Below are 144,179 nucleotides of genomic sequence, written 5' to 3'. Positions count from 1 at the left end.
GTGCTGGGAGGAGTGTCTGGCAATATTTTCCCAAGGTACTTCGTTTTGATGTTTGGGTTTTTTTTCCTCAAGGAGCTATTTAATATGTGAATGTCCTTTCTTGTTTTTTGTCTGTATTACTAACCAAAAAGATGCTCTCAGCCAATCTAAACACTCACAGAAAGATTTTTGTTGCTGTTGGTGCTAAGAGGAGAGATGGTGCTTACCTGTATGATTCAAGAATGGAGAGGAGTTGATCTGATCTCAGGCATTAACTAAGACACTGACAACCACTGAAACACAGGCCTCTATAACACATCTCTGTAAGAAATAAAAGACATGACATAATAGAAATGGCTTTTCAGCATTGGTGGTGGACTTCCTTCATCAACGCTGTTCTCCATGCTTCCTTTGCATTTCTGATCAAGCTGTCAGAAACCAGCAGGCTTCTTTTATATTTTCCCTTGAGAATAAGATTCCTGTTCTCCTATGTACTCTTCACTTGCAAAATAAATTCCATGACTGAAAGTAGGAGATGATTAACCTACTGATGAAAGAAGGGCTTAAAAGCATAAATAGCAGCTTTTGTTGTGTCACTCTGACCAACATACTAGAAGCTTCTGGCAATATACATTTCACTAACATACCATAGCACCTGGTATATTCCATTATATTTAAAAGAGCCATCATTTTCTACAGTGAAGCAGGCAGCTGAAGATTTCTTTCAGAAAGGAAGTTTGAGGCATTTTTCAATGCCTTTGCCATCTGCTCCAGAGTCCCATTGCGAGGTTTATGCTAAATAGGCCCAGTAAAAACCCTCAGAAAAAGAACCCATGATCAAGCTCAGTGTTTATACAGAAGATAATGGCAACACTGTATCAGTGGTCCAAGAAACTATGCATGAAGTTAAAATAAGGAATTCCTTAATTTTGGTCTGTTGCTGATCTGTTTTCCTTCTTTGCTAGGACTGAGCTAACAGAAGCTCATGAATGTTTGGAGTATTGCTCTTAATTTCTCCCCAGCTTTCTCTTTTTAGCCTAAGTTCTGCTGGTATTTGGGTCCTCTGTCATGAGATATGTCACATGCCTGGAAACAAATTGCTACATGAGACCACTGGACTAGCACTTTCTAGCAGGGCCCATGTGAGCATAGCTCCTGGAAGGTTTTACATGGCTGCAAGGCAGAGTGTGTTGCAGTCCTTTGTTACCCTGGGTAGCCAGGCTGCCCTATTGATGGTCTACTGCATTTGGCAGCATCCGCAGAACAGGAAAGAGGATGTGACCCTGCAAGTGCCAGCGTGACTGGGCAAGGCAGCAAATACCTCTATCCATCTGCAGCTTTCAAGAAATTACCTGGTATTCATGTGAGGTACACAGAACATTGTAAATCAAAAAAGGCAAGGTCCTGGAAATGGAAACAACATGTCTGATGGGTCCAGCTTCAGAAGTACAGAATACGGAACAGGAAATACAGGAAATGGAGAAAGAGGAGCATGCATGGTGTTGGAGTCATGGTTTAGAGCAAGGCAGGAAAGTGTGGGTAAGAGTATGGGGTGTGACACCAAAGCTCTGGTTTGGGAAGATGCAGCTGTGAGGTTCAGGCTATTGTTTGGAAAAAAGAAAAAAGAATTGTGCTGAAGAAGGGAAACTGCCATTGAAGCCATAAGAGAGAAACAGGAGTGTGTGTAGGCCAGATAGTTTCTCCTTTCTGAGGCCCTTGATCCCTACTATGCATGATAATAAAGCCTCACTCACACCCCCTGTCTGAAAGGCAACAAAGACCAAAAGATAAAAACTATCTATTAGCTAAGTGGGACCACACATCCAGTGTTGTAACACCTTTGTGTTGTATCTAAACTGATAAAAAAGTCTTGCTTATTAAAGTTATCCACATAAAAAGCCTACATGACTGTCGCGACAGAGGGAAGACACAGTCACTCAATATGAGTGATCAGCAGACTTCATTTATTGTGCCTTACAGTCACCTTTTATGCCTTGTTATAATTAGCTCATACATATTACAAAAGTTAAGCTCATTATTGGTTAGTTGCCTAAATATCAAGCCCGCCCCTAGTTTCTCTTCTGTAGTTATCCGTTCCCACCTGCAACATTCTTTTCCCACCGCAGTCTTCCTGTTACTGTGTAACAAGAACAGCCAAGGATAGTGTGTTTTTGCTTTACTTCAGATCAGCTGAGAGGGATGTGCATTTTTGTCCAGCCAGCTGGACTATGTCTATGTGACCTTTCTCAGCTAGCCAGTTATCCACACATGACTGCAAGGGTATAAAATCTTGACTCAGTACTTCATAGAGCTCCCTCTCAGCCAGCCTGAGATTCCCTGTCATTGTCACACTGCACTTTCCCTCTGAGCGGGTTGTATGTCTATTTACTTTCTTTCACTTGTAGGTTACTATAATGTTCTAATCAACCCTGTAGACTATTTTTTAACTTTTCTGTGTGTTGCTTATTATACTGCTATCAAGTGTGAACAATATATGATCACTGCCTCCATTATATTAATAGGGATAGTGGTTTGCTTGTAAGGCATTGATTTATGGTGTTTATTAAAGCAGTCATATTAATCACACTGTGAGTCCTGGTGTGTGTTTGCATTACCTGGACCCATAACCAGTAAAGTGGATTCCCTGCTCTGAGTAGCAGGCAGGAAGTCTGTCAGGTCGCAATAGCAGCACATATAGCTAAGGCTGATAGATAAGTGTTTGATTTTTTTTTTTTTTTTCACAAATATCTGTGCAAGTTAAATGTCTTAGCAGCAAGGCTTGCTTGTCAGCAGGACTGTAGCCCTTGGAAGGATTTTGCTGCCATGAGGTTTTGTCTACCTTTCTCCCATTGTGGTAGCCAGTGACCCAAATCAGGAGGAGAGCACTCCAGCATGAAGCCCTGTAAAATCACTGCTATTTTATGAAAAGTAGTCTATGAAATGCAAAAATAGAACAGTGACAGTACACATAGAAAGTGAATCCCTGTCCTTTAATCTGTCTGGATATAACTTCATGCTGAAACTATATGTTCAGCAGAAAAAGCAATTTGTAAAGCAGAAGCACATGTGATGAAAGCAAATTATTTGCATAGCTTTCATCTCTCTGCAACATCAGACCTTTCTTGCACTTATATCACCTTACTCTTCTGAATTACTTTCTGTCCAGCAGGGTTTTTCCAGGGCAGATCTGCCATGATAACATTTTGTATTGATGTGTACAAAGAATTTAGGTGATAATATCTGTGGAAGGCAAAGCACACACAGTGCTGGGTTTTTTCCATTTGCCTTTTTAGCTTGTTTTTAGTTTTTAGCAATGAATAAAATGCTGAGGGGAAGTATGAAACTGGTAGGTCTTTAAGGGAGAAATCCCTAACCCGCTGAACATTGTAGTCCTTGCATCTATCTAGTAAACAATAAACTACAACATGAGTGATAGCTTGTGGTTGCAATTATATGTAGAAGAAAACCTTTTTATTTTTGTAATAAAATTGTAGAATATTATGCAGAAACACCCAGGTAAAATACAGGAGGCTGTAATTCCATAAATAATTTTTTTTAAGCTGTCAGGCCAAAACACCTAGCCAAGAGACCAGCAAATGTATGCCTGAGCCAAGTGGTCACTCTGAAGGTGGAAAAGTTAAAACTGGGCCAGAATGCCAAGTTAAATGGTGATAAGGCACAGCTGTAGTCACTGTTGTCATGGTTTCTGCTCGATTCTCAGGGCAAGCACTCACAAGGCTTTCACACTTCCAGGCATGCTGTCAGAATGGTCAGGGAACTGCTACAACTCTTGGGACACTGCCAGTCAGAAGCTTCTGCCCCCTTGGTTTCTGCACTGTGTCTCCCATCTTGTGAATGACACACTCCCACAAGGCCTGCTGCTGGTGTTGATATCATTAAGACAGAATAACCTGCATCCTTGGAAGTGCCATGTGATGGTTGACAATGTGGTTTGCCTTCTGTCATTGTTCTGTGTGGATTTTCTGTGCTTTACAAAGTAGAGCTAAATGGTTCCTACAGCAGTTTGCAGTAATCCATGCCAGTGTACAACAGTCTCTAAAGGAAGGACAGGATTAAAAAACAAGAGCTGACCACAGCCAGTTTTCCAGGATAAAAAGACAGAGCCCAGGGTTTAATTACTAATATAAGACTTAACCCCTGCCTTGTGACCTGCGTGAGTGGGAACAGAGCCCAGTGAGGGTTCCCTGTACTAGCAGAGATCCACACAGGGACATCCACCCAGCCAAGCACTTTTAACAGGCTGGAGAAGCTCATTACAAAAGCTGGCTTGTGTGCCAGTGTTTCCAGCATGGCACATGGGATGCTAGACATCCAGCCTGGTTTGTAGGCAGTCTGCTCAGGTGTCTCTGCACTGCCCTTCCCACGGTTCAGGGAGACAGGAGCAGGTTGTGGCTCCTCTGTGGAGCTCTCTGCTCCCTGACACATGCACAAACCTCTTTGCTGGGCTGAGTTATACGTTTGTCTACTTGTACTTTTGGCTTTCTGGCCTTCCAGAGAAAAGGCTGGAAGGTCTGATGCGTTGCAAAGTTACTTAGTCCCTTTGAGTTTTTAAGAGAAGACTATTCCTACCTGTTGGTTTTTTTCCTGGAGTCAACAGTCTCTGGCAATATTAAAAAAGTGAATACACTTCTCTTCCCACATCTTACCAAGGTCTGACTTCAAAATACAACCTTGCTACAGGCAGATGCCTTCCAGAATGCAAGCTGCAAGCAAACACAAGTTACAGCAGTGGGAATCAGACCAATTTTTAGAGCCAGGGTTCCTAAACTTTGATTCATGTGGGACTGCTTCCTGAATAATATGCAGAGTGGACACCACATAACAGAATTAATTTGTAGCACAGCTCCTTTTATTTGGTGGTATACTTCAATGAAAATATTCATTAGCAAGCCACATGTAAATACTTCTTCTTTGGATGCAAGTGAAAGGCTGAGAAGTTTATGAGGAGAATTCAGGTGGGTAGGCAGAGAGAGTTTACCCAGTCCAGTCCCTAATGTCTAGAAACAGATGGGAGGAAACTGCAGGGTGTCTTGCATGTCTATTTCTAAAGCATGACAGGAAACAGGAGATCCTTTTCTCTTACAGTATTAGCATGTAAGGTTGAGTAGATTCACAGCTAGGGAACTTTTTTTTTTTTTTTAATTAAATCACAAATTGCTCACCTATTATTTTCCAGGGTTTTTTGGGGTTTTTTTTTGTTGTTGTTTTGGGTTTTTTTGGTTTTTTGGTCAATATAAGCCACTAGCATCCAAAGGAACCAACATAAACGTCACCAGCATCTTGGGTGACAAAACAGATAGTCCATTATAAAATGAGATCCAGGAATTAAATGTTTCTCTACATTTTTATTACCACAAATACTTTTCCCAATATGGTGGTTACAATGCTCACCATCTCCTCTTCTAAAGACAAGGAAAATAAGTAAAAGAATACATTACTTTGTATCATCTGATAACTCTGCAGGCTGCAGACAATGGCTGAGGAAGCAGGACATGGGACAGTGATGAATACCACAAGAATTCTTGGAAGAGAAGGATGGCAATGTCAGAAGTGCCGGTCATGTCCTGTGCAGTCACATGCCACATTTGTCAGCACATATTGCTGGACTACTGGTGTCTGCACAGCTGCTGACATACTTCTCTTCTTGATTTGCACAGAGAACAAAATCAGCTCTTGAAATTCTGTGAGAATAAGAAAAATGTCTCTGTCTGCATGAATTGTCTATCTTAACCTGATCCCTTTGATTATGGAACAGGATATTATTTCCAGGAGGAAGAAAATAAAATATCTTGCCAATTTTAAAACTGAGTATCTGTGGTAATAATGGAATACAAACAGCTCCAAGTGATCCCCAATGTGCTATTACATCTTTTAAAAACAACTATGTAGGAAATTCATCATCATTTTAATTGAGGGAGACTAATTTTCCTGACAGCATCTGCACTATACATACTTACAGATCAAAAAATACCCATGTTCTAGTGTTGGAAGATTCTACCAGCTTCAGTTTTCATGTCATTATATTGCCTCAAAAAAAAAAAAAAAACTTCTCAAATATTTCACTTTTTGCTATCAAACTGTGCTGAAAAATCTCAGTGAACAATATTTGAACCTGTGTAAAATGTCACTAGTAATAGGTTTTTAAAAAAAAAAAACTGTAACTTGTGCTTCCCTGTAGAGGTTTATGTGCCACTAATCTCAAAAAATAGAAATAAGTAAGTATGCCTACATACCAGCTTAGGTACAGTACTATTCTGTTTCTAATGTGACAATTAGAATGTCAGAATTAAAGCATTTACTTAATTTGATAGTATTGGCTACCAATGTAAAGTGCACAACATAGAAAACAGAAGCATCGTTTGGCTGTGTAACTCATTCTTACTGAAATATCCTTCTAACAAGAAGATTGATAAATAACTCAGAAGATAATATCAATTGTTTAAATGTAAATTAACTCAGTCTCAGTCTCTTCTAGTTTTAGAAGCAAGTATGACACAATTAATTGAATATTCACGCTTCAAAGCAAGGACTTATGAAGAGAGTTGAAGAAATGCATGTCAATGAACACTAATGGAATTCAAAGCATTTTCTCTGGTAGAAACTGATAATCCTACCATCTTTAATGGCAGGGTTGTATACAGAGATAGAAATGTGCAGCTGGTATCTTATAACAACAACCAAACTGGAAAATGGGGTATCAGACAACCTCCATCTGCAGGAAAGGGGTCTTTTCTTCAAAGTACAAAACTACCCAGTATCTTTCTAGTAACCATGCTTTCGAAGGGAAGCCTTTAAGGCTGGTGGTTGCATAGACTCTTTGGACTCCAAAAGAGAATGTGTGGAGGGTTGATACTCAACTTTATTGTCTTCCCTCTAACAAACAGTGACCATAAGACAGGTAGAGACCAAAGGACTAAAGGGCTTATTCTCTCCATTCATCACACTGGTGAAAAGCAGCAAGAAATGCTTACTGGGATCAGGCAGAAGGAGGCAGGGTAAGTAGAAAATACATTGTTGCCTAAACTCTGGAATTAACTACATGTTAAACAAGCATGTGCACAAAGTTTAGGTCAAGCCGACCCACCCTCTCAAGTTGCCAAATAACCAAACCTCTCAAGCCATCAGACCTGATGAATGAAAGGACTTCTAACCAAGGGAGCCAACCTTGGGAAACAAAGAAGAGGTAACAAGAACACTGTTCTTTAAATTATGCAGAAAGAAGCCTCTGAGTGAGAAAGTTCTGGGTACAAGAGGAAACAAGCTAATTCTGTGGGTATTGCAAACCACAGAAAATTAGTTGAAAGTAGGACAAAGGTAATTGTGGTAATGGGAGATCACAGCCTCTAACTCAAATAGCAAACACACACACCGGGAAAAAAAAAATCAAGAGGGCAAACCCCCACTTTGGGATCATGCGTAGTTGGTTAGAAACTTCAGTAGTGCTATCTGAGGATGTGTGCTATTTGTGTTAGAAGCAAGACACTTGTAACCAATCCTGTGTGTGAACGAAAATTAATATGTAATGTACTATGAATATGCAAGTCCCTTGCTGTATATAATGCGTACCCTGGAGTAACTTGGTGTGCATGTTAGGAGGAAAGATCCCCTGTGTACCCAGCACTGCAATAAACCAGTGTCAGCTTTCTAAACTGTCATTTGGTTTGAAGAGTTTTCCTAGTTACAATTTTCCATAACAGTAGGTCTAGATAGAAATAACTTTTGCTTGGTTTAAGGAGTACATTAAAACATGGGATGAGAAGTATTGCAGGCCAACTATTTTTTTACACCCTTCTCACTTTTTAATGCATGGAGGTCAGACCACCATTTTTATAAAAGCAAATGCTCCATCTCCAGTGAGCTCTGATTCAGGCAAAATCTCAGAATCTTACTACTAAAAGGATTTTCTGAATTCAAACAGTATAAAATAAATCTGTACTTATACAAGAGTTTTCTAGTTTTACATTAGGCTTATTAATTAAATACTCTATTTACCAAATGTGGGAATTATAGGGCAATAATCCACCACTTAGTAGAGATCAACCTGCCTTTGTCCTTATGTTTCCTTTCTATTCATTTGCTCTGATTTCCACTCAGGAAAAAGTGTTAAAACTTTCTTATTTCAGGTACCCATTTTCTTCAAATTCAGTTTTTACATAATTAAATACATAGACATACAGTATTTGAAAGCCTAGTTACTTGTAAATAACACTCAACATCTGTAGGAAGATCCCAGATAAGCACATAATAACCTATAATTACTGTCTAGATTATTGATCTACTAAATAGTCATTCTATGCTGACAGTAGGCAGACTATTGTATCAATTTACTTTAAATATGTAAGAATATGACTGAAATCATACTTGAATCCTGTTTCATTGTGAACTGTTTCTGTCATGTTTTCCAACCCGTGTATTAGATTTTGGAAATAAATATTCAGCATGAAATTATAGCGTGAAAGACCCACACAAAAGTTGCCACTTCATCATAGTCCAACCACTTCTTTCTAACCTTTCCATCAATGGTACTGTGTGAAATATTTTGGACTGACATTTTTTTTTTTTGTATTTCTTGTACTATGAGAACAGTGGGACACCATTAACATGTACACTTTCATAATCCTACACAGCAAACCAGGGAATAAAATAACAGCTCTGAATCTCCAAGATAAATCCTCACTAGAGAATCTCAGAGACTTGTCCTAGACAGTTCATCGATGTACTTTGCTATTCAGCAATCCTTTTTCTGCCTGTTAAGTCTACAGTGGAATCCATAGTTTCCTTGCACTGCAGAGATCATTTGCTAAGAAAGCTAACACTTTCTGGGACCTGCTCAGATAGTCAACCTTAAACCAACTGTCAAGTTTGGACTTGTGAATGAAGATTTTCTCTCTTCTCATTGGTAGGACATTCGAGGAAGGAGAGTGTAGAGGAATTATAGAGGAATGAAGGCAGGTTAATTAACATTGATAATATACAGCTGAGGGCTGGCTTCAGGGGTGGTGGGCTGCCTGATGTGGATAATGTGCAGCTGTGGCTGGTTCCTGCTAAATAGTTAAATAGCTCTAAGGACCATATGAAGAGGAGCTTTAGATGAAGGGATACCTAGAAGAAGCAGAGGGAGGGCAGAGAAAGAGTGCGCACACATGTGCGCCCTGGGTGTAGGTGAGGCAAGAAACAGGGTAGACTGGCCTGAAGAGGATGAAGAAACAGCACAGACAGTAGATGAACTTTTGAAACCTGGTTGGGGATTGGTGGCTGTGCTGGGACAAGGTGTGGGAAGTACTTATTGAAGTTAACCTGGTATGGGATGGTAAAAGCCTTGTTGCAGCTGGCTAGTTTTGATAGCACTGTGATAGGAAAGCATTAGTTACACTGATGTTCTCTGCTTCTTGGGCACTTTTGGAGTAACAAATGCCTCCTACCATGCAACTGATTGGATGTGCAAGGAAGCAGGCTTGCTGTTTGAGACATTGACTCCCATCCCTTTGCTCCAGGGTGGCTCAAGAGTGTCTGTTTGCAAGAAGCACAAAGGCCAGACTATTCACAGGAGGCCTCGCTGACCTAGCAGTGCAGCTCTGTTGGTCAAGGTTAACTGTAGATGATCAAATGTATAATAATTTCAAAGAAAAAGTCTTGTTCCACTTTCATTTGTGCCCTGAGCCACCAAACTAGAATTCAGAGTTCTTTCAGAAATAAGGAATGTTTTTTCATAAAAAATATGCCTTAATGTCAGAAGAAAACATTAATTGAGCAGTTAATTTCTGCCTGCCCATATAAAACACCTGCACATGGTGCTATGCCTTATGTTCTTTCAGACTTGTACAAGCACAGTGGGGTTTTTTTCTTAGCAAAGGAAGCACAAATTCAATACTAGGTTTTAAGCTGTGAGCTTTAAGCTGTGACAACTTTTGAAACATACTGTAAATTCCAACAACAAAAAAGATGATGCTCCTTCCTCCTGCAAACCTGAGTTCAAATCTTTCCCTAGGCTACAAGCAAACATGAGCACAGGGCTCTGATCCTGTTTTTCTTCTTCTGCATAAATCACAGAGCTGTTGCAAACCAGTATGACTTGCAACTTCTTTTAAAGGGACCAAATGCCAGAAAAGAAGAGCAGTTTGTAAAGGGCAGGATGCAGCTGTAGTGAAATGCCCTGAGAAAGGGAAAGTAAATGAACAAGAAGGGTGGAGGTATAGAGGGAGGGCTGTAGAAAGTAATTGCTTGTTCTGTGCCTTCCACAGCAAATATTTAGTCCTTTTCCCCAGTGAGTAATCAATTTCACATAGGTTGTATGTTTAAATCCTTCAGATAACATTCAAACCTGAACAATCTGTGCTGGCAGTAAATACTGCTTTGTATTACAGAAATTATCATTTCCTTTCAAATTCCACCTGGTAGCATTTAACTACTGCAGATGTGAAGTTATGTGACTTTCTGCATCTGAACACTAAAACAAACTTGTTAGTAATCTGCCTGAGAGCATCAGTGTTTTGCCTTGGTGTCCTGGGCAAACTATAAGATTAGGACTTACGTCTGGCCATCCAGAAGGTATGCATCAAACTGATTGTGCGCTTCTTCATAAATGACTGTAGCATTTAAGAAAGATAAGGGAAAAAAGCTGCTAGGTTCCGCATTCTACAATTTATTTGACTCTTGTTTTCATGTTCTGGAAAGATCTAAACTTTGAGAATACACATGTAACCACTAGGCCCAATACTCAAACCTTTTCAGGGTCCCATCTTCCAGCTGATTTCTCTTATGCACCTGAAATATGTTGGAATGGGAATCTGGAACGCACAGGAGCAGAATACTTCTGATGAGGAATAACTGGTATTTAGTAAGGAGTAAATAGTATTTGATGGGATGTTTAGAGGGAAGAAATAATGCCACAATGAGCACTTTTTAGCTATCTGCCCACGACCAAAACCTTCTTAGAATCTTATGCTCATCAGTGAAGAACAGTCTGAGTTCATGTGAATGGCTCTTCTTATTTCTTACCCACCAAGGTGGATTAAAGAAATGTTTCACTCTTGTGTAACATGTTTCCTCATAAGTGATCACTGGTGTTGCCACAGGGATGGTATACGATGGTGAATGAGAGTAAAAGAGATCTTAAGGTTCAGAAAGTAAAATCTCGTAGTAACACACCATGAACAAGTTTGAAAATCATGCTGTGCCTTCCTTTCCCCATAGCCACCACTTGTCTCTCTTTTCTATAAAAATGCAAAGCAACTGCAGCATTGCATCTTGTGTCAATAGCTATACAGTAAAGAGAGAATATGCTAAATATTTTCTTTAAAGGCTTTTATTCTGAACCAAGTCAATGAATCTGATGGTGTAACACTAGGATTGACTCAGAAGCAACAGATGGGAACAGGATGACCCAGTTTCTGGGTATTTCTTCTATTCATTCAGTATCTTCGTATTGCACAATCTCATCAAGACACATCTGGGTTATAGTTTCTTAGAAGTCAAACCAACTACTTGTGCTGCTTTTGGCTGGGGTAGTTACTTTTCTTCACAGTAGCTAGTATAAGGCTATGTTTTGGTTTTGTGCTAGGAATGGTGTTGTAATTCGGAGATGGTTTTTGTTATCGCTGAGCAGTGCTTACAGAGCCAGGGCCTTTTCTGCTCCTCACCCCTCCCCACCAGTGGGCAGGCCGGGAGGTGGGGGGGGGGGGGGGGCGCATGGCACAAGCAGCTGGGAGGGGACACAGCTGAGACAGCTGGGCCCAACTGACCAAAGGGATATTCCATACTATATGATGTCATGCTCAGCCTATAAAGCTGGGGGAAGAATAAGGAAGGATGGGGGGACATTCAGAATGGTGGCATTTGTCTTTCCAAGTAAATGTTACACATGACAGAGCCCAGCTTTCCTTGGTATGGCTGAGCACCTCCCTGCCCACGGGAAGTGGTGAATGAATTCCTTGTTTTGCTTTGCTTGCACATGTGGCTTTTGCTTTACCTATTAAACTGTCTTTATCTCAGTCCATGAGTTTTCTCACTTTTGCTCTTCCGATTCTCTCCACCATCCGACCACTGGGCAGTGAGGGACCAGCTGCATGGGGCTTAGTTGTCAGCTAGGATTAAACCATGACACTACTGCTCATGATAGTCCTGTGGGCAGGTTGGGAGTCAAGTGCTCCAAACCAGCACCAACAAACCTTTATTAGTCTGGAGGCCAATGCCATGCACACTTCCATTAGGGATGGCTCCTTCCCCTGCTGTTAGGTCTTCAGACTGTATTGCCACCTTGCTGAATTTAACCTGGAAAAATGTATTAATAACTCAGATGTAGAACAAAGTAGCATCTAGCAATATTCAGAGATATGCAGGAGTTTGAACAAATCTCTAAATGAAGTTGATAGATCCCACTGTCACTACAGGTTGGACAACCAGTTGTGTTCTGGTTCCCTGTCTTATTTTCCATTGCACATATTTAAATAAGTCTTACACTTCCCTGTAGCACAGGTGTAGGCGCTCCTCGATCACTGATAATTTCCCCAGCAGGAAGCAAAATCTTTGTGGCACACAGAGTTCTCTGTGTTTACACAGTCACACAATTACTGTGATGACAACATTTCTTTCAATGGATTCTTTCTTTAATGGATTCACCTTCTTTAGCAGGGTGGTGTTATGCTGTGTATTAGCAGCTCTTCTGCCAGCCTAGGACACAGGAATTCTTAAGCTTGTATAATGGGAAGCTAATAAATGGCCCACAGTTTCTTAGGGCTTCAGCTTCATTTTCACCTCCTCAAAAGCTAATACGTTTGTCTCAAAGCATCTCCATGGAGGACTGTTTCATTGCCCTTCCTTACTCCTCTGCTTCTTGTATCACAGTTTTCTTCTCAAGCTCTTTTAAGCACAGGAGGGTACAGTGCCATCCCCCTGCGATTCTGTGAAGTTCAGATCTATCACAAGACAACAGACCGTGGGAAGTTTGCTGTAAATAGAAAGGCAGAGTTCACTGCTAGTGAATAACTCTGCAGTTGTAGAGTATTTGTCCCAAAACAACAACTAAGATTAGCTTTCACAGCAGGAGAGAACAGGGTGACTCACCACTGAAAGGCAAAGGTACTAATGAAAGGCTGCTTTAGCAGTGCTTAAATGCAGCTTCCTCAGCAAGCAATGTTCTGTCCTGCTGGGAGAGAAGAAGTATAAAGAATAACATAACCTACCTTGTCTGGAAGTGAACTGCATCTCCCAGTCTGAACTGTACAGAAAGTAGAAGAAAATAGGATGTAAGAAGTGTAGTCTAGCTGAAGGGAGAGGGAAACAGGAGCTGTGTGTTAGACTAAAGGATCTAAGCTGTATAACTGAGCCACCAGCGGTGATGGTGCCCCCTGATTTCTAAGTACCCTGAATCAAATGATGAAAAGACTTTACTTATCAAGCCTAACTACAAGTAGAACTGCTCTGTTCCAACAGTCCTGTGAACAGGTGTCAGGGGTCTGTTACCAGCAACAAACCTTATCCTACAGGCTAAAAGGCTGTCATGGACTTCCAGGTCTGGAAACTACAGTCTCATCCTGGAAAAGAAAGACCTTTCCAGCTCTGTCCTTTGCACTTCCTCACCCTACCTAACAAATGGAAGTAGATACCTGTTTTGGTGAAGCAAGGCTTGTCAGCTCTTTTCATAGGTGTTGAAACAAGATTAATTATTTCTGTTACTGCAGCCATTAGCTACACTCTTCACTATCAATCACTTACAACAAACAAGAAGGGCAAATGTCTGAATGAGAAAGAACTGCAGATGGACATTATTGTGCTCTTCCTCACAGAAGGTCCACTAGGGCCTTTCAAGACCTATGCAGGAAGCTGTGCTGACAAGCATGATGTCTAAAAGAGCACAGAGCTGAACCCCAGCAACCATGGGTACTAATTCTGTTATCATGTTCTTTTATCCAGGATTTGTATGGGAAGGTGTTCTCTCTTTCATGGTCTGCAAACTGGGACCATGTTGTGGAAAAACCAAAAGTAATCTCTTATGTCAAGAACTTTGTGTTAGCCATTGATCTTTTTTCTTCTTATGCTGGGGCACCAATTTTGTTCTTACATGGATGGTCATATGAAAACATGAGGCTCCGTGTTCTGATGAATCCGCGAATGCTGGACTGAGATTGCTCTTTGTGTCCTTTAGAACAACACCTGAGGCAAGATATTCCTCCAAAACTTTATTGCCATCAGAACATATATAACCACTATGGAAATCTGCCTCATTTGATGGATTTGATTTTGTTACCAACTTCCTAGATACCATCTACTTTGTTCCTGAGGCAACATTTTCCCATGGTCCCAGCTTGTGGAACATCACCATTATAAGCACCTGTGTGTTTGATTTCCATTTATCTGTTGGTGGCATTGCTCCTGTGTTTCCCTTTAGATTCATAATGAGCCAGCTGCTACAGTGTGTCCTCAAGTTGTAGTCAAGGACACCAGCTTCACATGAGGCAAATAGGTTTTCAAGGGCTGTAAACAGATTATACCTTCAGAGTGACTGATAAATGTCAGGGGGAAAAAAGACCAGGTATCTGGTACTGCCAGGCACTCCAAGGTCAGTCTAATGAGCCCTGTTAAGAGAGGAAATCAGAGATCAGAAATTCATCATTGTCCTCTGGAAATAACGACTGGAACAGCAGAATTAAAATAGGAAAGGGCACAACATGTTTTGTATTATGAGTTTCACAGAAAATCTGGACAGTCACCCTCAGTGTTCTTTATAATTTCAAGGATCACTGAAAAAAAGTATGAGGATCACAGGCCAAGGCTCCCAGTTCCTTGATCCCAGATCTGATAGACTGAGGGCAGTTTGTAGCTGATGGTCCATGGCCGGAGGAAGGAAGCACAGGGCTGTACTGGGCTGCAGCTCTGCCCCTGGTCTGTCGGGCCAGGCAGCTCACTGAGCCTCAGCTGCATGGACAGAGCCCAGGTGTCAGGAAGTGGCCAAGGCAGGAAGAGCCTCTAGCAAACAAAAATAAAGGGGTATGAAAAATCGAGCAAGATGAAGAGATATGAGGGAGACCAGCCAAATGGGATGAAAGGGAGATAAGAACAAATATACTATAGAAATAAAAGAACAAAGTTTAAGATAAAGGAGATGTATAGAGCATTAGGCCCCTCTACATCATGCACATGTAATTCCAGAATGAAGAAATCCCAGTGGAGTCAGGAAGGGCACATGTTCCTGCCAGGAATACTTCTGCCACCTCTACCACTTCCTCAGGATGCCCCTACCTTGTTGAGAAACAAGAAAGGTAGTTCAGGCTGTAAGGAATGGCATCTTACTGGCCACAGCTATTTACAATATTTAATAAATATGACTGATATAGCAGATATAACAGACAACCCCATATAAATAAAATTGCATGAGCAAAATGTTTCTTTTACCAGTTTCACATTGGGATGAGGGGGAAAGAACTGCTAAAAAACCAGAGCGAACCGCTAAAAAAAAAGTGACCACATCAGAGTGCTCAGCAGTGAAGTATTTAGTATTTTCCTAGAAGCAAAACACTTGGTTCAGGCACAATCACTGTGTTACATCTTTGGCCTCTTTGTTAACACCACAAATGAAAGTGTGAAGTGTGGAGGTGGCTTGCAGCCGTATAATGCCAAGACTACTGTTTATCTTCCCAGAGGCCAACTGGTCTGAAATCCTGGAACTGAGGTTAATGCATGCATACATGGAGCCACCACCTATCTCTACAAGAATGCATAGGGGAATCTTTCTTGTAAGCACTGACATTTTTGGGTTCTGTAGTTGTAATATGAAATATCTTTTATTCACCTAGAATTTTATTTTATGTCTGATCTTCATCTTTACAGTTCATTTCTGAACTCCTGTTCAGATTTAGCCCTACTGTCTGCAATATCAAATTTACGTTATTGTCAAAAGGCTGCATTTTGAATCAAGATTGCAGATGTTCAGGTTCTAAGCAACCACAAAATAATCTTCATCCAGAGGGGTATGCGCAAGTATCTCTGAGGCTTTTTGATATCTACAGCACTTTTTGCCTGGTAAGGTTATGAGCTTTTAAGTTAACGCTGGCTTTGTCTTTGCAGTATCTATGTTGCCATATATCAGAATCAGTAACTTAAGTTTAAAAATGCTCCACTGGCTCATGAAATTTTATAATATATTTAATGTAATACTCCAGATAGTCATTCAGCCCCTCTGTTTTATTTTACAAAAGTCAGTATGTTTTTATTGCCCTACACAGAACTTCAAGAGTTTGATGGATATTCTTGCTTTTCAGGCCATTACCATCTAACTGTAGTGGCTTTAAGAACTGGTGGGGTTTTGGGTTTTTTTTTTCATTTTGAACAAATGCATGAATACCAATGACAGCAGAGAAAATGAAATAAGTAGAAATTTATGGCTAGCCAGTCTTGTTCTGCTTGGTCATAGTGATGATTCACTCTCCCTTTCCTTGTTCTCCACTCCATGCAGTATTTGACACTGTGGTAGATGATCTTTTCATAGGGAAACTGCTAATGAAAGCATTTTCTCTTGCACGGAAGTTTCAGGGCCAAATGGAAACAATAGCTTGACCAGAAGTAAGAAACCCAAGGACTTGCATGCAGTTATTCTTCTACATGGCATTTTCTTTTTCTGTTCCTACACAGGAGCAAATTCCAGCACCGCCTTCTTTGTGTTTACCTGCCAAAGCAGAGGGTAAAAAAGCCTCACTACATCAATCTCAGCCCTTTGCTTGCTTGGTGGGCCTGGTCTGGAGCCAAGTCTCTGTTCCCTAATCCTATTGCAAATGGTAGGGAGAGAGGAAGTGGAGCCTGATGAGAAGTGTGTAGACCTGAGGTTCCCTTCTCCAACCTGGTAAGTCAGCAGTGAGCATAAGCAAAGCAAATTGCTCACTGTCGGGCACTGAAGGGATTTACTTTCTCCTGAGTCACCTCCTGCTCAGCAGTGTGTGCAGCATGACCTGGTGAGCACAAAGAGGAAGGCCAGCCACACATTACTCTGTGCCAGCACAGTAACTCCTTGAATTCTTTCTTTTTCTTAGAAAAGCACATTTGGGAAGGATTGTTTTAAGAGATATTTCCTTATTTTCTGTGCTATTGCAAAACTAAGCCTTTTCATTATTAAAACTGTGTTAGGTGTCAGAAAACTCAGTGGGTGCTAATGCCATGCACAGGCTGTACAGGCACCTAGCACCAAGCAGTTCCCACTGTGGAGAACTCAGTACAGGAGATGATACTTCCCCCCAACTCATGCTGGAGCTGATGGGACCACTTCTGCATTCCTTCTCTCTGCTGCCGTAAAGAGTAGAAGGGCAGGCCCCAGGCTAGCAGTGTTTTTTAAATAAACAAGTCACAGAGAAACAAAGATGGTGATTCGTGGAGGTTGCTATGATACCTAAATCACATAGACTTAGTGCCATTCATGGGAGTGCAGTCCCTCAATGTACAGGAGGATTTCCTTCTGCAGCCTACAGGCAGACAAAATTCAGCACTTATACTGCAGCATGTATTAAACCGCACCAATCTAATGTTCATTTGCTGACCCCTAAACAGTACTCAACACTGCAGCACTGTAGCTATGCCATGTAATGTGGATTACATTGCTTATTTGGAGCTACAAAAGAGGATCCCATTTCTCTTCCCCTTTCTACCAGGGTAAAGCTGCAACAAATCCACACACACACACACACACACACACCAGCACCCCACCCATTACAGTGGTGGTGCTGGGTAAGTGCACCACCACAATGAAATTCAGGTTTTGGATTGCCTTGTGTTCCCAGAGGAAAGGCAGCTATGTGAGGCAGAGTAAACGATAACCTTTAGTAGTCCAAGAAATGGGTGCTGCTTCCTAACCGTTAGGGTCTGCTTCCAGTCGCAATAGCCCCAAAAACAGCATTTATGGGAAATTCCTATGAAGTTTAATAGTGAATTACAAGCTTTCTATAGAATACTTAAAACAAACCTTTTTTTGCAGCAAGGATGTAATTCTCCATTCAAACCTATCACCTGCTAAATTTCTGTGGAATTTTACTGATTTCTTTCATATTCAATGCAATAAAGCTTTTCCATAGAAGAAACCTGCACCTTTACTGCAGCCTACACAGATTCAAGGCAGAGTAAATCTGTATTAACAGGAGGTAAAATTACTACTTTCCTGTTATATACAAGGTGGGAAGTCTCTGCTGCATAAATTCCAAGCGTTTGATACGCAACAAAAAATCACTTCATGCTAAACACAGCTTGTTTCAAAAAAATATCATTATAAGTTAGGCTTAACTAACAGCAAACTAAAAGTACTCCACAGTATTCACAGAGGTCTCTCCAATAACTACCAGTGTTAGAAGAATACAGAGGGTGGGTTTATGCCTGCCATAAAATTAATGCTTAGGGTAGAGTAATAGCACAGTTGAATTTAGCTTCTGGTGATTAGTAGTCAAAAAAAAAAAAAAAAACCCTACAAAAACCCTCTGAAAAAACAGCATGATGTTACTGTCCAAACACACAGAAAAGCCGTGTTCATTTTAAGCTCCATTAGCAACACAAAGGGATAGAAGAATCTGACACACACACACACTCTGCCAGTGGCAGCAGTGCCAAGGTTCCAGCTCACTTCAGAGAGACCAGAGGGCCTGGAAGCAGGAAAACTGGTAGTGTTGCTGTAAGAACAAGAGCACATAAATATTAGAAGTAGATGCCAGGCTGAAAAGGCACATGAGATTGCCCCTGTGCTATACGCAGCAAGAGCACTGAGACCAATTTTCTCTTCTTTGGTGTCATGAAAATACAGTTCAGTCACTTCTGATGCAGATACAAGTACTGCAGTTTTCTGTGAGCAGTAATTATGTGGTGGAAGCTCTGTCATCTGGACAGAGTCCTTTGATTGCAAATTCAAAATTTATAGGCAAGAGACTTGAAGAGAGAAAATAAAATTGGTCTCAGAAAATTTCTTAGCACCATTGCTCCTTATAGATGGTTCCGCCAGCCAAAGACTGCCCCATTTCAATATGCCCTTAGAAGGCTTCCCTCTTTCCCCTACCTTCTCATCTCAAGACACTCAACACATGCTAAGGTTTGTTTGCAGTCTTGTTTGACAGCAAAGATGAGGAAGTGGGTGCTGCAGAGCTGTCTGAGTAAGGTCAATGCAAACCACAGATTTCCATACGCAACAGAGGTCCCCAACCAGCTTCCCAAAATGGTCAAAAGGTGAGCAATGTCTGGCAAGCTAATTTCCTACACATGTATGCTGAATATAGTGAAAGTATGGGACATCAGTATTTCAGCATCTAACACCTTGGCACATGCTTCTAAACTAACTGTTAAACAGAACGTCAGCCTTGTCTTGTCCTATCTGCAAGTTGGAGAGAAAAGCCCTCAGAATCCCAACTCAAAATGAGTCTCTGGTCCTCTTTTCTTTCTCCTCAGTTTCTTGTTTTAATTTTGAGTTTGGTTTTCTTGTGTTTTGTGCAAACTAGTCATACAGAGAGAATTTTGTTTTTGATTCAGTGCCTCTTGCTGAAGGCATGCTGCCTTTCTTCACTAAACTTGTAATGTGACTATTGATGTTCCTAGAGGTTTTTGTGCATGTCGCTTAGGGTATCTCAGAGGAGCAGAGATCTCTGTGGCAAGTTCTATTTCAGCAACAAGGTGTGAAAAAGATATAATTTTAATATCATATGGAAAGCCTGCAGGTATTGTAAAATACATAATCAATATAATGAAAAATAAAGTAATTATGCCTGGTGTGTAGCTAAAATAGTGTAAACATGAGTGTAATTGAAATGAACATCGTGTTTGAGCAGAAAACAGCAAATGTGATTACCATAGTGCAAGCATTAGGAAAACAGTGTGGGATGAAGCCTAGAAGAATGAAATGAAGATGTCTCAAGGGGAAACAGAGGAGCAGATCTTGGGTGCAGGCTGATCCTTCACTTATATAGCCAGTAATTCATAATTCTCATTTAAATCCTAAAGAGGGAAAGAAACTCAGGGCTGGTCACTATTCCCTGTACCTGCAGCTTGTCTGCAGCAGACTCAAACTGGTGATCCCAGGGGTTTGACAGGCAATGCTGGCACAGAGGCATGCAGTATTCATCTGGCTCCTGGATTTCTCTTTCGGTCTTCTGACAAAAGGCCTTACTTCTTTCTGTAGAGGGGTGATTAGCACTGCTCCTTCATTTAAAGTTACTGCAGAGCTTAAACCTTTCTCATGCAGAAAATGTGGAAGATTGCCTCCCCAAGCATCTATTCACCAGCCCAAGCTATTGCCACTCCTGAAGTGAAACACTGCTGGCAAAGTGTCTTGTAATGGCCGTCAAAACCTGCTCCAGTGGCTTTGATTAAAAGTAATTGTTTTCATTAATTCTTTATCTATATGGAATAGAAAATGGTGCAGGCCAAATCCTGACCTCAGTTACATCTCGCTAAATCTGGAGGAACAGTTTAACAGCTGTAAATGGAATGTAAAATGTAAGTGGTCCATAGACTGAGCATAAAGAACACTGCAAGGATTTTTGGTGTGTCTTTGCACCAGGTCAATAAAGCTAACACAGCAATACTTTATTTCATTTAGGCAAAATGTCTGTGGGCCACAAACACTTATTTTTCATGCTTAAAAATATTTCAGTAATAATACAAATGAATAAAATATAAACAAAGATGGGGAAAGGTTTGTAAAAAATCTTATTTCTGCTTTTGTAATACTTTTCTATTGAACCCTATTAAAAAAATAAATAAATCTGTTCTTTGTTGCCATAGCAATAGATTCCCAGGGTGAAATTATATCATACTGCCTTTCTTCTAGGTTTCTGCAATGTGCAATCACCACCCACTCTCCTTCATTACCGTCAATAATCAGCAAACCCTCCCCACCCCCAGCCTCTATTCATCTGCATGTTTTGGGGTGGAGGACATGATAGTTATTGTTTTGACAGGTGTAGAGAAGCCAAGTCAATTACCATCGTGCTGAGGGAGCACAGGGCGTGCTGTCTGAAATGCCTCCAGTCCAGTCCAGTTCAGTCTCCTCTGAGGCACCTGTAAGCGCCCATCCATCCACAGCCCCCTACTTCTTTGCACACATGCTAATTGCCGGTGTCAGCTCTACAACACTGCACTGTGATATGCGGGGAGGGGTGGGAGCAAGCACCTACACTAGGCTGGCATTGCCAAAGCAATGTCATGTTTGAAGTAGAACCCTGTTTTCCTGAGGTAACATGCTATTGCATTAACTCAGTGTGCCACCTCACCCTTGCACCACAACTTCAAAATGAACACCTCCGTAGCAGATCAACAGGCAGAGCAGAGTCTTGCAGAGCACACACCAGAGTCTGAGGATTAGAACACAACACAATGTAATTTAACACATTTGTCCCAGGGGAAAAGAAAAAAAAACCAACCAAACAAAAAAACCCAACACCAAACAAAAAAACCTGGCCTCCATGTCATTATTCTGAAACAATGTACAGTTACCACTCTTTTGCTGAGTATCTAGCTCTGCATTTGGCTGTATGGGTATTTCTCCAAGGCTGGGTTCAAGCATGCTTTTTTAACATTAAATCCCCCAAATCAAAGCAAGTGGTTAAATTAAGTAGTTAATTCATGTTAAACACTGACCTTGCTTAAGTTATCCTGGTCCCATTACTTTACAGGACTGAGCCAATTTATTTTGTTGATTTACAGCAGCTGAAGAACTAGCCCTGGATAACTTTCTGACATTTAATATTACTGAACATTTTTCACTTTGTGCTTTTCTAACAAAAATAAAAGTTTCTACTTGGCTAAATAGAATGTAATGTAAAAAGAAAGAAAGAAAGAAACAAACAAAACCACAAAACCCAACCCAAACCAACAAACAAAAAAAACCCCACAACCAAAAAAACCCCACCAACAGTGCTTTGTGCAGTATTATACATTAGGTCTTTGCAATAACATGATAGCTGCACATCAAAAAATAACTGCATGACAGAACTCCTTCTCCTTGCCTGTCAGTTAAATTAGCTGCTAAATATGGTTTCAGGTACAAGACTCATCATTGTTAATGCACGCCTTTGTTAATTCAGGAACAAGACATTCTGAATGCTAACTTCCCATTTAGTAATTCTTTATGGATACAGTAGTATCTATTTAAGCACTATGCATGTAAATAATGTATCATTTTTCTAAGGTGAGTATGAATGAATCATGATGTTACTTTTATGCTGAGAATAATAAAGTAACATTCTGTATTTAAGTGGTGGACAAACCCATGCTACTCCCCACATCTTGAAGTCAAGAGAAGCCTCTGGGTTTGAAAAGCAGTCCCTTTATTTAAGCACGAGTAAGAATTTCACCCTTTGTTCTGCAGGGTGATGCATGCTTGGAGGCTCACCCAGCAGAGTGACTACAAACTCTCCAGCCTGTACCTATATGAACAGTGGCATACTTCACCAGATTCAGAGTTCACAATGCTGTGTCTAGCATCTAGACCTCCAGATCTCTTTTGCCGAATCTCAGCTACAGATTCCTGCAAGAATTTTCCATCCTTATGGGCAACTGTGACAATCACTAATAAAATAAAAAAAAAAATTTCTTTTGTCAATGACAACAGTAACACCATTCATCACACCAGTTCTATTTATAGCTGATGGGCCTCTAGGGTATTTGGAGAAGGAAGGTCCTTGACTCAGGATGTAAAATCTTACTGGGACAGTTGAGTATGTAGGTATATGGCAGCTACTCTTCCTTTGAAAATTGCACAGAAAGAAAATAATTGCCAAAAAGCAGAACAAACCATCCGTCCATCCTAGTAGCTCAACTCATTAAGAGACATGTTCAGCTTTATCTGTGACACAATAATAATTAAAGGTTTACAATACTATGTGAATTAAAGTCATGCTGGGAGGGATTAATTCAGCTGGGGAAAATAGATTCTACCTCCCTTTTAAGACACTGTGCATCATATGACATGGGAGGTGCTCACTGCTGGCCATCCCCATTGTAGCTGCATCCTGCATTGCTTTGGAACATATTTTTTTGGCTGAGAGCCCTTTTTCCACCATGGTTATTCCCAATTCACTCCCAGCAAAAAGGAGCTACCAGAGAAACTGTCATGACTCCCTGATCCTTGGCAGGTTATCACAGCCACCTGTACCAAGGTGGAACATACTTAGGTTGCATTACCTTGATGTAACAATGCAGCTAGGGGAAATGAAGGGGATAGGGAGGGTCAGGGGACCAAAATTCAGCAGGCTATGGCTGAGCATCACAACCGTTACTCTTTACACTAAATAAAGTTAGAGATCGGCTTCAGAAACTGGCATTTCATCAGGACAGATTTTTTCTATATACCACAGAGAACTTCAACTGACCGGATTACAGCACTCAAACAATACACAGTATCTCTTTAGTCAGCCAGCCAAGATTAAGTGTCACTTACACAGCAGAAGCCTCTTGTACTTTCTTCTATACTCTTTTGCTTGGTGAATTCACCAGTCTGCAAAAGCTTAGCTATGCTTCTACCTGGCTTTCTGCATGGCATGTATGCAAAAGCACTCTGCAGGAGCAGAGTGTCATGCATAGTACAGTACCTGGGCAAAGAAATCACACACAAAGGAAACAGAGCGCAAACTTCAAATTTCTTTCTTCAGAAATTACAGCACAAATGTTTCATTGCTTACTGTATGGGGAGGCAAGATAGGCAGATGGAATGTATGGACATGAAGCACGCCAAATGTAATTACTTTGTCTCCCAAACATCTAGGTGACAACTCCATGGAGACATACTCAAGGATGTTGTAGATTCATACTCAAGGATGTTTTGCTTTTGGAAAAGCCCAAATACACTGAGCAAATGCTGCAAAACAGTCAAACAGACAATTTTTTTATATGCTAATGATTTAACACATAGGCATTTCACCAACAGCTGGAGAGTGCTAATCTCTTAAGGCTCCCCTTGTAGCTAGTCAGGATGCCAAGCAGCTGATAAGTTCATCCCATCCCATGATTTTCAAACTGCTGCCCTTGGTTGCCCAGTATTTTGAGGAACCTGTATCATGTACTACTAATCCAGCAAAAGAAATCCCCCACACTTTTACCTTCAAATATCACCTGCTGTACGCATTCTGGTTTAGCACTAGTCAAGTCTTGAGTTATGACCTCTTCTCCTACAAAAATTGTGATAGGCACATGCAAGCACTGGTGTGAAGAGTTTTGGATCAGCACAGCATACAGATTTTGAGATCCCCTTGGCAAGTTTTTTTTTTTCAGAACAGAGGACACAATAGCACTAGCTGTAGTAACGAGCTACTTAATATGGACTCCACAACATTATATCTGTCATGCCAGACCTACTGAGACAGGAAAAATCTGGGGCAGCAGTTAGAAGCATTAATGACTTTATGTCTGGATTTTCACAGTACATCCTCAAAGGAAACACCACCATGTAGGTGTCTTCACTCACAGGAGCTGAGGGATGCAGTCTTAAGGAATAGATGGAACAAGGAGTTAAGCATTAGGATAATATCTTTCTCCAGTCGTCATCACTCGCTTCAAGTGCAATATTGTGTAAGTCAGACTGATCCTCTAGACATTCTGCCTGTACAGTTTAGTCACATTGAGCTAAAAAGAGAAAAAGAAAAATCACTTTCAGCAATTAAATACACATCCGTAGTTTTGGGATTAAACTCCGTATTGCCCCTGCACTTCCAATGCCTTATCTGTAAAATGATTCCATTAAATACTATTCAGCATTAATTTCTAAGGATAAGGCTATGACAGCTGTATTACCATACTATGCCAAAGGAATTTGAACCCACAAGTGGCTTTGCCAGGCAGCAAGCCAAGGCCAAGTGTCAGCAAGCATGTTTCCCTTCTAATAGCTGACATCGGCAGGAAACTGGTGTGAGAGGTTTGGCTGACTACAGCACCAAAATACACCGCCACAGGCACTATTCCATCGACCTCCTCTGCCCTCCACGTGGCTTTGTCTAAAGGTGGTTCTCATCCCTGGCAAGTGCAGTGAGTGCCTGTTCAGCAGCTGCAAGCATAATCACTTAGCAACCCTTGCTGCTACAGGGGTGTAGCAAAGGATAATTAAAGCAACCGATGTTTGCAAAGTGTTTGGGGACTGTTCAGTGGAAGTCATTATATAAATTTAATTACCCTTATTAACTTTTTTCTTTTATATATATAGTTCGATTTTTTTGTTTGTCTTGTGACTTGGATTGTAGAACCTCCCTTAGAAAAAGAAAAAAGAAGAAATAGAGAGAAAGACAGGACAGCAAGCGCTACCTCATCCTGTCATCTACTACCTTTGGAAGCCTACTGATCTGAGTAAATATGTTTTCATTGTATCATATATGACTGATAGGTGTGCTGAACTTTTACATTTCAAAGCTGAGTGGCAGGAATTCTAGTACATATTGCGCAAGAAACTGATGCAAAGCCCATAATTTTATGATAGTAAATGTTATAAATGATTATTATTATTAAACATGCATACCACAATACGGAGATGTCAGTCAAGTTCAAGGTTTATAGCACAATATACTGTACAAATAAGGCCTTCAATTTCCCTGTAAAATTCCTGAAGTCGTTTGAGAATTACCAAGGATTTCCAGCAAGTGTTTTCTTGATTTATTCTTTCAAATGTATGTTAGGAGTACTCTTTGGTCTGACTGCAGAAAATTTGCCAAACATGCTGTTACATGTATGGTAGGTTTTGTTTTTGTAGAAAAGCAAACTCTTTGAGCTCAGAATTAAAAAGCCAAACACTCCAAGGAATTTCTCATGCCACTTTAGAATACATATTTTATCTCAAGGAATATGTAATCCTATATGCAACATAAAGATACGTTATACTATTAAAAGTAATATTTTAACTAAATTTTAACAAATTACACATTTAACTTACTGAAATACACAATAACAAAATCTTTGTCAAAATGTTTTGACTTGGAGTAAATCTCTCCAGAAAGAAATAGTACTGCCAAAAATGTAATCATTTGCCGTTTGTTTTCTATTAAATAAATACACAATAACACAGAGACCAAATCTACACGGCAGAATAGTTATAGGAAATCTAAGTCAAAGAGGTGCAATTGCTATTTAGTTCTGATTGTGGTTAGTGGTTATTCTTAGGTCATTTGCCCTAAGAATCTTGATCTTAACTCAGATTCAGGGAAAAACCAGTCCACTGTAGATGTGAGTGTTCCTTTTCCCATGGACAGCTTGAATTTTTCAGTGCCAAAGAGCTGCCCTATGAGGGCATCATTGTAGAAGGGACGGCGTACAGCTTTGTAACCCAAACTCAGGAATGCGTTGCCCATGATCTGGGTTTGGGCTTCGATTCAGAGAGATGCTGAAACATGCACTTTTAAGCCCTGAAGTAGTTCAGATAATCTGCTACTCACTGGTCCAAGCCAGGAATTCAGTTAATTGCCTTACCAAACAGAGGCTTCACTGGGGGATGTACGTGATACGGGCTCCTCAGGAATAAACACATGAATTAGCAGGTCTTAGATTAGCTGTAACTACCTTGAGAGATGAAACACTTTTTTTAATGAGGAACTGACATAAATACCTAGAGAATATAAGAGGAACTAATCTTTCTGTGGCGCTTTCAGATAAGTGATGCTGATAATTTTCTATAAACCTGACTTCTATGTGTCTTCCAAAACACAACAATAAAATGTATTTTAGCAATTTTTAACAAAATAGTGTTTTGTTTATTGACTGAAATGCTAAGGAATGATTTTCCAGCCTGCAAAATTTACTCAGCACCACTTAGTTGAGTCTAGTTATAGTGCTAAAAGTATTGCCTTATGAAGCTACAGATTCTGCTGCCTTTGTCAGCAGCTTCAGGCCTCTGTGAAAGCAATCGATGGACTCAGTCTAAATGTCTGAGGGATGTGAGCCCTAATCACAAAAGTCACTGGCACATCTTCATCTCCTTTTGTAGGAAAAATGCTTTGGGTTTACAAAACCTGAGTGGCTCTGTGACATTAATGATCACCCTCCCATTCTGGTGTCATCCCTGGCATCTCTGATGAATATGGAAGAGTGCCTTTCAGGGGCAGCAACCAGATTGCCTTGTGAGAAATTAAAATAGGTTTGAAAAATCTATGAATCACCACAGAGAACATGACACACAACCCAGGAAATTTATTTTATAGTTATGTCATAAATAAATGCTGATCTCATAAAAAGAAAACTATACACAAAAGAAATAATAGCCAGTCTAAATAGTTTATGTTCTTTGCCATAATTAGTATCTTACATTATTAGGAGAGACATCTTACTTGAATGACAGAAACAAATCCAACAGTGATCTTGAAAAGATTTATCCTGAAACAATACACTTAATATGCCTCCTTGTCTTTATCTTCATGTCGAAATGGCTGTGTAGATTCAGTAGCAAAGTGGCTAACAAGTGCTATAAATCACTTGACTTGCAGAAATAATGCAGCTTTCATTTCACTTAACACTGCTTGTGGATACAGATGCTTTCTGCAAATTTTAATTATTTGTAATATTTATTGAGAAACAGAACACTTGTTTTTCTACATAGTAAAATATACATGAACCACACGATGTAGTAAGCTGGCAGGCACAAATCAGTCCTTTGAAAACACATTTGTTGTTACTAATCTTGCTACTGATCCTCTTTCACACTGAAATAATCTTACCGACATTATCACTCCTGATTTACAACAGTATAAGTAAAAGTTAATCTTACCTTATTATTTCTGCTATATTGCAATAAACAAAAAAATACACCTTGGCTTGAAATCATGGAACCATGAAATCATTGAGATTTTGCTACTGAGTTTATTAGGGTTGGATTTCATCCAATGCGCTATTAAACCTGTAAGTGTAAACCACAATCACAATTGCTGAATTACATTTGACAGCAGTTTAAAATTATTTTTCCCATTTACTACATGTGTAATCCAATATCATTGTCATGGAAGTTGATGAGCATTTTGAAAGTATAGAAATGGGGCTGGGTTTTCACTTAGATTAAACGTTCCTAGACTGCAAGATGAGCACCCCCAGGAACAGACAAGCCCTTTCAAAGTGGACTACATCAAACACAGCCGGTTCGGTATTTCTCTGAAGAGACAGGAATGGCGCTTCAGCTGGCAAACATCCTTTGTACCTGTGTATACCAGGGCACAGAGGTGCCTCAGTGGCTGTCTTCCCTCAAGTGGAGCGTGACTCCTCCTCGTGCACACAGCGTGGGGACATGTGCTGTTACTGCTGTCACAACAGTATTCAAATACAACTCTCAGGTTCATTGAGGGGCCTAAACAACAAAATCCAGGCATCCCAGACCTAGACAGAGAGGCGACAGAACAAATTTCCCCCTTCAGGTGTGGGCATTAAATGAAAGGGAGAAGAAACATTTTAAGTAATTAATTTTTCTGTTGATCCTATGCATCTTGGTAATTACCTCAGTTATGGCATATTGATTCCAACGTGTATCTGCTCCTACTTGAATCAATAGTGAAATTTCAATTCTTCAGTTAAAGTGGGACTGGGTCATAGAGGAGGAACTGAGTTGCATGTTTGAGAAGTGCTTGCAGTGCAGAATACATACAAGCTACAACAAATATTACTGTATGAGCTCAGGGCCATCATAAAAAATCCCAAAACAAGTGAAAAACATCTGGAAACCAAGCAAGGCTAGAGTGCTTCAGATTTCAAGGGCTGGCTCCAGTGATTGTCCTCATTTCCAGCAAAGGAAGAATCTCTAAAACCAAAATGAACTTTTGAACCTGTATCCAGTGTTTGTTAGAAACCTTGAGCACTGTTGAAGTTCTGACAACCTGAAGCATGCAAGTCGTGACTTTGAAAACCTGTTGGAGATAAATATGTAGAAAACAGGCTGAAGTCAAGGCAGAGCATCATACTTCTTCCTGCATGTCTGGCTATAAATCAAACAGCGAAGGGTGCATAGTTCTGAATGTAACTCAGTCTGAGGAGACACCACTGTGCTGCCCTCTTTGAAGATGGCTTTATGTAACTTGCCATCCAGCGATCCATTCAAGTGCCCTCCCTTCATTTTACAGATGACATCAGTGTAGGCACAAAAATTTTTGACGCTTGCCCAAGGTCACACTGTGACTCACTCAGAAAATTTCAGGGCTTCTGTACTTGTTGCCTTGTACCTGGAGGAGGCCAGGCTCTCTCAAGTGCTAAATCAAGTAAGTGTAAAATCATATGGCCGCGCTGAACTTTTTTTCACCTTTGATGAGTAATTCTCTTTCTGAGAGACCTCGAGAGTTCAGCTGGAAGTTAAAAGCTGTTCAGTTACCCGACATCATGTACTGGCGCAAGGCTGAAGGAAAATAGAGCAATGAGGAAAAATCTTGCATGCAAAAATGCAAGCACTGGTCAAAATTCTGACTTGGCGTGGTGGGACCAATGCACTACAGGAGCCATTGCGCACTGAGGAAGCTGAACCTGAGCAGCACCAGCACGCGCGAACGCAGGGAGCGTTGGCGAACACAAAATACAAGGTGCAACACTCTGCAGAGACCGTTCCACGATTTTGTATTTTAAAAACGCCCATTGTTCGAGCCTGGTGATCAAACGGCACCTGCAGACGGCACCGAAACGCCCACTGTGCGAAGCGCCCGGGAGCCACGGCAGCGCCACGGCCCCCGCCCTGCGGCGGGATCGGTGTGTGCGGGCCGGGACCCCCGGTGCGCCCCGGGCGGGCTGCGGCCGCCCACCTGCCCTCGCCGCCGGCGTGCCCCGGGCAGCTCCCGCCACAGCGGGCGCGGGGTGTGTGCCGGGGCCGGTGCCGGGGCCGGGGCCGGTGCCGGGCGGTGGCGGACCATGGCGGTCCCGCGGGACGGTGACCCCCCCGGCCCCGCCCTGTCCCGCGGGGACCGCTTTCCTGACAGCGCAGGGCGCGGCGGCGGGCGGGAGGAGGCCGGGGCCCACCGCCTCCCGGCTGCCCCCAGCCCCACCGCACGCTGCCCGCGGCGGAGGCGCGGCCGCCGAGCGGGGCGGGGGCGGGGGCGCGGGCGCGGGCGGCGGCGGCGCACACAATGGCCGCGCCGGGAGGCGCTGGCAGGCCCGCGCCGGGCGGGGGGGGCGGCAGGGCCACGCCGCCGCGGGCTCCCCCCGCCGGGCCGCACCTGGCCGCGGCGCACGGCGGCGGGGCAGGGGCGGGCAGGCCGCGGCGAGGGGCGGGGGGCGGCTTCTCATTGGCCGGGCGGTGTCGCCCCGCGCGGCGGCGTCGCGCCGTGCCTGCGCGCCGGCCGGGAGCGGCCGCGGGGCTGTCGCCGCCTCACAGGTCGCGGAGCGGCCGGGGCGCCGCGGCAGGAGCAGCGGCGGCGACGGGTGAGGGGCGAGCGGGCGGCGCGGAGGCCGGCACCCGGCACCGGCAGCCCCTGCCCGGCGGCGGGGAGGGGAACCCCCGCCTCGCCCTCCCGCCCTCGGCCGGGGTCAGGTGCGGGGATGCCCGGGGGTTCCCGCCGCAGGCCCGGCGGCACGTCCCGGTTGACTGGGCAACGGAGCCGCGGAGGAATGCGGCGGGCGGCCGGCTGGGCGCCGGCGGCCGGCTGGGCGGCGGTGCGGCTTCCGCGGAAGGGGCGGGGGCGCGGGGCGCCGCTTTCTTCTCCCGCCGCCCGGGCAGGGGCAGGGAGGCGCCCCCGGCCCGCGGGTGCCGCTTCCCTCGGGGTGGGCAGGGGCGGGGGCGGCCCCGGCGGCGGGCGGAGCTGCCCGGCGTGGGCAGGGGCGTTCACGGCCGCGCTCCTCCGCAGGTCGCGCAGTCGAGCGCGGGGCGGCCCCGGCGGCTCCGGGGCGCTGGTGATGAGGGCGCCGAGCAGGGGCTGAAGCCGGCGGCGACCATGACGGTGTTCAGGCAGGAGAACCTGGAGGAGCACTACGAGACGGCCGAGGACCTGGGCAGGTGGGTGCGGGCCGGCGGGGGGGCGCTGCCGCTGAGCGCGGCGGGGCAAGGGATAGGGGCGGGCGCGGCTTCTGCCCCTCGAAATGCCCCGCGTTGCCTTTCCGCCCGCTCTGGGGCGCCCGAAGCCGGGAGAGGGAGTTGGATCTTAGGAACGGTGCGTTTGGCTGTTTCATACGGATCTGAGGGGGCTGTGGAGCCGGGCAGCTCCCAGCCCTCGGCTTGGCGCCCGCCCGGGTGTGGTGCGGGCCGGGCTGCCGGCGCCGGGGCAGCTGCGGCAGCGTGGGGCGCGGGGCCGGCAGCGCGGCGGCGGACGTGGTGGGCTGCAGCACGGGAGTTTGCATTGTGTTGGCAGTGAAGGGCTCGCTGTGTATTGTGTGTTCGGTTTTACTTCAACAACACGATTTAAGAAGCGAGAGAAACTCTCGTGTTTCGTCAGTCGTGCAGCGGTGAAGTTCGCTGCCTGGGCATCGCCGTTGGAGCTGGAAGTCATATCCGGGGACGCGAGCGGAGCGCTGCAGGTGAAGCGCTGCCTGCTTGAACCTTGATTCTTGAATGCTGTGCAGTGATCTCCTCCGACCTCAAGCCTTGTCATGCCTTGTTTTTTCAGCGCTTTCCGTTTTCCAAAGCTTCTTTTACGTGCAAGGCCTTTTCATCACCTGTCCCCTTTCTTTTAAGGGGGAATCCAATTGCCTTTTAGCATAGCAGTATGGCAGAATCCATTTCTAGTGTTCATCTTGCCAATTTCAAAGCTTGGGATCAGTGTTTAATTGTCACAGGGCAGCGCGTGTAGGGTAGATGATCCCATGTCTGTCTACTTGTGTGTACCTTTCCAGTGAAGGGTCCAGTAATAGCAAATGCAGTGAACAGGTCATTGGCATAGGAAGAACTTAGAAAAACAACACAGCTTCTTAAAAAAACAAAAACAAAACCAAAAAAATAACAACAAACCAACCAACCAAACAAAAAGCCCTAACATTATGAGAAAGTTCATTGGACTGTATTTAAAATAAACCTCACCCCATTTATATACAAGCTTGTTGCCATGAGTTCTACAGGTATGTGATGAATATGTGCTTTTATTTTCACATAGTGTTCTTTTTTCATACATCTAGAATGGCAGGCTGTGTTAGACAGCGAAGTCATATTAACTTACTGGTTATCATGGTAGAAAGACATGTTATCGTGGTAAACCATAAGTTTAGGTTGAGTGGTCGATACTCTATTTGGATAGATAAAATGTTTGAATTTGATTTCCATGCTTTTTGCAAGAACACAAAGTGTACTGAAATTCAGGTTTAGGTTTCTGCACTCTTAAAATTATCCTTGTGCTTACAGACACTGATACATGATTTACTTTATAGAAGGAAACAAAGACACAGATCTTGAAATTATCTTATATTCATCTATCTTAATTTTCTTAAGGCCTTACGGGGAGATGATGATGTCAATGTGCTAGTTCAGAAAGTGTTGAGGGATATGTAACTTCTCTTGTATTTATTTTAAAAAGAAAGTGTCAAGTGTTTGGTCCCCCATACATATGTATGAAATAGAACAATTGCCCTTAGGCTAATTACGTAAGAAATGTTTAAATATACGGGGATTTTTCCAAACAGACATGCTTTCAAAGCCACATGTTAATGTTAAGCTCTACTCTAGTTTTTCCTTAAAAAAAAAAAAAAAGGTAAAGAAAACTAAGGATCTCATCGTTTTTATCTACTTTTGTGGGACAATACCAGTGGATGGTAAAACATTGTGAAATGTTTGGCAGGGCTTTTGCTTTAAAAATTGAATGCGATTATTTAAAAGAGCCAAGGCTTTCACTTCAGCATCGCTTTGAGATACCAGGATTATTCCACTGTGAAGCATTGCCATAAAACCATAAGAGTAAGCAAATCTCGGGATAATTGTTGTATGGTTTAGTTCAGTGGTGTTTTAAACATCTTTTTAAACTGAATTTTCTAGGGTTGGTTGCAATATTCTCTTGTAAATCCCATCCGCTTCCATTCCTCCTTTACCTTTTAGGTAGGTTTCTCACTGTTACGTTTGCATATGAATGCAGTTGCAAATGTGAACCCTGAGGCTCAAAGCTCAGAAAGCAGTGATTATTAAAAACACCTCTGACTTTAAAATTTCTTGTGCTTGTATGGGAACCCACATTGTGATTAAATACTTGAGCTAAGCAATGATGAAATTTTAATTTGGAATAAGCAAAATTCCATTTTGCAATATCAAGGTGTTTCCTCCCTTCTTAGGGAAGAATTCTTTTATTTCCTCTTACTTAGCTGCAGTCATGCAGCAAACAAGGTGAATAAATGAACAGATGAGTTTTTATTAACAGAGGTGTGTTTGAATGAATGGAACCTGAAGTTCCTAGGCCAACCTGCCTTTTGAGAAAGCTCAGTGAAGATGCAAATACTCAAAACTTTAATCGCCACTATTTTCCCTTGTAAATTATTTAGCAGTCTTCATTACCTTATAATAGTTCTGACAGTAACTGGAATAAAAATATCATTTGAATAAGAAAGTGATGTAAGAAAAGTATCTTGAAGAAAGTAAATAAGTTGTGTAAATGAATTTTTTGATAGAAACTCATACAGCAGGTTTAAACGCGGCTTGACATAAAGCCTAGAGTTGTTGGAAACAAGGAAAATGGATAATGGTTTGCCTGGCTTGAAATAAAAATGCACTTTCTAGTTTTCTGGCATTTCACAGTACCTTTGCAGAAAAAGTAATAAACAGTCCTCTCTCATTTTGCCAAAATATTTGAGTTCTGTTCCATTCTTTGGTTTGTTTTGATTTAAACCTGGGGAGAATAAAGAAAAGAGAAACTTGGGATTGTGAATGCTGACAGCATCACCCTTATTTGTCTTGCTTGTACATGATTTCTTCAACACGTTCATGGCTGTTGAAGTTGGCTTACCTTAGGCTTTTGTACCAAAACAGTCCTGTGAGACCTGTGGATCAGATGTTGTCATTAGCACAGAGCATGGAAGACTGAGCTCTTGATCATTGTGTATGTTGCATTGCATATACTTTTTTTCCATCATAGAAATTTGAAGTGATACTTGCATTGTTCAGATGCAGGCTACCTACAGATGTGTTAAGTAATCATCCAGCCGTGAAATTTCAAGAGGTGGTAGAGATTATCATGAAAGAGCAACAAATTTACTAAAGCTATTTTGTTAACTTTAATTCTGCCTGCAGTTGCGTGTGCATTTTAAATACCCAGCAACAGTGTCTTTACGTCAGTCTACCCAAAACATAGGAATTGGAGTTCATCAGTATTAAAAACCTCACCATGGTGAGCATGCAAATGAAGACCTTAAAACCAGATCAAACTAATAAATTTATTATTTTTTTACCCTCCTGTGACTGGCCTTCCTTGGGAGTTGCTGCAGTACTGTAAGAAATGCAGCATTGCTTAAATAATTACAGGGAGAGGTACCCAAATAAAGCTATGGTATACATGCGTGCTGTATCAAATTATGTGAATTGAAGAGACTTCCTGGTTTTACAAACAGCTCCATTCTCTTTCACCCCCCACACCCCCCTGTTTAGTTTTTTCTTTAAACTTTCATGTGCTTCCTGAAAGAGATGCAGATTACTGCAATAAAGGTTTGGACTTGGAAGAATGGTATTTGGATTGCACTATGGTTTGCAGTTTTTAGAATCTTGTCAATTCAAAATGTAGGAAGAGGTATCTAACAATTTTAAACTTCAAACTTGTTTGGACCTGTTGGACTCACTAGGCAAACATTTGCAACTTGTTTTATAAAAGCTATGATGAATCTCAGTGGTTCTGGTAACCAGTTTGTTTCTGCTTAGTAGCTTACTAAGCAGAGACACTAACAGTAAAAAGCAGTAAGCTAACCCTGCTATCTAAGGTATCTAATAGCTGTATCACTTGTGAGAGAAAAATGCATAGGCTAATATGCTGATAAGTGAGAAAGGGAGTTGTGCAAATGTGTATTTACAATCTGAAAAATGTTCTTTTGCCTTTGAGTGTTGCGTGAAAAAAAATAATTTTTTTATCTTCCCTCACCCTCTGTCCAGATGCTGGAAACTGATTTCTGTAGTCAGCAAGCTGCAAAGGCTGTCCGTCATCTATCCGCACGCCATAACTGTGACTACATTGCACTTCTGTGTTGGGAGGAAGCTAAAAACACCAAACAGAAAATACTTGGATGGCAACTAGAATTTGACCTGTGTGGCACTTTTCAGGCTTGGCAACCTAAAGTAATCTTGCTAACTAACCGACGTACTAAAATTATGCAAGTATTGACAAGCTCTGTTGTGAGATGTATAGGATGTGAAATTCCTTTGAGGTGATACTTCTTTCAGAGTGATCACTTTTAAAACCCATGCCAGTCATCTTTAATAATTGTTATAGTGTAACATTTTTTCCTATGAATTATCAGATTAGAAAATGATATGTGGAGGAAGGAGCAATGTGAAAGATGGTCTGGTAAGGCTGAAAGTATTGTATGTAAGGCATAAAAGTTTTAACTGTCATACACTGACACTTTCAGTGTCTGTGTTCTTGATTTTCTTGCTGTAACCTCATTTGCATTGCTCCAATAAAACGCATGTGTTAACTGTTTTACCCCTGTATGAAAGCAAGGTTAAGTACTGAAGATGGAGAAGGTGCAAACCTCTGTGGTGCTGTTTCCTGTGTTATTTGTACAGACACAATGATAAATATTGCACATGTGGAATTCATTGCTTCCATAGTACATATATATATATAGATATATATAGTATGTGTATGCAAATTCCAGTAGAACGTGATAATTACAGCACATTAAGTGAAATATATGAGTTTTTCTGGGACAAGGACCTGGGAAGGTCATGAAAAACTGGCTACAAGTTGCTGTTTGAGCAGGTAGCATGGTTCGTTGGTTGTTGATGGTGTGTGTTTGGCTTCTTTTTTTTTTTTTTTTTTCCCTCTCTCCAAGGGTTGAAAATTGTGAAATTCAGATTACAGCAAAGAACTCTTTCTGTGCTGTTAGTGAGCTGTGTAACTGTTGTATCAGTCTTGTTAGCTCTCAGAGGAGATGCTGGTTATTCTGTGCTTGTCAGCAAGTCGTGGCCCTGGTGGTTGTACCGGTACTGAAAAAGGCGGCCTCATAACTGGAGGAAAGTGTGGTGGGAGGAATTATTATTTTGCCTCTCAAGTTACTTTACCTTCTAGCTGTGCCTCAAAATGCCTCCTTTTCGCAAATGCATAATAACCTACAAGCTGCTGATTGTGCAGGCTGCAAGAGGCTGTCACCATACAGTGCTACTGGTGACAATTACTGCCTTGTAAAATGTGCTGAGAGGTTTGCTTCATAAAAAGCACAAGAGGTGCAGATGGTTTTTGGGTAGAACTGCTTGGTCCTGCTTAGTTTTATTTCTCGCTCTGGGGGAGAATAATGCCTGCTTTGTAGGTTTTTTTAAATGAAGTGTAATTAAAACTAGAGCTTGCTGATTATTCTGTGCTTTCAGTTTAAAAGCACAAAGCTTTGTAAATCTAAACTCATCAGGAAGCAGATAAAAATGGTCGTCTTTGATTTCTTTTCTAGCCAGGCTCAGTGAGGCACAATCAGTACCGGAGCTGGTATGTTAGGGGTGTGCTGAAACTTCTATTTATGTCTTTCTGGGCTTTACTTTTTTGTCCTTCTTTGTTTGGGGGTGGTGGTGTTTGGTCTGTCTTTTTTTTTTTTTTTTTTTTCCACTCCCCATTATCTCCCTTTACAGATGTTTGGAGTACATCACTTTGTCTGCTGCAGCTGTGTGTACCAAAGAGAAACTGGCTCCTTTAGCTTAGGAGAAGGGAGGCCGAGACTATGTTATCATGGGAGCTGTGCACCAAGCTCAGTCCACACTGCTGGTGGCTGAAAGGAGCAGTATCACTTTCCTCTGTTGTGTGTTTCTGTGTAAGGTGGTGTTTGGTGGTTTTTTATGTAGTAGTGTGGTCAAAGGGGGGAAAAAAACCCACCACCTTGGACACTCAGATCAGCTGAAAGCAGTATGAAATCTCAGCCTGCATGGAGTTGTGATTGCCTCCATAAATCTATGTCAAGTTAAATATGTAGGAGGGATGGAGGTAAAGAGTTACTTTACTACAAGGCAGAAGAACATAAACCAACAACAAAGAAGTTAAGCTGGAAATTAGGAGAATGACAGACAGTTCAGTGATTCTAGAGTAGCTTTGACAAATGGTTGTTGCAGTTGCTCAGAGGTATTCAACGGTGTATCATCAGTTCTTTGAGGAAATGAAATGTTTCCTGTGAGACCCACAGCTGGCCTTAATGGCCAGGTGTCCTCCTGTTTTTGACTGGCTTGGTTAGCAGACCTGTGCAACTGGTTGGTACAATTTAGTATTCTGAAGAAAAGGTGCTAGTTAATGCTGTAGCTCAGTACTTGCTGTTTCCTGGATGGTAGTGGTTTGCATAGGAGCTCTGTTTCAAATAATACTGTTGTTTCTCAGACTGTATTTTGACCCCAGTGCAGGAAGGTAGGTGACACAAAGGAGAATTATCCAACAATCCTGAAAAGCATTCATCGACTTCATTCATTGACTTCCCATGCTGTCATGGTTTAACCTGGCAGGCACTAGCTGCTTACTCCTGCCACCCATGCCCCTGCACCTACTCCCACCCCCACCCCCACCCCCCGATGGGGGAGAGAATTCGAGGAAAAAAAAAAAAAGTAAAATTTGTGGGTTGAGATTTTGTAGAACTGGGTACAAAGGCTGTGCCAGGGAGTCTAATATAGGTAATGTTGAACTCTGAGATTTCATCACCTAGGGGGTGATACAGAAAGAGTGGAGCCTGCATGTTTTGGTCAGTTGTTGTTTTCCTGTTGATTTTGGTGCAGTTATGGAACGTGCTAATGCCAGAGATGAATTGAAGGGCCAGGTGTCTCCCCATAGCCTTGTGCATCTTGCTACATCCTCCTTTATATGGTATGCACAACTCTGATTCCTCCATTTCAAAGACTGTTGCTGTTCTGTTACAAAGTGAAGAAGAGATGCTCTGGTGATGAAGCTGTGAGGAGAAGCTTCTTGAGAGGAGATCTAAGACTTTGCTACATTTAGCCCAGCACCACAAAGCTTGGAGTGGTGTGACTTTTAAATGCACTGAAAGAACAAAAATACTTGGGAGGTACAGAAACTTTAGAAACTAGATTTACATTTACAGTGTTCGCAGATGAATCTGCAGGCTGGAAATTGGAAGGCTGTTTGCCTCCAGGAGAGTGAACTTGAGGACTTGTCTTTGAAGTGAAACCAATGTGAATGGAGAACCTAAATTGTATCAAGACTGAGCTTGTAAAATTAAAGGGAAGGACTGCATGATACTGTCCTAGGAAAGGAGGAAGCTGGTAAGGATACAGTCATTGTGTGTATCTTAGATTAGTTTTAACCCTGTCTTTCAGAGTTCCGTTCCCAGGCGTATTGTAGTCCTTGAGGATGTTGTCCTTTTGTAGTAAAGGTGTTAAATTTTTAGTGTGTTGGAGTTTGGTGGTTTCTTATTGTTGTGCAACACGTTGATGCAGTGGAGAACATCTTGTAATAGGTGCTTTTCAGTCAAGTCCAGAATAGTTCACATGGTTTAAGACTGCTGTGAAACACTGCACTGAGTAAGACACATGATGGTCTGCGACCATATTCTCTTTTGATGTTTTATTTCCTTTCCTTTATTCCTTCCTGATGAGACAAGCAAATGTGGCAGACAATTTCCACTTCAAGAGGCGACTCTGTTGAGGAGGAAGCATCATTGCATGGTTGCCCAGACCATGTGCATGCATTGAGCACCAGCAGCAGGGACCTTGCTAGTGCAGTGATGTACCACTCTGCTAAAGCAAGTCTTCACCAGTGTCATCTGCCTGCGTGTGCAAGCAAGTTAGGAAGCTTAGATGGTCTTGCCTGTACTTAAAAAAACAAACAAAAAAATCTTTCACTGGGTGTTCACAAACATATTGAAAGCTTGGAAGAGTTCACAGTCAGTGTAAACTGTAACTGTGCATACAACCTGATTGAAAAGTATAGTTTAATTGAATTTTTTGCTGACTTATGCAGAGGAGTGAGCCTTTGGAAAGGAATAATTCTGCTTTGGGCAGTAGCATTCTGTCTGTGCACTTCTTGGTTGAGCAGGATGCTAAGTTAGCCTGTAACTGAACAGGTGGACTGGAAATACTTGATTTCCACAGTATCTTTATTTGTGGTCAATTAATACTGTGTTTCTAAGATTTCACAAGTTATTTGAGGAACACTGCTTTCTGTCTGGTATGTAAATTGGGCTTCCGGGCTCTTGTTCCTTTCCTCAGTTTTCTCTCAAGTGTCAGTAAGTAGTCCTCTAAGATTTGAGGTTCTGGGTGGATGTGCTGATAAAGTGTTCACTTAGAGTACCTGCCCACGTGCCTGCCATGGGAACTGGTGGAGGGACATTTTCCCTAGGTCACATAGTCTGTTGAAGCAGTGGTGTTTCAAAGTTGTTACTCCTACAGGACAGAGAAAGGGTGTTCATTTTCTGGAGTCTGGTGACTTTTAACTGTCTTGTGGTAATAGAGAAGTGATATGGGGCCTCTCGTCTGTTCTCTTATTTCTGTTTTCTTAATTTTTAGTCATCTTGTTGACTATTGCAGGGCTGTCTGCAGCTTAAGAGGATGTACTTCATTGAGACGGTCCTTTGTAAGCCTGTATTTCTAAATGAGACTATGAAAGACAGTGCTTAAAACTTAGAATCATATGTACTCTGTGTGGTGTGTGTTATTTGGTACTGTGCTTCCTTTGCCTAGTCATGTAGGTATAACAGGGTAGAGGTAACTTCTATGCTAATACCGTATTCTGTTCTGGCACGGTTTACAACTAAATTATTCTGCCAAGTTTAACAGAGATTGAGGTGTGGGATTTTTCCCCTTCATCCACAAAGGAAAATAATATTAGTGGGTGTTTTGCTTGGGTCTAACAACTCTGTGGCCAAGAACTCAGCATTTTCAATAGCTTCATCAATAAAACTGGCAGTTTATTATTTCTTCAGGAAAAAAAGTGGGAGCAAAAAAACCATGGGAGTCTTTGATGGTAATAAATCTTAACTTTCTTTCGATAGCTTTCTTCTTGCTGACTAATTCCTTTATTGGGATACTCGGATCTTTTACTTTTAATGAAACTGATGCAGATGTAATCCCAGAGATAGACATTTCACCTTATCATCTTCTGCTTTCTTTGTCTTTTGGGCTGTTATGTTTTATGTGGGTCTGGGATATTTTTTGTTCTGCAAGTGTAGACTTCAAACATTTTGGTATGGGAGTTAGGACTTTTTTGGTATATTAATCTGTCTGGCAGTATTTTCTTATCTCGGTGAACAGGGCCATCTGCACAGAATTGCTGTTGAATCCCTGGGAAAGAAAAGCACATCAGGGAAGAGCTTAGTTCCTTATGTCTCATCTTTCCTCATTGCTTTTTATTTGAAAGGGCCTCTGCTACTATTTACTTCACATTCCTGTGTAAAAGAAGGATTGTTTTTCCTGCTTTTGTTGCCAGTTTTAACATTAACTGGAGAACAAACCATTTCAGGTTGTATCTTATAAAGCTGGTCCACTTCTGCTCCTTTTTGTTCCTTTAAAAAGAAACCTTTATGTTATTGTTCCTCCTAAGGGTGTGATAGTTCTTGGTCAGCGCTGCCCTACCTGCCTGCTGGCCTGCCTGGCTGTTCTTACAGGGTGGCTAAACCAGCCTGAGGAGAGGGCCAGTGAATGGGATGATCCTGTTCCTCATTCGCTGAACTGCATTGCATTCTCCTGCTGCTTCTCCTGTGCCGGCACTGGCACTGTTCTGAGTGCAGCCTGGAAGCGGGAGGGGATTACAGATTGAGCTCCCTGAACTGGGTCACTTCGGGCACATCAGGCAAGTGTCAACACGAGCCCCACTGGCAAGGGCATAGGAATGTGTGGCCAGGGGGATGGGGAAGCCTCCGGCTGTGATGGATGCTGCTGGCTCAGTCTACTAAACTGCACGTAAAGCCTGCCTGTGCCTTTGTGCTCTGCATCAGTGCCATGCAGGTGTGGCCAGCTAAGACAGCGTGGAAGAACTGCTCTAAACTGGGAAGTAAAACCTGACTGTCAATGAACACTGGACAACGAGATTGGTGACTGCACGGTCTGAGTATGTTTTCCTGCGGCAGCAGCCATAGGGTAGTCAGACAAGCCCTCCTTTGCACAGAGGTCAGAGGGGGCGACTTGGAATATTTTTTCTAAGTGTTTTAAATTCCTAAGTGCCCAAGCTTGTCTGCGGGAGTGAGTAGTTGCGAATAAAGGCTGAAGAACTGGGGAAGCAGGCAATTACTTGGCTGTAAATAGCAGCTCATAAACCCATAATGTATATGGACAGTTACTAAGGCACTTGGTATGGGATTTGCATATGTGACACAAACTGTGCTTTGTTTGTAATGCCATGTCATCTTAAAAACCTGTCTTCAGTCAAGAAAAAGCAGTATTTTTATCACTGGCTTAAATTTTTTTTGCTCAAATGATTTATTTATAGATTGTATTGCTTGGTGAGTTTCTTCCATATTTAGCTAACATCAAATTAATAATTGGAGGAAAAAAATGCAGAAATTTTCCCAAGAAAAAATTACTGCCATCTTCTGTGGAGTATAAACTTGAGGTTGTATGTTTCTCCTTGTGCTCTGGTACTCAAAGGTTAGTAAGATACCTACAGATTTTACAGTGATGCTTCATACCTGATGGGAAGTATTGAAACATGAACACACCTTAACATCCACACCTTAACTACTCTGTTGTTTCTTGGAAAGTTGAGTCATAACCTGTTTGGGGCTTTGCCATCCATCCTTACTTCTGCTTTCAGAGATTAGATTTTACCCTCTTTTTAGCAAATGTTTCATGAATGGTCCATACCCTATCACCATATTAAATGATTTTTCAAAGGTACTGAAAAAGCAATGTTTTCTTATGCATCTAACAGGTACAGCTGTGCTGTGAGTATCATGTAGTTGTGTATTTTTATTTGTGGCTATTCAATGTAGGTATCTTCCAGCATCAAAATCTGCATAGTAATGTTGCCTAGAGGCACGTTGTTATTGCTTATTAAGATCATAGGTCATATGCAATAAAACAGGGAGGTTCTGAAAAGGTGAAATAAAGGAAAGCTGCTCATTGTGATGGAAGAGTGGATGTCATAACTGGGGTCTGATAAGCATTATCATGACATTCTTCCTTCTAAAACTGAAGGACAAGCACCCACTTCAGGCGTGCTTCAGAACCCGTTGCTACAGAAGAGAAGCAGGAAACTCAAAACATTTTATTTATGAAATAGCAGCAACAACATCACAAAAATATTTCTTCAGCTGGTATGTTTTAATATTCAGTCCAGGCTCCTGGTGTAAAAACTTCTGAACAAGGGATGACAGCTTTTGTGTTCAGTTCTGAGTCAGATGTTTGTCACATATCTTTTAACATTTAACAAGACTAACTTACGATTTAATGTTAATTGCTGAGCTGGTTTACGGATTTCTTGAAAAGCTGAAATAAAGGGGAGAATAAAGTACTAAAGAACAATAGAAGCATTGACTCAAACTCCAGTGTTAAGTACTAGCATGGTATATTATGCTATTTATTTATATAGGTACGTACTTAGGCACTGATCCTTTATGTACCTGTATGTGCAAGCTCCTTTTTAATACTGTAAATGGCAGTAAGGGTAGCACTTTGCTTGAAAATGTGTGCATTTCTGTGCATTATCCCACCTTCTTTCAGGCTTTTTCCTTTCCATCATAGATGTAATTATTACTTTAACTGTTTACAAGTATGCATACTCTGCTTTTCATATTATAAGATGGTTTCTGAAAAGGCTTTAGCAGATGTACATGTATTCAGATCAAATGGGTTTCAGCAAGCTCCAGCCCAAGCATCATTAATAGGAAATGGCTGACATCCAGCTGCCTTGGAGGTTGTACAGCTGTACATATTCCCTAGCTTATACATTAAATACCACTACATTTCGGCATGGACTTCACATTGGTATTTTGAACCAGCATATCTGTGAGTAGACCTCTGTCTGAAGCATTTCTTCAGTACTTGCTTAGGCAAATAAGATAACACCTAGTTCTTTAATCACTGAAGTATAAGTACTTGTGTTAGGGGAGCTTGAGGCGTGGGACCTTCCCACACTTTCACTTTTTTGTTTTTACCGTCTCCAAGTTTTACAAGAATGATATGTGTGTGTTTAGACTAAGTTCACTTTCATACTGGTTGTGTATAACTTTTATTTGTCATGTGATATAACTGACATCATGTTTAGTGAAACTTTTTCCCTGCGTGCATATTGACAAAGGACCAGCTCCAAAGTCCTCTAGAGCAGGTCAGTACTTTTTCCCTTTTGTTACAGTGTCTTAACAATGCACATGCCAAAGATCAGTGACTTTGAAGTGTTCTTTGGGAGGGAACCACAGAATACTGAGCTTCTGTCCATCTGACACTGCACTGGTTTTGTGTACTGCAGAGTACAAATGAGAGAGACAGGAAAGTGTGGTTTAGCACTGCTGTCGTCTGTATACTAGGAAGCTAAGAGCTCTTGAGCTTTGTGATATGGCTTAGTGTCATATTAAAAATAAAAATTAAAAAAAAAAAGGGATTAAACATACCATGGAGAAGATTGTTTAAAAACTAACTGAAGCTTTCAAATTGTATATATAACAGATGTGCAATATATAATAGATGTGCACTTAGGCCATCTCACGTTGAACTATATTAGATGAAATTTAGAAGTGAAAAGTAGTTGCAGGGTAAAATGAATCCTCAACAAGGAACCGTGGAAAAAATTGTTTATCTCTTCAGCAGTTTTATAGCCCTTAGAGGGCAAGTTACAGCATTTAGATATTATGCATGTGTTCACAAAAGAATAGCCAATGAGGGATTTTGTTCATCGTTTTATTTTTTTTTCCTGATAATGTTGTAATTTCTGTTCCTGCCTAGGCAATAACTGGATCAGAGAGTAGAAAAAAAATAGTGTCTGGTCATTGCTCAGCCTCTTGTAAAAAGTTTCAGTGATGTTGATAAAATTGCGTTTCTTGTCTCGTTTACTGGCACAGTGACAAGCACGCATGTCTGGTGTTACCCAGACTGTACAAGCGAATGCTGGATAATATGAAACTGAAGACAGAGCTGAATTGTTTATATACATACAGGAAGCAGGGAAGGTTTTGTGTGTGCCTGTCTGGTGTTTGTCTCTCACCCACCTATTCTAACCGTTAAAGCAGAAAGATAATTTAGTCTTTGTTTGGCTGCTTTTAGACTTAAAATAATTCCGTGAACTTCTTACAGCAATCTGTAAAGTTGTTTGTATGTCTTCGTTTTGTGTCTGCAGTAATTTATGTGTTTCCAGGACAGAATCATCAAACCATCAGCAATGCTTCCAGCTTTTTCAGTGTGTCTTTGCCTCTGAACATCTGCTGCCATCGTAGACCCAGAGTACTTTATTCATTCAAATTTGCATTTCCAAACCCCAAATGTGAATAGAAAAAAGTCTGACATCAGAATTCCTCCTCATGCAAGAGAATCTGTTTGAAAACAACAGAATTATAGAACTCCATAAAAGCATGTAATATCTCTTTGTTCTGGTTAACAGCAACAAAAATCTTCTTACTTACCTGACTATTAAGCCACGTCAGTCCATTGACAAAAGTGTACTTTGGAATGAACAAGATGGTACTGGTGAGCACATTGATGTAAAGGAGCTCCTTCTTGTTTCTGGGTACAGCTTGTAACTTTGAAAACCACTCTTTCTATTTGTACACAGATGCCAGTTTTTTGGTGCCAAGAATGTTCCTTTCATACACTATAAAGTTCTAACAGTGCAACTCCTCTTTCTGGCAAGGACTTTGTATGTGCTTGAGAGTTAAAATAAATCTTTCTACTCCTTTTCTGCTTCATCTCCTCCCCCACATACTTTCATTCCTTCACCTTCAACTGTGCTAAACTAATTTTCAAGAGCATGGTTTGACCTAATTGCTTAGCAGAGTATGATCATGGAGATATCGCATATATTGTCTGCTAACCCTGTGGTCATAACTTCTTTAAAGTCATGTGCTCCTTTGGAAGAAGATGACCCCATTGATGGGAGGGAGGGCTGTGTGCTGGTGCTGTCTGTGGAGGATTTAGCAGCTGCAAGATCTTTTCTTTTGGGTTTCTGGTTGTTTTTTTGTTTTGTTTGGGTTGGTTTTTTTTTTAGGTTTTTTTTTTTTTTTTTTTTTTTTTTTTTTTTTGGTCAGAAATACCACTGTCAGTGCCAGCATTTCTTGAAAACCAGTCCTTCATGCTGTGTGGCACTTAAGAAAGAGACAGAAACTTTTGTATCTCTGCCTAATTGAATCATGAATCTGTACTTTCCTCAAATGAAAAATACCTAGGTGTGCATTCCTACATGTTGTTCCTTAGAAGGCTTACATGCAGGTGTAGGGTAAATTTGATAGGCTCTGATGATTTGGAAACATAAATAATAAAAAGACCAGAAAACAAAGTAAAGCAGGAGATGCAATGATAGCTGTTAGCCCCAATCGTTCAAGCAAAGGTGGTGAGAAGACAGGGAGTGCAGCTGCCTCTTGTTTGCGTGCTTGCAGCCAGGGAGACCATAGTGCTTTCCTCACCTGCAAAACTTCAGCCTTCTTTTCAATACTGGTGGTGCTTCCTATCTAGTTCATCGGGGCCACCTCTGAAAAAATACGAAGCTGTAAGCTGCTGCAGAGCGGATGCTCCCCTCTGTTGAAACCTGGTTTCCTGCCCTTTGTTACAGTGGTGAGTGCAGGGCTACATTGTGAAAACTCTCTTAACACACGTCTGGTTTAAGCTCTGCGTAGTGTAACATAAATGAGAGTTGAGTGCAAAAATGTTTCTCTGTCGCCTCTATGAATCAGACAGAAATTATTTCTGAATTCCTTGTATATGTCTATCTGTATAAAACAAGTCCAAATTGAAGTGGGGCTGCAGGAGTTTTTCTAGCCTGTGGAGTAAATTAGTGGCAGGAAAATCGACTTGCGTGTCACGTGAAGTTTTTAAGGATTATTGGTGTTAATGTTCTGCAAAGTGTGGTGCAAGGGAAAACATCAGTGTTTCCTAGCTGCCGTTGGATTCTTTAGCTAAATAAATGAATTATCAGCTATTCATTTTTATCTTTTCCTGGAGGACTGATTATGCCTCTGTAGGAGGCTTCTGTATCATTGTGCAGCTCCTGCTGAATTCAGAGCTTGTCTGTTGTAGCATCTAGTAGTATCCTTCCTGCTGTTGTCATGCACCTGTTTGAGTGGAGAAAGTAAGCTGAGGTGGGAGCGTTCTTTTGACTGTCACTTTCAGTTGAAAATTAGAATGCAGAAGATGTTGATTTTTTTTATTGTTTTTGTTTGTGTTCTAATATTAGTTATCCCATTTTTCTGTCTTTTTTTTTCATAATTAAAAAAAAAATAGGGAGAAAAAGGTGACTGCCCTTTCAAATGTCACGTGTGTACTGCATACCATGTGTTGTCAAGGGTGTCCTTTACATTAATATTATTCTTTTTAAGCAGTTCTATTGTTCCAGAATTTATATTGTAAAGTTTTATGGCCCAAGGTCCTTGACTATACAACCTTAAGTCCTCCTGTAGTAGGTCTTATAGAGGTAAAGGCAAATGAGAATGTATTTGTGAAGGAGCTTACTCACTTTTTCTTAAAAACAAGGGGGGGGGGAAGAGGAAAGGCTTTGTGTGCCTGTTTGTGGGAATGTACAGGATGTATGGTATTTTGGTTTCTGAGCTTGTTTTTTCTTCCATTTTTACCCCACACATGGTATTGTAATCATCATGTTTTGAGAGGTCCTGTTCAGTCAGCTGCATAAAATGGCTTAATAAAGTTCTGTTCCCTCATCCCATTATATTGATCATTTTGGGGGGATTATGAATCTTTAAAAGCCTTTTAAGCTGTCTCATTTGAACACAGTTTTCTTATATCTATGAAGTAATGTTTTCTTTAAATAGTGTTTATGTGCTGGTGTTTTTTCATACCTTCTCAAGAATGACGAACTGCTGACATAGAGAAAAAGAGGTATCTTACAGAAACAGTTTCTCAGCTACAGTTAGACGTGAAACACTGGAAAAAGCAAGGTATCATAATGTGATGCTTCTTGAATCTATGAGAATTTAATCCATCCTTTTGGTAAAGAAATGAGCTTTATGGATATGGCTAATATCACCCTGTTGGTGGCTGTAAAATATGCATGCATGCGTTTGGGTGGCAGGTGCCTGCATGTAGGTGGTAGGTAATGCATGTTTATCGGATGCACCATGTAGCCTTATGCTGGAGTGAGAGCAGGTTTACTCTACTTTTACAATAGGTATATGTAATAGCTGTGTCCTTTTGCAATGTGGGATGGTGCAAACAGAAGTGAAGCAGAGCTGCAAGTGTCAGTTATTGCCTGAAGTGCTGCTACTCACCTTGTCTTTTCAGTAGCTTCCCCATGTTTCAAGGTTGCACAGAAAGAGGCTGGTTAATCTTTGTAATGCTCAGACCAAGTTAAGTACATTTGACAGTTTGTTTTTATGTCTAGCTTTGCTTAAATCAACTATTTTCTACCTTTTCTTCTCCCTTCTTCCTCCTTGGGTCAAGGTTGAGTTGTTTCCATATGCGATCAGAAACAACACATCACTGCTTTCTGGTCTCTGTCTTGGGTGTTACCTTTGTTTACATTTGCTTTTTGTCCTTTGCACTTTGCCAGCTATTCAATCTCAACATGATACTTGCTTCCTGATGCCTGTTGGATTTTTTCCTTGACATTATCTCTGACTATCAAAATGTACCATGCTGTCCTGAATCACTTAATAAACACCCAGAAGCTGGGATTTTTCATGGTCAGGAAAGGATGGAAACATCCTGAGTTTTAGTCTGAAAGAATCTCCTCTATCTGTGATGTGCTCTTAGCCCCTTTTTGTCCAACATCCTAACTGTATTACCTACCTCAGAAAGTTACCTTGTGTGGTAACAAGCCCACCTTGATACTCTTTTTTTGGGGGGTCTTTTTTTTTTTTTTTTTTTTTTGGTAACTACAGTCATAGCTGTTTTAACCAAAAGTTACTGGAATACTGTTAGTTCAGCTTAAAAATCAGTCACAAAACAACAGTGAAGTTGGGATCGTTACTGTCAGAAGACATCTTATAGTGAATTCTTGCATTCATCTTAATTAACATTGCTAATTGTTAGTATTTATCTTGCTTATGCAAATATAACTGTGGTGCACATTTTCTCTGTAGCCATTTAGAATTTTTATTCTGAAAATTGTAATTGCTCTTATGTAGGGTAGGAGGATGTTGAGAAAAGAATTAGAGTAGATGTCTTCAAGTTTTTCACCTTCAAGTGCTTTTGAGAGGCCATTAAAGGTCAATTTACTGTTCCTTACTTGCCATTTACAGTAGCTGCATTGCTTTTTGAGCTCTTTTTTTAGGTGTTTAGGGTATGTAGTCTTTTGCATTTTAGGTTCGAGGAGGTTACTCTGAACCTGAATGAAATACTGTTTCAGAGATGAGCCTATAATGTGGCCTTTTTATCTGCTCATAATGAAGCAACAGTTGAGTTAATCACTTGGGTTTTTTCCTTTGGAGACACCAAAGTTGGTCCTGCATACAATCTCACTCTTGTTCATACAACCTTCCTGCTGAAATTCCCAAACATCCAAAGTGCACACCAATATGTTTCTGGGATGAGAAGACTACATAGTAAAGGAGTATCTTTATTATATTATTCATTTCTATTGGATTTTAGGTTTTACGGGCAACTGTAGGTTTTGACCGTTCTGGTCATTTGAAGTGGCTACTGCTGGAAAGTTAGTGTAACGAAGTTTGATCTTTTCAATTCTGCCCCTTCAGCTTCATAATTCAGGGAGGAAGTCATCTATAGGGAAATTTTTCTGACCTGTTTTGCTTTTTTTGTCTGTATGAATTCAAAACATTGAGCTTATATTTCATTTCAGGTAATCCACCTCTGTAACTACCCTATATAAAAATCAAATTTGATGCTTGCAGAATAGTACCCCAAATTTAGTGAACTAGCTGTAATTTCTTTCAGTTTTGTTTCTTAACCTGACTGATTAGCTTTCTGTAGTTGGAAGAAACTGAGCACTGTGGAAAAGTACTGGAGTTTTTGACTGAAACCCATATAAGTCCTAGTTAAGCTCTCCTTAGTCACATCATAGTGCATAAGAAATAACCTCATCTTTGTCTTTGGTGATGCATCTTAAAGGAATAGAAATTCTAGAAAATTATGCTGAATAACTACTGGTTGCTGAGAAGCAAAAAAAAAAATAAAAAATCCACAAATCCAACAACAACCCCTCATGCCACCCTCAAAATTTATTTCCTTTGACTTCTCTGGCTAGTGTTAATGATTGGGATATGGCTGGGCAAGCAGAGGACTTGTGTGAGATGTTTTGCCATCACAAATGGAAACTGAGGGCGTAGAAAACAAGAACTCTGTGTTTGCAAACAACCTTTCTTGTTCAAAAAAAAGTAGTATAAAAGAAGTTGAAACCATGTCTGATATAATAATTTTTTAGTCTGCCTAATTTTCTGAGTTCTCTTCTGTCTCTTTTAGAGTACAGTCCTGCATCTAGACTTGGAAAGACACAGGACAACATTGGCTTTAAGAATTTCAGCTCATTGCCATTTCATCCTATGACACACAGTAGCACCTTCCTCCATGATTTGTGTGAACACCTTTTTTTAAAAAAATAATTATCTTTTAAACTGAATCATTGAGCATTAATGGTTAGATGTAATTTTTGATTGTGTGAGATCAGTTGAAGAAGAGGTGTGATGACAGGAATAAGTAGTTGGGCATGCAGGAGAGTAGGTAGATACCTACCTTGGGTAGACATCCTTGAACCAGCTTCATTTTGAGGCAGAGTAGGAGAATATCAATATGTTGGGCACCTTTTCTGTAGTGCCATATGCTGCAGAATTGCCGCTGTGCTAGCAATCCAGCCCAATAAACTTGTAAAGTATATGATGTTAATCTGAAAATTAGTTAAACTGAATTATGGAAAAATACTATTTTTGGAAGACAATGAGTGGAGAAAATTACCCAATTGATAATAAATAGCATAGACAAACCTCCTGTTGTTTTTCTTTATAGTACTGCTTTTTAAACTGATTTTATGCACTCTCCCGATTTTCTTAAAATGTTTAATATGTGGCCTATATAGCCTTTACCTTTGGAGCAGAGCTTTAGAATTCAAAAAAGCTATTACCTTCCCTGTTTTCATTTTTAGGGTTCCAGTGTTGGCCTGTTTTGTGCTACCCTGGTGGTGTTGACTGAAGGTTATTTTTTCTGCTAGTCACGTGGCAGATGGGAAGAAAAATTACAGCATAAAAAATCACGAGACCAGAAAAGCAGTGACTGTTTCTTGGTGGTGGTCTGGTTTCCATGTGGTTGTAGGTTTTCTGTAACATCTTCAAAGACTGCAGTGTCCCTTGTGCTCACTGTAATTCCAGTACCTGCTGTATTTGCCGTCATGAGAAAGCTGTGTTTGTCCTTAGGTGGCAATAGCAGTAACATCTACAGCCTGCTCAACAGAGATCACGTTATCTATCTTTCATGCCACTTCAAGCCATTTTGTCATCTGGTTTCATCTTATCATCACGTTTCCATCTCTGATAAACAGTCGTCTTCTAGCACCATGGTGAAATGGTTGTGTGCAGGGTTGTTTACAGCTGCATGGTAACTTGTCTTTTCCCGTGTAACTGCTACTGTGTTATGTCTTCCAAAAGGACATGGACTTCTGAGAAACCTTTGTTAGGAGGAGTTTGTGCTCACTGTGAAGGTATTTTATATCTGTATCCCGTGCTTTGAGAAGGCTTTCAAAAAGAACAATAAGTACCTGAAGTTGTACCTAGTGAACAGGTAGAACTTGAGAATGACAATGAATTTAAGCTGAAGAGGTGTTACAGAAGAGGCTTGCTGGTGTGTCTGTGGCGTTGCCAAGATAACGAAAAGTAATTCAGAAGCTTTTCTGACTCTTTGGGTGTGATGGTAAGTTTCAGACAGGAAGGTGTGTTCCATTTGACAAATTTCCATGTCAGGCCTACAAGTCAATCTTTAACTGCCAGCCTTGCAGTAGTTACCATGTGTTATGACAACAGAGCTCTGCTCTTTTTTTTTTTTGTTTTTCACCACCAACACACTATCACTTCAGTGATGTTTCTGCCAGGTAGACAGTCTTACAGTTACACGTGGAATAACACCTGTGTGAACTCATTAGTTGCTATAGAAATTTCACTAGTATTGAACTAGGAAGTAGGAAGGGAGCTGTCTTTATTGTTGACCCAGTGCTCTTCCACTTCTGGCAACCCGTCTTTTTTTTGCCCACCCCGAACTCCTTTTCCTTCTGGCATATTGTTGGCATTCAGCCCTGACTGTGGGGCCTTGAAGCTGTGGGGCCAAGGCGGCACTCTCGCTGCAAATATGAGAGAAACACCTGACCTGTGAGGGAAGGGGGACTTTGACACGTGACTCCTGCTCTGCAGATGCAAACTTGGGTGTTACCGCTTTTTGTGGACAGGCTACCAAGACAACAAGTGGCTGTCACTAATTTTTTTTTGTGACTGCTGAGGAGTGTGCCACATATGGTTGGTCATGGTGGATGTGCTGTACAGGTTGCAATAACAAAACTGTATTTCCTGCGGTGACAGCCAGTCTGTCCAGGATGCTGTTTGCAGACCAGCACACTTGCCTTCCTGACAGGTGAAATGCTTCAATTCCAAGCATGAGGCAGGCAAGGGCAGTGGAAGAAACCAAGATTTTCTGAGGACCTGGGCTTGCTCTCCTTGGGCAAATGGAATGTGGGTTTTGGTCCCATATGCTTGAACTACATAGCAATAGAGACGTTCCCCCTGTTGTAGGAGGTGCGTGCTGCCTGCTGTGCCTGCTTTAGGGCTGCCTGCTGGCCTCTCCCCAGTCAAATGCTTGGTTGTGTTCCTCATTGTGTGCCAGGCTCTCTGGCTGCAGCAGCAGCAAGGAGTGATTCAGAGGTGGTACTGACTTCATCTGTGCATCATCTCCCTCCTGCTGGTGGAAGGGTCTGCTTCAGGACTCCCAGCTATGCCAGGGATGATGCTGGCTCAACCAGCTCCTGATCAGTGTGGAAAAAGGAAAAGATTTTCTGGAACCCAGCATTTTGGTATTAGTGAAATTGACTGAGCAGCTAAAATGGTTTCAGAAACACTGAGGGGTAAAGGGGTAGCAGGACTCTGATTTCAAAAGGAGAGTTTTGCACACTGAGCAACAGAGGACCAAACACTGGCTTTGAGATGGGTTTCTGAGACGCTATGAATAGCGACTGAGCCTTCCTATGAAAAACCAGGCTGCCCCCCAGCTTCACAGAGCCCTGTTTTGAGTGCTGACCTCCAAAGGAGCAGCCACTGCTGCCTTCTCTGGCTGGGTGACCTTTATGGGAGGTAAAACAAGAAAATGCTGCTTGCTATGCTCTGCCTTCGGCAGCACAGGTTTTCTTACTAAATATGGTAAGTCTTTAAGACCTCTTTCCCCAGAATGAAAAAGGACAATTAAAATTTGGTGTTCTTCATCAAACTGTTCTGCAAGGTCAGTTGTGGCAGATGCACTGCCACACTGATCTCTTGCTCTCTTGTAGTTCCTCATTGATGTTTCCTCATGTAAAGAACTGAGAGAAATCCCCCATCAGAGTGATTTTTCTTTGTCTGACAGTTTAACATGAAAAAGAACAAAATGAAGCATTGAAGCATGACACTGGGGGAGAGCACATTGTGCTGGCCTCCCTGAGACAATTTGTATTGAACTGAAAAGCTGGTGGCTGGCAGTAAGAAGGGCAGGCTGCTGTTTCACCGGCACAGGGGGTATGTGCAGAAAGTTGTGGAGAGGCACATGGTCATCAGACATAATGGTTTTTATTAGTTCTGTGCCTCTGTGAAAGAAGCAATAGTAGTCCCTGCTAAGACAAACCTTACTTCAGGTAATGTTTCAAATAGATGTAACTCGTGCAGATGCATACTGCTTTATGAGAGAAAAAGGAAGGAAATGCATAAACGGAATTTGTGTTCTTGAGACCACAATAAAATGCCTCTGTGAACTGGATTTGTAACAAAAAATATAGCAAAAACTAGTTACAGCTTTGCTTGCACTACTGGAGCTTGAGTCACTTCTGTTTCCTTGGGGATTACACCTTTTTCAAGAAGGCAGTAGATACAAGAAAATTTCAGGAATTAGTGTCATTTAATACTTAAAATCTTTACTTGAAAAATCTGTATTTAGAAAATCAAATTAAAATGGACTATGGCTTGTGAAGTGAAATACTTCAGGATTGTCTGTCATTTATTTCCATGTGCAAAAATATATAGTAACTAGAACAAATGTATCTTCCATAAAGCAGTCTGTAACTTGTGGGGAACCTTTAATTAGAATACCATGTAATACAGAAACATCTGACCAAAACTTGCCAGAGAGCTTTGGTGCAGAGTAAAAATTAACTGAAAGCCTTTTGTACCCTTCCAGCATGTCAAGAGTACTCCTCCTCCCTAAGCCTCTGAAATCTATTACATAAAGAGTTAATGATTTTGAGGAAGTGAATTTCTAATGTTACTTTTGAGGAAGTCATGACAGCAAAAAGGGTGCAGTAAATACCTCTTGAAGTACGGAGGGGAAGTGAAGTGATGTACAGAGAAAGTTTATTGGAAATACTGAAATGCCACTGGTTCTGCTTTTTTCCAGGGCCTTGCTCATCTTAGTTGGGATGCAGGGAGGTCCCAAGTAGAGGCAAGATGAGGAACTGAATCTAGGGAGTGCACTGCTGGTAGTAGCAATGGGGAAGAAGTACAAATCTCGTTCATAACTCTCTGGAGTAGAGCACAACTGAGGGATAGACTCGAGTACTGTTCTCTGTAGGGCTACTACCCTCTTGTTTGCCAGCTCGAACTAGAGAATACTAGCCTTCTGGAAGGACACCCTAGTCAAAGCTCTGTTTACGAAGTAATTTGTGAGTTCAAATATCACTTTGTTTTGGAGCTGTATTGAGACATACTTCATCCCTTAACCAAGTGTCCCCAAGTTATCCCACCTGTTTTATCTCTGGTGTAGTACCGTATATCCATAATATATAAAGCAAGAGGGTGGAGCAGGGCCAGGCCAGGTTATGTACAATGATTTCCAATTCTGCAGTGCAAGGGTCTACAGAAGTACCCCTTGGTTAAGACCATAATTTTGAAAATGTTTCCTGTAGTTTGTGCACTCATTTGCTCCTGGCCCTTGTAAGGGGAGGAAAGGATTTTGATTGCAGCTTGCAGTGACTATTGTGCTGATGTCCATGTGACTGCATTTTTATTCTGATGTCTAACTCTTCATCTGAGTAGAAAGAGCTGCAGCACTGAAAGCTGGAATTGATGGGTGGGAGTCTTTTGTAGACTGGATGAATTACTGTAGGAAGTGAAACTGTTCCAATGCAACATTGGTGTTTATAAATACACAATTGTAATTTGGAATTACAAATCTCCTGGCACCCTGTTAGTCAAAACCAAACTTAGAAAAAGGCTCTCTGTTTTGGCACAGAAGCTGAGTTTTAGGAAAACTCTTTTTAGTAATGCTCATACGGACTTAGAACTTTTTTTAAGTTCTCACTGTTGATATTCATTGAGCAGATTGTTTGTATTAATGAAAGTATATGCACTGCTTAGAACAGTCTCCAGCCTTTCCTTCAATGTAAGTTTTCATAGCTTTCATAAAGGTCACAGAAGTAGGCATGTGGCCTTTGGGCTGCTTCACAATACTGACTGTTGAAGTAAGAAATTGAGGTGGTGTGTTAGGTAAGAGCTTACAGGGGAGAGTTTGTGCACTACGTTCACACGCAGGGGTACAGCTGGAGTAGAGCAGGCATGCCATGCCCACACAAGGATAACCAAGAGACAGCTTCTGCTTCAGATGGGTGGCTGCCTGTGCACATGCTGCCTTGCAACGTAGCTGCAGTCCTGCTTTGAGTAAGCACAAGTTGCTTTCTCTAGCAAGTTTAAACTTAGAAGCTATGCAGTAGATTAATCTTTCAGCCCAAGCACAACTTAAGAGCAAAAATAAAGCACCACTTGCCACTCAAGGAACTTAGACCTTAAGTAGGTTGTAGTAATATTGGAAGTATGAAAGTCTGAATCCCAGGTGATGGGATTTGGGTAAGTTCTGGATGTTGTGGTCTCCAGAGATCCTTTTGTTCAGATGATTTTAAATCTGGATAACTACATTTCCCCTAATCTTTCTTGAGGCACAGTAATTTTTATACCTACATTGAGTAAAATACATATTTTTGAGCATTTGGGAAAATATGCATTTTTAACTATGAGCTGGGTTGTATACAATACAAAGCTAGAACATGATGACATCTCTAGAAATCACTTAATCCATGTCTCTACTTCAAAAGAAGATCAAATCAACTGCATTTCCTGTAAGTACAGGAAAAATGTTTGTATTCTCTTCATGGCAGCACCAACACAGAAATAAAGCTTTTAATGCTCTTTTCTTAACTAAATGCATATTGCTGACATTTCATGAAGGGTCAAAGTAAGTGCTTATGGACAGAAAGCATATTAAAAATGGTGCAAGGATAATCAGATGTTTCTTGTGATGAAGTGGATACCACTGAATCTGGAACACAAATGGACAGAATCCCAAAGGGGGGTGGTGGTGTTACTTTATTTCAAACAATTAAAGAGAACCAATAGATGAAAAAAATTATGATGCACTTATTTCTTTTACTCATTTGAAACAAGCTTTTTAATTTTTAGTGATCTCCTCTTATTCTTAAGTTCTGAAAAAGTTATTCAGTCAGCCCTCCAAAGACTTGACATTTTCCCCTCTCCTCAGATTCCGCCTGGAAGTCTTAACTGGAAACCTCATTCTTGTTCCACAAGGAGCACTCATGCAAATAAAATGCATGCTTAACCTGAGCCTGTGTAATTATTCAGCAGTCATGCTCCAAATTTGCCATCTCTCTTAGTGCTGCACAACAGCACTTTCAAATCCCTACCAAAAGAAGAGAACACTGTGTTTTTAATGAAGGGAAGAAAGCGGCTGGTTTTGGCACTGGTGGTTTTCATCCGTTACTTTCACAAGTACACTGTGATTGTTGAAGCACAAAGTCCTAAAATGAAATATTTCCATGTTAAACAAAACCAATATGAAAGTAACAGAGAGCAGCAATCTTAAATTCAGCATATTGCAGCATTTTTATGTGTCAAAGTGAAAATGCATAGATTGAGTTTCTAGGTCACAGGCTCTGTTTTCCTTGGAAGGAAGGGGTTGGAGAGTTTGTGTTGAAGAGTTATTGGGATTTGGGTAGAAATGGTTTTAAACAAAAACAAACAAACAAAAAAACCCTTCACAAAACTTATTCTTATTTTCTCCCTCCCCTTTCTCCAGCTATTGAACTGTGCTGTGCACTCAGATTGGTGAGCGTATGAATGCTCCAGACCTTTCTGTCTTTGGAGTAACTTTTAAAAAATACTTAGGTGCTGTAAATAGGAGCTATATGCAATAAGCCAAAGAAAAATTTGCTATGTTTTTAGACAGTTGTTCTATTCAGTTCAGTTATGGTGAGACTGTTAATACCACTACTTAGAAAAACTGGGAGCTGGGACAGAAAGAAGTAAGAAACCTAAAGCAAACCAGTACAAATTATGTTAACAACTTTGGAAGAACAGTGGATTGGAATTAAAAGAGATCTGTAAAACTTCATACATAACAGAATTCTAGGAAATGAAACATCTTGGTGAATACAGAAACCGCAGGTAGTTTTTACCTTAACCGGAACAGTACTTAAAACGGGTCTGGCCTGGGCCGAGAAGTGAAAGGATAGGTAAATGTCCAAGATTTTCCTACTGAAATACCATTACTTAAGGAATAGGTTTGGGTGGGTTTAGTTTTAGGGTTTTTATGCATGTGAGATGGGAGGAGGCAAGAATACGGGGCAGGGGCAGGTACTTTTCTATACTGATGCTGGTTATGCAGCCGGATTTGGAGATTAATCCTTTTGCCAGTGCTGCAGATTGATGGGTAACCACATGATGTGCTGTCTGCAACCTGGTAGTCAAGTTAAATTTAGACTTTGTGCATATATGTTTTTATTTTTCACTTGTCCCTTAAAACGCTTGTTACAAATGTTATTCAGCTATCTAAATAAAAGAGAGTAAATAACTTTGAAAGTTAGTAGATTTGTATTTTTTTTAGTATGAGGTATGTAGAAGCTTTAAATTAAGTTACGGTTTACTGTTTATTCCTTTGTTTAGATTATAGTAAAGAATTTGTTTAAGACTGTGTTCTAGCTAGAACATGCTGTGAGTCCATCTGTCTCATGTATCTGTCGCTGAGACCTTAATAGGTTCTGACTGACTTTCTATGTAACAAATAAGCTGTAAGGTGCTGGGAAGGTGTGAATGAAAGGGAAGAGAAAGGAAGTGTAACTGTTGGGGTCGGTTTGTTGATTTTTTTTCCAGGTGTGTTTCTTTGGTGTGCTTTGCCATATTATTGCAAAGGTAAGCTGGGCAAGTTGGAAGGAAATGAAGCATTGTGCTCAGGACACAGTGAGTGCAGCAAAAGGGTGATTTCAAGAGGGGTGTCTCTGCTAGGAGGGGCTGTGGGGAGTGCTGGTTCATTTATTTGACTGTGCCTCTGGAAGAGGTGAATGTGTAAGCCCAGGGAAAAGCAATAAGGAACAGAGCACAGTGGAAGAAGTGAAGAAGACTTTTTCCAAGTTTTGGACACTGTGGCTTAAATGCCTAGATCTAACAAGGTACAGAAGGGGTAGACTTGAGAGTGCAGAGGTTGGAGTCAAAGGTGGAGATCATAAAAATCTGGAATTAAGAGGGCTTAGTGAGCAAAATACATACAGTGGGCTGACAGTTACGAAAATAATGAAAGGAAACCTTTCAGTTATATTAAAAGAGCACAGTGAATGGCATGAAGAGGGCTGAAGATGGTAAACACCAGAGACAAACAGCCTATGAAACCATGCAGCTTATTAAAAAATTAGTATTTCAAAAAAGGTGAAAGGCAAACAAGCAGTGTTTCATTTGTACTGTGAAACTTTGTCCAAGAAAGGCTACTAGTAATTGTCACGGTTTAACTCCAGCTGAGAACCAAGCCCCACACAGCTGCTCACTCACTCCCCCTCAGCCAGAGGGATGGGGAGGAGAATTGCAAAGGAATGTAGAACTCGAGCGCTGAGATAAGAACGATTTAACAATTTAAAAAGAATAAGAAGGAAAGAACAATAACAACAACAACAATAATAATGGTGATAGTTATAATGGAAAAGGTGGGGAAAAGGATAAAATCCAAAGGGAAAGGGAGAAAGGAAAACACATGATGCACAGTACAGCTGCTCACTGCCCGCTGACAGATGCCTGGCCAGTTCCTAAGCAAAATTCGCAGGCCCCAGCCAGCCCCCCAAGTTATATACCAAGCATGACATCCCATGGTATGGAATACTCTTTGGCTGGTTTGGGTCAGTTGTCCTGGCTGTGTCCCCTCCCAGTTTCTTATGCCCCTCCAGCCCTCTGGCTGGCCCCAGAGAAACTGAAAAGTCCTTGACTTAGTGTAGACATTACACAGCAACAACTAAAAACATCCCTATATTATCAACATTGCTCTCACAGCAGAGCCAAAACACAGTGCAGTACTAGCTACTAAGAAGAAAATTAACTCCATCCTAGCCAAAAGCAGGACAGTAATACAGCAAAATGAGTGCTGCATGTTGCACAGTGTGTCATCACATTGCCATAGTGGGCCACTCGGTGACAGCAAACCTCATTTATGGGATATATTGTAACCAGGAAATCAATTCATGATTGGGGTGGAAGAAAGAAAAGGAGGGTGAGTAGTAGGAGGTGCCATATTCCAACCTCTCTTAAATCTTGGACTTGTCAGCTTTGTTTGCCCTGCTAGTATTTCTAATCAGGAGGTGGAGTAAATTCATCAGACAGTTGCAGCTGTATGTTTAAAGCAATAAAAGATTTTATTCAAAGGTCTTCACTGGAAAGAAGATGGAGTATTACATTTAACAGATGGAAGCTACTTCCAGCAATCTTCCAAGTGCTTCCTAAAGTGATTCTATCATACCAGTGCTGAAAAGAGAAATACTACCTAGAGAAATAGTTGGAAGATTTCTGTGTGAATGCTTAAATCTTCTGAAATATCCATCGGTAGTATAAAGTCTTACACATTTATGTAACATTTTGTATGAGGTTATTCTGTGTCATGTCTTGATCATAAAGTAATGACTTCATGTCTGCATTTTTTCACTTACTTTGCATCTGAATTGTATAAATTCCTCTCTTATTGGCTATGAAAAAGAAAATTATAAGGGTTATTTTTAATGCCATAAAAAATTTGAAGACAACCTGGGAAAATGGAACTTAAATTGATTTTACAGTTATCTAAATTGAGGGAAATTGAGTCATGGGGAAACTTTTCCCCCTAAAGAAAGATGAAAAATCAGTAAAAATGTTAATCTGAATCTAAGACTAAGTAATGTAGCATATAGGAAACACGACTTGGGCAGATTTAGAGGTTAAACTTAAGAACTGTGCAGAGACTTTAAGATGCACCATTATTGCAAAGCATTTTCTTCTGAGCAGGTGGCTTTTGAAGGACTTTCAGAGCTCTCTGTTACACTATTGAGTCGCTGTTTGCTGGTTTGAGTTTATGGGTGTTGACTCTTATTTAAAGTCCTAGGTAAACTTTGTTATTTAATGTTTTTAACAGTGATGAAATGCCTTGGTAAGCCTTGACTGTCTCACAATTACAGCCTTTGTGTGGCAGTTGAGTTTAGATAATAAATATTTATTGAAGTATTGTATATACAAAAGACTTAACTGGTTTGTACCGAGCTTTCCATTCTTTGCTATAACTCCCGTATTCTTCTTCCTTATTATTTTGAACTAAGACCAATGGTTTCCTTAAATGGAGACATATTTGTGTTCAATGCAGGTAAGGTCTTCAGAGGTGATGTTCTTTGTGTGATTTCTTTATATTAAATTTGCTATACATGTTTCTGTTTTAATCCTTGGTTATAATTTCATATCTTTGACTTTATTCTGGGTAATGAAAATGTTCTTGAACATTGTTCCTATACTGTAATGTGTGATGCACTGTGACTCAAGTACTTATCTAAACATCCCTTTCAACTAGTGAAGTAAGCCACAGTTCAGTCACATCTAATTAAATATCAAGGAGGTGGACTACATAAGGAAAACAGAAATGGCCTCTGGTTCAAACAGAACCTACACTGCTATTTTTTTCAAGTGTTTTCGTAACTGTTTTCACATTGAATCACACAATTAAGCATCTCTAACTTTGCTTTTCGTAAGTCCTTCCACTCTTCTCCCCAGTCCAAGGTCATAGGCCAATGCTTGGGAATTGTGCAGAGTAGATATTTGCAACTTTGTGGGGATATCTGGTGTTACCCAGTCAGAACATACTTTGCATGCTGAAATCCTGCTCAGTTTAGAGACCTGACTTGAAACAAAGCCTTCCTTAAAGGGAAAAAATGTTGAAGGCACTCTTAGATAAGAGGACTGCATTCTGAATTGGCTACATAGCAGCCATACTTGGCAAGGGCTATGCATTACTCTTCAGGCAAAGTACATCAGCAGGATGCAAATATTGCAGGTTTTTTGATTCCTTTTAATCTCTCTTTCAAGGTGCTATGTTTCTAATTAAAACACTTTTCAAGGACAGTAACTCAGTTACTGTTTACAAAGCTAGACTATATCAAATATCTATGCATTCACCCCACAGTATAATGTGTATAAAATAAACAAGAAACAAAATATCAAGTCATGTTTTATTTTTATATCCTGCTTTTACAATGCTGTTGTCCTGATGTATAGAGAGGTACTGACATATTTATACTTACACAGAAAGTGAGTGAAAGCATTTGCATGTATTGCATGTAAACAAGAGGGAAAGAGCTGGGCTCTTTTTATTCAACTCAGCCTTTTTTCCGCTTCACAAAATTAAGCCTAATCATTGCTAAATTACATTTTTTTCTAAACTTCTTGTTGCTAAATGTAAACAATTCTTTAGTCATCTGCAGTTGAAGTTTACTGTCAAAGTGCTGATATGTAACATCCGCTTTTCATCATCTCTGTGTGATGGACTGTACTGGTTAATAAGTGCTTTTCAGCTCAGCAAATGTATGTACAGGTGTGTGCATGCATGCATGTTCCAACAGTTTGTTAAGCATTAACTATGTTAGAAAAATATTGTCAGTTCTTAGAGCAGAATGAAAAAACCCCAAGCAGGTCAGCTCCTTTCCTTTAGGTGACTGTGTTGGGGGGGGGGGGCTATAGGAAGGTATGCTGGTGTGCTTGGTCTAACTTGCAGCATGTGGGTACGATACACTAAAAATGTTCCAAATCTAGCTCTCTTTCATCATCCCCTTTCTCTGAGCCAGCCAGAGCCATCTGATTAATCTGTTCATGTTTGACAGTAATTACTGTTCTGGGGAGCTGTGTTCAATGAGATGCAATCTTGACCGAATTTGTACATGGATAACGGTCTATGTTGTAAGCCTTGGCAATGCTACTCACAGCCTTGATCACTTGCCTTTTTAAATGTGTGGCCCAGAAAGTGATGTAATACTGTAATAAACTGGTATCATGAAGACACTTTGTAATATAGCCTTCCATTCAGTACTGGGTACAGACACATGTACACAGACAAAGTAGTAGTCTTCTGTATTTCCATTGTCCCTCACTTTTCCCCATGTAATTATTCCTCTGAAATTTTTCATTCATGACTCGGAGCAATATAAAGCACATAAGAAATAATAAACAGCAACACTGTAGTCTCTTTCTTGTGCTCTGTCATAGATAAAGGCCTTTGCCATGCTATTATGTCCTCCCTTAGGACTAGTGGCTCCTCATTGTTTTCATAGAAAACCAGAAGAGACTGAAAAATCACTTTTCTTGTAAGCTTAGTAAACATCTAGAGAAGTCTTTTAGCAGCCTAATGAAACTGCAGAAAGCAGCAGAGCAACAGAGACCTCCAGTTTCATCAGTGTATTGTGCTGAGGCTGACAGCACAAGAGGACTTCTGCATGAGATAAATACATAGCTGAAATGCATGATGAGTTGCTTTTAAAATAACCAAACCACAAAAATATGAGGCATGACCTTATAAAATGCTGGAGAAAAGAAAAGATTGGACAGATTCCCTACTTCTCTGATTCTTCACTTTCTGGTCCATCCTGCAACCTGACTTCAGTTATACAAAGTTATGGTAGGTAGTTTAGTCTGTGGAGGAGCTTCAAAAGTTAACTTATCCCACCTGCTTCACAGAGTGAAATCTCACGGTTCGATTGCTTCATCCTGTGATACCATCTGCTATATATACAATCAGAGCATTTATCTTTCTATTAATTTCATTAGCAAATTTACAGTTACACTGTTAGAACTGTATTTGAATAGGTAGGACAGCAGATGTTTCAGTTGATTTATGCAGATGAAAAGCGGTATCTGATAATGTAATGTTTTTTCTAACTGCAAGTATTTCTTAGAATATTAATACAGATTATTTTGGAAGTTTGTTTTTTTTCTTAAAATACTATATAAGGGAAGAGTTCCTTTTTTACTTTGGATGTTTTGGTAAAACTAAATTAAATATTTGATGTAGTCATACTGAAGGATAAACTATTTTATCGTCACATACATTGAGCCACTATATTGGGATCAGGGTACTTCTGAAACCCTGGTTTAATTGGTGGTAATTTGACACCAAAAGAAACTCCCTTTCCTAATTTCTGACTTAGAGTATAAGGGGAAACTATGGAGTTAATAAGTGTATAAACATATCTGTGCATAACAAGGAACTCAGAAGTTAGGAAATAGCAGTTTTTAATACATTTGTGTCTTTGCTTTATAAATCTTTCATGATTTGTTCCTCTGTTTCCCCTTCCTTGTTTTTCCAAAATGTGTCTGCATGCATTTTACTGATGGCTGAAAACTGTAACTTGATTCAAACTCCATACATGTTGGAAATGTGCTGCACAACTGCATAAGGTGTGTTACACTTCTGCCTTTGTACTTGCAGCACTCTACTATTCATAGTTTCATAGTCAAGTTTAATTAAGTCCTTGTATTTGCTTTTCTATATTAGTAGTAGTTGGAACAGACCAGTCTTAACAATGTCTGTGGTGCATCAGATTTAAGCTGATTTATTCTCCTGCTTAGTCACTCATATAGCATTTGAGGAGTATTTTCTCTTTAGCTTAAAAGCTGTATCACATTTAACTTCTCTTCCACCTCTTTTCTTTAATATTGTTTTTTGTATGTCTCCCAAAGTTACTACTTCTACTGTGGTATGACCAGTGCACCCTTTCCTGTAACAAGTGTTTATGTGCAGCTGAAATGTGTTTATGGTGATAAGCAGGTTTCAGGTGCTGGTGGGTCTTTCTCCTATGGAGTAATCGGGTGCTGTACATGTTAGAGTGGTTGAGTACTTTGAGTGCTGCCACTTGGGCTCACCGTGGGCTGTGAAAATGCATTTCTCTGCCATGGACACAAAGCAGACAGCTCCACTGCCAACTGGGAGGTGTGTGTCTATGTCAGACTTGAAGTCTAAACTTGTTACTTACATTGAAAGCTGTTTTGCCAGAGCTGTTAGAGAAAAAAAAAAAAAGACAATAAATAGCCTAATCATCTCTCCAGGATCCTGTATCCTTCAGATACAGCTGTCCTGCCATGTTCTCATCTTTGTGTTGTTTGCCATTATTTCTTTTCAGAGCTATCCAGTACTTTGAGGGCTGGCAGCTAAACAATACTTCTGGCATTTTCTCAGTGCCCATGCTAGAGAATTAAACATTGCAGGGCAAGGGAAGTAGCACAAAAATTCTGAGCACTGTACAAGTATTTCCAGCTTTGAGAGGCTAAACAAATATGGTACAAGCTTATCAGTCAGTCCTACATTCATTCCCTATCTGCCTGTACTCTGGTTCGCTGCAAAATTAAAAATGTGATTTGAGGAAAGGGCCCTTATGTTCCCTAACATGCCCTCTCAGGGATAAGAAAAGTTGTGCATGCACATGTAGAGAAACTCTACCTGGCAAGATAACCTTGTTTTAGAGTATCCCTTTTTTTTTTTTATCTGTCAAGATCAATGAAGAGTTTTCCTTGCAGGCATAATGCTGGTGGCTAGTGCTGAAGTTGCTACTCCTGAAACAGGTTGGCTTTTGAGCATGGTACACATGAAAGACTACGATTTTCCAGTCGCATCTGTTTGGAGTGCTCTATTAGCCTCTTAACCATGGCTTAGCCCACCCTGCTAATGCTGATAATAGCTTTCCTCCTCAATGGGGCAAGTGTAATGCTTTGTGCAACTGACTCTCAGCTGCAGTACTGCAGACATTATACATGCAAGATTGGCTCTCAAGTGCCTCATAAAGTTTACTGTCTTTTTCAAGACCATAAAGAGGGAGAAAGGAAGGATGGGAAAGAAGTTGCCTCCAATTTGGCATTGCAGCTGAACTGAAAATGTTGTTTCACTTGATTTAGGAGGTGGAGAGGGACTTAATGTAGCTGTAACCCTTCACAGTTTGTGGAGAAGTGTTCCTTTCCTTTGGAGAACACTTAGTGAGGTTCTGCTACATCACCAGAGAGCTTTGTGAGAGTTAACCTTATTAGTAGAAGCAGTTCAGATGCCCTTGATGACAGTCATGGGGTGGCAGTGGTGACTGGTGGAGCTGACTGAGGCTGAGATGCTACTGGAGGTGGAAATCACCTGCTCAGCTGGCCTTCCCTGCTGCAGATCTTGAAGGAATGACAGAGGTGTCTAATAGTATTATGTCTCTTTCTTTTTTATTAGTATAATTTTAAAAAGTAAAGCAGTCAAACAAATAGTAAAAGCAATTGGATCTTAATAAATCCCATTTTCAGAGTTGAGTAGTGAATACCAGATTTTTAAAACAGGGGAAAAAAAAGTGCTTGTCAGAAACATACCAAGACATCTTACTACTCTGATATGAACATAATGTTCTTTTTCTTAGTCTTATCCTCTGCCCCCATTAAACTGTTTTTTGAATGCAGCTCTTAGAAGCTGGCATAGAGGATTCCCCCATGGTTGCCCTATTGTGGAAATAAATACTAGAAAATTGGTCCCTGGAGGTTACTTGAGCATCTCTGTGTCCAGCGTGGACCTCGTTTGGAGGCTTTCTGGGGCAAGAGTTCCACTCCCCACAGAAGGAGCAAGCTGGGAACTGCTGGTGTAGAAAGCTAGAAGTGGGGAGGAGTATAGGGTGTCTGCCACCACTAAACACTGATCATCCTTCTGGAAAACATGAAAAGACTTTTTTGTTTTTTCCCTTCGATTCTAAAACGTCCAACTCTGTAGTTAAAACTTTCCATAATTCATGCTAATGAGGAATAGTTCTGTGATCTCACTAAGCCAGGACCAAAAGAGGGTAGAGTATAGGCGCTTTATTGGTGAGTCCATCACCTTTCTGCATAACTTTTGCATATATATATGTGTGTGTGTGTGTGTCATCTTATGATGTAAAAAAGATGGAGAGATGCAATGATTAGATAATGGGGTAAGTACTTGTTCTGAAGCAAGTCTGAAAAATCACTGGATGGGGAGATATCATGCCAAGTGTCCCAAAAAGAGGAGATTTAGGATAGTAATTAACTGCTGGTTCAGTAAGAATTACAAGCTCACAAAACAAATTACTGTTATTACCAGAAGTATTTGTTCTCACATGGCGCTGTCATCCTGTTTCGCTGTTTAACCTGAGTCTGCCACATGGGAAAAAATTTACTTCTGGTTTTTTTTTTTTTTTTCATTTAATTGTCTCTTAAATGGCAATCATTTTTTTTACTCCACCCACTTTAAATCAAACCTACAAAAGCAAGTGAACTTAAAGAAATAAAGGGGTTTTCAGACTTTGAAGATGCTGTGTGAATGAATGCTGGATGTGAAACTATAGGATCTGTGGGAGAACATTACTGGAGATAAATGTGCTGGATCATACAGAGCTGACTTACAACAGCTTGTCACTGCAGTTCTGTGTGTTAAAGCCCAATAAATACCCTTTGATTTACACCTCTCTTCTGCTTTAAAACAAGAGTTTAGAGTTGTAAAATGGTGTGGCTTAGGGATCCCAGGCATGAAATAGCCCCTTTGATTGCAGCTTAAGTGTGATCTGCGTGTACAGCATTTAATAACAAACAACTAATTGTGTGGTTATGTGCTGAATACCACAACAGCAACAATAAGAAGGTTATTTGGTGTATAACTGGCACGTACTCTAGATACCTGTTAGTTGATAACTTTATTGCAGTCTTGAGCAATGTCAAAGATTTCTGGAGCCTGACAGCCTAATAAATAATGGATGGGACCAATCTATAGTCATGTGGTTTTAAACAATGTGTTGGTCTTCTGATAACACTTTTGTATTGAATTTTGATAGATCGGGACATTCTTTAAACAGGTGGTTGTAGTTGGAGAGAGAAGAAAATTAAAAGACTGGGAAAATAAAGCTACATAGCTCAAAAGGGGAGGGAAGAGTTCTGCTTCTTATGTGGCCCCCTTTGTTTCAGTAGGTCAGCCTCATGCTGTAACATCATGGCTGACCCATTGCCAAAGTAAGATTAAACAGCCTTACCCTTAAAGGCATCAGAAACATGAAGTGGCTTTGGGGAATCATGTAATTCAAATATATCCATATTTGTGGAATATGTGTCCAATAGTGTGGAAAAGTCATCCTTCTTGGGCTTACAGATCCAAAGCCAGTGCATGTTTAAAAATACTTAGTGTTTTTTATTTAGGAAAGACTAAAATGCATTATACCCTTCAGTGAAGAAGAGCTGAAGGAAAGATTCTAGTATGGTCTAAAGATCAGAAACCTTAATGCCAGAATCTTCCAAAAGTCAAGGATATATGCTTTGTCAGTAAAACATAGATAACTCTTAATCCCAGTCACCTTTTATATTTAAATCTTATTGGATATCAATATGTATTGTATGATTCAGAGTTACTTTTCAGTCCCAGCTTCTCCAGAGCTGATGTCAGCAGTAATTTTGGGTTTTGTTGTTGTTGCCATTGTCTGGTGTGTGTTGTGGGTTTGTTGTTTGTTTGGGTTTTTTTAAAATGAAGCAGTAGCTTTTGCCGGACTTAGGGGCAAGCATTGATAAGAAAGTGGTTAGCCACACAACATTCAATCCTATGGCTAAATCATGAGCAGAAATATTTTTCTTCCTTTGTCAGGCAGTTTAGCCTTCTAGCCTGAAAGCTAGCCAGGTGGCCAAAAGGCAAGCAATGATTTTTTACTTTTTTCTGACCTGCAAGCTTGAGTAGCTGTTCAGAGTTGTGGTGATGCCTACATCTGTCTACTGCCTGACTGCAGTTTCTCTGGAACTGTGAACTTTCTGAGAAGCTGATTGCTTTTTAAATATAGCTGAACATCTCTATGAGGTGTGCATGTTGTGGGTGAGATAGTGAGATAATTGCTTCTTTTCACCCTGTCGTGGTTGAACCCCGGCTAGCAACCCACGCAGCCACTTACTCACTCCCCCTGACCCAGATGGATGGGGAGGAGAATTGGAAAGGAACATAAAACTCAGGGGTTGAGGTAAGAACAATTTAATAGGTAAAGCAAAAGCCATGCATGCAAACAAAGCAAAACAAGGAATTCATTCTTATATACCAAGCATGATGTGCCGTGGTATGGAATATCCTTTTGGCTAGTAGTTCGGGTCACCTGTCCTGGCTGTGTACAACCCCCACCCCCTCACCGGCAGGGCCCAAGAAAACAAAAAGTCCTTTACTTAGTGTAAACATTGCAAGGCAACAACTAAAACAATCCCTGTGCTATCAGCATTGTTCTCACACCAAATCCAAAACACAGCACTGCACCTGCTACTAAGAAAAAAATTAACTCTGTCGCAGCTGAAACCAGGACACTCACCCATAAGCGAGGGCCAGAAGACTCTGTTTGTACTTCTCCGCAGCAGTGTGAGTACCTAAGTGCATGCTCCACTCTGGCTGGCTGTCCACAGTGCAAAGTTGCTCAGACCTTGGAGATCAAACCTGGAGCCACTGTTGCAGGGAGAGTTGCGGAGTTGAACTGAACCAAGCAGAGGGTTGATGTCCCTTAGAGTACATTGTCTAGGACCCTACTGTCAGTTTAGGATGATGCAGATCTTCTAGAGGTCCTGTGTCTCATTTGCAGTCCCATATGAATGTCTTGGGTGTCTGAGAGCATCTCAGATGGCACTAGCTGACCTAGCCTAGGCAAGTGAAGCAGGTGTTCTAGTCTACATGTAATGAGCAAGAGGATATGGTGTGGTGGAAAGCAGTGCTCTGTCTGCTACGGTTTGTAATCCTGTGTTGAGCCCTGTCTGGTGAACCTGACCCTTGACAACTTTGTGCAGAATTTGGGGGAGGGGGGCCCAGGAAATTAAGGCAAGGATTTTTTTTCATGCATCCTGAAGTCATTTCACAAGATCATAAACTGGTTTCATGAAATAATGAAGAATGAAACTTGAATGGTGATCGTAACATTGAAATACAACCAAACCTCAAAACTTAAGACGACTGTTAACTGCTTTTCTCAGAGTTTACTTCTCTCATAGCCCATGGATTCATTCAAAGGCTTCCCAGCTGGTGGTGGCTACTCTGGAGTCCTTTTCCAGTTCATAGGAGAAAATCCCATCTCTGCCCTGCATTCTGTGGGTGACAGTCCTTTAAGCCTTGCCCAACTGCATGTCCCAGTTCAAAACAGTTTGTCACCTGGGGTTCTGTATGGGATCAGCATGGTAGTGGTGACCCAGCAGCCTAAAGTACTCTCATCTGATCAGCCCTCTAAAGTAAAAAATAATGACTGTGATTTTTCCTTACAACATTTTATTATCTTCATTTATTGCATAACACTGTTGCTTGTCAGTTATCATCTTCTGTATTCTATCTGTCATGCATTCCTTAATTAGAATTATATGTGCCTACATGTTACATGGCTGTAGTCAAGCCTGCTAGGCTGGCCTTTGATTTAATTGCGGTTCTGAGTCTACTTTAGGGGACACTGCTTCTTCAGTTAACAGCTAATTAACAGCTAATTAATTTTCTGGCTAACTTCAGAAAATTTTCTCATTGTTATCACTTTGTAATTTTGTGCATTCTTCGTAGAGTGAAATAGACCAAGAGCAGAATTGGTAGAAAATCCTCAGGAAGAGATTAAGAAGACTTAAAGGGAAACTCAGCAGTATTAGAAATCTTGTTCTTGCTTTAACTCAGCATTAGATTCCTGGAGATTTCTGATCTGAATCAATGTATACAGCTAGCAGCAACAGGCTTATACATGAATGATAACGTGCTGAAGTCAGCAGCTTCCTGGAGTTTCTTTTGGTTTGTAATACAGTCACAGGTTTTTGTTCCTCACTGCCTTGGTGCTTTGCTCACCTTCAAAGTCTTCCTACTTAACAAGATAACATCAAGAATTACAGTTATTGTATTACTGCATTTAGTCAGTGCTTTTAAAAACCAAAGCAGTGTCCTGAAACCCAGTATGGTTTTAAAAACTTAGTAAAAACCAAATGAGGATAGAACAAAGTGAGTATTGACATGCCACATAGGTTGAAGGAAACTAAGGGCTGTCTCCCTTGCTGAACAAAAAAAGTTATCCTCAACATGCATATGGAAGGAGAAATCCAGAAACCATTACTTTTGCGCAGTAGTCCCTGATGTGCATATTTGTCAGAAATCCAGTGGTCTACACAGGTGTTACCTTTTACTTACAGATATGTTGGAATGTGTATGTTATGTATGCTTGTGTGATGTAAAAGCAGCGTCTTAACTTTTCTGCCTCCTCTAGGGTTTTTTTTCAGGTTTTCCAGATTGCATAAAAAATAGTCATGTGCTTTAGTTGAGTTAGTAATTCAGAAGTAGAGCTGGTTTCCCCCACTGTAGTAAGCAGATGCTAAACTTCCCTGAATCACTCATCTTCATTCTTTCCTTCTTCTCCTTTTTTAAACTTTTTTCTTTTTTGATTGTTTGTTTTGTTTTGTCTTGTTAGTGGGCAGTTTGCTGTAGTGAAAAAATGCCGTGAGAAAAGCACTGGTCAGCAGTTTGCAGCAAAATTCATCAAGAAACGGAGAACAAAATCCAGCCGGCGTGGAGTGAGCCGGGAAGATATTGAGCGAGAAGTTGGCATACTAAAAGAGATTCGACATCCTAATGTGATCACGCTGCACGATGTTTATGAGAACAAAACAGATGTCATTCTTATCCTGGAACTGTAAGTAACTCTAGAGACTGGGAGGAGTAACAATATTTTTTGTTTGTTTGTTTTAAAAAAGTAGATACTTCTCTGAGAATCACAGTGATTTAGTGGATGTTTCTTACCAACCCAAAAGAAGATAGATACCAGCCTGAGAATTCTTTGTTTTAAGTCAGAGTTGTAGCTTCTTGATTTCCACACATATTTCTCACTCTGAATGTACTATAAAAGTTAAAAAAAAAAAATGCAGCGTATTTAGGATTTGTTTCTGCTTGTTATTTTAATCATTATTGATGTTATGGATCCAGAAGAATAGCTTGGAGCTACATAAACTGATTTGAAGATTAAAGCAGAGGGAAATAGAGATTCTAAGTGGAGATTAGTTTAGCAAATTTTACTGTGTTTTGTGTTGCTATAAAACAGCACCACGGACTACTTTTTCTCTTTTTTTTTTTTTTTTAACCCCCATAACAGAGAACAGTTTTCCCAGTTCTGTCTTGAAATGTAAACTGAACTTTCATATCCTTGTTTTAGTTCACATTTTTCTTCCAAGGTTATTGCTAATGGATTGACGTAGATATATTGGCAGAGTATACTTCTGTGTTGTTTCAAGTCTGACTTCCAGTTGCTCAAAGATTGCAAGTTTATAAGTTAAGCTTTACTCATCTGTTACAGTTTGGCAGTGTCTGCTGGTGGGACTTACATGTCTTTACATAGTTTGGATGCCTGACACTACGTTATTGCTATACTTGCTCTCTATCAGTTAAACGTGCTTTAGAAGAAGTATTTCATGCAAGCAAATTATTTGGTACCAGAAAACTGGGAAGTAGCTTTGGAGTTTCATCTTTTCTGCAGTATATACATGAATGATACTGCTTTGTTATGTTAGAACATACTTTTGGACTTTTAGTCCAGCATGTGATGATTTACTGTAATACTGGTAGTCTGGGTTGGTTTTTTTAGTTCCAGAAGTATACGCTTGCATTAGTTTGTCAACTTTGGATAACTTAAGCCATTATTTTTTTACAAAAGCTAAATTATCAACCTGTATGAAGTAAAAGTTCCTTACATTTCTAGCAGAGTATCTATCATTTCTGGGGTTTATTCAGAACTCTTTACATGAGTGGTGAATACACAGCAAAATTAGTGTGATGCTTCTTCCTCTCACCACTTGATACTAGCTCTCACATTCTTTCTGTCTATAACCTTACTGTTGGTCTGTCACTGCTTCTGCAGTACTTTCTGCTCTGTAATCTCTCCAGCTGAAATCAGGCCAGTGAGTGGTCTTGAAAGCTCAGAGGAAAACTCAGTAATCATGGGCAGTGGCAGGAGGCATGTGGACTATTCTGCCCCTGCCCTTTCTACATGGGATGGGAGCTCTTTTGGCAGCAAGATTTCTGTGTCTGTCTATGTGTACCTACTAACGTTTACTGAATGGAAGCAGATATTACTTCTGACAACGTGTGTTAATATTTCATAAGCTTGATAGTATGAAGCTCAGCAAACTATTTGTATTGCAGTTTAGCTAATTGTTTTGCCTGCTAACAATCCCCATACAGTTTCCGTTGTAGCCTTACTTTTTTGTCATTTTTCTGAACTGCCGTGTGAGTGTTTCAACTTGAAGAAGTGCTATTTGGGGTATCACGAATGTAGCAAGTTTATTTATTTAAAGGGTCAAAGAGGGAAAGATGGCACATTAGGAATCCCTTTGTAAACTGAACATACTATTTGCCGTAAAGTTTTTGTAGTTCTCAAAATCACCATGGTGTTACGTAAAGCTATTGAAAAGGCAAAAGATTGTTGTTCTAATCGCGTGCTTTGACACTTAAATATGTAATCCCTTTCTTCTAATACTCGCATTTTGCCTAGGGACCTACTCCTCTGACATTCTTTGTTCTTACAGAACAGTTTCAAACAAACAGAAATAAAACTGAAAGCTTATTTAATAACTTGTTTTGCTACCTCAGAATTCATCCGAAGTGGCCATTTTTCCTTCTGATTAGAACATAGGATTTTTCCTGGGGCTTGTGTCCCTTTATGACTGCAAGATGATACAGTATATCACATACAGACAGGATTGCATTTCAGTCAATTTTTCTAGTATTTAAAGAGGAACTAAAAATCAACATTGTAGCTATGTATGAGAAATTCATAACAAAACAAAAACCCAGAAGAAACACTGATTTCCTATTAGTAAGCAAGTGTAGTAATGCAAGCAGCAGTGAGGAAAAGTATTTCTGGTTTCTGTTCTTGGTAGAACCTGCAGCCCACAGGTGTCAAGGCACTGCAGCTGCCCTTTTGGTGCTGCCATATGTTAACATGCACAGTCTCAGTGCAACACGGTGTGTTGCCTGTTCGCTATTGACTTTTATTTCCTGGTTGAGCAAGCAGTTTGTAGTATTGTGTGCAGTCTCCTAAATATTTTTCTGCACTGCATCATTAATCAGCTGTTTCTCAGAGGTAAGCGACTGACTGTAGAAGTTTTCGCTTCATTCCCTTGCAGCAAATATTAAATCAGTCAGCAAAGTATTCAGGGTGGTGATTTGTATGTGGAAATGTGTGAGCAGTTAGTTAATTATTGCAGTGGCAAGGTCCTCATAATACTGAATGCAAAACGGAGCTGCATGTCTAAACGTTTATCGACATGGGTGTTTGGAGGGTTTTCTCTCAAACCTACCTTATGTTGAGAAGCTGGCCTAGCAAAAAAAAGTATTACCAAACATTTACTTTCTAAAACTTTTGAAATCAAATGGTTCCTTAAAAGATTCAGCACTCACACTCAATCATGAGATATCCTTGAAGAGCCTTACTTTATTACAATCTTTTGGTATATTTAGAGAAATTGGGCATATTTTCATGTTTCTAGGTCTTACTTAGTGGGAAGTGTCTCCTTGATTTGGAAATAACCTTTGAAATTCCCAGTCTGTGGACACTCCCATCTTCAAGGAATGCTGTGCATATTGCATATGAACTAGAAGACACTGTCTCTTCATTTTCTTCTTTTTTCCTTGTATCACACAAATAACAGAATAAGTCAGAATTTTATACTACTGTTTTCTATCCAGGTGCAGTAACTAGTCTCTGTTATGTGTTAGTGATAGTAAGCTATTTCTAGTGAGCTCTGCTGAAGCCATGATTTTACTGGACTTCACAGACTAGAAAACACAGATGCCTCTGTTGCACAGTGATAAGTATTTTCTTTCTTTGAGCACATTTTACACCTACTTGGTTCCCCTTTTGCTGGCCTTGGATAATCTCTGTCTTTTCTAGTTTTTCCTTCTACTTTACTATGTACTCATTTAGACTGCACACCTACAAAATATACTCAGTTTGTGGTGCATTGTGGAAGCTTGGTTATGGTTTCCCAGTGTAACCACAAAGAATAAATACCCTTATCCTAAATTATATAGTAGTTCCTTAGAGTGCTCAGAAGTAATGCACATGGTTTTGCCTTTTAATATAGCTTGATTGCAGTAGCTCACTTTTCTCACTGGGAAGCTGTGGAAGGAGTTAGGTATTCATCCTTCTTTCTGCAAAAAACATATGAGAAAAAAGCATTCCTTGACTGGAAATCTTAACTGAAGACCATTAGTTCTTGTAGCATAGTTCTGAGTGATTAATATCTGTTTTAAAAATTCAAAAAAAGGAGTAGAAAGCTTTGAAAGTCTTAGCTCAGAAAGACAGGAATGACATTAACTTACAAGTGATTGTGCATTAAATACTATATTTCTTGCATTTTTAAGAAGTTAGTTACTGTATGTTTTCTTTAAAATTTCATCCTGTGCATCCCAATGTCTCAGAAAGAGTTGCCACCTTAATAATATTAACCAAAACAACACAACAGAGCAAGGAGAGAATGATAGATCCGTGTATAAAAATTCTGATGATGTCATGAGTTGCTCATTGAAGGTAAAGAAGAACAAATAACGATGAACTCTTTAAATTCCCCTTCTATCTTATTGGGGAGTTAATTCAACTTGTTATAATAGCTTGGCTGCCAGAGAAGCTTGAAGTCTGCACTTCATTTTGAAGTCTTTTATTTTCAGTTGTCTCTTGATGGAAAGAGCTCTGAGGTTTTTGTGATTTTTCCCTGTAAATCATACAAAAGTTGTTCTTGAGTGGCCTTGTACTGAATTTTGAGAGGAGGATTGAATCTTTAGTGCTTACTGGGATGTAATAGCAAGTAAGCAAGCTCTGCAATGCTAATTTGTTTTGCCACTTTTGACTTGAAAATCCTGAATTGCAGGGCCACAGAGGACATGTAGATGGGTAAGAATGAAGGCTTGACAGGGCTGAAAAGAAAGATGCTAGAGCCAGGGTGGCTGTGCCACACATTGAGTTCATCTTAGAGGGAGAGCACTTGGCTTCTGGGCTCTGCAGTCCCTAAGCGAAATACATGGCACTCTTGTGTGCTAAGTCTGAATGCTCTTTGTATGTTAAATTTGAATGTCTTGGGTAAGATCAAAACACTAAGGTAGTCTGCTGAGCCAAAGTGGTGGGTTAACAATGTGCATTATCCAGACTCTGGACATTTACAGAACTTCAGTGATGAAAACCTAAATATTAGCTGTGTTTGGGTGCATGAAAGATTCACATTCATTAACATCATCTTCTTAGTAGGACTCAACTGCTTAAATCTTAGTCTGGATGTTGGTGCCTGTGTTCTTCTGGATGGTCATTCTGAAGGCCAATACTTCTTGTTCAATGTAATTGGAAAAATTAGGCACACTAGAGAGGATTTCATGACAGTTAGCATCTCTGATAGAAGGTGGACAAATGAAAATGATACGGCATAGTGATGCCATTAAATGTCTTTCGATTTTTCTGGTAGCTACCTAAAGAAAAAACTCAGTACAGTGTTGTTCAGCCGGTAGGTAAGGTAACAAGCTAACAGCCCTGGTCTGCTCTTTCAACATATTTGGTACACTTTGTACTTCTGAGGAGTGGGTTTGTAACTGAACGATTGGTAAAGGCTGTGAAATGAAGTGGATGATGTAAACCCCCTTAACCTTAAATAAAACAGATGTAGCAATATTTTGGTCTAGTCTTGGACTGCCAACTTCTGTTTCAGAATAATGCAAGGAGTCATACAAAAGACATTTGACCACAGAATCCTTAGGGAAGACATTTCTTTTACAAGTTGACAGGAGGAATTTTTGGATTAGAGAAGAATACAGATAATGTATCAAATTAAATCTGCTTTAAAAAATGGAGTACATTGTTTTTGCAATTCTTTAACTTTACTAGCTAATGTTGTTTTGAAATCTAAGCAACATACAGTAAACCTTGTGAACTTCAACTTACTGGTTAAGTTTCTTCCAAACAAGGGGTTTGAGCTTAGGTTTTGGGGTTTGTGTGGGGGTTTTTTTAACTTCATTAGAAATAGTTAGATAATCATTAATTTCCATTTAGGTGCTATTACAATATGAGCAATGTGACCAAAGTGGCATGTGACTGAGTCATTACAAGGTGACCATGCTGACTTTGAAGGTTAATTGTTTCTGAGTTCCCTTTGTAGGTTCCCATAATGACTTCCTCTGAGATCTGGTGATCAGTTCTGTTTCATAGTTAAGAAAGCCTGGCAACTTGCAAAAGCACTGTCAAGAAGTCCTTTTTCCACCGGTGTGATACATCTTGCCCAGAGGAAGATATGTGAAGCAAACATACCTGTCAGCCTTCCTTCAGGAAGGCTGCAAAATGCTTTTACCACTGTGCATTTTGTGAGAAAGAATGCCACTGACCCAAGGCTTTATTTTACTTGTAGCAGTTCAGGAAAGCTAGCACCTCTGCCTAGAAATATCAGGAAAGCAACAGATACCAGCTTTGCTCTTAGTAAAAATGTTTATACAAAATATTTCTAACAGTGTTCTGCTACTCAAAAACAATACAAAATGTAGTCATGTTGTGATACTGAAAATATATTTACTCCTTCTGTGTTATAACATGGTCAGTAATAATAATAAATAATAATAAACCTTTAGGTTTAAGGTGTGACCTTCATCAATCATAAATTCTTACTTTATTGAGCAAAATATTTGAATAGTCTATTATGACTGAAAAATTGTGATTCAGTTTGAATGTAAACAGAAAGGTTTTATACAGGAACGTTAAAGAATTCTTGCTTTAAAGGCAGTATGTGAAGGTGAACACAGAAGCTTTGCAGCCATAAAGGAATTTAGCTGCAGCTTGATTGTAATCAGGCTCCTCTGTTAATCTGCAGTGGTATAAGTTGTTGCCCATCAGTTACTTGCTAGCACTTTGGAGATCAGATTTGCATTACAGCACAGATCAACAGCTTAGAAAGATGTCTTGTAATTCCTTACCAGCAAACATAGAAATTGAACAGAGAGAAGCTCAGTGCTTCCAGAGGATACTGGGTATGGATACTCTGAAGTGCTCTACAGGTAGAAAAAGACTAGTGCTTGGTGAACTGCTTGCCTCTGCTCCCTTCAGGAAGCAATCTTTATCCAGCTGGTGATTGGCAGCAGTCTGTTAGATGCATGGCGCCCCTGCAGAGCCCCAAAGGTAGGCTAGGAGTGAGTTTGCATGGCTTTGGAATCCTGCACAGCAATCTGGTTTCAGCCAGTTTTCAACAGGGTGTTTGTGCACCAGCCACCCCAATGCTAGCTTAGAAACAAGGCCTGGGGCATTCTGCTGGAAGTGGAACCAGTGTACTTCTGGGGAGAGGGTGACATTCAAAAAGATCAGTCATAGGGGCTGATATATGGAGTTGTCTGCACCTTCTCCTTTATGTTAAGACAGCCTCTGTACATGAGGTGGGATGTGCACAGGTATATTGGTGAAATGGGGTTTTCTGCTTGTCTTCTGGCTCCAACTCTGAAGGTGACCGTGGGCTAGTAAAATGGGCAGTGTTTCTTTACTGTGGGACTGTGTTATCCTGGCCGAGGCACAGGCCTGGACTTGAAAACCCAGCAGCTTTTTCAGGACATTTGAGAAGAATGCAGTAGCTTACACAGCTGATGTCTATACTGGCTCATTCTAACCCATTTCTTGATCTATGATATCTGGAAGTCCGGTCAAGATCATGTAGTGATTCTAGATATATACACTGGTTGTGAAATCTGTGAAAGCAGGCTCTGTGCTGATAGACCTGGCAGCACTATAATCCGGTGAATTAACTGTGGAGGTGAAACTTATAAGGGATATTGACTGTGGACCTGTATTAATCCTCTGTGACTTGCTTGGAGTAATTGCCTTGCAGTGATACCATGATTGTCTATATACCTGTGGTGGTGCAGCTTAGTATCAGACCTGCTAGAGTCAACAGGAAGGCAGGGGATAAGCAGTTGTCTGATGGGTGAGAAGAGGAAGCTAAGAAACACAATCTGTGTTACTGAGCTCCTGTGGAGGTGTGGGTCGCAGTCCTTCATGTATGGGAAAGGCCCCTGCAGGCTGCCTGGAGCGGAGGGACCTTTCTGGGAAGCTGGGGTTTTCTGAGCTTCTAGGTCATCTTGTGTGGGCTGGTGTAACATTGTATTCATCATTGCTATACAACCCCATTTCTCCCATGCCTTATGTTCCTGCCGGTGAAAGTAAGCAGCAGCAGAAGCTGGCTGGGCACTGTGCTTGCCAGCAATGGTGGTGCCCAAAGGCAGAACTCAGGGTGCTGAGCCCGACTCACATCTGAGGAGTTAACAACAGGAGGTCGCAATGGCCTGCCCTGTGAGATGAACCCATGTAGGATCTCACCCTAGGCATTAAGGGTGAGGTGTGTAATGTGAAGGGGCATGCTAAAATTCTGTAGACCAGAGGTGCAGCTGCTTCGGAAGCGAAGCTTTTGAGTGTATTACAGCCAGTCCCTTCTCACTCATCTTAAGCAAGGGCTGAACCTACAGAAGCACACAATGCTTTGGAAATATCTACCACTTTTGCTAATTAGCTTCCAAATTTAAAAAATTAAGAATTTAGTGTGTTAGTGTCTCAGGACCTCAGTTTTAAGATTTGCAAGCACTAGGTATATTACCTGTGAAATACAGCTAACATTTTATTTGGTGCTGTTACAAGGACTATGATACGATTAAGAAGCGTCAGTGTAACCTGTAGCAAAGACAGGAGGATAGTACTCAGCAGTGCTAGAGAGGAGCTATATGCAATCTCATGCTACTAACTCTTCACAGATGCGACATTTTTGAGACACAGAAGAACACATGTATGTCAAACTTGTAATTTCATACTGTCTAAACTTTCAGGGTACAAAATTGCACAAAATGGAATGATTGCAGATAAGAAGAAGCTGAAGATGAAGAGGCTCCTTCCATTTTACACAAATGCAGTTATGTTTCTTTGTTAGTTGTGTTGAAAATAAGTAAAGTATCTTTAAAATGCCACCAGGAATTAAGAGTGAGCTCTAACAGCCATAAAACATCCCCATACCTGCATGACACTGTCACAGTCTGTTTTGGACTGCAGAGTGGGCAGCACAGTGTTGCAAGTTGGCATTGCTGAAAATGCATCCTCTGAGTACTTCTGCTGCATTCGTGACAGCTGGTGAATGCTTTAGGCATCAGCAGGTGCTTTCAGTGTTTCACAGGTTGGGTGATCTACATGAAAACTAGACTGGATAACTGTGTGTTTGTTGCAGTCTTTCAGCCCCTTCCTCAGCTGAGGGTCTGGCTGTGCTGGCTCGCTGAACTGTGTGACTGTTAGCCCAGTGCCAAGTCAAGCTGAGTGCATAAAGGTGCTGTGTTTTGCTGCCATGGCTGCCCACAGCTGGGGAAATAGCCACAGTGAGTCTGTCTGCTCCGTGTGGCATGGCTGTGCTCCAGTTGACAGCCTCCTGGCAACTACAGCAAACGTTCACTTGGTAACATGTGGAAACAAGTTCCATGTGATGTGTAAGGCCCTTAGCTCAGTAATTGGGAACGAAGAGAAATGCCAGCACTGTCACCACCCACGTTTCTGTTCATCATCACAAAGTGCTGCAGCGGTACAGCCTGAAAAACTTTTTTTTTTTTTTTAAGTCAGAAACAAAGAATGAGCAAATATGCATGTGTATCCATTTCTAAGATGTTTTTGACCAGCCTTTGTAAAATAATGAACTGTATTTAATCTTTAGGAGTTCATTTTAATGTTTCTACAACAACAACCAAAAATACTAAAATTACCTCTCTTCCTTCCAGTCTGTAATTCTTATATTTAATGGTACTTGTCACGGTTTAACCCCAGCCAGCAACTAAGTACCACAAAGCTCCTCTCTAACTCCCCCTGCACCCCTGCCTTGGTGGGATGGGGAGGAGAACCAGAAAAAGACTAAACTTGTGGGTTGAGATAAGAATAGTTAAATAATTGAAATACAGTTTAAAAAACCCAAAACAACAACAACAATAATAATTGTAATTAAAAGGAGAGAGAGAGAGAGAAGAATACAACCCAAGGTGGGGCAGGGTGGGGATGGGACGTCAAGTGACACAATTGCTCACCACCCACTGACCGATGCCCCTCCAGTCCCCAAGCAGTGATCACCAGCCCCGGCCAACTGTCCCCAGTTTCTATACTGGGCATGATGTTCTATGGTATGGAATATCCCTTTGGCTAGTTCAGTTCAACTGTCCCGGCTGTGCTCCCTCCTGGCTTCTTGTGCACCTGCTCACTGGCAGAGCATGGAAACTGGAAAGCCCTTGACTTAGTAGGGTCAGCACTACTTATCAACAACTAAAACATCAGTATGTTACCAATGTTGTTCTCATGCTAAATCCAAAACACAGCACTGTACCTGCTACTAAGAAAATTAACTCTATCCCAGCCAAAACCAGGACAGCACTTTGTTTCAGTAATTGCTTTCAGGCAGAAAATATTACAACAGAAACAATAACACAAAACAATACTTTCTGTATTGCCTAGGAAGCTTAGTGAAAGCTCCGAGAACTCATTAAAATACACTTTTCATGCAATTTACATTACAATAATGCAGATTACTCTTTAAAAGTAGACATGATAAAGAAGCCAAATTGTTTCCAGAATTTTGCCCACACTTTTTAGTTACTGTTCTCTGCTAATCCCATTGTTTTTCATAATCAGAACTTTAAATCGTGAAGAGGTTATTTTCTTCCCTGCAAAAAGGCAACATAAATTAAGGTATATATTCTGAATTTTTTTAAGATATCAGTACAATGCAAAATATAGGGGATAATATGATAATCTTTGCAGTCTCTAAGACACTTATGGTAATAATGCTGTTTTTATAAACCAGAAAAAGTTTGCCACGGTGGACAGTCATCCTCAGTGTATGTCCTTAAACTTAAAGGAGATGGGTTGTGTTTTAAGAACAGTTGTAGTTCATGTTTACTCTTCACTTCACTTCAGTATTTCTTTTTCTGTTGACAATTACTGTCACTTCAGTGAGGCTGCTGGCTGAGTTGAGAAAAGGGTCATCTTCAGTTTATTTCTCTCCCTCAAATGCAAACATCAAGATGTACTTATGTATCCTTCTCACTTCTTACCTCTCTTCTTTCTGCCTGTGCAGCTCAAACTCCTGCTAGAAATAGTCTTAAGGGCAGTCATGACTTCTGCTTGTAGGAAAGGTGTGGTAATGTTAGACTAAAAATGCAACATATGTGCTGAGTGTAATTCACTGTTTCGAAGAACAGAATATATTTTCAAAAAGTTGAATGATTTGAGGAGTTTGAAAACTGAATAGTAGGACTGCTGCCAGTAAATATTTTAAAATAATCTTTAAATCCTGTATTTTTCAATGGGGGTGGTGGACATCTTTTACTAGCATGAAACAAAGTTTTGTTTTCTAGATGTCCCATTACATGAGTATGTTTTGAGTATACATACTTCCCATTTAATTTCATTCTTTTAAATGTGCAAACAGAGAGTAGGTGGGGTTTACTTCATTTAAGTTTAGATAGAGCCAACCATCTTTGGTGGTTTCTTTTAAACCTTTTTTTGTTTAAAAATAAAACTTTTTTTATTGTATTCTTTTCAGGGTGAGGAGGGGTGGTTACTAACTATTTTGAGTATTGAATTAAGTAATTTTAATATTTTTTTGGTATTGACAAAGTTTAAAGCATCTGGATCCTTTTCAAAACTGGTTTGAGAATAGCTATGCTAAAAACCCATTGGTTGAAACAAAAGCTCATCAATAACTCTGCTTCTGTTCTCCAAGTGTTGCAGGTGGAGAGCTGTTCGACTTCTTAGCTGAGAAAGAATCTCTCACAGAGGAGGAAGCCACAGAATTTCTCAAACAGATACTTAATGGTGTTCAGTATCTCCACTCTCTGCAAATTGCTCACTTTGATCTTAAGGTATGTTGAGCAGATAAAAACTTGAATAACTGTAAGCAACATCCGTTCAAGTCCTTTTTAACACCAGCCACAAATCTGCCGTCATGCAGATCTTGGCCATAGTTTCGTTTGCTAACTTGTGTAGACAGGGGAAAGCTCAGCCACTGAAAAGAAATTGCTGAACCGTAAATAGTTGCCATCTGGTTTTAGTGTGGGAGTCTTCCTGGAAAATGGGAACTTCCGATGAAATTAAACAATTCTGAGCAAGCAGTCTTGAAATAAAAAATATTATGATTTTATGGAATGTGGTTGGGATCTGGATGAAACATTCTAACAGAATGCCTTTTTTCCAACTGTTTGGGGTTTTTTTGGCTGTTGTATACATCTTATGTTCATGTGAACATTATTTATAGGTACTATAATTGAAACAGTACAGAGTTAAGTACAAAGGTTCTTGCAAACGAGACATAACAGATAATTTCCTCTTCTGTTTTTTGTTTTTGGGGCTTTTTTGTTTGTTTTTAGAAAACCTGTTAATTGCATCCTTTTGGTTATAAGAGAGCTTTTGTGTCTAAACTCAGTTACCACTTTTTTTAATATTTTGATTTCAGAGTATTCCTCTATAAGATTTTTTTTTTAGAGGTAGGCAACTGAACGTTCCATGAAGTCTGCTGAAGTCAGCAGCTATGTCTATAATAGGAAAAGGAGGCATAATTACGACATTGCATTGCAGTTCTGAAAGGGGTGATGTGTTCTGGGGATGAGGTAGGGAAAGGAATGGTTTTCAGGGAGAACGTACCTTTTCTAGTCTTGTCCTCATTACATACAGTAATAGATTTGATCTTCTATGACAGTCAGCAAGAGAAAAGAACTACGAACCTAGTAAGAAATACATTTCTTACAATTTGAAATGTACATTTTTGCCAATGTGCTTACAATAAAGCGAAGCATCCTTACACTGGATACTAAGAATATGTGAATTAAAGTATGCAGCAAGAATTACAGTGTGCTGAACAATAAAAATATGCAATAGAAATATAGGGAGGGAAGGAAGAACATTATGTTTGCACATATCAGCCCCTGTAATTGGGGAAGAGAAGTAAAAGGAGGGTGATGAATAGCCCTTCTTAATGACTCCAGAAGTTCATAACGATGTAAGCAGGATGGATGTAGCTCAGGGAACTCTTCAGAGCATGCCAGTTTATGGGGATGACAGGATATGGAGACTAAGTAGTTGGTTCTGTATGCTAGTTGGGTGTGTTGAAGTGTAGAAGCAGGCTCCTTTAGTGCTGCCCTTGACATTTTATCTTCTGATGTTGTTCTGTTTTTGCAAAACTTTGTTGCAAAATAATCCAAAGTCCGTATTTTGCAATAAACTAGAAAAGACATGAGAACCTTCTTGTTTTTGTGGGGGGGGGTTTGTGGTTGTGTTGTTTTTTTTGTGTGTATGTTGAGCCTTACAATCTGGGAGCTAGACCACTCCAAAAAGTTCTCTTGAAGATCCAAAGGCAACAAGATATACCTCTCTGATTGCTTGTGTGATGTGAAAGAAACTTCTTTTCAGGGAGCAGTGTTAACCAAGCCCAAATAGTAGTTTATTAGACTTTGTTTCTGGTAAGCTCCAAGCACTGCTCAAATGACCATAGCACAGAGGCTGTGGCCTTTACTGAAGACATCATGTTTCACTTAGAGTCCATCCACATGAAAACTGCAACTGTTGTATCTACAAGAGGTAAAATGTTGGCCCTGTGGAAATCATACACTCTGTCATCAACATGAAATCCTAATTCACTGTAGCTGATTTTTAGCATGTGTTAGATTGTAATAGGAAAAAATGGGATTTTTCTGCTGGAGAGACAATTAAAGAGGCAGAAAGAGGTAAAGAGAAGTATTCAGTGCTGAAGAATGCTGGTATGTGTCAGACATTTTGTACCTATGTATAATCTCTCTTTCTCTCCCCCTCGTCCTTCTCAAAGCCTGAAAACATAATGTTGTTGGACAGGAATGTACCAAAGCCTCGCATCAAGATTATTGACTTTGGTTTAGCACACAAAATTGACTTTGGAAATGAATTCAAAAATATCTTCGGAACGCCAGAGTTTGTTGGTGAGAAAACTGGTTTCTTCAAACTATTCTTTTTCAGTCTGTGAAACAGTCTGTGTGGCTTAGCTTGGTTTGGCTGAGGTACAGGTTATGCAATTTGTGTGTAATTCATAACATTTTGAAATTTAGATGAGCAATTTGTAGTGTTCATATTATACTTATACTTGCATTAAGATGTTTTTATCTCTCAGCATCTTAGCTTATTATCTCTGACATATATAGGCTCAGAGTAACAGAACTGTTCTTTGACTAGGTACTGATCTTCCTGCTTTCTCCTTTAGCTCCTGAAATAGTAAATTATGAGCCTCTTGGTCTTGAAGCAGATATGTGGTAAGTTATTGGATCTTACTTGAAATAAATCTCTCGTGATTATTCTTATGTTCTAACCTTTTTTATTTTTCTCTCCTCTCTCCGCCTCCATCTCTTTTTCTCCCCTCTCCCTCATCTTCGCCCCCTGCCCTTCACTCCAGGAGCATTGGTGTAATAACTTACATTCTGTAAGTACCAAAATATATGGGTGGTTCTTGTAAATGCTATATTTTAAATTCTGATTCGATCCTCTGCGGTTTTGGTGGTGTCCATACAAGTCAAAACATTGTGATTGCATATCATGATTCAAGCTGAATGATCATAAAAGAAACAGTATAGTTTTTGAAAGAATGGCCGTTAATCAGAATTTACATAGCATGGGAAGCTGTCTTCAAATCTGTAGGTGATTTTCCACAGCAGCTTCATCTTAATCAATATTCTCTGAAATTACAGGAAAGGTTTTTGCCCTACTAGATCACACCTGCCTGAAAATACCTTTGCAGTCTTAGAGCAGAAAAGAAAAAATGTTCATGTTCTGCTATAATTTGATCTCAGAGGGTTGAAACGGCAATATTACAACATGTAATGAGAGGAATGTCTGTCTGTCTTATAGTCTAAGTGGTGCGTCACCATTTCTTGGAGACACCAAACAGGAAACACTAGCAAATGTGTCTGCTGTGAATTATGAATTTGAAGAAGAGTTCTTCAGTAATACCAGTGCCCTCGCTAAAGATTTTATACGAAGACTTCTAGTCAAGGATCCAAAGTGAGTCGTTTCTCTTGTGTATGCACTGTTGCAGCCTATGTCTCTAGTATTTCAAATGGCATTATATTTTGATATATATTTAATAAACATGTGGCAGTGTGTATTTTTTACTATCTGAAACAGCTCCATCTTTTATTCTATTAAAGGAAGAGAATGACTATTCAAGATAGCTTGCTGCATCCTTGGATCAAGGTTAGTATGTAATTCATTCTCTGTTGCCTGTTGCCCTGTTTTTAATCATTCTTCATTTCGTACTTCACTTTTTCTTTTCAAGTTACTTAACAAGGAGAATTGCCATAATTGTTTAATGTAACTTTACTGTTTTGGAAAACTGTGTGAAAATTAATACATGGAGAATGTGGACTTCATTAACATCTCCTCTATGTAAGTTAGCAATAGAGAAGTAGCCTGCTATTGAGATTAAAATCATGCTTAGGCAGAAAAGCTAATCTTCAGGGAGCTTTGGACTGACAAAGATAACATTCTCTGAATCCAGTCCAGGTTCCTCTCACATTTTTCATCTTCTAATTTCATTGTTTAGATTGGGTAAAAAAGGGCCTTTCCTCTTTAAACTGAAGAAAGCAGTTGATGCAGAGCTGGTCCACTTCTTTCAGTGATACACAGTGGTTGGTTTGGATTGAGCTGTTAGTGGTGCTACTAAGTTGAGAGGGAGAAAATGGGACCTGTTGTTCTTAATGTGTGTAGTAACACCTACCAGTTAGGTTTTTTGATTCTGTATCACATTCTGATTGTGAGTAGTAAACCTCTGCAGTGCCAGTGATTTCCCAGGTCTTGGGGATACACAGTGGGTATTTGACCCCACTCCACTTCCCAGAGAACCAGTTAGCAGCATATTTATCTGTGCCACAGCTGCTCCAGTTCACAGTTCAGCACCCTAGGGCAGACATTTCCACACCAGTACACCAAACTACAGATTTGACTGTGCTTTGCTGACTTTTTGCTGGGTTAGTCTTAAACAGTTGAAAAGTTAAGCATGTTGAAGATGTTAAAATGATCTTTTAAACTATTGAAGTAAGCATTGTCCAAGTTTGTGTCTCAGGAACCAAGGTCTCCACTGCTGCAAAAAGACGTGTTCTTTTGTGCCCTGTTATGTTCCTTTCTATCTTAACTTTGTGGGTATTCTACCCCCACCCCACTGATCTATATTGTCTTTTCCCCTTCCCATTACTACCTTTACCTGCATTTCTCCATAGAAATGACTTAGGGTATGGTATCATATAATAATGCAAAATTTGGTGTACTCCACTGGTTACTGGTGCTTAGCTTTGGCCTATGAGAAAGTTCAAAGGGTGCGGCGTTAGAGCTTGCTGCACAGGTAGGTGGGATGTGATTTTTCTTAGGGTCCCAGCAGCATCCACCTTATTACACTGAGACTGGAACAAAATTTGACTGAATTTAAAATCAGCCAGGAAATCTAACCAGAAGACAAGATTTATCTAGGAGATGATAAATAATAATAAAGGAGATGATCCAATGCCTCCATCACAGAGGGACATGAAGGATAAAGCCAAATGTTCTGTTGGCTGTTGGCTTTTTTTGTTTGAATTCAAAAAATAAGTATTTTAGTATTGCATGAAATATTCTTAGGTCTGAATTTGCTTAGGGCATTTTATGTAGAAATTCCATCTGCATGCCCCAGTAGGCTGTGGATGTTAAAATGATGTGCTTACAATTACTTCATTTTTACAATATATTTACAATATTATTATGATGTAAATAGAAGTCATCACTGAAGAACAGTGTCTTACATACAGGAAGGTGCTTTATGAAAGTTTTGGTTGTAATTTGTGATATTGTACAACAGCTTGATTTTTCTTTTGCGCATAGCCTAAAGACACCCAACAAGCACTTAGCAGAAAAGCATCTGCAGTGAATATGGAAAAATTCAAAAAGTTTGCAGCACGACGAAAATGGAAAGTAAGTCATTCAACAAATCTTCAAAATGTTGGTGACATAGAGATGCAGAAGCATTACCTGCTCCAGGGAGACATCAGTGCCTTTAGGAGTCGAGAAGAAGAAACTCATTCCTCTTTTGTTTGGGATAAATTAGGTGCTTGAGTATGGGGGTATGGGAGAACGTTTCTTGGTTAATCATCTGCATACAAATGCTTGTGTGTGGATTGTTCATTTTCTGCATCCAGCTGAATGCTGTCATCATGTGTCTTGGTAACAATTTCAGAGAAAAGGCATTTCTAAGTGCCAGTAAATCAAACATACCTTAAGCAGGCCTCACAGAGTTAGTTATTCCAGTGGTTATGTCAATGTGCAACAAAGTAGGAAGTAAAACTAGTGTCTTTTGCAAAAGATTTTTGGTCTGAGACTGTCAAACCTGTTTAGAAGCTTGGCATCACTTAATCTTTCCAGAAATGGGGCAAGATATTAGCTGAAAGTGTTGATCTGTGCAAGGAGCAGTGCATCAAAACAGTTGTCCCTCCTCCTTCAGCTTGCACACTGGGGAGTTCACACTGAACTAAGCAAGGGTAAGACTGTTGTATGAGAAATCTCTTTATCATGGGGAGGGATGAGACATGAAACAACACAAGTCACTATTATTAAAAAGGCATTTTATTCATGGTCACAGTGGCCAAGAAATAGGATGATTTTGCTAAGCTATGGACCAAAGCTACAAAATACCCAGCTGTGCAATACATTTTTTTTGCTGTGGTTTAGTCTGTGATAGATGAACATCTATGGTATTTTTAAAATTTTAAGTACTAGACTGCTGCCCTAGAGTGAAATGGTGGGTCTAGGAATATGGTAAGAAATGCTGTCAGCTAATATACATTTAGTTTAGGTTTTCTGTATGTACATACTTTAAAATATGAACATTTAAATATTTTTAGTGTGAACAAGAGGATGTGGTACAAATCTGGTTTGTTTTGTATTTGAACAGCTTGATGAAACAGTAGCAATCAAAAAATATTATATAGCTTTGCTTAGCGCATATGAATAGCCTATTTGGATTATAAATGTCTAAAGAAATTAAAGGTTCAAATGCAATATAAAACAGAGGTAGAGGGGGTGTTGAAGTCAGTTTGTTTTGCTAATACAACAGTATTCCTTTAAAATCTCTGCAATAGCATCTTATCACAAGAATTTGGATTTGATTTTTTTTTTTACATATAGCTTTTTTCTTCTTATTTTTAAAAAGCAATCAGTGCGCTTAATATCCTTGTGCCAAAGATTATCAAGATCTTTCTTGTCCAGAAGTAACATGAGTGTTGCTAGAAGTGATGATACTCTGGTAAGTGTGTACTTGCATGCTTAGAATGCTTTACTACATCTGAAACTTAACATCTTCTGAAATTATTCTAACATACATATTAGGCTATTGAAAAATGTGCATAATTCATTAATCTCATATGTAGAAAGTAATAGATTTTAAGGCTACAGAGGTCAGTTATCCATAGTCTAATCTTCTACATGACACAAACCTTGAAATTTAATTTATTAATTACCATGGTGAAGCTGATAGCTAGTGCCAGAAATTCATCTATCTTGTTTTTGAAGTTTGATTCAGGAGGATTCTTTGTACTGTAGCAATTATAATGTGAAAAAGTTGCATCTGAATTTTTCATGGCACTGTGTAGAGTAAAATAATACTGCATTTTTTTAATAGAATATTCTGAATCACTGAGACCTTCATAGATCCAATTAATTGCTAGACAGCAGTGTCACGACAAATGGTTATTTAAGTAGGAAATTTTAAAACCTGAGACAGTACTTAGTGGTATTACATACATCTACTAGACTTGAGTAGTCAGGAGCAGTTGTTGTGTGGTTTATATTTACAAATGCTTGTAAATACAAAAGCATTCTTATTTAGCTTACTGTCCAGGTTTTAATATACACTTCACCAATTCCCTGTGATCAGCAAAGTATGTGTGTTAGTATGTTTAGAGCTGAGTAACCTCATCTTTTCTGTGCATTAATATGATCAAACTTCAAAAATTCTGCAAAGCCCTTTTTATCCATATTATCTTCCCTGTGTCCCTCCTGTGCAAGTCTGCACTCTTTGTTTCCAGTTTTCCTCCTCTTACCTTTCTCTTTCCATGCTCTTTGATCTCTCCGTCTTGCCCTCCTTTCCCGGCCTCCCCTACCTCACCTATCAGTATCCCATTTAACACTGCATCAGCATTTCACACCTGTGTTGCAGCAGAAGGAATTGTAGCCTAGTGTTAGTGTTCTAAAAAATCTGAAACCTCAGGGGAGAGGAGGTAAGAGTGGTCCAAACATTGGGCTCAGTAAATGTCAGTTCTTTGACATGTTAGTGCACAGGAGAAAAAGAAAAGTCATACCTGCAGCAGTATCTGGGCTCATTACTCATGTTCTAGATTTTTAAATGGTCCATTTGAATAGATGAAAGCTTGGTCCAAAGTATCTCTCCTGTGTCATATACCTGGATGGCGTGAAACCTGGTACTCCAGTTTGTATTTGTGTACCTCTGGGGTTTTTTTAATGTTCACATAGATGCATGGAATTAGTTTCATTTCATGCAAGTATTGCATCTATTGTAAGTCCTAGAAAGAAGAAGAAAATACACCTAATAAAACAAACCTGTTTGGAATCTCCATGAGTATCAGGTTTGTGTGTGAAGAGGGAAGCATACTGTACTAGAAAAAGCGTGGGGGTTTTTGGTGTGGGTTTTCAAATAACATGCATATGTGTTAGCCATATGCTTCATGAAGGATTACAACTTGCAGCTGAAACACTCTAGAAGAACTTGAAAATTGTACTTTTCAATCTTTTTAGATGTCTTGGCAGCTCTTGAGAGGGATTTTTTCCATGTAGCTAACAATTTTTCTTCTTTCTCATTTAATTACAAGGATGAGGAAGATTCTTTTGTGATGAAAGCTATTATTCATGCCATCAATGATGACAATGTTCCTGGATTACAGCACCTTCTGGGGTCTCTGACAAATTATGATGTCAATCAACCCAACAAGGTAGTGTGGTTCTGTGTTGAGGTGTGGGGGGGTACTAGCTATCACCCTGTTGAATAGAGCAACGTGGTTGTAGAACAGAAATAACATCTGAAATGAAAAGGAAAAGGCAAGTGGATGGGAAGTAATTCTGCCTTCCTTTACGAGAATTTTTAATGTGTTCTGTGTTTGGAATTCTGAAACTACCTGAAAATGGACCCCATTTCAGGGAAACCAGGGCTTTGAGAAAGTATTAATCAAATCTATTGTCAGGAGCTGTGATGTATCAGATAACAGCCTTTGCTTTTGTTTGCAGTTGTTGTTTCTTGTGGCAGAATATGTAGGAATAACCAGATTGCCAAAACTGACTTTGCAAAGCACTATTAGAATCAAAAGAAACTGCAGAAAGTGGTTGTGTGCACATAATATTAGATGGTGTCGTTTGTTCAGAAAGGAAATTACTTGCCTACTACAGCATTTCAGTGTGCTGTGGATGCGCTGATGGGAGTATTGGAACTGAAACCGAGAGACCAAAGTTCTGTCACTGGCTCTGCTGTTTAACCTTGGATAAATCATCTCTACTCTAATTTCCACTTTTTTGAATGGTTATACTGACCTTCATTATGAAGTACTTAGAGAAATATTCATGAAGAGCAATATAAAAGTAAAGCGTCTGTTACTTTATTGTTATGTGATCTTGAACCTGTCAAGAAATAACTGTATATTTTTGTTTTAATGATGCAGTACATTTAACTTTCCCATATGTTACTGGTGGCTTGTGTTTTTGAGGTGGTGCAGCAAACACCTTGAGTAATCTGGCATGAAATGTAGATATGAAGAAGTTGCAAAAGGGAACATCCTTGCCAAACTGGGCTAATGATAGCTTAACATTAATATTCCTAATTTGAAAAGCATGCCTTTAATGTGTGGTGTATCATTTATCAATAATACTGTGGCACTGGTGAGGCTGCACCTCAAATATAGTGTTCAGGTTTGGGCTCCTCACTACAAGACATTGAGGTGCTGGAGTGTGTCCAGAGAAAGACAGCAAAGCTGGTGCAGGGTGTGGAGCACAAGTCTTATAAGGAGCGGCTGAGGGAACTGTGGTGGTTAGCCTGGAGAGGAGGAGGCTCAGGGGGGACCTTATTGCTCTCTACAACTTCCTGGAAGGAGGCTGTAGGCAGGTGGGGACAGGTCTCTTTTTCCAAGTAACAAGCAAGAGGACAAGATGAAACAGCCTCAAGTTACACCAGGGGAGGTTTAGATTGGATATTAGGAAAAATTTCTTCACCAAAAGGGTGGTGAAGCATTGAAACAGGCTGTTCAGAGAGGTGGTGGAATCACTGTCCTCAGAGGTGATTAAAAAATGCATAGTTGCAGCATTTAGGGACATGGTTTGGTGATGGACCAGGCAGTCCTGAGTTAACAGTTGGTTAATTGATTCAATGATTTAGTAAATGTGAATTCATCTCAAAAATATGGAAGATTGCTATGCAATAAATTTCTTTGAACAAAGGGGCAAATTATTTTGTAGACAGTATTCCCTGAACACTTGATTTAAAACTGGAAATCCAGTGATGCCATTCAATGCCTGCCTTCTGTTCCACTCTCTTTTCTTAATCCTTCAAAAATTAAATATATTGTTCTTGCTTGTATTTCATTGTTAGCACGGAACACCTCCGCTACTGATTGCTGCTGGCTGTGGAAACATTCAGATACTTCAGTTGCTTTTAAAGCGTGGATCCCATATTGATATTCAAGATAAGGTCAGGGTTCTGCTTTGTCACCGTTCCGTACAAGTTTTTCAGTACATTTAGCAGAGGACAAACAGTTCAGACAAGTTGTACTGAAAATGAGGAAACCTGGGCTGTAGAGCCTGTTTTCTGTCTTACACTGCAAAAAGAGAAAAGCAAATCTTTAATGATGTCCTTTGTTACTAGTGCGTGTTCTCTGATTTTGATCACTTTATTAGCTGAAGTAATTTGAATGATACTAATCTTAAAATGCAGTTCATGCTTACAAAATTGCCTCAATTAGTTCAAACTAGTGATTGTCCTAGAACTCAAGGAGTGAACTTTATTTAATATGGAATGATAAGTGCACATTTTAATGATGGGGAATATCGCAACTAAAACTTGTATGTGATGGAGGGTATGCTTTGCAACAAGGTTTTTTTCAGAATGTGTTGTACCACAGGTTCATTTAAAGCAAACTTGAAGCACTGCCTGCTTTTCTAATAGATGGTAAAGTAAGTAGCAGGAAGGTTTTTGTCTCATGGCTTCTTTCCAAAAGATACCCTTACAAGGGGGAAGAGGATTATTCTTGCAAACAGTTAGTGAGCCCATAGAGGGGGTTTTGTTGTCATTGTTGCTATGTTGTTCAAACAATTTGAAGTATTTTCAAAAAAAGTATGTTCATATAGGCTTGAATAGCTGTTCAATACATCTGTGTACATCTAAGTGCATGTATACCTCAGCTGAAAATCTCGAATTAGGATTCTAAATCAATCAGTAACATCTATAATCAAATATTTTTGACAGGCCGGATCTAATGCAATCTATTGGGCTTCTCGACATGGTCATGTAGAAACACTGAAATTTCTCAATGATAATAAATGTCCTTTGGATGTTAAGGATAAGGTAAGAAAATAATTATTTTTCCTTTTTCATGCAGACAGCCTTTTTTTTATTTTTTATTTTATCAAAGAGAGAGGTCTTCCAGTTGGAATGATTTTCAGCTGTGCCGTAATTCCAAGTATGTGACTGGCTTTTTTAGTGTGGTTTTATAAGCTGACATACAGGGCTGTGTTAACAGAGTTTCAGAGTGGCTGGATGTACTGATCGTTTTCCTAACAAATGTTAACCAAGTGTGCATATTAAATGTGGTGAGTACATGGTGGGTAGGTGGGGAAGTACAAACCTAAATTAATTTTTGCTTGAAGACTAGATTTCTCATTGAAATTCAGGGTAAAATTGTGATTCTGCTTTCCATTCCTCTTGACTGAAAATCACTTTTGTCTGACAAGTAAATTTGACTGTTACAGAGGATAATGAAGACTAGCAATTAATAGCTGATAGCACGTACCTTGTCTTCAGCAGTATTACTTGAGCAACATTTGCCCAGAGAACTAGTTGCTTCTAAAATATCACACTGTATCGACGTTTTTATACTAGCCAAAGCTCCAGCACAGAGACAACTATACTTGTGAAACACAGTTTGCTTTGTTGAGGCAACTAACGCACAGAAAGGCACATCAGCAAAATTAGTGTTCAACTCCTTATAGGGCTGCTCTTTTTCATATAATTTCAACAAAAGATTGCAAATAATTGCATGTAATGAACAAAATACACCAGGATATACCAAGGTGTTAAGCCAGCTCCTTTCATTTGTATATACAGGGTGGAGGGAGAGCATACAGAAATAGTATGAATAGAAATAGGACATCTGTTTCAACAGCAATAGCTACCAGTTCATATCGCTCAGAAATCCCGTTATGACCTGGAACAAATTAAGTAGGAAAATAAGTTCTGAAAAAGGAATGTCTTTGAAGAAATAAGTTGTCAGGTGGTAGTGTGTCTGTCACATACAAGTACAGCTTGTAAGCAGGAGATCTGTGCTGACCACAGCTGTGCCACTGGGTTACAGGGAGGGAGGAGTACTGCATGTAGCATACAGGCATTCAGGCTGAACACGGCAATGTATATCTAGGGGTGACATAGAAAATTACACTGGCATGTTCTTCTGCAATTGCAGTCTGGGGAGACCGCTCTTCATGTCGCAGCTCGGTATGGGCATGTGGATGTGGTTCAGTTTCTCTGTAGCATTGGATCCAATCCAAACATTCAAGACAAGGTGAGTCCTGGACACTGTTTTTCTTCAACAAATAAGACTTTAGTATGTGTGGTCAAAACTCTTTTATTAGTCTTTGCCTCGGCTCCAGCTTGTTTTTGGCCTTCGTGGGACTTTTCTGAAGTGTCAAGCACTCATTTCTGAAAATGAAAGAAGGGCTCAGGAAGACTTCTTTAGAACTCTGAACTCTTGTGAGAAAACAGGGAAGAAAAATCTTAGTAGAAAAAAAAAATCCATTTGACCCAAATCTAACTGTGTGGGGGAGTTCCATAAGCCTCCCCAAGTGCTGCATCCTCTAGAACTATCTTCATATTGTTTAAGGAGCAGCAGGCCAAGGGCCCACAGGATGTGCTGTTTGACTATTTCTTTTTCCTCAGATTTTTGCTGAAATCTTTAATACAGTCCAAGTCCTCTACTATCATCATCATCAGTTGATCAGTTGTCTCCTCATTGGTATTTGCCAGGTACAGGGAGGATAGCCCATTTCTTGGAATTTGATAGAACGACTTTTTTTCGTGCGTTTTAATCCTCCCTGCTTTTCAGTAGCCTACTCTCAGTAGCATGTTTTTGTAAAAGATTTGAGTTTCTTAATGATGCTCCACATAACTGATATGAAGTACAAGGAAATTGAAGGTGAATATTTTGAAGCTTCCTGGGTTCAAGCAAAATGCAAACTAGAACTTCAGTCACAACTGAACTCAAAACATACAGTTTGAAAAACTTGTCATCATGCACATTTAAAGGATTCAGGTGTCTTTAAGTAGCCACGTCACTGCCTACACTCCTAAATCATTAGAATGTGCTTTTTGAATGTGGTAGACAGACTGCCTCAGACTGCAAATCCAGTGGGATTTACATCTCCTTGGTGAGTGATCTGTTTGAAACACAGGGATGTAGAAGTTGCTTATGAATGAGAATCAGTTTTCAAGTGAGAACCAAGACAGTGAGCTTCAGGAGCATGGAAACATCTAAGCTGAGCTTACTGACATGCAAGCTGTTCTCAGTAGATAGCTTTATGGTGAGAAATACGGACCCTCAGAATCCAGGTAACGATGAAAGTCTAGTGTATTACTGTAACCACATGATACATCAGCAGGCGTTATTCTTGTTATAAGAATGTCAGCATTAGAGATTACATCTTTTTATAGGGCTTAGTTAGTAGACTGTCTTTTTTTTTCCATGTCATCTTCCTGTCTTTAAAAGTTAAGCTGCAGAATTGTTCCTCCTAGCATTTTGTTTAGCTCTCTTTTTTTTTTTTTTAATGTTTGTTTTCCATGTTGATAGGAAGAAGAAACCCCACTGCATTGTGCTGCTTGGCACGGCTACTACTCTGTTGCCAAAGCACTCTGTGAAGCAGGTTGCAATGTGAACATTAAAAACAAAGAAAGGGAGACTCCGCTCCTGACAGCATCTGCCAGGGGTTACCATGATATTGTTGAATGCTTGGCAGAACACAGGGCTGACCTTGATGCAACAGACAAGGTTAGTCTGAGTTGCTTTTGGTCAGGAATTACATCCAGACATCACATGCCACACAGCTGTATCTCTCTGAATTGCTTCATTTGAATGCTGCAAGCCAGCATTGTTTCCATGACACGGGTTTTCCGAGCACTTCATATGGAGACTATTGATGACTGCAGTAGTCTGTAAAGTTGCCCATGGATTATTTTTCCACGATTGGGTTTTTGCTGAATTTTTATCAACTTATTAGTTACCATCTTATGAGTAACACTGTGAAAAATGGTAGGAACATTGCGTGAGGTAATTGGCAACAAAGTATTAACTTAAAAGATGGATTTGCTGTTTGCCTTTGATTCCTATGGGTTGGATAAATCACACCTATTTCCAATAAACTACATTCTGACAGTTTAAAAATATAACTCTATTTGATTCAGAATCAGTTTTTGCCTTCCATGGTATAATCCCAACAAATAAATTTGGCATTTCATTGCTTATACTTTTTATACGCTTGTCATTTTAGCTACCTTTATTGTTGATGGTTACTAAGTAGTTACTAAAGCAAGTTCAGAAAAATGGTTTTTCTTCTGAAAGAATTAAATTGTTTTTTCCAGTCACATTGTCTCTTTAAGTTGTTCCACAAAGAAGGAAAGCTCTGTCTCTAAAGGTACTGATCGCTGAGCAGGTTGCATGACTTTTGCATCACTAACATCTGTAAGTAAACACTAGAGTGGTTTACTACAATATTCAGCTGGTTGTTACAGCTGGTCTCTCTCCCATCTCCGAGGGAGTCATCAGTAGAGAATGTGTATTTTCTTTTCATCTATTCCACTGCAAAGCCCAGAGGCTTAATAGAAATATGCTTTTATCCCATAGCTGATCTATTCTGACAGATACTGTGCATCTCCCTGCCTCCACCCTCAAAATAAAAATAAAAACCACTGTGGTTCCTGAGGCAAGTATATGCACCCAGTTACATGAAGTGACTGTGACTCTGCAAGATTCTTTGATTTTTAATGTTATTAAATCTCACTTACAAGCTGTCTTGTGATTTCAGGATGGTCACACAGCCCTACACCTTGCTGTGAGAAGATGTCAAATAGAAGTAGTTAAAACTCTCATCAGTCAAGAATGTTTGGTAGATTTCCAAGACAGACATGGCAACACGCCCTTGCATGTGGCCTGCAAAGATGGGAATGTTCCTATTGTGATGGCACTCTGTGAAGCAAGTTGTAATTTGGATGTCACTAACAAGGTAAATGAAGTACAGGTACTGAGCTACTTTAATAGCTCACCTATTGCATTAGATAGCCTTTTCCAATTCTCTGATACGAAAAATGCTTTTCCTTTCATTTTTTTCTCTCTTGAAGTGGCCAATTGCAAAGCATTAAAAGACTCATCTTGCAAATTTACCTACATTTGTTTCAGTTGAATAGATGATTAAAGATCCATGAAGAAAGAGCCCAGGTGAATTGTTACCGTATACTTTGCCACTCAGCTCCAATGAAGTATAAGCCAACCTTCTTCCCTAGCTGTATAGCTTTGCTTTGTGCAGATTACATCTAGATGCTGAAGAACAGATGAAATGCATTGCTGCCAGCTTTGGTTTGACATTATTTAGTAACAGTAATTTATATACAGAATTGAAGAGTGGTACATTTTTATGAAAAATCTGCTTTAAGTTCTTCCAAATTATATGAAAAGATCTGCACTGTCATCTAACAAGGGATTTAACTCAACTGCAGATTCTATTCCTGGTTATAAAAATAAGTGTCGTATTGGCTGCTTTCTGTTTTTCTGCATTGAGTTGATTTATTAAAATAAATCCTAATCAAACATCTATCTTAGAATAGAAGAACTTTAATTTATCTATTAAACAAATTGTCACTGGCAGGGTACAGGAAGTCTCAGAATTAAAATGTTAAATGTAAAATTATTTTCAAAAGTTAATGTCAGCAGTCTGCTTTTGGGGAACTTCTTATTGCTCATTGTTTCACAAACATGTGACAATTGCAGGAAAACTTGGTAAATGTTATAACCTAAAAATGTTGATTCTAGTGCATATTGCTGGATTACTGCCAGCTAAAAATGTGAACTATCTATAACTGTTGTAAGCAACGTTCCAAAAAGAACGTTTAATAGCCCATCCCTAAATCTGAGGTACTAGTGCCTTGCTTGCTTCTTCTGGTGTGCTAGTGCTGTAGTGTATGTAATAACTGAATGTGATCCTTTACAAGTTTAATATTCTGGCTTTCCTCCTACAGATCTTTAAGAGAAAAACTGTTTAAGGAAACTTTCCTTCAGTTAGTTTGAATAGAAGGTCAGCCGTTGGACTCTGCTGACAAGTATATGAATCTTAGGGCTTGATATTTACCTCTGAACATCTTTCTCTGTGCTGTGTAAATCTTACATTTGCTACTAACTTTAAAAGTTACTCATAGGAATCTTTATGTTGCTATCTGCAATTTGTTTGATTCAAGTGTTGTAGCTTTTTTGTTTTCCTGGAAAAGTACATATTCTGGCGATCACATTTTGCTAGTTAACTCTTCCCTTTATTACCAAAGCACTGACCTTCTCTGTATTAGGCAGCCAAAGAAAGTTGTGGAGCTTTTGGCTTGAGGGTTGTCCAGTGCGATCACTTTCAGTGTTAATAATTAAAATCACCTGCTGCCAAGTGAAAAAAAGTTAAAATTATGAGCTCCTCAATCCTGCCTCTGAGCTTAAAACTGATTGACTAGGCAATTAAATCCAGATCCACAGCTGAGAACACATTTTGGGGAAGGTGAGTTAATGCAGCACAAGGCTGGATTAGCACCTCTTTTCCTAGTGAAGAATGCTGAGCTGGGATCAGTGGCCTGGCCTCAAGCATGCCATGAAAAACTAAGCACTCTTCAGGTGCTCAAGGGGGGTGGGATCATGGCTACAGAAGCTATGGTTATAGTTTATGTCCTGTTATTCTTTTAGGAATCATGTATACTAGAGCGATTTTTAGAGCGCCCTTTATTTGAAAGAGTGAGTCTGGGGCTTGTCAAATAAAGAATCTATTTCTGCTGGTCATTTTCAGCAGCAAGCCTCATAATGGGACTGCATTAACAAAGCGACCATTTATCCTTGGTCCTTATATCTGGCATTGTCCCACATGTACGTAAGACCAATTGAGGACACTGTTTGTTTATTCCAGACTGTGCAGTAGAATATCATGTGGATTTATTTAGAATAATAGAACTGTTTAGGTTGGAAAAGGCCTTTAAGATCATCAGGTCCAACCATTAACCCAACACTGCCAAGTCCACCACTAAACCATGTCCCTAAGTGCCATGTCTACAAGTCTTTTAAATACTTCCAGGGATGGTGACCTAACAGCTTCCCTGAGCAGCTCATTTCAGTGCTTGACAATTCTTTCCATGAAGAAATTTTTCCTAATATCCTATCTAACACCCCCACACCCCCTGGTGTAACTTGAGGTCATTTCCTCTTGTCCTGTCGCTTGCTACTTGGGAGAAGCGACCAACACCCTTCACCCAACACCTTTCCAGTAGCTGTAGGGAGCCATAAGGTCCCCCCTGAGCCTCCTATTCTTCAGGCTAAACACCCCCAGTTCCCTCAGCTGCTCTTCCTAAGATTTGTTCTCTAGACCCTTCAACAGCTTCATTGCTCATCTCTGGCCACACTGCAGCACCTCAGCGTCCCTCCTGCAGTGAGGGGCCCAAACCTGAACACAGCATTCGAGGTGCGGCCTCACCAGTGCCCAGGACAGGGGGACCATCGCTGCCCTGGTCCTGCTGGCCACACTGTGTCTGATGCTATTTGAGTTGAGGTGTAGGGTTTTGAGAAGCCAGGCATCTTTTCCGTTTCCAGTTATCAGAAAGTTAGTTTTGATTTCAAGTACTCTTTTGTGAAGTAATTTTGTGAGTTTGTTTTTGAACATAGGGTTGAAACAGGGAGAACAATATTGAAAATACAAAAATATGTGAAGTAATAGTAAGAGGAATTAGAAGCAGAGAATATACAGCAGTGGTATTTATAACAGTAGGTCTGAACACAAAAGACCAGATGTAAATGTCATGATGGCCTGTTGTCAGTGGAGAGATTCATGGAGAAAAGCAGAAATTGGGGAAGCAATACTTACAGCATTTTCTCTCTGTCAGTGAAAGCACAGGTTCTTCCAGGCTGGCTTCTTCCATTCATCCCTTTTATTCATTCGGGTGGACAGGGGAGACTGCAAATATGTAATATTCAGTAATACTTGGATTGAAATAGAATCCAGAGCTTTAAAGATTAAGGACTTAGTGTTGCTTAACTGGATCATATTTAATTAAGCAAAATGCAACTAAATTTACTAGGAATTAGAAAGATTCTCTCAAATATAGTAAAAAACCCTCAAGGATTCCTCAGCAGTTGTGGGGGATTTAGTTATAAAATTGTTTCCCTTTTTTTTTTACGTAGTCAATCTAGTCTTTGTTTAAGCAGTTGTGCTTAAGCTGTAATCAAAAGCACTTTTTCTTAAAGTTTTTGCAAGACATCAGTATGTATAATTGTACAATATATTTGATTATTAGTCATAAAATTTGGAGTTAAGTCCTTTGACTAAGGCAATGACACTTCTTTTCACCATGTTAGTATGGAAGAACACCTTTACATCTGGCAGCAAACAATGGCATTCTTGATGTTGTCCGGTTCCTGTGTCTTACTGGTGCCAACGTAGAAGCTTCAACCTCTGTAAGTATTGAGAGATATTTTTATGCTTCTTGCATCTTTGATGTATGCCAGTAGGAAACAAATTCATCTCTTAGAGGAGGGTAGAAAAAAAGGACAATGGTCTAACACAATTACATTTTTTAAATAATAAATAAATAAATAAATAAATCAGGTTGTTGTACATCCACAGCTTGAAAAGCATTCTCTGTTTTAATTTTGATTTAAAATCTGAATTTAAAACTGATTAAGGTACAGTACAGCTACCACGTCATCCACACCTAAGAATTTCTTCACCTAAAAATTACTTGTAGCATTGTTTTCTATAAGCACAGTGGACCACTGTCATTAAGAGGTATGGCATTTCACATCATGTACCGTACAAATGTATTGTATAATCTTAAATATTTTTCTTGCTTTCAGGGCATTAATTGTTTTTTTATTTTCATGCTGGGAGATGTGTGGGTGCATGGATGAGCGAACTAGTGTGCAAATATCCTTGTAAAATAGATCATTTGTACCAGTTCAATCAGCGCCACTGCTTCCAGTTAGCACCACTGAAGGTATTTTTCATTCTCACTAAGGTGAGAAATGTCCTCCTAGCTGACATACCCACAGCAGGAATGAAATGTCCTTCATCATGCACACACCATACACACATGATACATTATAGGCATCATACACACTGTGTTTCAAATAAACTGACCATGTTTGATTTTCAGATGCATTGGGTCAGTTTACATTGTTACTTGCCCTAACCAATGCATTTTGTTCTGTATATTGACATCATGTTGGGATTAGATTTTAGTTAAGTGCTTGTTTTTCAAAGTTCTTCACCTAACAGAAGATGATACACACAGTATCTCTGATGTGGCTGAAATGGAGAGAAAAAGGAGAAAACTTCTGTTTCATTTGCTTTACCCATTTGGTAGAAAATACAGTTGGTTTTGTTGTCTTCCTGTACATTTAGCAGTGTGGGGTTTTTTGTCTGTGTGCATCTCATGTGGCAGGAGAATAACAACTCAGAATTGTGATTTAAACAAGTTTAGCATCTAAAAATGACTATTTGATAACTACTAGATTATAGATTGCCATGTCCCCTGTTAATAATAATGAAATATGCGTGCAGTGGACTTTATGGGGTATTTTACAGATTTTCCTGTGTCATCTGTTTTTGTCCTCTTTTTTTCTTTTTTTTTTTTTTTTTTTTTTCAATGTCCCATTGTGTATTTGTATTTTCACTACTTTATACTGTAGAGATAAGATTTAATAAAGAAGTGGTGTGGGAATTCATGAGCTATATCACTTCATTTATGTCATGACAGCAGTGTTGGTATAATTGCCTGTGTGGACCCTGTCCTTCCAAGATAAATGTAGTCTTTATCTGTTTAGTTTAGATCAGTTTGAAGGAGATAACAAAGTAAGTTGTGCTGATACTTAATCTGACAGGAGAAGCAGACAGAATATACATAATTATCCATTATTCCAGCAGTGTTATGGCAGAGAGAAGGGAAAAGGAGGAGAGAAAGGGAGGAAGTGCATGTGGTGATTTTAATAGCATTTGAGTTTTGCGTTAGTTTGCTAGGTGGACATTAAACTATGAGAAGTCTTATTAACAGCTCTTTCTGGGCCAGTACAGTAGAATTAATTACCTTTTTCTTCTCTCAAAATGCCATTTCTGAGGAGATAACTTTTTCAGCACAGTTAAGTAACTGGGCTGCAGGATGATTTCCCTACCTCCTCCACAGGCTAATGTCCATTTTAGGACAAGTTTGATTTTGAATTTGATTGCATGAATGTTGTTAAATGACCTTAGAAAATCATAATGCTCCTGGAGTGTTTGAATATCACCCAAAAAATTCTGTTATGCCTACATGCTAGCTGGCATCATGTTCTTGGCTTTTCCTCACAGAAGTTTCGAAAATTATACCAAATTTAAAATTGTCAGATTACTTAAAAACTTTGAATGATGATGCTTGCAAATAGCCAGTTAAACTCAGGACCAGCTCTTGCAGGCATAGCTATCTGATTTGTCACAAAGGAGCCAGTCGGCAATTGCAATGAATTATTACCACCAGGTGTGAAATATGCATTCATGGATCCTGTAACCAAGCCCTTTTCACATGCCCGCTTTGCTTGCACATCGCTATTCCAGTGCATAAATAGCCTGTGCTTTTCAAGAAAGCCTGAATAAGAAAATAATTGCCTGAAATCCATTTGCTATTTTGCTTGCGTATGCGTTTTCTAATTCTTGTTGTGCTCTACAGTTCATGCTGCAGTAGACATCCAAAGAATGAAACACCTTCATCTTGTTCACAGTTTTGGACAAAAAAGAAAACTTTGTTCTGTTAATTTCTTTTGCATGGAAGAAAATGCTTTTTCCACCTGTTACCTCAATCAATAAATTGAGCTTCCAGATTTGAGCCTAAATTTTCAAGAGACATGTGAACTGAACTGCTAACATCTGTCAGTGTGAACATCTCAAAATGCTGGGTTTGGTGTAAAGCTGACCTAGAGTTCCTTCTGCTGTACTTGGTGCTTGTTGCAAGTGCTCTGGTGTATCCTTCACCTACTGCAAGGCTTTTCTGGCTGTCTTGTTTACTATGTGGTCTGATGACCACGGACTTCAAAAATTATGCGTGTCAGGCAGTGCCCATGCTAAGGCATCCCTCCATAAGGGAAGGTGAGCTAGGAGCCAAGAGTAAACAAGGCCAACAGGGACAGTGTCCTCACCAGCAAGGGCCCAGTCCCACAGTACCCAGGCAAGGCGAGCAGGGCTGGGCTGGTGGTGGCAACCAGCTTTGGCCAAGACTCCCAGTCACCAGAGAAGTCTGTAACAATGAGGCAGGTCTGAGGTTGTCAAGGTCAGGAACTGTGCTCGTTGATCATGGTGGAAGGGTCTGGTCACTGCCAGGCAAATCCACAGTGAAGAGACAGGTTCAAGGTCCAACCCAGAAGTCAGGGACCAGGTCAGTGGGATACGTGGCCACACGCAGACATATAGCTGTAGTATTTCTGAGGTGAGGACCAAAGGCAAAAGCTACAGCTTAAGAGCAACGCCGGAGCAAAAGGTAGTGCAAAAGCCTCTGATGGGGCTTCCTTTCAGGTCATCTTCCTTCATAGCAGTCTGAACCAAGGTTAGACAGCTGTATCAGACAGCTGCTCTTGACCTCAAGAACCTGTTAGGAAGTGGGGATAGAGCCCTGGGTCATGACAGAGACATCCTGCTGTTACAGGTAGGCTTGCTCTGTGCACACATCTGCTTAGCCTTAATTTGAACCATTCCTGTTGCCATTTTTGGGAGCAGTCATTTCCATCCCATTATAACTGTGCACACTGATCTGGCTCTGGCTGAGCTGCTGCCATCCACACTCCTTGCCAGATGTTCACCAGATGGTTAGTTCCATTGTGTTTGTGACCAAGTAGCTGTGCCTGAGCTAAAACCCCTGTTTTATCAGGGTACAGCTGTTTAGCCAAGGCCAGGCTTGGAGCCGGAACAAACCCCCATGGAGCAATGAGACACAGCAAGCAAGAGTGTCACCTCACCCCAGCCATGCCAGGGCTCTTGTGGCGTGCCCACCAGAGGTGTGTGACCTGCTGTGATTCAAAGGGACAGTGCCTGTGCAGGGATCTGTCACTGCATACTTGCTTGGTGCTGGAGTTTTCCAAGCCACCTCCAACCTCGTGTTGGAATGGGAACATATTGTGCTCTGGAACAGTGCAAGGCCAGGCTGTAGCAGTAGCACTTTGGACTTAAGAGAAGACCAGATGTTTGAGGATTTGGATAAAATTCACACTTAGGTTGGTGAAGGCCACATCCTGTTACCACAGGGATTTGTAGGAAGGGGATCAAGGTTTCCCCTTTATTTGAAGGTTTTGGATTCCCCTGGATGTGCCCAAGACTGGAAACTCAGGAAGCACTAGAAGTTTTGAAGCAGTTCTCCTGATGGCAGGCTAGCTACCCAGCCACTGGACCACTCTTCCTCTCATGCGGCAGGCACTCAGGATTAACTGGGATTCAGAGGGTAGGGTCAGCACAGACAAAGGATGCTTCCCCTTTAATATGTCTTCTCTAAGGAAAATTATACATTCAGATGTTTCTTCACTAAAGTTGCAATTATATGTCAACTATGGAAGGAATTTAAGGGTAAGGTATTGGTTCATATTTAGTCAGTTCATGCCATCATGTACAGTTTTAGCTGTTTCTTGCTAATGCTGATGTTCAATTCCTGTTCTGTCTGAAGTTCTGGAGTACATAATAACCTTTATGGAAACCTGCAAATGCCTTTTCTAGGTGGACACAGAGTTGTCAAAGATATATATTTCATATGTAGGGATAATAATTACAGTAAACTCAGTAACTACTTAAAACAATGCAGGTTTCACATGAAAAACTAGCAAAATCGAAGCTAGAAACCCAAGAAAGGGGTCTTAGTTTTCCACTACTAGTTAATAATTGAAAGCTCTAATCTGAGAGAGTGAAAGAAGCAAAATGCTCATAAATTATTTATCTGTTACTAAAATTTTAAAAAAATACAAAAGCATTAATGTAGTTATAAAAGTGAAAGTAGTGAGCCATTTTTCTTTCAATATGTTATTTAATATTAAATAATTAAATTATTTAATATTAAGCTGCTGACCTGTGAAACATGGGTAATTAAATGACAAGACCAGAATGCTGAAGGCAGCTTTGCTTCTCCTTTTAAATTTGCTGTTGCAGTTTAAACCACATCCCTTACAATGTTCTCACTTTCTGGAAATCTCCAGTGACTGATGCTGCTGCCATTCTTTATCCATTAGTAAACAAAATTCGCCTGCTGTTCATGCAAGTGAATATGCTGATTTGTCCCCTCCTTGTGAACTATTTAAACTTTTAGATCTGTTCAGTGTGTAATATCTAGAAATCACTGCCATCCTCTAACTGGTGAGAAGAGGAATTCAGATGGGGGAGTACTCACATTGCTCTCTGGTTCTGAATTCAAAGTATCTTGTTACAGTGGCATCCAGACACCAATTTGTAAAGGAAATGCCATTTTTCTGCATTGGACCTTCTTTTTTTTTTTTTTTTTTACAATTTTAAAAAACAGATTCTGGTGGGGAGTGATCATTACTAGCTGTTAGTTGGGGGGGGGGGGGGGTGTCTCCCCATTTCATTTGCATCTGACAGCAATTCTGTTACTGCCTTGAGCAGCTGAGCAATGTTGCATGTGATTTTCTATATTGTAGAAAAAAGAAAGGAACTGCTGCTAATAATTTGTGTTTTAACAGGATGGGAAAACAGCAGAAGATCTCGCCAGAGCAGAGCAGCATGAACACGTAGCCAGTCTGCTTGGAAGACTTAAAAAGGTTAGGAATGCATGAATTGTGAGGTTTTCATGTTTTTAAGAGGCCAAGAAAAGTTTGACCATGGGAAATCATACAATAAGATATTTGTCCAAGCCATTCTAAAAAGCTGTTGCAGAAATCCTTACTGGAATGGTGTATTCTTTTTTTCTTTATTCTCATATATTTAATTTAAAATAATGCTCTCAGTTAAAGCTAATATAGCCATATTAACAAAAATGGCTAAGCTAGTCTGCACCACTGATCTCTTATGCTGTATCTGACAGTGCCTAGTAAAGCATCTAAGGTGTTTAGAAGAAACTGGAAAATAAACTATTAAGAATTAGCATATCCCCCAAGAGGACTTATTTCCCCGCCATCACCGTTTTAGTTAGATCAGTATTATGAAGTATGAGAGGTTTGTGCCCCTTCTGAAAACTGTAATACCATGTGAAATAATTGCATGAGTTTTCAATGTCTTCTTTTAGTTCTGCAATTTCAGTATCTCCAAATCCCCAGACAACTAGAATGGAGAGCTGCTCTGGGCTTGTTTTAAGTCTGACACATCTGATACACATCAATTATTCTGGATAGGCAGTGTCACTCATGCCATAAAAGTTCAGGGACCACCTGCCTGGAGAGTACGGGCAAGACCAGTTAAAACAATCTGGTTTTAATTAATGAGTCTGTGGAAGTCTGAAATAAATTACTATTTCATAGTAGCAATAGAAGATGATGTACCAGACATTGCCAGGGTGGAAGAAGAATCATGTCCTTAAAATGTATCAGTGAAGGTGTCAAAAAGTGCCAAAGTTCAGGCTTCTTTTGCAATGATAACTTTTGTAAACACGTGTTCTAACAGGATCGATTTTGATTAGTTGTATCCCTGCACCGAACCCTTGCCTTTGTCTGCATACAGGTGGATAAATGCGTGGGTTTGTCCCACTGTAAATATGGAACAGTACAAGTTGACCTAGAACAAAAGGAAGAAGGTCAGATAAATTGTTTCTGAAAGAGATGTTGATAGCTGTAACTGTCGTCTTGATAGCAGATTATAGTTAATTATTGGAGGCCCGTCTACATATATGGGGAAAGTATATGATAATTATATACTTCATCAGAGTACACTTTGTAACAGAGAATCTGATCAAATGAAATTACATCAAACCACTGAAATTATTCTAGTACTACTGAAAATGTTTGATATAGTCTAGTGCAGTGTATCTGACACTTGTTTTATTTCCATTGTCTGTGGAGGGTTTTGTCCCTGATGGCACTCACATGAAGACTCCTGTCAGTGGCTCTTGCAGAGGATTCACTATTAGCCGTGGGGGGGTGCAGTATTCGCATTGTGACTAAGTTATTTAATAAATGCCTAATAGCGGAGAAGGAACTAAATTACATGCACTACTGTTTCTGAGCTTAATTGCCGCATGCTTATAATTTTGGATGGCTGTAGGTGCTCATTTAATGACTCATCCTACATGTTAAACTCAGTACAAATGTAGAACAATGGAGCCTCTCTTAGCTCCAGATGGAGGAATGAAGGAAGGGAAGATGAAGCTAGTTCCTTTTCCCTTCCAGCTTTTTGCTGTCTCCCTGTTTCCTTAAAACAGGCCTTTCTGTGGTGAGAGACAGCTGGTAGTTTGCTGTCCTGCGCTGCATTCCCCCTTGTTGAGTTGATTTTTCAAGCTCAACTTGTGTGGGAAATAGAGCATCCATGTCTGATTGCCTCTTGCTGTCTAAAGAGGAGAGACAGATCTGATTTGTTCATTCCCAACTCCTTGGCAGGAACAGGAGGAGTATCCTTCAGATACTACAAGACAAGATACAGAGGGGTAATGGGATTGCTCCAAGTGGAAAGCTCTTCCACAGAAGATGCGATTGGATTTGAGGAAGGCTTGTGTAGGAGAATGAGATTGCAGCTGTGAAAGAGAAAGTGAGTGCATGCAGAGGGCATACCTGTGAGAAGAGAATTGAGTAGGGAGGCAGATGTGTTGAGGCCTGGGAGTAAAGAGAGAAGCCAGTCCGGAGGATGTACACTTGCAGTAGAGGGGTAGAAAACTGGAATGTGAATAGTATGCAAGAGGTCTTTTAAGGTAAAGAAGAGCAAGTGTGTGGGGAGAGGAGAGATAGAGTGGTCTGGGAAAAGCAATACTTGCCTTGCAAAGAACTGTAGTGGAAATAAACAGAGAACTGGGTGGGGGGAGGTGGGAGAGGGAAAAGGAGAATTCTTCCAAATATGTGAAGTACCAAAAAAGTTGATGTAAAGAAGAGGGGGAATGCACATCAAGTTTTTGGATTGCTGAGGTGGTAGCTGTCGCTGCAAAATTATTCAGTGCTGCATGTATTTATATATATTATTGTGGATAATGGTTACACTGCTGAGACTGACAGGTAAGAATGGGTACAGGAAGAGGCTAGTTTTTCCTCCTTTGCCCTCTCCATCAGAGCTCAAAATGATCCCATTCACTGATGTTGAGCCTCAAGTCATATGATTTTCATGAAGACTCAAGGTGGCTCTTGAGAGCATGCAGTCAGCTGTGCGTGGTCTTCCTACCCCTGCTCTTCTGCCAGTATCACTTGATCATGATGAAGCAGATGGAGGAACTGATTCAGATGAACACCAGCCTGGCAGTATCTAAACCCTGTGTTTTGACTTTGTTGAGAGGCAGAAGTTCCCTGCCACACATTTTGATTTTTTCTTTATGTTGAATTTTAGGATACGCACCGGGGGCTTTTTATCCAGCAGCTGCGGCACACGCAGAACCCACAGCCCCGGATCAAACTGAAGTTGTTTGGACACTCTGGTGCTGGGAAGACAACCCTTGTGGAGTCTCTCAAGTGTGGCCTGATACGAAGCTTCTTCCGAAGACGCAGGCCTAGGCTGTCCTCCACAAACTCAACTAGATTCCCTCCATCTCCTTTGTCTTCCAAACCTTCAGGTATGGCTTCAAAGCTATAATGTTTGAACAAGAAAACATTTTCCTCTTACTCTGTGTAGCTCCTAAGGAAGACCTGTTGGCTGCACTGCAAAAGACAGGACAGGCTAAATGTGTAAGAAACCAAAGCAGAGAGGGTGTTGACTTCTCTGTGCACAGGCTCATACCTGAAGTAAGAGCAAAGAGGAGCAGCAGGTGTGGAGGGTGCAGAAGTAGTTAAGGTTTTGTTTACTTACATGCTCCATAAGTGAACATGGAGAGTGGAGGACAGTACTTGCAAACACTGCTGTTTATTTTTCACAAAAAGCCCTAGGCTGTGAACACCAGTGTCATGACCAGATTCCACTGTCGTGGTTTTGTTAGCCTTTTTTGTTCGAGTAGCTTCACCAAACCGTGCAAAATTGAAACAGATGCTGCATCTTTTATGTGATCTTTTAAGTACTAACAGAGGATTCGGAACTACCCCTGATCCCTTGGAGTGCTTTTCTGTAAGGTACAGGAGGGGATTAACCCATTCAGAGGTGTCTAAAGTTGATTCCAAATAAGGTAAAAATGGAGGTTTTCTAAACTGAATTAAGTGTGTGTAAACAATAGGGAAGCTTTGCCCGTGTAGCACCAGTTGGCCTGCGTGAAGTGGCAAGAGCTGTAGGATCTGGAGGAACTAACCAGGTTTACATTTCAGCATGCACCTGGCTTTGGAAGAATCCTCAATGGTGGCAAGACAGTGGAAAGCATAGTGAACTATTTGTCTAAGTCCCTCTTCTAACACTGAGAGGGTGCACAATATATACAAGCTAAGCAGGCACTTTGAGGAGCTCAAGTTTAAACTGATGTTTAGAAGTATTTGTACTATGTCAGGTTTAGATGAGGTCAGGGTTGCCTTTTTCTTTAAAAACCTTTGGATAATGCTTACAGAGTGGCTTAACAAGACAAGTTACCTGGCACAGAGATTGTCATTGCATTTGCAACTGATTAAATGAATCAATCAGAATGTCTTGATTTATTTATCTGAATTTACTGTGTTGTACAAGGGGAGATACGTTGTAGAAGAATGGCTGCAGAAGTGTGGCCACAGAATCCCATACACTTGAAAATAGTTTAGCTAGATATAAAGCCAGAAAGTTGTACAGGGCTGTGTACATTGAAACTTGTGCAGTTCTATGCAAACAAAGCAACTATGGTATTGTTTTAATGTTTGACATTTTAGTTTTTGCTTGTTTCTGTTTTTTTTCTTTTTGGATGAAAAGCAATATATAACATGTAAAAAATATGATGGGTTGAGTGACATAATCAAATACACTTTTAAACCATATAGACAAGTTTGGTCTATACTTGATCATGTGCTGAGGTTTTTTTAAATTCTGAAAAAGTAAGTGGGTGAATTCACCATGTATTTATTTACAAGAGCGTAGAGATTTAAGTACTACACTAGAGGATCAAACATGAGCATATACTTTTACAGCTGACAGGTAGTGTCTTTCTGTATTAAAGCCCATATATCAGAATTCATCATCTGGTGAGGGAAATAAATCTTTACTTTCTCCACTAGATGGGGCAAGGCAATTAAGAAGTCCTTTCATTTCTCAAGTTACTCTTGGGGAATCTGAATTAAGCATGAACTTAAATTGCTTATTAGTAAAATAATTTTGGTTAAGAAAATTTGGTTAAATTTTGACTATGACATGAACATAGTCAAGTGTTGTTTGCTGCAGTTCCCTCGCACCAAGATTTAAAGGTATGTCAGATATAACTTCATATTGATGTAATTTATGGGTTGATGCTTTAGAAGAAAAAAGGACAGCTTTTTAGAAATGTATTGTGAGAAGAAAACAAGCTTCCAGTGTTTGCAGTGTGAGCAACAACAGCTACTACTACTGTGCTCTGGAGGCAGTGTGTCTGTCATTAGCTGTAGGGAATCAAGAGTAATGACCTTAGTGTCCAGGTTGAGGGATGAGATGCAACTAAGTTTATTTGGCTCAAAATAAACCCCCAAATTAGTAAATACATATGAACAAAACTTGCTTACCTTTTGTGAAGTGAAAATGTTCATGCAGGACACCTGAGAAGTAAGGGCTGTCAGTGCTTGTTTTAAGGTATATATGTGCTACAGTGGCAGTGTGGGGCAGCGCAGTGGGAGATGAAGAGAGAATGAAATAACGGTTTTGTTAGCACTGAGTGAGGATGAGGCCCTCAGGAGGAAACAATATGGGCTTTTCTCTCACATCTCCCCAGAAACAGTTGTTACACAGTGATATTTTTATTCTGACTTACAGGAAGCAACTATATGAATATGTAGCATTTCCATGCCCATAAAAATAGACCATGCCGTGAAATTGCAGCCCTTAGCTAAAAAAATAACATAGAAGAATTTTAACTATTGGAACCTTTCATTCACAAATTATTCCATTTTCTTCTGTGCTTCACACCCAGTGGTGTATCTGCTAAAGGGCAGTAAGTGCTACATGAGATCATTCTAATATTTTCACAGTAAGGACGTAGCTGCATACGCTTACAGCTTGGTAGGCGTCTCCTTTCTTTGAAGAGCAGTTTGGGGGGGGGTTAATCAGTTTTTATGCTTTGAATACTTATTTTGAAGTGATCTGGTTGTGATTTTCACATGGTTTATAATCTTATTTTCCTTTTCTGACCCAGTTTCAGTAAGCATTACAAATCTTTATCCTGGCTGTGAGAATGTCAGCGTGAGAAGTCGTAGTATGATGTTTGAGCCTGGCCTGACCAAAGGAGTATTAGAAGCTTTCGTTTCACCTTCTCATTACTCTCACTTCTCTGTTGATGACCAGTCCACCAAGGCCATTGACATTCAGAATGCCTGCTTGCATGGTAAGTAGAGCCCTGGGCTGGCGTCCCTTAATGCTGTGGGATGGTTAATGCCACGTTGCTTGTTTTTAACAACAAAAATGAAAGAAAAAAAAAATCAGACTTGATATGGTAGTGACTGTGGTTGAGAATCCAGCACTGGTGGGGTTTGGTTTGTTTAAGCAGGAAGTAAATCTTCATGAAGTTCTGTATGAGTAATACACATAGTAATCACTTGTGTCAGATGCTTATAGCATCATATAGTAATGATTTTGAACTGGGGCAGGAGGGATTTGGTATAGTAAGAGTGGGTTGGCAAACCAGTTACTATGTGAAGTCTCTTTCGCACTAGTATGTCCTTTGGGGATTTTATCAGGTTTAATCTGGTCCCATAGACCCAAATGTCCTCACCATGTAAGTGGCCCCCAGCTGTATGAAGGACCTAACATTCTCACCCCATGACAGGGCTGGAGCATGTTTGGTGAGTCCCTAGAGCACACCAAACATGGTGGGTGGAGCTTCATGGTTTTCAGAAAGAAAGCTAACTGCTTTGTGATTGAAACCAGTTAGCAGTAAGAGGGGTCGGTCAGAGAAGCTGTCATAAGGACATGTGTGGCTTTTGACTGTGAAGACCGTACAAATGGTTCACATACACCACCAGCCATGCTAATCCTTATACAGGTGTCTAAATCTCTCCCAGTAGGATCTCCTCGTAAGGAAAAAGCTTTGCACACCTTAGAAGCTGCAGTTTTCAGGCTGAATTAGGATTAATCAAGATTTTGCTTTGGAGAGGGAAACCTATTTATGAACGCAGTGTATACACACTAACACATGCAGTGACAAAATGGTTTGTCCTAGATGCTGAAGAGTTTGCCGTATAGTTAAAGGTTGTTCTTTGTCCAGCTAATTTCCTCTTTCAGTATAATTTGAAACCAATGAAATTCTGCAGTGAAATAGAGTTGCGTTAACAGACTGTCAGACGGGGTTTCTTTCCATGCTGTGTTGATACAGAATGAAAGGGTGCACACGGATGAACTCTGAATAGCTGTACTCATAACAGCAGATTTGAGGTTTCTGGTTTTTCTTCTAGAAGTGTGAGGTGCATCTTACTGAGCATTTTTTTAAATAGAGATTGTGCAAGTGTGCCAGACTTCACACTAAACATATAGTGCATCTGGGAGGTGCCATGCAGTGCAACACACCAGTACTTTTCTCACCTGAAGCTAAAGGAGATGGCAAAAAGCAGCACAGTGCTGTTGGAATCCTTAACGTGGTGATTCTTCAGCCCTGACTTAACAATGTGTTGTGAATAGTACAATTTTGTAAAGCAAATGGCTTCTTTGAGAATGTCCTTCAGCTGTTTTTAATACTAGTGGTGGCATGTTAAAAAGAAAAATCAATAAAAATGTTGAGCTTTTTGGGGTGAGCAGGAAGCATTGGGAGCCATTATTCTTGTTTTTCAAGGGAATTACAAGACCCGTTGCTGCTGTGCGAGGCAGAGACCAATTTAATATATAAGGCTCCATGCATTTAATGCACAGATGCTCCCATGTGGCAACCAGCTGAATGTCTTAGAGAAGTGAATGTGAAAGAGGAACAGATCGTGAGGACCCCACCTTCTCAGCCTCTGAAACTGACTGAAACCCATTCTCTTTGTTCATGATTGCATTTGCAGTCTTTATTTTCTCAAATGCATATGGTTTAGCTTTGTGAAAGTTTAAGTCAGGTTGACTCTCATTTGTCTTTCCATGGCTGAAAGATGCTTTATTGTTACTGACAAAGTGTGATCTATTCAACTGTTCATCTGTTTTCCAGGTGTTGGTGATTTCAGCATCTGGGAATTCTCTGGGAATCCTGTGTATTTCTGCTGTTACGATTATTTTGCTGCAAATGATCCCACTGCAATTCACATGGTGCTTTTTAGTCTCGAGGAGCCTTATGAAATCCAGTTAAACCAAGTGACCTTTTGGCTCAGTTTCCTGAAATCGTTAGTCCCAGTTGAGGAGCCAATAGGTACGCTCTTCTGCCTGTTAATGGAATATTTGGGGACTCTAGGATAAAGCTTCTTGTGTTTCTCAGTAACTGTTTATCATCTGTGTCAAATACTGTTACTGTGTTTTCATCCACATGCATTCAAACAAACTTTATATAAGGTTTCTTAGAGAAAGGAAATTTTATCTGTTGAACAAGCCTGAAGAGTTGTACATATGACTTAGTCCAACCAAAAAGGGTCATGATGTACAGGGCAGCCTTTGTGGCACTGGGATTTACATCTGTAAAAGGCAAATATAGTTTTATGTCTCATAATCTACATGGAAAAGTGTTTCAGAGGGTTGGAACCATTTAAAAGGTAAAACCAGTCTTAGACACATTGCTTAAGTGCTATTTGTATCTAACCCCAATTAAGTGTTTCCAGCATAAATTAGTCTTGTCAGTGAGAACAGGACAGAACCATTGTGGACTGGCATACCTCTCAGTACATGCACCTTTAACATGTTTAACTAGAGTTGTATTCAGACTTCAAATATGTTCACCTTTTGGTGCACCAGGGTGTACAGAAATCCATATTTCTTGTAAATTTCATTTTGCATATTCTCAGACTTTGCACAAGTTTTAAGGAAGTTGACTTGTTTTATATTCAACCTTTCTAACAAACTGAAAGTTACTTCAGGCAAACAATTCTTTTTTTCCTTAAGATGTCTAGTTCTAGGTATATATACCATATAACTTGTTGAAGTTTGTAGCTGAGCATTGGTCTGCAGACTGGGACAGTTTCATGGACAAACCAAGCTCAGACATGTGTCTTGGTTCTAGGAACCAAAATGTTATTACAGTCAGTGGATCGAACTCAGTGCTCATGAACATTTATAATGCTGCTAGGAATTCACCAGACAAGCATATCAAATACTTCCATAGTGCAAAGAGTATTTCCCCCGTCTTTTTGTTCTGCTTAGTTCTGTATGCATTGTCTGAGCCAGATAATGATGAGCCAAGGCAGACCTTCAGTTGTCAGTTCAGGCATCTGCTTGTAATTGATTTTCCATTTTAGATCAAAACACAAAGTTAACAATACGAGCATTTGGATCTAACTGATGTGAAATTACTTCTGGAAGTAAAAGCTTAGAAATTTGCAGAAAAATATCAAAGCTGAAAATACAGTTAGTTTGCAGTTGCTGAAAGCTTTTCACAGCTCCTCAGTCTAGTGAAGAAACTTAGTTCTTGGTTTGACCGAGTTTGAATTTGAGGTAATAGTTTCTTCTTGCTGATCTAATTATCAGCATTCTTCAGACACTTTGCTTAAATCAGTGTTTACACTGGTCAGTTCAATTTGGGTACCCATACATTTTTGTACTACTACAAATAAAAAGTAATATTTAGTAACTGATGTTAGCAGAAAACTCAAACTTTTGGAATTACTTCCCAGTTATTTTGTCTAGGTCCTTTAGCTGCACCCACCCCACACACCCCAAAAAAAATATTACAAAATACTTACCTTGAAGTGCTACACTGCAGTTTGGGAAAATGTGGCTTTTTATGAATACATCAAGATTCTGTAGCTCTTAGTTGATGAAAACTGAGCAGTGATGTAGGCATATTTCTCCCATGTGAAGTTTTTTTCAGACTAGAATAGCAGGATTGGATGTACTATCTTTTTGAAAAATAGTCTAATGATGTCTTCTCATTTCTGGAAGATCAGTTTGAGAAAAGATTGAAAACTCTATGTTCTGTACTGTCACCTCATTCATACCATTTGTGTCTTTCTTTTTTTCTCATTCTTTTTCATGGTTTCTGCCAGGCTTTCCTACTTAACTCTCACCTAAGTGAGAGGTCATTGTGTAAGTACTGCAAAATAGCGTTCATACCAATCTATGACTGTTGTAGATTATTTGTGTTCTACTTGCAATCCTCTACTCTGCACCTGTAGTATTAAGGACCATCTAAAGATTATGAGAAACCCTTTCAAGAAGCTGTTATTTTAAATTATTTTTCCTCACACTACCATAGTTTGTAGCTAATAGAGAGATCATTAGTGTTATTAATGTTTTTGTTAGAACAATGAAGTCATGTAATATCAATGTATCTGATGTTAATCAAAGAGTCTAGCTATTCAAATTGAACATTATGTAGACAATCCTGTAGGCAGATAACAGCCAAGGCACCAGTGGTGTGTAAGCACAGTGGCTATGCTTAAGAGTTGGTAAATCCACTGCAAAAGTGATTGGTATGAAGAATGTAAAATGTATTGCTACTTTCCTGTCTCCGTAAGACAGCCATGTTCATACGCTTATAGTAAGGGAGTGCTGTTGTTTCTGTTCTAGCATTTGGTGGGAAGCTGAAAAGACCACTGCGTGTTGTTTTGGTCGCCACACATGCTGACATAGTGAATCTTCCACGGCCTGTTGGAGGAGAGTTTTGGTATGACAAAGATATGTCATTGTTGAAAGAAATCAGGAACAGGTAAGTCTATATATGTAGTGTTTGAACATGTCAATTGGAAAGAAAAAGTACTATAATGCACAGAAATATGTAAAAGGTCTTTATATGGCTTATGCTTTGTGATCTTATGATATTTTGAGTATGATCATACTGCGTGAAGATAGAAATGTTTACAAATAGTACAGTGAGTGAGCTGCTCACTTAAGTGAGCTATAAAGATCCAAGTGGTGCAAAAATGAGTTGAGGCATAGGAAGTCTTACCCTGTAAACACTGGGATACATCCAAAGGCCTGTATTGGCCATTTGTCTTAACATCTTGGTGCTCAGGTTTTGCACCAGTCTCAGAACAAAAGTTGGCTGTTCTCAGCTACAAACTCTGGGTGTGAAAGAGGGGACTTTACAGGAGAGCTGCCCTTTGCTCTGAATTGATTTAGGATGGGTAGGGAAAAAACTTGAAACCAGACCAGGAGGTAATTCTTACACAGTTTTTGAAGAGCTGGATGATCTGGAGTCACAGAGGTTACAAGGTCATCCAAAAGGTACCTAGAAGCTAGGGAACTTACAGCCTTCTTCATCTAATGTTTGGAAAGCATGCTAATTGTAGATGGAAATAGGGATTTTTTTCATGAACATACTATTATATAAAGGTGAGCACATAAGTGGGCAATACATGGAACCATCCATACCTGTAAGCGTAGACACTTGTCTGAACTGTACTAGAAACAGATCTTTGGTGTTAGAATCCTTTTAAAATGCAAACCAGTCCAGAGTTAGGAAAACAAGTATGTGCAGCTGAAAAGTCAAAAGTAAATGAGAAAGACAGCTGGTGTCAATAGCAATGACATCCAAATTATTTAAATTGAGAAGAAATAAAACAATAAAGACCTTAAAAAGAATTAATTCCTTCTATCCTTTCTCTGTTAAAATGTTTGATTTTGTAATTAAAAGTCCTGTGATTCAGTTATCATTTTCTTATGCCTCTTCAGTCTTTTTCCTTAGCTAATACAGCTTTCTCTCAATATCTGTTTATTTTCAATAAAATTAGAGAGCAGCTATACTGTCTGTGCTTATAAAATATCTTAGCACAATCAGTACTTCAACCTTTTCATCATTCCTTGAAGAAAAAATAACTTCTGTGTAATTTAAGACTGAAGTACAACTAGATTAAGAAATAAAACAGCGTTTTGAACTAAGTATATAATTGTTCGCTTTTTCTTTTTTAGATTTGGAAATGATCTGCAAATTTCAGACAAGTTATTTGTCTTGGATGCTGGAGCATCTGGGTCTAAAGATATGAAGCTTCTCCGAAATCATTTGCAAGAAATAAGAAGCCAGATAATTTCTGTAAGTAATATCTAATGGTCTGGGTTGGCACAGCCAAAATGTGAAAATCTTGTGTAAATTTAGTATTTATATTATGAAACTTAAATGAGTGCTGTTCCAGTTTTTTAGCAGCATGCATGACAGACCTGGTGATGAACAAACTTCTGAAGTTAACAATTCAGTCAGCATTTTCAAAACTGTATAAGTTTTGTACAGGTCACAAAAATTATCTCTTTTGAAAGGAAATTATTTGGGATTTTCAGTACAAAGTTAGTTTCCTGTTTTGAATTGACAGTGATTGGATTTCAGCATTGGCCCTTCTTTTGTTTTGCTTTTTTTTTAATTTTTTTTTTAATCAGTGTAGCATTACAGAGAAACAAAATATATTTCAGGCAGGTTTTTTGTGAAAAAAAAAAAAAACAAACCAGAGTAGAACAGTTTCCTTGACTGTTAGAAAGATAATTGCCAATATAAATGTGTGAACTAATATGCATTAACTTTTTACTGCACTACTTCACTGAAAAATATGTTACGGAGTTGTGTATGTGTAGGTATATGTGTATGAGACTAAAGGTAAAACAACCATGGTTTCATGTTACCACCATGAATCCACAGAGCCTTCCATACTGAGGGTGACCAAGTCAAGTTGCTATGTAGCCTGTGCTAAATGCATTTAATTTAATTTAAATTCCTTCATACCAAAGGCCCTCTTACTTGTGAGACACAGACTTTTGCAGCTACTTCTGAATTGGTATTTTTTTTAAAATTAATTAAAAGTAACTGTATTACTGAGTTCATTCTGTAGATCAAAGAATATGTTTGGGTTTATGCAAAATTCAGCCTATTTTATGTTCCAAATGATCTCTTGATTTAATAAGCTTCTGTTCTGTGACAAAACTTTATTGTAGCCATGGTCACTAGCTTGAAATCAGGAGGGCTTTGCTGCGTAAGAAGTGTGTGATGTGGCTTGAGAGTGTAGGATTAAGGCTTCAGTGATATCCAAGACAATCAAGAGATAAAAAGTATCATCTTTATTTCTTATCTGGTACCCTGCTGTCTCACCTGCTGAAGTAAATCGGTACTGTACAAATACTGATGAGTACAGATCTTAATTAAATGTTGGCAATTTCTGAAATAAAGATTACCTTCTAGATGCATGAAGGCAACTGATACATTTTGACGTCACTATTCTAGGTGGTCACCACATTTGACAAGGCAGGACAATATAAACTAAACTTTGTTCCATATGTCAGTATTCCCTTTGTAATAACGGTGATGTTTGGAAAGTTTGCTCATTTCAATGAAAAAGTTGTTTCTGGAATTGCCCATCACAAGGGGTACTATTTAGACATGGATATACTCATGGATGCATTAAATCTTGTAAGGAAGAAAAAAAACCCCAAACCCCAAAAAACAATCAGACTGTTATTCTCAGCAGAGTAGAATTACAAATGAGTGTTTTCTGTGCCTTTGTAAGACTTGCCCACCTATGAGTCATCTGTGTGAAAAAATAATCTCCACACTGCCTTCATGGAGAAAAATGAATGGACCCAACCAGCTGATGTCCTTGCAGCAGTTTGTGTATGATGTACAGGAACACCTTAACCCCCTAGCAAGTGAAGATGACCTACGGCATATTGCACAGCAGTTGCATAGCATTGGAGAAGTAAGTGGCTTTGTCTAAATTGCATCTCTATTAGCAACATAATGCTTTGGTATATTATTGCTTAATGAGATTTAAGCAAATGTCTGTAGTTCGGTGGATTTTTTTTTTTCCTCCCTGTTAAGACACCCAAAGAAGTAGAAACTGGTTAATAATTCTTTTTGTTAACGTTATTGCCTTGTGGCTCCTATTTCATTCAACATTATTTCTTTGAGACAGGAAAAGTTACAGTTTATTGCTACAGTTGTAAGAATGTGAAATACCCAGAAAGGATAAGTATGCTATCATCTTAAATGAGGTAGTGCCTAATGTGTTCACTGCATATGAGAATTTATATATGTCTGTTAGAAATTGAATCATAGGATAACACCTTTGCATAAATAGCTTACAGGGCATGGCTAGGCTTTACAGATGTTGGGCTGTAATGGCTTTGTTGCTAGCGGAAATCAAGAACAAAACCTGCACCTTGTTCTGAATACTTGCAAGAAATTAAAATGCATTGTTTGTTTTCCTCCTATCAGCAGTGTTAATTAAATGATTGTGTCAGTAACTTAGGAAGGAGAGAAGGTGAGGTATCATCTTGTACTTCACAAGGTGTAAATAGTAACTTTCATATTTATAAACAGATTAACATTATGCAGAGTGAAACTGTCCAAGATGTTGTGCTTCTGGATCCTCGCTGGCTCTGTTCAAATGTCCTTGGAAAAATCCTGTCAGTGGAGAACCCAAAAGCCCTCCATCACTATAGAGGTCGGTACACTATAGAGGACATCCAGCGTCTGGTGACAGATAGCGACGTGGAAGAGCTGATACAGATTTTGGATGCCATGGATATTTGTGCAAGGGACCTTAGCAGTGGAGCAATGGTGGATATTCCTGCTCTTATAAAGACTGACAATCTCCACAGGTCTTGGACAGATGAGGACGATGAGGTGCTAATTTATGGTGGTGTTAGAATCGTTCCTGTGGAACATCTTACGCCATTTCCTTGTGGAATTTTTCATAAAGTTCAGGTGAATCTCTGCAGGTGGATTCATCAGCAGAGCACAGAGGGAGATGCTGATATACGTCTATGGGTGAACGGATCAAAAATTATGAATCGTGGAGCTGAGCTTTTAGTGCTGCTGGTCAACCATGGTCAGGGTATAGAGGTTCAAGTCAGAGGACTGGAAACAGAGAAAGTCAAGTGCTGTTTACTTCTGGATTCTGTATGCAGCACCATTGATAACTTAATGGCCACAACCTTACCAGGCCTTCTGACTGGGAAATACTACCTTAGTCCTCAGCAGCTGAGGGAACATCATGAACCAGTAATGGTCTACCAGCCTAGAGACTTTTTCCGTGCACAGAGTCAAAAGGAGACATCACTAACTAACACTATGGGGGGATATAAAGAGAGCTTTAGCAGTATACTGTGTTTTGGGTGTCTTGATGTCTACTCCCAGGGAAGCCTAGGAATGGATATTCATGTATCTGATCTGAATCTACTTACCAGGAGAAAGCTAAGTCGACTTTTGGATCCACCTGATCCTATGGGCAAAGACTGGTGCCTTCTGGCCATGAACCTGGGCCTCCCTGATCTTGTTGCTAAGTACAATACAAATAATGGAACACAAAATGACTTTCTCTCAAGCCCAGTCCATGCCCTTCTGCAGGAGTGGAGTAATGCTCCTGAGAGCACTGTAGGTATCCTAATGTCTAAGCTGAGGGAATTAGGTCGCAGAGATGCAGCAGACTTTTTACTGAAGGCATCTTCTGTATTCAAAATAAACTTAGATGCTAATGGTCAAGAGGCTTATGCTTCCAGCTGCAACAGTGGCACATCTTATAATTCGATTAGCTCTGTAGTGTCACGGTAAAAGCAGGTGTTTTGGATAGACATCTTTTCAAACTGCAGAAAGGATAAAAGATACAGTACAAGAGTTTGTGCATTTCTATTTATGAGGGTTTACATCAAAGGATCTTTATCCTTCTCTACCACCACCTTTTTGTGCATAAACTTTCTCCTTTAACTGTGAATTGTTGCTCTTTATCTGTTAAAAAGGCTGATGTACTTCTGGTGTTTTGAAATTATTCCTGATATATAATGTGCTGCTTAATACTGCCATTTTGACTGGAAAGTCTTAACTTTTGGATTATGTACTGCAACTGTTTATAAAAATTCTCCCCGTAAAAGGTAGGGGGAGAGGAATAGCACATATTACCTGACGTGTATTTCTTACACCCATTTTTTTTCTTTTCCTTATGTCCTCTGCTTAATTTTTTTATATTTGTAAGGAGAGAAATCCACCATTTGTGGTCAATCCAACTGAATTTAAAACCACATTGTTTATAGCTGAAAAAGCGAGTGCCTTTTGCAGAAGGGAGGGTGCAGTTGATTTGAATGACCCTGCTGGAGTTACAAGAACATGCTACCTCTGTTTCACTTAAATTGTCTGCATGCTTATCATTGCAAGTGGTGCTTGCCTTTTTAATTTTTCCTGCACTTCTAAGACATTGGTAACAACTCATGCTGAGCATTCTTGTGCCAGTACTATGGGTATAGACGTGATACCTAGTCAGCTTCAATTACAGTCAAATCATACTATGAAAATCTCTTGAACTTGCCAATTATCATGCTTCACTATTTCCATGCACCTCAGGTAAAAAGTTCATATCCCTATAGAGTTCCAAAAAACACAAGTCTTGCATACTGCAGAATAATATAGCTGTCAGTTGTAATTTGTGTATAACAAAGGTTTTTTACTATTAGATCCTGCATTACTTACTTCCTGTACTTGAAAACTTTGATGGGGATAAAAACAAAGGAAGCAAGGTTTCTTGCAGTGATAATTTTAAAATTAATATGAGGGAATATGACCCATTCTCTGTTTCAAAAAGCATGTAATTTTACTGGTGCGATGTGTGTTTGTTTATATATATTGTATGTACATATATTAATACTATTTTTTCCTTAATCTCACAATGTAGTAAAATTTTAAAAGGTTTTTCTACAAATAAACTGTTGCTTGTTGCATCCTTGTTGTTCCTATTCTGTAGCTGACAGGGGCTGAAATTTCTCTTCTCTTTACAGTCGCAGTCCTGGAGAGGCAACACCTGGCTTCTGAAGTTCTGGGAACCTCCTGTTTCACTTCAGGGGGGTTTCCTAGTACCCCGGAGCAAAACTTATTTGTTTACTGCAGAGGTGGTTCCTCCGCAGCAGAGGGATTTGCATTCATTTTGACAAGCGGCAAGCCAAAGCAGTTTGCTATGTAGCTTTTCCTTTGTGGTATTTTTTTTTTACAATGGGAGCCAAAACAGCAGATGTGAGTCTGTCTGTCATCATGAATCCTCCAGATTATGCTGTGTTGCAAAGGGGGAGAATGCTGTGCTGTGTTAATGGTCCTTTACATTAAGGATCCCCTCACCACACAGGGGACTGTGCAGCTGCTGCTGCTTGTTTAAGCTCTTATGATTACTGTCATGTAACCCCAGCCAGCAACTAAGAACCACACAGCCACTCACTCCCCGCCTGGGAGGAGAATCGGAAAAAGGTAAAACCTGTGGGTTGAGATAAGAACAATTTAATAATTGAAATAAAGTATAATGATGATGATGATAATAATAAATAATAATTAAAAGAGCCATAACAAAATGAGAAAGAAATAAAACTAAAAAAAACCCCAACCAATTGATGCAACAATACAGTTGCTCACCACCTGCTGTCCCATGCCCAGCCAGTCCCAAGCAGCGATCTCCCTGCCTGGCCAACTCCCCCCAGCTTTATATGCCAAGCGTTACGTTCTCTGGTATGGAATATCCCTTTGGCTTGTTGGGGTCAGCTGTCCCAGTTTCTTGTGCACAACTACCACCACCCTAACCCCTGACTCACTCAATGGCAGCTTAAGAAACTGAGAAGTCTATACAGCTAAGAACCTCAGTCGTTGTCAATATTATTCTCATGTTAAATCCAAAACACAGCACTGTACCAGCAAGAAAATTAACTCTATCTTAGCCGAAACCAGGACATTTACTCACTGGTAACTGCACAATCTGTACAGCACTCTATGGAGGCAGCTCTGCACACCACCTCCTCCCTGTGCATGTTACAAAGGAATTAAATAGACTCTTCTTAAAATGCTGGCTGCTGTTTCCCACTACTTTGCACATTTTACCCTTTCTTTATTAAATCACTGGGCTCCTTTGTTAAACATGAACTGTTAGAAGTCCAGTCCTCAATTAGAAGTATGTTGATGAGCAGTCCTACCCTGAGGTGTCTGTGCTCTTGATACTCTGCCTCTGACAAACTGAGTTCAGCATCTCCCACCACTGCTCAGAGTTGCCCAGCTTTCCACAGCCCATATTTGCCTGTTAGTTCATGGCCACCACCGTGCTTCACCTTCCAGCTGTGGACATGATCAGCACTTGTGTCAGATTCTGGTATGTGGAGGGGTCTCTCCCATCTCGTAAGACTTCCGAGTTTTCTAACTGGTGTCTTTAGGCCTGTTGCTCAGGTATCAAACTTGGAGTTACTTCACTGAGTCTGTGTGACTGCAGAGGAGTGCGACTTGGTGTCACAAGTCTTAGGAAAGCGGAGACTACTGTGAGATGTTTTTCCAATGCAGGGCTGTCAGCAGTGTCTGTTAATTTGGGATTTAATTCACCACTGTACTACTTGTGGTGGAGTGGCAAGATTTTGATACCAGCTACTTCCTCCCACTCATGCCTCCCCAGATACTTTATGTGTGCTCAAGGTGCATGGTCAACTTGCCAACATCGATGCAGTAGTCTTTATCTCTTTTTCTTTTTCTTCTTTTTTTTTTTTTCTCCCCAACAGCATGTTCCTAACAATTCTTTGCTTCCATTTACTGTGAAATGCAGACCTGAGAATATAAATTACTCAGCAGATGCTATGATGAGTCTTTGAATGGCAGTCATAGCCTATTGCATCATTTACAGTTTTTATGGTAATACATTGAGAAAAGCAAATCACAGTCATAGGGTAGATTTGGATTGCTTTCCTATAAATCATGTGTCACTGACCAAAAAAAAAATAAATCATTGTCCCAAATGACAAGTTTGACCAAAAAAAGCTAATAAAGTGATACAAGTGAGCATCCCTTCAGTTGCTTCACTTGTATTGATTTCCTGTTTTCCTTTGTGGATGCAAGCAGAGGCAGAACTTCATTCCACAATTTTCAGAACTGTGTTTAAAACGTAATGATTCTGCCTGACTCCAGAAATGGATGAAATGCAAGTCTTTGCAAGGTCAAAGAAGTTTAGCCATAAATTTACAGTATGTATAAGTTTGTGCAAGGAACATGCTAAGCTCAGCTCCTGCTGGTGAAATAGGTGAAGCTGCATACTAACCAGTAAGAGACTCTTCCTTGCATTTCTTTGAAGCTTCAGAGCAGAGCTTCTGATTTTAAGGATAAAGCAGTTTACCTCCAACATTCATTTTGTCTTCAAAATCTGTAATATAGACAAACTCTCAAGCTTGCAACACAGTTGCTGAAGACCAAGATGCATTACAGATGATCTTAAAGTTTATAAATGTATGTTGCTGACATCTGCACTCAGATTCTGAAGAAATTTTCTGAAGAAGATAGGAAGCAAGCATTTTATTGTAAACCATTTTTCCAAGTAGAGTCTTTTCTCCCTGGCATGCAGCAGCATGTATAGGATAGGAAAGTGCATCATATTGGGTTTTCCTGGTTTTACTCCCTGTGGCAGTTCTGCTGCCGACCTGACTGGTGAGTTTAGAAAGCCAGAGATCAGTGGCTAAAAGCAAAAGATTTTGAGGGTGGGACAAGAAGGACAATGAGAGGTGACCTTGGGTAGAGGTGGATATATATGGTTTTTCTCACCTTAAAAGGCTGTAAACTGGAGGCAGCCACAAATTTTAGGATCTTTGTGATTCAAATGATTGAGAAAGTTATGAAACTACAGAGGTTTAGCAGCTCTCAAGTGTCAAGAGGCTGACAAAGCCAGGAGGTTTAGAAAGTAGCCAGAGCACAGTTTCCTAAATGGTGAGGTCTCTAGAGAAAGCAACAGTGAAGCTGTTAGAGCTGGCTGTGCTGGAGCCAATTCCAGGTCCTAAACCTGTGCTGGCTGAATTGTCCACTCCAAGGAGAAGTTACTTGTTAGTTCATTGCAACCTTTGTATTCCAAAGATGCTGTGCTGCAGCATCATTGTTTAAAATGGGTGCCTTGATTTGAATCACATCACTTTTTCAGTTTTGCCAAGGAAATGGAGGAGTAATGCCAAACAAAGTAAATGAAGCGTGCTGTTGGCTGAAACCTTTAAGTCAGAGGAGATGGAGCAGTGCAGTTATCTTCTTTGAAGGTGGCCCAAAAAATCCCATGTACAATATTAAAATTTATTTCTGTTTCACTCTTCGTCTGTTAAACTTAGTCCAACTTGGAAGGCAAGGTAGGGGGTAGAAAAGAGGAAGAAAATAAATTTTTAACAATGCCTGAGGTACTTGGCTTCCAAAAGGGTTACAGCCAAGCCACTCAGACTTTGCAGGTAGAAGTGTTTGGGTCTCCAAAAGTCAGATGAGCTGCATGGAAGAGGACTGATGGTACTCCTCGGTGTGGGTGGCTACACCATTTATTTTAACAAGCTTTACAGGAAGTAAGGCCAGAAGCTTAATGCTTCCTCAAAGCCAGATGAGTCTCAGTGGCACTGGTTCAGGCTTGCATTAACCAAACTGACCTAGCGTTTCTGCACCAGCCAGACTACTCTGGGTGAGGTCCAAATCCAAAACTTGCATATTTAAAGATCATTCTTCAGAATGCAACCATGCTTCTGAGTCAGTTGGATGTATCTTAAAAATCACAGGCCTCCCTGAGACGGGACAAACCTGGACTGTGTTGCCCAAAGTTTGGGTCCTGCTGTCATAAAGCGTAGGACACCTACACAACTAATATACACTCAAACCTCATAGACAGAGAGGAAGACTAGGAAGAATCCTGTGCAGGGTGATAAGGTGTCTTGAACAGGAATAAATGCTTCGGCGTGCTGCATCTTAACATAGGTTTGCTGGCAAAGAGATGTTGACAGCATGGGCCCATACCTCCTCCTCCGGCAGAAATGTCATAGCACCTGCTGCAATAGCTTAGGCATTCCTGGTGGCTCTGTGTCTACGTCATTATCTTCGCTCTCTCCTATCTGCACAGGATCCAAAGAGTGCAGCTCAGTGAGGCACCTTCCCTGCGGACTCAGGCACTGTCACAGCTGAGTGTGACTGACCTCAGGAAGCTTTGGGCCATATGTGTTGGCAGCATAGCCAGGATCACTTCTGCTGCATCTCAACAGCTGAGGCAGGGGTAGGGGGAGGAAGCGGGGGGGTGGGGGGTGGGGGGGGGGGGAACGCTTACCCAGCAAAGGTGGTGGAATTTGCATGAGTGAGTAAGGCTGAGTGAGATACTAGCATGTGGCGATGCACAGGGAGCGGAGGATAAAGTTGTGCTTTTCAAAACTGTTTTCTGGGAAACATGGGAGAGAAAGGAGGGCTCTTTCAGTGGGGGGTTAGACTGCTGATGCTAAGTGATCACGTGTGTATGACTCTGAGTCACTGTAAGTGCTTCACTTTTTGAGCTGCTCATGGCATTGCAAAACCTGCTATGTTAGCCTGGCCACAAAAAAGTATACTTTGATCATTGTAAGTCTGTTTCCCCCTACAGATGAATCAGTCTTACCTTGACACCCCTTATACAGGGCGGCTTGCAAACCAAAGTGTATGTAGCAGAGTGAATCAGCTAAGCCAGGGGTCCTGAAACTACGGCCCGCGGGCCAGATACGGCCCCCCAGGGTCCTCAATCCGGCCCCCGGTATTTACAGACCCCCCGCCCCCCCCTGCCAGGGGTTGGGGGGGCAACCAAGCAGCCGCAGATGGCTGCCTGCCACTGCATCCGCGCGCCGGCCCCCTGGTTAAAAAGTTTGAGGACCCCTGAGCTAAACAAAGGGAATGCAGAGAGAAGGGTCATCTGCTGAGAACATTGGGATAATACCAGATAATACTGCTATCACTAAATTTACTAACAAAGCACTACAACATTGTAACACTGGCATCTTTTTTTAGTTCTTTCTATTGCTTGCAAATGTGAAAAAATAAAAATTATTCCGCAGAGTGCTGAAAGCAATCAACTATTCCTAAGACAAAGCTTTTATTACTGCAGAAAACAGAGTACAGGTCTTGAATTTTGTACTGAAGGCAAACTGTCAGTGAACATGAAAGCCAGTGCCAAATCCACGTGAGTTGCAGGACAGAAGCAGATCCTACTTTCCTAAACCTACGGTGTGGATTATTTCCTCATTCCTGAAGTGTGTATCTGCAGAAGAAGCAGGAAAGAGATTATTTTGGAGGCACTTTCACCCATTAAAGGCTTTGGTAGCTAGGATGAGATTCTTTGATTTGGTCATACATAAGCCACCATGTTTTACAATTAGAACACTTTGAATCAAAATTTTCTACAGACCGTATTGGCAGCTGGAGAATGTTATAGCAATTAGCCTGGAAATCGTGGAAGGTGGTTAGTCACTGTAACCAAATTAACATGAGATAGGTTGGGCCAGATTTGCTCTATTGGTTCAGTGAGAAGGCTGGCAGCTGCTCGACCTGGCAGCCAAGTGCCAGTGAATGTTTCAGAGGAAGCTTGAGGCAGTGACCTGCGGTATCAGCCTGTTTACAGAGGTTCAGGAAGGAGCTGCGTGAAGGTTTAACTGATGGATTAACAGTTTCCATGTACACTTCAGGAACTGAAACAAGACACAGAGCTGGGAAGTGCTACGGGGAAGAGAAGGATTTCCAGACCTTTCTATCTACTACCTGGCTGAGAAGTGCTCAGGAAAATACAAAAAAGGAGCCCGATCTACTGGTGTCAGTTTGGGTGTACAGGATCAGTGTAAAGGATGGACACAAAGCCACCAAGTGAGTTCCCCATTTGCCATTCACCTCCAAGGCCCAGCGTCTGCTTTTACTTAAAACCAGAAGAGTATCTTTCGGCAGATGGTTGAGGAGTGTTACAGGAAGAACCACTTCCCCAGCTGTCACTTAGCACCTTACTGTTTCTTACCATCACAACTAGGGAAGCTCTGTAGGAACTCCCATAGCACCAAAGAAAAGGATGTCATGGAGAAGTCCTGGCTTCTTTTGTGCATTCTTCAGTAAGGATATTCAGTTATTTAAACATTCTAGTCTTCTACAGCAGTGCAGTAGTTTCACAATTCCCTTACCAGACCTGCCTTTCTGCTTTAAATTACTCAGCGCAGTCGCTCGTGCTAAATGCTGTCTGCAGCACCAGCTGAGCGGGGTGTCACACTGGGGAAGAGCACAGGTCAAAGCGAATGGACATGGTGGCTGCTGGCGCTGGCCAGATAAACTCAATGGTCCCAGGGCCTCTCTCCACTGCCAATCCAACCGTGCTCCTGACTCCGGCACAATTTGGCCACACAGCATGGATGTGATCTCTGAATTTTGCATGGCTTTCACTGCAAATAGAAAATATCACGTCTGTTGAAGAGAATAGAGGGATGGCTGGCATGCTTTTCTTTACGGTACGAATGACTTGAAGCATTTTTCACACTCCACTAGTGAGCTCAGGAATAGGCTTCATAAGCACAAATGGATGGCGATAAATTCAGGTTTGACATTCATGTGTATTTGTGTAAAGCCCAGTACGCTGCGCTGAGCAGCAAGGGGAACATTCCTGCCTAGTTCAGTGTCCATTGGGCTCCACTTTTTCTCTTCCATTCCCAGGAGTGGGGCCAATTTCTACGCAAGTTCTGGAAACCACCTGTTTTCAGCAAGTGTTTATAATCTCTGTCCCTGTTCCACAGTGTTTTTAGGGTGTGATTTCAATGAAATCTCTAGAAGCAAAGTTTTCCCCAACAGAGAAACATAACCTTTGGCAGCAATTTTCCATTCTTACGAGCTACTAATAGAGACTGCTGCCAACTGTTATTTTGACTGGTAAGTGAAGTAATATGCAAATTGTTTCTGTCATTAGAAGAATTAGTTTCAAAACGTGATAGAACCACCCCCTTCAATCCACTATCAGTCTGGAGCCACAACTCCTTATTATGCATCTACCTAGTAACTCCCACAGCAGAGTCATGACTTCTGTATGCCTCTCTATAATAGAGTGAATGAATGAAGACAACCCTCCCTAAAATATATTTAGAGTATTGTCGATCCATGCATATGCAGTAGACATGAAGCTTGTGGTTCCTTCTACAGGTGGTCAGACCTACAAGGACCATGTATGCCCCTGCAACCTTATTCTTAATATCCACCAGTCCCAGAACCCCCTGTTGCACAAGCCGAAGCCAAGTTTTCCATTTGTAGCTTGGAGGAGCTGACCTGCAGACCTGGTCTCAGTCCTACTCAAGGACTTACATTTCTCTGCCTATTCTTTCACTCCTGTTATCTGCCCACAACTCCGTATGTTTATCCAGCTGAGGTGAGCCGCAAAAAGTAAAATATGCAAACAGTGCTAATGATGAATTTGAGAAGCTGTAAGATCAGGTGCAAGTACAGTCATTTCAGTTGCAACAACAAGCTGGTTTTACTCTCTTTCTGCAACTCCCAGTTTCAAAAAAAGATCTGCCAGGCAAAGCCAGTTGTCTTTTTCAAATCTAGAAAATAAAATGAAGTCTAGAAAGCTTGTAGCATAAGTGATTAGGGCCGTATTCTGAAACGTAACTATTAAGAATTTGGGCTGGAATTGCTTATAGGAAACATTGTCCAAGAGCACTGTCTTGCACCAAGTGAGAGCCTCTCTCCTTTGCTTAGTAGAAATGTTTCCTGTCTTTGCCCAGCAGAAGACTCTGCCATGGACCAGAGAGTGCTTCCCAACCCTTACAAATCCCAGCTGGAGACATACTGTGTCATTTCTATAATTCAGACAAGCCCTCCATTAGCACTGCCAACAACAGCAACTTCTTGATGTGCTTTGTTGCCATGGGGCAAGGTGTGGTGCTGGGTTATTAAATTGCTTCTGCCACTTAGTTTTCATCTGACGCATGCTTAATTGTGAGGATGTCCTTCCTATTGTTAGTGTTTGAATCAGTCCAACTGTCGATGAGAGACGTAAAATTATTTACAACCACAGCCACAGTGATACGGTAGAGCCAAGTTCAGACTCTTGGCATGTCTCCTCACATTTCCCAGCATTAGCCAGGAGTGGTACCGTCTCATTCCTGATGGGCAGAGGCGCAGTACTTGACATGGCCCAGGGACTGTCCTGGACTCCCTCATGGAGAGACAAGGTCCACAGTGTAAGACATAAGTGAGAGAGAGAAAAAGACTTCATTCAGTGTTCTCTGTCATTTCTAGCAATTTCTATTAATTTTATGAAAGGGGAATGGTGCTGAAATTAGAATGGAAGCGTGAACAGTAAGGAAATGTGTGAAATCAGTGGCTTCTTGACCTTGTCAAACAGCTGGGGACGTTACATACTAGTAGCTATTGATCAAAGGTGCAGTGTTCAGCAGTGATCAAAGGCTGGTGTTCTCCCACAAATTTCACAAGCTATCTGGCTTTACCATGTCACAAACAGCTATTGTCCTTCCTTCCGATATTTAGTCCACTGGGGCACCAAATTTCAGGGACAGTTTCAAATCTAGGAAGCCAGATGTGCTCCTCCTAACCTCTGCTACCTGAATCCTGTCTGTAATTGCTAGCTCCAAGGAGCCAAGTAAAAAAGACATTTGGGGGAGTAAGAATGGAATAATTAAGTGTTGAAATACCCAGACTAGAAAACACATCGACGGCATTCAGCTTTGTGAAACATCTACACTGCTTTCTGTAGGGAGAAGAGACAGTTTTAAATGGCAAGAGAGGGCAGTGATAAACCCTCTGTTTTACTTTACTTACCCAACCTCACTCCCTGTGATGCAGCCAGGGTTTTTTGAGAGGCTGGCCCTGGTTCATCCATAGTCCTGGTAAACAAGGCACCTGTGAAATAAGATTAAGCACTGTTTCTAAAGACAGCACATGTTCTGGTATGGGTTCCTGGAGAGCCCCGTACATCCAGTTCTGGCAGAGCCCCTTTACGTTGATTGCAAGAGGGAGTCCAGTTCTGCCAGTTCAGTAAGTGCCGTGTTCAGCTTTATCAAAGCTCTCTTGGAAAGGAAGCATGGTAGAGGTTAGTGGGAAACTGTAAACAAAACTAAGCATGCAGCAGCTAATGTAACTAGGTGTTTGGGGCAGAAAGAGAGGAGCAGGTGCTCCTCTGGCTGATAGCCACAGTTCAAAGCTTTAGTCTGTATATTTTGGTCAGGAGACTGCTGGCAACTGATCAGCAAGTCTGTCCAAGGCTGACATCTCTTACTCACAGGGCAGTTGGTGTGGGTGGGTGCCTGTGTGTTTATAACTGCACTCAAGACAGCCGATGGGGGTTAGGTACCCTGTTGCAGCAACTTCTGTGTTTCTGACATTTTGCTTTTTTTTCTTTCTATCTTCAGTCCAGAATATTGCCACAACAACTGAGAGAGACAAGCAAAGAGTTTGTATATGTAAGGGTAGATGATGCTGGCTTGTCAGAATCCCTGCTCAGCTTGACACAGGAGTGACTTTAACCAACTTTAACTTTTAACTTCTACTGTATCTCAGATCAGCACTCTAGTCTTGACACTGTAAGATTTGATGGTTCATATTCCTAAGTATCTTAAGCTATTCTAAAGCTGTGTTGCACTGAAAGCAGACGTCCTGTCCTCTCCACCCTTGCTTTGCAGTCTATCAGGCTCACACTAGTACCTGGCATGCTCAGCTAGTTCAGCTCACTGATCCAGCAGGAAGCTATCACTCTGTCTTGAAGGCTTTGTCTGCAGCCCAATTACCTTGCCGCTACGGCTTAGAGCAGGAATGAGAAGTCACAGAAGAGGGAAGGGCCAAAATGCCTTTTTTCAGGAGTAACGCTGGTTCAGATCAGCCTAAGATAACCACACCCATAAATAGTTTTAAATCCTGTAAAGGCTTGACTTTAATATTTGTTTTAGCTAAAAGCATTTACAAGGGCATGTAGTGATAGGACAAGGGGTAATGGCTTTAAACCGAAAGAGGGTAGATTTAGATTAGATACTGTGAGGGTAGTGAAACACTGGAACAGGTAGCGCAGAGAAGTTGTGGGTGCCCCATCCCTGGCAGTGTTGAAGACCAGGTCGGATGGGGCTCTGAGCAACCTGGTCCAGTGGAAGGTGTTCCCCTGCAAGGGGGTCACAACTAGATGATCCTTAAGGTCCCTTCCATCCCAAACCATTCCACATGATTTCCACAAGCTCTGGCAAAACTCTGTCCAGATGTCAGCAGCCCTTGGCAGAAAACACACTTTAAAAAGATCACAGTAAACTAAAACAGTCCTTTACCCCCTTTTAGGAAATCAGCAACTATCCCAAATCCAGAAATACTGGAAAATGTGAGATGGCAGAGCCTGTGTCCTGGGGGACGTTTAACAAGGAAAGCCAGCCTTGAGCGCTAATCGCATCTGCTCTGCTGTGGAGGAGAGGGCAGCACAGCAAATGCGCTGCTGTGGGATTGAGCATTCCTGACTCACAGCCATTCCTGAAGTACTAGGAGCTGCAATTTGTTTTACTCCTGTTAGCAAATGAAGAGTGACAACCATATTCCTTTCCCTCTCTCCTCAAGTTCTCTCCGGGTACAACTAATTCTGGTCCATCTGGTGATGAAGGCAAGGTTAGTACTGAAGCAAGGAAAAGGGATTTTGCAGTGCTCTTGCCTGTGCCACAGGATCCTTGTGGCACTGCTGAAGTCACAGAGTCCATCCTTGTCTCAGCCCTCTGTGCAAGCAGGTAATAGTGCTGCCCTGCCTCCAAGGGCTGGGCCGAGGCTCAGCACAGGCAATATTTCTAAAACTGGTCGAAGTCTTGGTGCCACAGAGGCTCTATACCTTTAGATGACCATTTCTTCTGCTTAAGCTCCTTAGAGCTGTGCAGGGCATGCTGTGGTCCTGCAGCACCGTCACAGAGATGTAGACATGGGCCATGCTAGCTTAGCTCAATAGGACCTGGGCTTTACATGCTGCAACAGAGCAAACACCAGGAAGAGAGGCAATCTGGAGATGTGCATGAGAAGATACAGAACACGAAGAAGAATTATGGTACTACTTGCCATTAAATATTTCTGAGTAATGCTCATCTGTGTGTCATCTGACCCCTTTCATCTCTTTCAGTGTACCCAGCAGATATTTTTAGTCTATTGGCATTTGATTTGTTGCTTTCCTTTCAGTCAGAAAAGAAGAGGAAAAAGCCCTGATTTTACAGACAGGCAGCAGCTGTTTTAAACACCACTTCTTAAACCAACATAATGAGCAAATTGAATTAAAAATCAAAGTACTGTCATAAAACAAAGCTCAGCCTTCCATTTCTTGCACACCAAGTGTTACTGGTGGTTTCAAAACCTTAGTCTAAATCACTTTGCCTGAGATAGCCTTAAAAAAACCACCAACAACCAACTGCTGATTCTGCAATGGAATCAGAAAGCACTTTCACTAGTATTTTAATAAAACCCAATGAATGTAAAGGATACTCTGTGATCCTGCTTCTGAAGAATGGTGTTCATTAAATCCGCTCATTCTTTGACCTCAAAGCAGCAGGAACAGCCACGCTGTGGCTGACACACGGTCCTGGTTGCCTGCAGGGGCCATGCTCCAGGACCAGCCTGCTCAGAAAGACACCACACTGAGAGCCAGAGCAGAGGACAACTTGGTTGCTGATGCCAGGTGAGGTGTGACCAAGGATCAGAGTACTGCTTTTCAGTGGTGGGTTTCCCAGTATTGCAGCTGGATGCCAAACTCTGGACAGTGTCACAGCTAAACATAACTGTAGGTCAGGGTGAGCTTTGCTCTGAGTCATCCATGTTTTCTCACTAAAGAAGTTACAGCACCTCTCCTCTCACCCTTTGACTCTACTTGCAGGGAAAAGGGTGTTTCTTGCATAACAGCATCAGCTGCAGAGGTATCAGTGATGCAGCCTCCTTGCAACTCTCCTGGCCCTGTAATGTTTTCTGCATTGGGTCTAGCTGGTGAGGAAGATGTGCAGATTGGGAAGGTCACGCTGCATGTGAATGGACAAGGATGTCCCTTTGCACAACTTTCAGAGTCTCTGTGTCTCTAAGTAGTCTGTATATGTAATAAAAGGGAGTAGAGAAAGCTACTTGTAATTGTATTTACTCCTAGGCTTTGCCTTTTATTTACTATATGTATGGAAAAACGCATCAAATTAGCAGGACTTCGGGAATCTCTATTTGTGAATTATTTTCCTATAAAGCAAATGTAAGGACCCATCAAAATGAGTAAGTAGGAAGGACTGAGCTGTGCTGTGGAGAAAAGCTGTGAAGTTTAGGACAGGTCAGGGATCTGTCATTGCTTCAGGTGTGTGTAACTGTCATACACCCACTTCCAAAATGCAGAGGTACAGCTCTTACCCTTCCAGTGGTACACAAAACGCACTGGCTGAGATCTGAGATACATTTGCACTGATTTAGAAGATAGAAAGTTATCTTCCCTGTCTGAAACAAAAATGAAGAGAAACAAAAATTCCTTCAAGAGAAAAATTGAAGACAGATGAGAAGGGCAAAATGTCATCGAGGAGGTTTCCTACAGGAAGCAGTTCTTCCCGGCTTTTGTGTAGGCATTCGTCTCTATTTGCACAAACTGCTTTTCTCTGTTTGGGTTTTTTTCTCCCTGAAGTGTTTAAGGGTGTTTTGTTTAAACTGTTCAGAACTAGCTCCAGTGGTTGAGTACACAGAAAAACCAAAAAAAGAACATGTGTAGTGCTAAGCAGAGGAGTCATTCAGCCAGCCTGTATGAAGATCCTTCACTGCACTTTCAAGTATTTTAAGCACTTGTAGAAAAAAACACTAAATACACTTGACGACTGAACTGAGAAGTCCATATGTTTAAGATTTTGCTGGAATCAAAGGTCTTCTTGGAGGAAATAATCTTTCAAGATAATGGAAACTTCCTTTCCTGATCACATTTTCCCCTGGTAAGATAGGCAGTAAGCCAGGCATTTTTACTAACTAGATATTTAGCAATAGTCTTAGGGCAGGAGTGGAAGTGCAGTCCTGTATTCTGAAGCTTCTCTGCTGTGCTTCTGTAAAGAAACAGAGCCTGAGTTTTTGATTCCCCCGGAAGAGCTGATTTTCCAGTGTTATCACACGCAACTCCCGCATGTGCCCACTGGAATTTGATGAGTTTCTAGAAGCAGATAGCCGAGCTGCCTTCTGACAGCATCAAAAACCAGACATAGAAAGCAGCGACCATCTCTGACCTCCTCCTGCCTTGTAGGTGTTTGCTTATCAGTAGAGCTGAGAGGATAACATGCATGTCTGTCTGTGGGGGGTCCTGTAAGGAGACCGCCAATAGGTGCCTGGAGCTTACAGACACAGGCAAGACGCTGTCGCCGGCAATTTAGCATAGACACAGATAAGAAACTTCAGACTTGTCATCAAGGAGGAGGAGGAGGTGGTGTAAAGGACTTTCTGAGGGCATCCTCGAAGAGCTTTAATGTGGGATGTAACATGCCAGGTAAGAGTTCCTTGTAATTGCAATTACCACATAAAAGGGAAGAGCGACTGCAAGTGAATACAGAGAGAGGTGCAGCTGTGCAAGCTCCAGTCAGTTATACCCAAGCAGTGCCTTGCAGTGGAGAGATGCTCCAGCCACCTTTTTAACAAGCCCGGCTCTGAGTTAATGCAGTCTCAGAGCCGAGAGCAGCTTCGATGCTTGCTTTCTCATTCACAGATGTTAGAACAGTATCTGCTGCTGCTTCTGTCCTAAAGGTCAGCCAGAGTAAAACTGCAGGTTCTGCACTTTGGTATGAATCATAGCATAAATATCAGTCACTGCTCATCACAAACAGGTTTATTTCAAAATGACCATTGCAACATTCCTCCTTTGTTTGGCTGTTTTACAACCCTTCCTCGACTCCTGTTAGCACACTTGCTATTGGGAGGTGAGAGAGACAGTCTTGTTTTGACCCCACCACCCTTGGAGTCAGAATCTGCTCAATTCACCTGTGAAAGGAGGTGAGTGGTCTCTCATCTGACCATTCTGTGAGATAAACAAATGTGGTGATTTCACACAGCCAGTTTTTTTCTCAGCATAACCACATATCTATTACATCTGATTTCCTGCACAGCTTGTATATGGTGCATTCTAGTAAAATAAAAGGAGGTGTCTGGTGCAGGGAAACACTCAAATGCACCACTGCACTGGCTGAAGTCTCTGCCTGGGGACACTGCACTGCACAATCACCAAACCGCAGAGCACAACATGCCCTGATCCCATCTCTTCCCCTCACTCACTTCCCATCCGTCTGTGCAGGGGCTCCTGTAGATGTACAGAGCGCATTGCGGTGGTAGCTCTGTGCCTGAACAGGAGGGACGTATATCTCATCAGAGGACCTATAGCCATCCCCCTTTGCAACATTGTACCTTCAGGCTTTCTGTCAGCCTGACTAAGAATCCAGTAAACAAGAGCACAAATCAAAAAACCATGTTGTAACCTGTTTAATGGGGAAAAGACTATGTTGACCCAAGCTACTGGCAAAACCTGTTTAATTGCTATAGCTGCTAGCCAAGGAAGTCATGTGTGGACCCATGAATTTCAAGTCACCATGCTGGCATCACCCCTGCTCAACGCACTTCAATGTCTCTGTAAATGCTTGGCTGGACAGGAACATATCTAGGCATGTTTTACTTCTGCAGCAGCAAAAAGAATCTGGGAGTTGTTCTGTCTTTCAAAGGGAAAGCATAAAGCTTTTCTTTGCCCAGTGTGCTGGCTGCCGTGTCCACCCACTTTAGTAGGTGTGAATTTACCCTGTTCTGCTCAGGCTCCATACTGAGGAAGGCCCTGTAAAGGAGATTGTCCTCCATGCCATTTTCTGCCTCATGCTGTCCTTTCAGTTACCCTCTCCATGTAGGTAGATAGCTCAGCTTTTCTGTCAGGGGAAACAACTTGAGAGGAAGGAAACCAAGAGATTGCAGGGATGTTTACAGCACAGGGGATGGCTTTTTTAGTCAAAGAGTGAGAAAACCGAAACGAAAACAAACAAAAAACACACCACAAAATACACCTATGCCAGCCTGAGGAATCTTAGAAGAAATCAACTTCTTCAAGTGACAAATGACAGCTCTGCAGGAGCTCTGATTTTCTGCCGTCACCCTGCTGGGTTCCATGTACAAGTAACATGAGTGAGTGGCTGCTGATCTCATCTGAGAGTGGCATTGCTTCATCAACTCTGCCTAAAGAAAATGCTCAGCTCATGATGCTCAGAGCCTTTTACTTCCCACATCTGAGTGCAAATAAAATCCGAGGGAAGAAAACCAGGAGGGTTTGGAAGAGAATGAGAAGCATCCCTCTAGGATGAAACACATCCTAGAAAAAAAACAAAAATTGTGCACAAACAGCACCATCACCACCATCAGTTCAGCATATTCAAGCCCTCAGTTTGGACTCGCTGGACACTGGATGCATATAACTATGAAATATTACTGTAACATTTGTACAGGTTGGAACAAAACACTGATGATCCTTATACTCCGCATCGTAGACATCTGCAACCTACGCAACATCTGCTGCATTAGCTTCACAGCACCTTTGGGGCAAGAAGAAAAATTATTCTCACCAGTTCCACCTGGTCTCTACAGAATGCAATCTGATTACACAACTCTTAGAAAGTTGCTAATTTCTCAAGTTAGGTGTCAAAAATGTCAGGTTACTCTCCATTTAGTCCTCTGAGAAATATCACCTTAAATGATATACTCTTCAAAACACACTTTCTTCAGTAAGACTACGTATGTGTGACTTATAACTATTTTTTATTTTACAGTCTTCATGAAATTCAGTGCTACAATGCTGAAAAAAATTCAGGCACCACATTACAAGTCGATAAAAGAGGTAGCTATCAGCTATTCCCTGAGCAAAAAAAAAATAATTATTATGCCATTCCACTGAAGAAGACAGCTTTAGGGCCTGTCCCTGCAAACATTTAAAAGTGTGTGTGTGTAGTTTATTCATGTGAATAAATTCACAGAATTATAAGAAATCACTTCTGTGGATAGTATTACAGGGTGTGTTTTTTCATTGCCTTCAGAAGTGGAATGGCTGGAGGTTCCTGCCAAGTGTTTTTAGAAGCAGCATCACAGAAATGGAAAAGTGATCTATTCTTAAAATTTGTATTAAATATTGGATTCTTCACCTAGTATGTTGAGCTTTAGGGCTGATCCTTTCAGTTTGACTGCTTTTCTAAGGTGTTTAGTTAGAAAAATTATTGGTGTTTATTATCATTGTTGGCTTCTGTTCCAGATGGCAAGTACATTGTCACATCATACTTGGCAGCTGCAGGGTGTTCAGTCCTCACAGTGATTTCATTTACCCCTGAAGACTGCACATAATCAAAACCAGTCAAATGGAAAAGCAAAATTCACCCTGCCTTTGCCTGCTCCTTTGTCTGCAGCACCCGCCTGCTTGCAGCACAAAGTCTTGATCTTCTTCACCAAGAATACTGCACTGTCCTTTTGCTTCAACACACTTCAGACTCTTTACAAAAGAAGCACAGGTGGGAATGTGCTCCCTCTTGCTCTTCATGGCTATGATTCATTGTTTCAAGAATGTCTTCAGTAGCGACAGAAGTGAGAGAACCAGCTGTGGGGACAGCTGAACAGCATGGATAGCAGAAAAAAAGTGGTGAGAGGGCAGCACCGATGAATTCTCGTTAGCATGGGACCTCTCTTTCTTCTTCTGTTCCCTGTTTCCTCTCTGCATCTCTTCCCATCCTCACTGAGCAAGAGACAGCTGTGCCACATATAGTCTGGAGCTGTACATGCACAGATGGGGGAGCACCAGCAGCTGCCAAGCACCATTTTGTGGCAGCTGTGGTCTACCTGGCTTTTGCTGCCCAGAGTCCCCAGTTTGGTTTTCTTCTCTCCTATAAAACTGCTGGCATCCAGAAAAGGTGGAGACTTCTCTTCCTTTTCACACCTGACTTGCAACAGCCAATGTGCTCAAAAGATGCAGGTCAAGGGAAATGGATACATGGATGATGTGATGCCGTAGGTCCCAGATTCTTAGGGAAAAAAAAAAACAGAAGGTACTTATGGTCTGACTGAGGCAGCTGGAGCACAGCAAGTGTGAATCTCACCATTTATTCTGCATTGCCTACTGAGTGAAAGTCTTACTGCCGCTCTTTGCGTTCAGCCTACCTAAGGTGCAGAATAAGGTGCTGTGCACTTCACTGTGATTAACATGAAACTTAGTATTTTCTTGTCTTTCCAAAATAGGAAAACAGAAGAAGACTTGTGCCGAATTTCTGCTTGCCCTCCCTGCTTTGTGGCACACTCAGCAATTTAGTGAGAAAAACACTGGGGTTAGTAAACCCTAGCTTCAAAAAGCTGTTTGAGGAATGTGCGGTAACCCCGGCTGTTCCCAGAACCAGTGTGAGGGAAGAACAAAATGGAAACACAGGGAAAACAACAGGCAAATGAATTACGCAGGTACACAATTGCAAGTACATAACCAAAGGTGAGGAGAAGGTTCTCCAGGGACTCGAGGATAAAACTGTGCTCTTGTATCTCACATACCTAGCATTCATAAAGAACCACCCACAGCACCACTATCTGCAGTCTTATCAGAAAAAAAGAAAACCACTGCACACTGCAGCTGGTTTTCTATGAATGTACCTTTGCTGTAGTACATGAGAACAGGTAACCAGCACCCTCCTGAATAGCCCTGCTCAAGGAGAACAGCAGCAACAACAGACAAAGGCTCACTGGACTGTGGTATTTCCAGTCTGTTTTCTCCTCCAGGCCTGCAGTGAATTCAGGATGCAGAATTACATCTGAGCTGATGAATTACAAACCTAGCTGATGTATTCTTGTAGTCTTTCCAGTGTTTTGCACAAAACAAATGGTTCTGGGCCTTTTTCAAAGAATATTCTAACATTTTATATTTAAGGAAAAAAAAAAAGAGAGAGCAAAAAAGAAAAATCAGCTTGAGAATTGGCTTTCACCTTCTGCCTAAACTTTCAAGTTTAGGCAGCCCTGCAGTGACACATACACTAATTTGTCAGACCAAGGAACATATCGCTGCAGTCAGGCTTTAGCTAGGAAAATATGTGGGAAAGCACCCTGACAGCTCTGCGGAGACTTCATAGAGACACCAGTCCCAAATTATTTTCAGAACTGACCCCTCACTCCCTCACAGGACTTAATTAACAAAGCATAAGTAGTTAATATTCATGATAGAGGAAGGCATTCAATCAATGTGAAGCACTACATTTAGTAGTGATACCATCACAGTGAGGTATTTTATTATCTCCTTTTAATTTTGTTCTAATTATCTTCGGTCAAGACCTAGCCCAAAACATACAATATGTATTAGGCAGTATCTAGGTTCTCTGTTCTCTGCTTCTCTCAAAGGACAGTGATAAGGTAAGGCTGACACTTAATGAAACTGAATTTTACAGAGTGAATGGTCTTGCTGATAAAGGTTGGGGGCAGGAGGGAGGAAGATCTTATTTTGTCCCTTTTTGTTTTGAAGAAGCTGAGGCATAAAAGAGCACTATAAAGGACTATGAACTGACCTGATGGGCGGAAGAGAAAAAGCCAGGGAGAATGTTAAGAAATCCCATGTGTTCTATTTAACTCAAGTATCAGTCACTTCTGGCAACCTTGTCCTTTGTTTGTCTTCATTTTCACTCTGCTTGAGGAGCCGTCAGCACACAACCTTTGTCACATGAGGAAAGGTTAAGAGAAAGACCATCGGCAGCAGAGAGGCGCGCAGCTGAGGAAGTGAACTTCTACCTCACCGAGGTTACCGCAGGAGGAGCAAACAGCCTCGGTGGCACTGGGTTTGTACGGGATCATCTGTAAGACACAAAATTCTCCCAAAGTCCAGGTGAAAAGGGCATGTTACGGCCACAGCTAAAACATGCAGACATATCCATGCTAGCCATTCTGGTATCATTTAAAAACAGAGAGTCATAGAATTATTTAGGTTGGAAAAGACCTTTAAGATCATTAAGTCCAAACATAAACCTAATACTGCCAGGTCCACCACTAAGCCACATCCCTAAGCACCATGTCTACACATCTTTTAAATACCTCCAGGGTATTATGTCCAAAGAATGGAAATTTTAAGACATAGTGCCTACAGTGGAGACGTACTATCAATTTCTATTAATGACAGAATGATAGAATCATTTAGGCTGGAAAAGATCTTTAAGAACATCAAGTTCAACTGAGACTGCCAAGTCCACCACTAAATCATACCCCTAAGTATCACATCTGCCTCCAGGGATGGTGACTCAGCCACTTGCCTGGGTGGCCTGTTCCAATGCTTAGCAACCCTTTCCATGAAGAAATTTTTCCTAATATCCAATCTAAACCTTTCTTGGCACAACTTGAGGTTGTTTCCTCTTGTCTTACCACTTGTTACCTGGGAGAAGAGAACAACACCCACCTCACTACAGCCTCCTTTCAGATAGCTGCAGAGAGTGACAAGGTCTCTCCTGAGACTCCTTTTCTCTGGGCTAAACAGCCCCAGTTTCCTCAGCTGCTCCTCATAAGACTTCTGCTCCACACCCTGCACCAGCTTTGGTGACCTTCTCTGGCCATGCTCCAGCACTTCAATGTCCCTCCTGCAATGAGGGGTCCAAAACCAAACCCAGGATTTGAGGTGCGGCCTCACCAGTGCCCAGGACAGGGGGACCATCGCTGCCCTGGTCCTGCTGGCCACACTGTGTCTGGTACCAGCCAGGGTGCTGCTGGTCGCCTTGGCCACCTGGGCACACTGCTGGCTCATGTTCAAGCACCTGTCAACCAACACACCCAGGCCCTTTTCTGCCAGGCAGCTTTCCAGCCACTCTTCCCCAAGCCTGTAGGGTTTGTGTTTAAAAGCAAACATGGAAAGCCAGCCAGTTATCCAAGTCTGAATTTTCTAAACTATTTTTTAAAGAAAATCTGTAGCTACCAGCCTTTTTTTGATAGGTCTTTAAAAGCTGATTTAATGTTTTCAAGTCCCCTTCAGACAAACCAGGCAACTGAAGACTTGCATACCAGGCAGCGGGCAGTGTTCTATAAGTAGGTTTTAAATGTAGCCAAATACAGAAAGAAGTATGAGCTAGTCTCAGCTGGCTTTTGCCACTTGTGCTTAGCTTGCCTTTGAGTGAGAAGTAAAGAAAAGGAGGGGAAAACAGCTTTATATGTAGAATTAGGAATCTTTCTAGCCAGATCAACCAAGACTTATCTGGCATTTGATTAGAGAATTCTGTAGTTTTACTTTCAGCTACTGCTTCAAGGAGAGAAATTTTTAATACCATAAACAAAGAAGCATTTTTGTTTAAATGATCGTAGTATGCTAAATGCAGAACATCACTAAAGCATGCTTCTCCATTAATAGCTTACCCTGCTTTCTAAGCATTTTCATGTACATTCCACGGGTGGTTTAGGACAGTACAAATTCAGCCAACTGAGAAATAGACAAAACAATGTGTGTGATGTTATATTTGATTTAGAGATATTTTATTTCATGAAACAATCAATTCCAAAAATACTCTCCTTGCTACGAAAAAAGAAAAGTTAGAAAAATATTTTAACATTTTATTGATGTTTGACACTCTACATATAGTCAAAATAGTCACAAAATAAGGTTTTCTAGGTAAACCCTAGACTACTAGTGTGTTGAATCTTTTGTATGTTTCTTCCTTTTTTTCTTCCTTCCTTCCTTTCTGTCTGTCTGCATCAGTTTATTTGGGGATTAACCTTTTGCAGCCAGACTGTGAATGTACCTAGTTCTAGATCCAAATGTCAGGACTGAGGGCCTGTGTAAATTTGCATCAAAGTCTGCAGCAAGGAAAGCCCTCTGTCAGCAGAGGTGGTCGTTGAGGCAGCCTGCATTCGCCCAGGCAAAGTAATTCCCACGGTGCAGAGGGGGGAGACATCAGCCATGGCTCCTGCGCCCACACCGTGTGGCTGCCCCAGCCTTTGCTAACTAAAGCTGAAGGGAGCCCAAACTGTTCTCCCTTAAATGCAGCCTGTGTTTTAAACGGTTATTTGTTTAGTCAAACACAAAAGTCTAAAAAGAAAGTTAACTGGGGGAGAGGAAACAGCCAGTGCTGTGTTTGGATTGCAGTGTGTGCTCAGCTGTCTGCCTTTCATGCTAATGGGAGGCATCTGGGACTGCTATCAGGGTGCAGGGGTGCAGAAAGCAACCCAGGCATGCAGCATCAAGACAATCCCTAGGCAAAGGGGTTTCATCATCACCTTACCAGTGATGGGCAACGGTCAAATTTTTGCATTAAATATTATAGGTAATAAGTTTGTTGCAAGCCACTGTGTAAACCAGCTTACTTGGCGTATACCTGAGTCTCTTGACTGCCAGTAATACTGCTCAAGGGGGGAGCAACGTGCGAGCAAAGGATACTGACATGTGAGCGGTGAAGCTTGGACTTGAGCAGCCCCAAATATTAGACAGGTGGGCCACAGTGCAATACAGCTATGTGCTACCATAGGCACTCTTCTAGCAGTGTGTGATTGCACACCAAGAGATCATCTACTGTAAGAGCAGAGGAAGACTCCAGTGATGGGGATGAGAAATGATCATATGAATGTTGTGTCAGACATTCACTGTGCTCTTCTGCAAGCCTAAGGGTAAGGTCTAGTGAAATCCCTGTGAATGTTCCTGTATGGAGCAAGAGGAAATTGCATAAGCTCGTAGCTGCTCATGAGACAAGTCAGAGAGGCAGCATTCAGCACTCAGCTCTGCAGCTGCTGCACTATGTATGGCCTTGTCATGGAGTCACCAAGATACCGCTGCGATGTGAAGCAGTTTCCTAAAATATCTTGTTTCATGCTGGCCACTAACTAAACCAACTTCATCTCGCATCCAGATGAATGTCCCCTTGGGCACACTCACCTTTAGTGTCCCGTGTGACAAACCAGCACAGAAGTCCTTTTCCTTCTGTGGTGCTTCGGGGTGTACATTCAGGATGCTCCACTGGTTGAGGGTGACCAAAGAGGGAGAGATCAAAAGAAACTCCAGTCTACGGTGGTGAGAAGATTCCAATCAAGCGGATCCTTGGTGCCCAGAAAGGTCCTATAAAAGACCTGGGGTAGTGTGTGTCTGTCACAGTGATTGAACAACTATTAAAATACTTTAAATTATTATGTAAAACTAATAGTAATTACCAACATCCTAGTGTTCAGTGGGTTGAGTATGTTTCAGCTGGCTCTCAGAGACAGGCAAGGCAATGCACATTGCACTGATTTATATCACATCTGTTCACATTCCTGAAACGAGCTAACCCTTGCACTAATTTTGATTAGCTGAAGAGGGAAAAAAGGCACATTATGATTTACCATGTCTAACTCCTGTATTGAAGAGCCTAGATTGATCTATCCACAGGTCATACATTTGATTTCAGTGGCCACAATGACGTGACGTGGTACTTAATGCTTCTTTTTTGCCTCAGTCTTCCCGTTTGTAAAGCAGGAGTAACAGCAGTTGTGAGTCACCACTGCTCTTACTCAAAAAGCACGTGCACTGGTCTCTTTTTCCTCTTACCTGATTTTCAGGAAAACAAACTTTAAACCAGTATTTGATTATTTCAATTGCCTCTCTCCTCTTCTGCAAGCAGCTTTTGTTTAACCTTTCCTCACATGATCTGTTAATGAAGCCCAGCATGTAACTTTTCAGTTTAAAAATAATTCCTCACATCACTCGCAGCCTCTAAGCTTATCATGGGAAATGCTTTCCAGCATGTCAGCTTGCCCTTTAGACACCACTGCTCCAAGAACAACAGGAGACAGACAAACAGATTTTTCTTTCATGCTCTGCAACTCTTGCAGAAGCACAAACATTGCACTCCAGCACTGAAAGATTTATATGTCTCTGAACTTTTTACTGCTTCTGGTTCAAAACAGAAATATTGGATCATTGTTTACATCAGAATGTGATTTCAAACATTAAATAGTAATTTAAGTAGTCCACAAAGACTTCTCTGAATTCTGTTAAAATGCCTTCATGTGATCTCTAGGGTAGAGATGGGCAGTAAAAAATTGGTCTTGGTCAGCAGAACTTTACAATACAGACAGAATTTGCTGCAACTTCCAACTTATTACAATAA

The 144,179-nt window shown here is 40.6% G+C and overlaps 1 protein-coding gene across 4 annotated transcripts; it reads left to right on the top strand.

The window, feature by feature from the left end:
- Positions 1-28,924: 28,924 nt before the first annotated feature.
- Positions 28,925-121,064, top strand: DAPK1 (death associated protein kinase 1). 4 transcript variants are annotated; one of them, XM_055790407.1, is made up of 26 exons: positions 28,925-29,162; positions 30,732-30,880; positions 69,969-70,190; positions 81,304-81,442; positions 83,398-83,527; positions 83,806-83,854; positions 83,995-84,021; positions 84,447-84,599; positions 84,746-84,791; positions 86,448-86,537; positions 87,772-87,864; positions 89,447-89,566; positions 91,210-91,308; positions 92,083-92,181; positions 93,296-93,394; positions 94,676-94,873; positions 95,907-96,104; positions 99,470-99,568; positions 104,813-104,890; positions 107,589-107,811; positions 110,461-110,649; positions 112,441-112,638; positions 114,945-115,083; positions 116,286-116,406; positions 117,863-118,051; positions 118,675-121,064. In XM_055790407.1, exons 2-26 carry the CDS (start codon positions 30,819-30,821, stop codon positions 119,905-119,907), a joined length of 4,293 nt encoding a protein of 1,430 aa, XP_055646382.1. In that variant the 5' UTR covers positions 28,925-29,162; positions 30,732-30,818; the 3' UTR covers positions 119,908-121,064. The 4 variants fall into 4 exon arrangements, with proteins under 4 accessions (XP_055646382.1, XP_055646381.1, XP_055646383.1 ...); XM_055790406.1 differs by having other exon boundaries at positions 28,925-29,477; XM_055790405.1 differs by lacking the exon at positions 28,925-29,162 and adding an exon at positions 30,172-30,309.
- The last annotated feature ends 23,115 nt before the right edge of the window (positions 121,065-144,179 follow it).

The sequence above is a fragment of the Falco peregrinus genome, chromosome Z (assembly GCF_023634155.1).
Source record: "Falco peregrinus isolate bFalPer1 chromosome Z, bFalPer1.pri, whole genome shotgun sequence".
Lineage (NCBI taxonomy): Eukaryota > Metazoa > Chordata > Aves > Falconiformes > Falconidae > Falco > Falco peregrinus.
Note: the sequence above shows the minus strand (reverse complement) of the source record. Positions and strands in the feature narration are given on the sequence as shown.

Bases quoted from the DNA above. Each gene is read 5' to 3' on its own strand.
- DAPK1 (XM_055790406.1), top strand. From the start codon at position 29,340: ATGCAAGCACTGGTCAAAATTCTGACTTGGCGTGGTGGGACCAATGCA. The intron at 84,792-86,447 runs GTTAGTATGTAA...TTTTGCGCATAG, and splicing joins TGCTGCATCCTTGGATCAAG to CCTAAAGACACCCAACAAGC. The intron at 94,874-95,906 runs GTTAGTCTGAGT...TTGTGATTTCAG, and splicing joins ACCTTGATGCAACAGACAAG to GATGGTCACACAGCCCTACA.